The sequence below is a fragment of the Enhydra lutris genome, unplaced genomic scaffold (genome assembly GCF_002288905.1).
Source record: "Enhydra lutris kenyoni isolate GAN:26980312 unplaced genomic scaffold, ASM228890v2 scaffoldscaffold8, whole genome shotgun sequence".
In the NCBI taxonomy this organism is placed as follows: domain Eukaryota; kingdom Metazoa; phylum Chordata; class Mammalia; order Carnivora; family Mustelidae; genus Enhydra; species Enhydra lutris.
In genome coordinates, this window is record NW_019154092.1 from 18346002 (window position 1) to 18475410 (window position 129409).

Consider the following 129409-nt stretch of genomic DNA (forward strand, 5'->3'; position numbering starts at 1 on the left):
GACAGAGATCACAAGTAGGCAGAGAGGCAGGCAGAGAGAGAGAGAGAGAGAGAGAAAGCAGGCTCCCTGCTGAGCAGAGAGCCCGACGTGGGGCTCGATCCCAGGACCCTGGGATCATGATCTGAGCCAAAGGCAGAGGCTTTAACCCTCTGAGCCACCCAGGCACCCCTATACCAAAATATTCTTTAAAAACAATTTAGATTGGTCTGTACATAGTTGTGAAGGAAATACTCTTGACTACAAAGAGTCATATAAATCTTCCCTTTTTTTATTAGTTTATATTTCAAATACCTTAAAGCTTCTGACCATATGATTTATCACCCAAACCAGGACATTTTTTAGAGTAAACAGGAGCCCTATCAATAATTAAACCAGAACAACAGATATTAACCAGACCTATTGCTAGTAAGCCAGGGGTATGGTCAATTTATTTTTTAATTTTTTTAATTTTTTTTTAAGATTTCATTTATTTACTTGACAGAGTGTGAGAGAGATCACAAGTAGGCTGAGAGGCTGGCAGAGAGGGGGAAGCAGGCTCCCTGCTGAGCAGAGAGCCTGATGCAGGGCTCAATCCCAGGACCCTGGGATCACGACCTGAGCCGAAGTCAGAGGCTTAACCCACTGAGCCACCCAGGCCCCCCAAGTCACTTTAAAGAAGCATGTTAGAGGGGCGCCTGGGTGGTCAGTCGTTAAGCGTCTGCCTTTGGCTTGGGTCATGATCCCAGCATTGAAGCCTGCTTCTCCTTCTCCCACTCCCCTTGCTTGTGTTCCCTCTCTCACTGTATCTCTGTCAAATAAATAAAATCTTTAAAAATATATATTAGGTTTGTCTTAGTATCCCAAATAATCCACATAAATAGTCATTAAGGGTGTGAGGTAAATTAAACATAATTTAATTTCTAATACTTCTGACTATAACTTAAGTAAAATTGATAAAGTCTTGGCCAAAACTGAAGGTCTTCTCTAAGAACTAAATTTTGAATGTAAAACATTTTTGGAAAGGTAACTATCAAAGATTCCTTAAACCTAGATTGACATATGGATTAGGAAAAGCAAAAAGCTGATATTTTAAACAAAGTCTATTTTTCTCTAACATAGTTAGAATAGAGAAAAATTGAGAAACAAAGTCTGCCAGTGTGTTTGAAAACATACCTGTAATTTGTGAGGCATGAGTACATTAAAGATCACAACTATTTGTCAGGATTGAATAAATTGATGGAAAAAAACAGCATATAAGATGCAAATCATTTTTTTAAAAAGTGGACAAAGCAATGAATATTAAATGTGTTTGCTCTTGTGAACCTACTAAGGAATGCTTTAATTGAGTCCAACTGTCAGTGACTTATTCCTATAGTTAATCCTTCATAATACTTCCCATTTACATTACTGTATATAAATATTGTTCCCACAGCTTCCATCATGGTAGCATACGTAAACAGAATGCAAGTATAGTACTAGATTTACTGGATAAAAAGGGAAATATTAGTTTTTTACAAGATTCTCAAAATAAAATCCACTTTTCTATTCTATAGTCTTAGTGATCGCTCTTAAATTCTTTTATCATCTCCACAGCAGTTAAGCTCTGAAGTTCTTATAAGTCAGTGTTAGGAGATAAGACATAAGGGCTAACAAAATTCCTGGGCTTCATAGACCTATATGCATAGGTATGAAATATTACCAAGGAGCCATTATATTATAAAATCGTTGACCTGGAAGAAGTCCCTTTCCATTCACGAAAAGTCATTTGCCGTAACAGATCATTAGCATTCTTGATCAGCCTGACATCAGTTTAAACCTAGGCACCTAACCAAGCATAGAGCGTATCATGTAGTGTATAGAAATCTTTATTAAGTATAAAGAGATAGTTCCTAAATTGGACAAATTATATATGTAATAAAACTCTGCCCATGACTGATGTGAAATGAAGTAGCTACGAGAATGATATTTAAAAACACAAACAAAAAAATTCCTTTATTTATAAAGAGAAATGAAGAAGGTATATGGAGCCATAGTAAAAATCAAAACAAAGCTTCTGATATCTAAGTTGGAAGTTGGCCAGAATACATGAGGCTAATTTTTCTAATTGGGAAGCAATGTATAATCTTTAATGTTCATTGTAAGTACCTTAATGACCATTTAAGATTGCCAAAATAAAAACTGTAATACTGACATCCTTTGTAGAATGTTAAATACATTTCTTAAAACAATTATAAAACTGCTCAACCCAACTGGAATCTTGCCACCATCAATTCAAATCATAAACAAAACATTTGGCACTTGGGGCAAGATCAACAACTGATATATACTCTTACCCCCAGACAACACTTAGTATTTATTGTAAATAACTTAAAAAACTAAATCAAGTGTTCAAGTTGACACAAATGCTGACAGTTAACATAATTTTCTTTTGTCTCAAAACTTCTTTTCCTTCTTATCTCTCGAACAGTCTTTTGCTTCTTCTTGAAGTAGTTCTAACTGTAGACAGCCCACCCCAGTTTACTAGTATTGTGTGCTCATATTACAGGACGGTATTATGTAAATAATCATAATGGGTTTAATCATTTTTAAATTTTTTGCCTGGGGATACAGGCAATGCCGGGTGGGAGGAGAGGAATGGGAAGATGTAGGGAGTGGGAAAGAGATGAGAAATGCCCAGCACAAACAGCAGAAAGAGCCTCAGTCTAGGAATCAGTTTTCTGTGTCCTCATCCTAGTTCCTGGTTCTTCAGCTAAACCATGTAACTTCACTTGTTCATTCAACATTCGTTTGTTCATTATATAAACTATGTTAGGTCTGTGCTGCCCAATATAGTAATCACTAGACACGTGTGGCTTTGAGCACTTGAAATGCAGCTAATCCAAATTGAGTTGTGCTGTACTCATGAATAATTTTTTATATTGATCATATTCGGGCAATGGACAGCCACTAAGTGTTTTAAGCAAGGAAATGCTAGGATCAGAAATAATGGTTTAGATTTCTGGCAGCTGTGTGGAGACCCCCCCCCCCCGCCCCGTTAAGGCAAGGAAGCCTGGAAGCAAGGAGGCTATAGTCTATGTAAGAAATATCAGAGCTGGAATGCTTGGGTGGCTCAGCGGGTTAAACCTCTGCTTTCGGCTCAGGTCATGATCTCGGGGTCCGGGGATCGAGCCCTGCATTGGGCTTTCTGCTCGGCAGGGAGCCTGCTTCCCCCCCCCCCCCGACCTCTGCCTGCTGCTCTGCCCACTTGTGATCTCTCTCTCTCTGTTAAATAAATAAATAAAATCTTTAAAAAAAAAAGAAATATCAGAGCTGAAACAAAGGCATAAGGGAATGGAAAGGAAAGCACTAATTCAAAACTATTATTCAGGAGATAACAACAATATAATATAGGGATTTACTTGTCCTGACTCCATGGAAAAGGGTTTGATTTTATTCTAAGGTGATGGGAAGACCCTGGGATGTTTTTAGCAGGGCAACATCTTGTTCTGACTTCGTTTTTTTTTGTTTTTTTTTTAAGATTTTATTTGAGAGAGAGAGAGAGAGAGAGAGTGAGAGCATGCAAGCAAAGGGAGAGGCGGATGAAGAAGCATACTCCCGACTGAACAGGAAGCCCCACACAGCTCCATCCCAGGACCCTGAGATCATGACCTGAGCCACCTAGGTGCCCCTGACTTTAGGGGTTTTTGTTTTGTTTTGTTAAAGATTTTATTTATTTATTTGACAGAGAGAGACACAGCAAGTGAGGGAACACAAGCAGGAGGAGTCGGAGAGGGAGAAGCAAGCTTCCTGCTGAGCAAGGAGCCTGATTGCAAGGCTCCATCCCAGGACTCTGGTATCATGACCTGAGCCAAAGGCAGACACTTCACAACTGAGCCACCCAGGCTCCCCTATTTTAAGAATTAATTGATGCCCTACATGAGATTTGAAACCATGTAATTTTAGTGATATCAGTCTAACCTGCTATGTGATTTTCCCTCTGCAACCCTCAGCTACCCAACTGTAGAGTTAAGCAGATTGTACAATCAACAAAAAGTTTCAGTTTTAAAATGATGTGCGTTAGATGATTTTAAAATTCCAAAATTCTACAGTTCTAAGAATCCTAGAGTTATTACAGCAACCACACAATTTTTCTTACTGTGGTTAAATGTACAAATGTACATAATATAAAATTCACCATTTTAATTATTTCACCACACAATTTTTAAGCCACGCACCCTAACCAGGGGACTCTATTGAGTTATAGGTATGCTAGGACATTTAAAATTCCAGTCCTCAAGGGGGCATTGCTGATGGGGTACGGTGGGGGGTGAGGAGGTAGAGTTCCAACTTCTGCTGTCTCTGGATGGAAGAAGCCTTTTCTTTTGATTACAATATGTAATACAAATATTCATTTTCCAAGTATTGGAAAAGTTTGGGAACACTGTTCAAAGCCATGAAGTTTTCTCACATATCTTTAGGACCTTATAATTTAATCTACCATGTGGGTCTTAAAGCTCCCATTGGGAGAGAATATCTATGAGTATGCCCACCATTTCTACACCAAAATGACCATCATAAACTCTCACATGGAGAATCTAAGAATTTTGAATGGATTCAAAGATTTTTTATCCACTTACATAAAAAATAGTAATCCCGTTACAGATGTTCAATTTATTCATTTATCCACATAGTACTCACTTTATGGGAGGCACTGAGTTAGTTTGTGGCGGTAAAATGGTGAACAACAAGACAAACAAAAAAGGTAAACAAGACATGGTTTTGACCTCAAAAAAGTTAGTGTGTGAGGAGAGAGAATTAATTAAATAATTAAAACCAGTAAGTACAAGATTGGAAGGTACATAGTGCTATAAGAGGATTTAATAGAAAAGACTATCAAAACAAGATAAAAAGATAGTAAGTAGCTAGGCAAAGGGCAGGGGTAGGTTTGGTTCATAATTCCAAACAGAAGCAAAGGCATGCAAAGACCTTGTGGACACTAAAAAGTCAGTGAGGCCTGGAGACACAGTAAAGGCAGTTCAAAGGGACTATCTTAAGAGTAACAATAAGCCACTGAAGGATATAAGCAGCCGTTATCAGATTTATTTTTCAGGAAGATCACAGTAGCTATTGTCTAAAGGCTCAAAGTTGGTAAAATTTAAGGTGGGAGGAGGAAAAAATATTAATTTCCATTTTTCTCAACCTTTTAAAAAATGTCTTTGTAGGTCGTGCGTTAGCTCAGAAGTCCTAATAAGGGCTAGCTTTTTTCTGAGCCCCTACTGTGTATCTAAACACTGTACTAAGCAGTTTACATGCACTAACTCATTTACTCTTCATAACCCTATGTGGTTGGTACTATTACCCTCATTTTATAGGTAAGAAAAAGAGACAGAGAGGTTAAGAAATCAGTCTAAGGTCATTTGGTGAGGAAGTATTAGAGCAGGATTCAAAACCAGAAGTCGGTCTCCAGAGCCTGACTTAACCATTAGACTACACACCATTTTTCAACAATACATGTACACAATTTATTTTCTTCTTCTTCTTTTTTTAATTTTTTAAAATTTTTTTATTTTATTTTTATAGATTTTATTTATTTGTCAGAAAGAGAGAGAGAGAGAGAGAGAGATCACAAGTAGGCAGAGAGGCATGCAGAGACAGAGGGAGAAGCAGGTTCCCTGCCGAGCAAGGAGCCCGATATGGGACTCGATCCCAGGACGCTGGGATCATGACCTGAGCCAAAGGCAGCCGCTCAACCAACTGAGCCACCCAGGCATCTTCTTTTTTTTTTTTTTTTTTTTGAAGTAAGCTCTATGCCCAACGTGGAGCTTGAACTCACAACCTCAAGATCAAGAATTGCTTACTGTACCAATTAAGCCAACCAGGCGCCCTTATTATTTTTTTAATGTATACAATTTAAATTTTAAATATATGCATGATTTGAGAATACTCTATTTTCTGAACACCAGTGATGAGAAAGGTTTAGGTGGGTTTTTTGGTTGGGTAGATATAGGAAATAGACTACGAGAGTAGGTAAGAGAAAGTGGTATTTCAGAATATGGTGGTGGTGAAGGAAAGAAGGGGATTAATGTGGAATCTATCTGGTAAGTAAAACTGAAAGGACTTGGTGATAGATTGGATATGGTAAGAATTAAAGGGGAAAAAGGTGTCAAAGCTGATTCTTTGGATCCTGATTCGTATAAATGCATTGGACAGTGGAGCCTTAGCAGAGGCCAGAGGAACAGGTTAGGTTTTTTGTTCTCAGTGTTTCTTTGGACAAGTACACTGCTATTTCAATATACTGTTAAATGACAAACTAATTACAAGTTCTTTCCATTTATAACAAAACTTTGTTTCCATTTTAAACATTCATACAAGCAATTATGCCTGTGTTATAATAGAAATAACAATTTGTCACCCATTTTCTTTAAAAGTATAATGAATGAAGTCATAAAATTTGGAAGCGAATGACAGTTACTGTAATAGTGTAATGAAGACTCAGCAACCCTCTCCCCTAAAGAAACCAATGTTCCTATAACATTGTTAGAATGGTACAGAAACATCCTGTTGGGTGCAGTTCCAAGGAGTAAGCTCTGATACTCATCCCTTAACACTGGGACTGAGCGGAAAAATTATCTTCACAGTTTGCACTTATGATTTCCTAAATACCACTTAACTTTCAGAAGTTCAGAGTGCTCTCCTGTCTTCCTCCCAGATTTTACAAGAATTACAGAAAAGTACTCAGCTGGCTTAAAAGATTCTGTGATTCTAGCTTATTCTGCTTATTTTTAACTTCATTTGTAGAATTGCTAATGCTAAAATGGTTCTTTTAGAAACCAAAACAAGAAAACATACTAACGTTGTGAACGTTACAAACAGCCACGGGAAGGATTTATTTTTTAAAACATTAAATTACCTAACAGGTTGTTGTTCCAACAAAAAACGCTGGTCATTCTGATTCCGTCTCATTTCAGGGTCTTCAGGAACCTTCCATTTAACCTCAGCAAAATACACATCGTTTTGCTACACGGCCTGACCACCCAGTGCTGTCGGGTCACATCACTAAACTGCAGGTAACAGCTACCAGGCAGAAACTACGTTAGCTTGATCCGTATCCATTCCCCCATCAGTTAGCTTTAACTTTGCATGCGGTACTAGCCGCTCACACACGCTTTCCTGAAATGTGCTAAAGTCAGACACACCAAAGGCTTGAGGTTCCCCAAACAGAAAAGCTTGCGCTTTCTCCACGGCATCTCAATAAAAATGCTGTGGCGGCCGCAAGCTCCTGGAGCCGCTCCCGATCACGCAGAGGCTGGCGCTCCACTCTCCAGTCACAGCCCTCGGATTGGGGACACACCAGCCACCACGCTCCTCTGCTACAGGAGCGCCGGGGGACCGCCTCTTTTCGCGGCAGGAGGAGGGGCATGACGTGGCGGGAACTCCCGCGTGACGTCGAACGCGCTCTAACGGGGGGCGGGTCTGGGCGCCTCCCAACCCGGCCGGTGGCCCTCGGGCCCTCCCCCAACCCCGGAAAGCGCGGGTAGCCCTGAAGGGCCGGCTTTCCCGGAGGGGATGTGGCAGACTAGTGAGGGGAAGGAAAGCAAGCCGCTGCCTCTTCACAGCCCCGAAGCCGTGTCTTCTTCCGTGCTGAGGTTTTCGAGAATCTCTGAGGCAATCTTGGAAGCCGTGAGTAAAGAGGAATCTCCTTTCCCCAATCCGGAGTGGGGGTCGTAGCGGCTACTTCCGGTCTCGAGCTGCCGGCCGAACACAGGCGTTTGGCCCCCAAGTTCTGGTAAGCCTTTTGGCTTCTAGGGCTGCCTCGGGGAGCACATTAGGGTCCGGCTAAACTCGGTTGGAAGTGAGTCGGAAGGAGGCGAGCTTGCGCTCCCTGGGCTTCTTTGGTCTCCCGCGCGGGCTGAGGACTCACCTACTGGGGCCGAGTCCGCCCCGCGCATGCGCTGGGGGGAGCGCGGTGCGCGCTTTCCGCTCTCGTAGCGCCTCAGGCTTTTGGAACCTTTAGTGAAGGCGGTGCGCGGGAGGAGGTGGTGACTACGGGTCCTGGGACGGGATCCCCTCGACCTCTGCTTGGCTTGTAAGAGGACCAGCCCAAGTCCCTATTCGGTTATCTCGGGCACCTGTGTGATTCCAGGCGCGGCTCTTGCCCTACCTGTGTGAGAATATGTGTGGTGGGTGCGACAGGAAAGAAGTATTTTACGGAGCACGTTCCCCGTAGTGGTCTGCACTGCTGCAGGATGCACAGAAATGTATTAAATTATGACAGACCTTTGAGCCCGGGATGCACCTGGAGACACAAGTGCACGTTTCTGCGAAATTAAGGCACCTCATCCTGCATCGATAACGGTTCAGGCCAAAAGAGAGATTCTGACAAAAGTGCTAGGTGTGCAGCATAGGTTGGAGAGGATTTCGAGAGCCAGAATTTGCAAATTTAGTGTTGTGTTGGTAAATTGTTTTCATGTGGGAAAATTTTTTTTTCTTAAGATTTTATTTACTTATTTGACAGAGACACAGCGAGAGAGGGAACACAAGCAGGGGGAGTGGGTGAGGGAGAAGCAGACTCCTCCAAGGGCAGGGAGCCCGACGCGGGGCTCGATTCCAGGACTCTGGGATCATGACCTGAGTTGAAGGCAGGCGCTTAACGACTGAGCCACTCATGTGCCCCTGAAGATATATTTTAAAATGCTTGTTTAACACGGTTGATTTTAAGCAGTTTAATACAATGCAATTTTAAATTATTCATTAAAGTAATTAAAACTTTGTTTTAAACTATTACCTCATAGAAGTAAATATTTTTCTTGGGCTAAAGTATTTTGTGGTTAATTAGCATCCCTGGCGCCCCTCCCCTCACCTCCTTACCTTTGCCCTCCATAGCGTGGGACCTAATTCTATGAACTTGGGCGAGTCATTTAATCTCTTAAACCTGTTTTTCTAAAAGGAAATTAATAACAGTAACTGTTCTATAGAGTTCTCCAGATGAAGTTTTTAAAAATGGCTATAAAACAGCACGGTATCTGTTATATAGTAGACAACAAATGGTGACTTTTGTTGACAATAGGCCTATTATCTTTTAGGGTTAAGAAATAGTAGAAGTCCGGCCTCTTTGGAATAAAGCTGTATTAATTCATGCACCCAACCCCTCTTTTAAAAACCTTATTATGGGAATAATAAATGTACACAAGAGAGAAACTAGAATTACGAACTCTGTCACAGACTCATCCATTACCCTCTTCCAGTAATTGTCAAAGCAACCCTTCTTGTTTCATCTCTTTTTTTTTTTTTTAAAGATTTTATTTATTTGTCAGAGAGAGAGAGGAAGAGAGAGCGAGCACAGGCAGACAGAATGGCAGGCAGAGGCAGAGGGAGAGGCAGGCTCCCTGATGAGCAAGGAGCCTGATGTGGAACTCGATCCCAGGACGCTGGGATCATGACCTGAGCCGAAGGCAGCTGCTCAACCAACTGAGCCACCCAGGCGTCCCTTGTTTCATCTCTTTACCCAACATTTTTTGTTTGTTTTACCCGGAATATTTGAAAGCAAATACAAAACAGGTGAATTTACCTGTAAACATATCAGTATGTACCTCTTTAAGAGCTAAGGACTTTTTTTTTAATATAAGCACATTTTAATACCCAAGACAATTAAAAATAATTCTCGAACATTATCTAAAATCTAGTACATGTTCAGTTTTCACTGATTGTCTCAAAAAAACCTAAATCACAATTTTTAAAAAGCTTAATAAAAGTGTATTTTTACAATATTTCTCTAGTGCTTTTCAAAGTGACTTCAGTCATAATCTTGCTCCTTTAGAAATGTCATTGCTGGGACACCTGGGTGGCATAGTCAGTTGAGTATAGGACTCTTGATTTCAGAGTTGTGAGTTCAAGGCCCACATTAAGCATGGAGCCTGCTTTAAAAAAAAAAAAAAAAAGTCATTGCTTATTTTAGCCTCATCATCAGAGACCTTGAGAAATGGTTTTAAGAGACACTTACATCAATTTGGGTACATTAAATGGTAAGGCATTGGCTAAAGAGCCATATGTGAGATGTAGTAGACTTGTTAATCATTTGACTTTTAACTAGTAGCTAGTTAATGGTTTCACCTTAAGGACACATATTAAAATATTTATGAATCCACTTGAACTTCTTAGTATCCTGTTGCTTCCTTTGGGGGCTACACAAGTAATAATCATTTCACCTCTACTCTCAGAGGGGCACAAAATGGCCTTACACTTTTTGCCTTGTTACTAGACATTTCTGTATTCATAGATCTTTGCTGTGCCTATGTCTTGCTCACTTATTTCCTTTGTTATGAGAAAGGTATTCAAATCTTCAAGTATATTAATCACAATCACCTTTCTTGCTCTTTTAGAAGATTTGTGTTTCTATGAATATTTAAGTTTAAGTCAAGAGTATTTCAGAATGTTTTCCAGTTTTTGTTGCACTCCATATCAAAAGTTCAACAAAGGAATAAATTATTTTAGAATGGTGAATCAATGAATACTGAGTGTGAATGACTACAAACTTCTCAATAGCAGAATCATCTCCAGTAAGTTCTTTCTAGGAAGAATAAGAGAAAATTTGCCTGAAAATTTAGCTTAACTAAGGACCAAATAACTGAAATCAGGGTTGTCACCATAATCATCTTCACTTCCCATCCCCCAAATTTTCAGAGTGGTTGGTTGTAGGTAAATAAGGAAAACTTGAGAAGAGCTGGCTGACTTCAAATTACATACATATAAATGCAAAATTCATTTATGTTGCAATTTGTCGTTTCAGGTGTTTCAACTGTCAAAGACAACTTCATGCCTATATAATGTAACAGAAAAAGGTCAGAAAACATTAGGCAAATAGAAGTGTGGTGCATATTAAGCAAGATGAACATCTCTGGAAGCAGTTGTGGAAGCCCTAATTCTGTAGATATATCTAATGACTTTAAGGAACTTTGGACAAAACTAAAAGAGTATCATGATAAAGAAGTACAAGGTAAAATCTTTTTTAAAAATACTTATAGCAGTATTCTATTGAGATTAATAGTGATAACTGACAGTTCAGAGATCTCATTTTTAAAGGACCTCTATTATTGTAATTTTTTGTGATCAGTTATGGCTAAATTGTTGCTTTATAACTATAGACAACTACTATAGGATGTAGTACCTGCACAATATATAGTTATTTACTTATGGTAATATGTGTGGTGTCGTGGAAAGGGCATAGAGATTGTTGATTGAAGACCTGGATTTGAATTCTAAATTCATTTATCTGTTTGCTCTATGATCTCAGCCAAGTTATGTAACCTCTAAACTTAATTTTTTTCTGTAAGATTATTTCCAAGATTCTTTATAGACTTTGAAATACTACTTAAGTTATTCTTCAAGGCTTTGGGAATCTTTGCTACCAGGCACTGAGATATAAAAGTTAATGGTAGTTTGCCTTCAAAGAGCCTGTAGTCTAATAGAGGTAGAGTCATGTAAACAGGTAATTACAGTATAATGACATAAAAGCAAAAGCGTTTATATGAAGTGCAATGAGTATACGGCGGATTCAGCTATTATGGTTGGAATAAGTATATAAATATTATTTGTGATTGTGTTAAAATGTACTCCATGTAAAAGAATTTTCTATTAAAGGTAAACTCAAGGTTTGATATTAGTATCTTTCTAGTTCTGTGACTTTAACATAAAACATTTTCCCCATGTAGGGGAAATGCTTAGTTTTACATTTGTTTCTTGCTGTGACTATAGGTTTAATATTACCGTGCTTTACAGCTTTCACCTTACACTGGGGTGCCATTAAAACACAATCCACCTAAATCTATAGTATGTGGGTCTGTATTGGAACTTTCCTGTGGTAAGTGTTGTTTCTGGCAGAACCTCATCATAATGGACTCATCATGAATTAATGGGTTCTGAAACATGAACCCCAGAAGTATTCTTGCATGCCCCAGTGTACTTGGGAGACACTTATTCAAGGGATGCACTTACCATAGGCCACAACTTGTGAGTAAGAATGAGTCATATATAGTTATAGTTCTTTTTGTTTTTTTTTTAAGATTTTATTTATTTATTTGACAGGCAGAGATCACAAGTAGGCAGAGAGGCAGGCAGAGAGGAGGAAGCAGGCTCTCCGTGGAGCAGAGAGCCCAATGTGGGGCTCAATCCCAGGACCCTGGGATCATGACCTGAGCTGAAGGCAGAGGCTTTAACCCACTGAGCCACCCAGGTGCCCTTATAGTTCTAAGAAATTTTGTAGTGTACCATGTTATCTGGGAACATACAGGAAGAATGGGGGTGCATGTGAGATTTATTGTCAGACCGGACTTTACAACTTAATTAAGTCTGATTAGCCAGACAAAGAAGATGGTAGGAGGAGAGGAGGGAATGTTTTAAGGAAAGAGAACAGCATGTGTTAAAGTTTGGCAGTTAACAGCCTGATTTTATCTTTTTTATTTTTTTTAAGATTTTGTTTATTTGAGAGAGAGAGCATGAGAAGGGGGAGGGTCAGGGGAAGGAGCAGACTCCCCGCAGAGCAGGGAGACCCATGCGGGACTCATCCTAGGATTCCACGATCATGACCTGAGCCAAAGGCAGTTGCTTAACCAGCTGAGCCATCCAGGCGCCTAACAGCCTGATTTTAATGAAGGAACTGTAGACAGGTTGGTATAGCTCACAGATGGAATGAGGCAGGAGGTGGGATTTTATTGGGCAGGTGGATAGGAGTTGATGCTAGAAAGGGAGATAGGCTCAGATTATGTAAAACATTATTATGCTGAAGAGATTGTTATCATGCGTTGCCTTTAGGATTTAGTCTAAATTTTCATCTTAAGTGTCTCCTTCTCTTGCTTGGGAGTAGTGCCATGTTCAGAAAGAGGTCATGTGATGTACTTATTAAGTCTATGAGTTCTGGATGAGGGCTGCCCTCTGAGATGCCATTTGAAAGCCATCTCACCACTCAAAGGTGGTGAGCTTGTCCAAGTTATTTAACTTTATAGTGCATCAGATTCCTTATCTATAAAATAAAGATACTATTAATAGCTACTTCATACTGCATTAAATAGTTTCATATATGTAAAGCATTTGGGAAAGTTTCCAGCACACAGTAAGCAATATATGTGTTAGCGATCATGTGTTAGATATTAGAATGCTATCCTTCTGAAGCAGCACCATTATATTTTCAATGCTTGCTGTGAACCATCCCAGCTAGTAACAATAAGATACTATAAAACATTTGTAATAGAGGTTTCACATACTGATTCCATTTATTTTCCTCTTTATGATTTTTTAAACTGTTAATTTCTGGAAACAAACAAAAAGAATAGCCAAAGTAAACATAAGGAAACGTAAATGCTTAAGAGAGCTTAGAAAATTCTTATCTTCTATCTCTTTTTGCAAGGGGGAGAATGGGGACACTTGAGAAAAAATTCTTAAGAAATATACATAATTTTTCATCTTAACCATTTTCAGGTGTACAGTTCATTGGTATTAAATACATTCATAATGTTATGCAACCATTGCCACATCCATTTCCAGAGCTCTTCATCTTGTAAAATTGAAATTTTATACCTATTAAACAATAACTCCCCATTTACCTGCCTCCAGCGCTGGCAACCATGATTCCACTTTCTATCTCTGATTTTGACTACTCTAAGTACCTCATAAAAGTGGAATCATACAATATTTGTCTTTTTGTGACTGGCTCATTTCAGTTAGCATAATGTCTTCAAGATTCATCCATATTGTAGCATCAGAATTTTTTTTTTTAAGACTAAATAATATTCCATTATATATACCACATTTTGCTTTATCAATCCATTATTGGACATTGGAATTGCTTCCATCTTTTGGCTATGAATAAATAATTCCATCTTCCTGGCTGTGACTAATGTTGCTCTGAACATGGGTGTACAAGTAGTCTCTTCAAAACCCTGCTTTCAACTCTTTGGGGTATCTACCTAGAAGTGGTAATTATATCTTTAATTTTACATTACCATACTTGGGCACCTGAGTGGCTCTGTCGGTTAAGCATCTGCCTTCGGCTCAGGTCATGATCCCAGGGTCCTGGGATGGATTCCCAAGTTGGGCTCCCTGCTCAGTGGGGAGTCTGCTTCTCTCTCTACCTTCACCCACTGCCTGAGATCTCGGTCTCTCTCACTGTCTCTCTCAAAAAAAATAAATAAAATCTTTTTAAAAAATAAAAGTAAATTAATTACCATACTCTTTTCCATACCAGCATTTTACATTACCACTAGTAATGCATGAGGATTACAATTTCTCCACATTCTCTCCACTACTTGTTATTTTCTGTTTATCTCTCTCTCTCTCTCTCTCTCTCTTTTTTTGAATAGAAGTGGCGATCCTAGTGGATGTAATGTGATACTGTGGTTTTGATTTGCATTTACCAAATGATTAGTGATGTTCAACATTTTTTTCATGTGCTTATTGGCCATTGGTGTAACATTGGAGAGATCTGTCTATTCAAGTCCTTTCCCTATGTTTTAATCAGTTTTGGTTTTTGTTATTGAGTTGTAGAAGTTCTTTATATAGTTTGGATATTAATCTTTTTTTTTTTTCAAGATGTATTTATTTGAGAGAAAGAGAATGTGCCAGGGGAGGGACAGAGGGAAAGGAAGAGAGAAAATCTCAAGCACCTTCCCCACTGAGTGCAGAACAAGATGCAGGGTTCAGTCTCCGGACCTTGAGATCATGACCTGAGCTAAAATAGGAGTTGGGACACTTAACCAACTGACCCACCCTGGTGCCCCTGGATATTAGCCGTTATCAGATACATAATTTGCAACTATTTTCTCCCATTCTGTGGGTTGCTTTTTCACTCTGTTTATATGTGTGTCCTTTGATGCACAGAACTTTTAAATTCTGATATAGTCCAATTTATCTATTTTTTTCTTTTGTTGCGTGTACTTTTGGTGTCTTGTCCAAGACATTGGATCCAAGACATCCAAAATCATTGCCAAATCCCATATTATTTAGCCTTTACCCTGTTTTCTTCTAAGCATTGTATAGTTTTACCGCTTATGTTTAAATCTTTCATCCATTTTCAGTTATATTTTGTATACGATGTAAGGGCGAAACTTCATTCTTCTATATGTGGATATCCAGTATTCCCAACACCATTTGTTGGAAAGACAGTTTCCCCTTAAATGGTCTTGGCACCATTGTCAAAAACCATTTGATCATATTAGACTCTCTGTTTTATTCCATTGGCCTCTACATCTGTCTTTATGTCAGTACTACACTGTTTTGAATACTGGAACTTTTAGTAAGTTTTGAAATCAGGAAGTATGTGATCTCCAGTTTTGTTCTTTTTCAAGATTGTTTTGGCTGTTTGGAGTCCCTTGAGATTCCATATGGATTTGGGATGGATTTTTCTATTTCCGCAAAAATCCTCATTGGGATTTTGATAGGGATTAAACTGAATCTGTAGATCTTTTTAAGAAGTCTTTTTAACATCTTAACAGTATTATGTTTTCCAGTCTATGAACATGCCGTGTTTTTCAATTTATTTATGTCTTCTAATTACTTTAATATTTTGTAGTATTCTGTGTATAAATCTTTCATCCCCTTAGTTATATCTATTTCTGAGTATTTTATTCTTTTTGATGCTACTATAAATGGAATTGTTTTCTTCATTTTCTTTTTTTAAAGTTTGTTTGTTTGTTTGGGTTATTTATTTATTTATTTATTTTTAAGTAGTCTCTGCACCCAACCTGGGGCTCAACCTAACGAGCCTAATAACATCAAGTTTCGCATGCTCTTCCAACTGACCCAGCCAGGTGTCCCTCATTTCCTTTTCTAGTTGTTTGTTGTTAGCTTACAAAAACAGTACTGATTTCTGCATACTGATTTTGTTTCTTGCAACTTTGCTTAAAGTATTGTAGTTTTTAAATTTTTATTTACTTATTATTTTATTTCTTTGGCAGAGAGAGTGGGAGAGAGCACAAGCAGGGGGAGTGGAAGGCAGAGGGAGAAACAGACTCTGCTGAGCAGGGAGCCCGATGTGGGGCTTGATCCTACAACTCTGGGATCATGACCTGAACCAAAGCCAGCCGCTTAACTGACTGAGACACCCAGGCACCTTAATTATAGTTTTGTTTTTTAATTTCCTAGCTGAAGTAAACAGTAGAAGTTCTTTAATTTTTTTTTTTTTTTTTATTTTTTTATTATGAGAGGTTGGAGTTCAAGTACCTCTACTATCCATGTATCCCTTACTGCTCCATTGGGCTCATTCTTTGATAGATTATTCTGTTTCATTAAAGCCTGTTTTCAGCATATGGGATTGCTGGTGCAGTTAAGGAGTAATTTCATTGAGAAATCCAGGCATCAATTCACTTATTTTTTTTTTAAACTTAAGCTTTTTCCTAAAAACACCAAAACAGAAAGTAAAAAATTTAGCCCCCTAAGACAAACTGGTAACTACTTTTATAATCTTTTTTTTGTAAAGATTTTGTTTATTTGAACGAGCACAAGGGGGAGGGAGGAGGCAGGGAGAGGGAGAAGCAGACTTCCCGCTGAGCAGGGAGTCTACCGAAGAGCTTGATCCCAGGACCCTGGGATCATGACCCGAGCCAAAGTCAGACACTTAACTGGCTGAGCCACACAGGCACCCCTTTATAATGTTTTGTGTTTGTGTTCTCTTAAGTTCTTTTCTAATTTAAAATTTAAGTCTTTTGTTCTTTTGTTCTGTTTTGTATAGGAAATATTACATATATACAAAAGTAAAGAAAATTATGTAATGAACTCCCGTATACTCATCACTCAGCTTGAATTATCAGTAAATGACCAGTCTTATTTTACCTGTATTCCAGATCCTTCTTATTCCTCTTTCAGTTATTTTGGAGTCTCTGACATACTTCATTTATAATTACTTTAGTGTGTATTTCCAGTAGGCTTTAACCAAATAAATCCATTACCACACTAACACAAGCAGGGGGAGCGGAAGGCAGAGGGAGAAGTGGACTCTGGTGAGGAGGGAGCCCAATGCGGGACTTTGTTCACGCTAACAAGACAAATTATTAACATCTAATACCTATGAGATGATAGAATTCAAATTTCCACAATTCTCTGAAATGTCTTTATAGTTAGTTAGTTGTTCAAGTCTTTATGTTAGACATCTCTGTTATATATGATTACTATATAAGTTAATTTTTTAATACAGTTTTAGTTTGTTTCTCTTATAAGATTAAGCATCTTTATGTTTAAGAGTATTTATATTTCTTTTTTATGAACTGTTACATACTTTATTTCATGTATTTTCTAGGATTGTTGGCCTTTCTCCTCTCAATTTCTGTGAGCTGTTTAGTTGACTAAGGCAGATTAATTCACTTCAAGGATTTGAAAAATTGGAAATTCAAATTTGTTGTTAGTGATAAAGATCTAATTTTAAAGTGAACTATGCTCATGGTCATATGTCCAAGGATAAATATGAATATTTTACATTAATTTTGCTCTTCATTTGACTATACTGTTTTCCCCCCAAAAATCTAGTGTAAGACATTGAGGAATAATTCTGAGTTTTAATACAGACTGCCATTCGTTGAGCGAGTAATAATTGGATTATATGCTAGGAATGATAGCAGTTGCTGAGGATACAACAGTCAAGAAGACACAGTGGGTGTGGGGAGCTTTGTAATCATTTTTTTTCCCTTAATTTTATTTATTTATTTGACAGAGATCAGAAGTAGGAAGAGAGAGAGGAGCGGGGGGAAGCAGGCTCGCTGCTGAGCAGAGCCCGATGTGGGGCTCCATCCCAGGACCCTGGGATCATAACCTGAGCCAAAGGCAGAGGCTTTAACCCACTGAGCCACCCAGGGTCTCCATTTATTTTTTTAGGAAAATATTTATACAATGTCATTATATAATGAAAGGATAGCAAAAATAAGCCGGATATTGGTAACACTAATAGCAACAATGTAATCTGCTATAGGCACTACTTTTAAAACTGGGACTTATTCTTTGTGACCTGGAAGTCAAGCTAATATAATATTTTGAAATATTTTAAATAGGACCAGACACATTTGAGTTGCTAGGTAGGGGACAGAGAGTTGGTATTTTTGATAGAGTTAGCATTCTGCCATCTTCAAGCATAAGGTTAAGTTCTTTATCCTTCAAATAATTACATTCTGTTGTTTTATAACTGGTTTGAAGAAGATCATTAAGTTTTTATTAGGCAGAGTCCCTATCTTACTCATCTTTACATTCCTGTAGGTAAAAGTGCTTGGCACATGGTAAAAAATTAATAAATGGTATCTGGGGGCACCTGGGTGGCTCAGTGGATTAAGCCGCTGCCTTCGGCTCAGGTCATGATCTCAGGGTCCTGGGACTGAGTCCCGCATCGGGCTCTCTGCTCAACAGGGTGCCTGCTTCCCTCTCTCTCTCTCTGCCTGCCTCTCCATCTACTTGTGATCTCTCTCTGTCAAATAAATAAATAAAATTTTTAAAAATAAATAAATAAATAAATGGTATCTGAATGAATTGCATAGTTTATAACTTGGTCAATGGAATCTTTTCTTGAACATTAGTATTTTAAATCCCATAATATATGAAAATATTTTATATCTGTTTTATAACCCTGAAATACTTTACTACCTTTATACTTTAAAATTTCTCTTTTTAGGTAATACCGTAGAAAGTTGGGAAAGGAAAAATAAATCACCATTCTACAAGAACAGCATCTGTGGTTTTTTGTCCATTCGTTCCTAGCTTTAAAAGAAATGTGTGCAGCTTATTGTATTGTTGTGATCAGTGTACATAGTGTTTTATATCTGGCTTATTTTTGTTATTTCATTATTTAAACTCTACTTGCTTTTTGTTGTGTAGAACTTTAGAATTTTTATATGTGCCCATTTATATATCCACATTTAAAATTGGGCTAGTTTTATTTTTAGGCTTTTGATTTAACCAGGGATAAAATATTTGGCAGATTTCTTCTTCATGTTCCTCAGTATTTCAAGGTCTTCAGGAGACCCCTATTTAATGGTGAGGAAGAGTCAAGATAAATAAGACACTTTTTATTCAGAAACAGCATGCCATATTCATCAGATTGTAGAACATGTAAAACTCACAAATATTACATGGCAGGTAATTCTTTAAAATTGTGTACTCATAGCTATGCTCTAATACTCATCACACTCTCGGAAGAGGGAGTTAGTTTGTATACACTGAAAATGTTAAGAGAGAAATACAGCAGTTTTTAGTATACTTAGCTAACATCCATGTGCTTTATGAATGGTAGGTATTAGATATATATGTGAACTGATAAGAGAAGATAATTTATGTACGTTATAAAACTGGATTGATCAGGGTACTTTTTCCATTTCAAATTCATCTATGGATTCTTAAAGGTATAAATGAACGGGCACTGCTAAAAAAATTAATATGTTATTTTAAAATGTTTGGATTCAGACAAGGCAAATTTGCTGAAAGCAGACTTTTTAAAGCACAGTTCTTTGTCAATGTATTCCACATAGTTCCATATAAAATTAGATCTTCCAACTGTGTGATAACATCAAAGACATGCCTGAAGGCTACTAAATTTTTTTTTTAAGTGGGAGATCCACTTGGAGAAACCAGTATAAGAGGCTATTTGAAAGACATCAAACATGGACTTGTCTGGACTTTGCTGGTTTTGAAGTATATATAGGAATCAAAATTGACTCATTACTTTTAAACCTTTGTGTCAGTTTAAAAAAAGAGAGAGAAAAGAAATGTTTTGAATGGTGGTACTTGAAATACATAATTTTTACTTAGATATCCAAAGAAGTCTACCCACCCAAAGAAATTTACATGCATCTGAATACCCCCACTGTATCTTGAGATTTTTTTTTTGCTTCATTTGACCAAAACATGATAAAATGATAGCTAAAACATGCCATATACAAGACAATTTGTACACTGATCACAAGAATATATTAAGCTGCATGCATTTCTCTTAAAACGGCTTGAATAAATAGTTTTTCAACTTCTATTGAATAGCAATATTCAAATGAGACCTTTTTGTTAGAAAATTCTGGAGACATTTGTGACTGAGTTTTTATATCTTTTATCTTTAGGATAATTGTATCCTTTCATGACTGTTTACTCTAGTGTCTTATGTTCCTTTTGTGACAGATGCTGCTAGACTTCAGAATGTAAATGGTCTCTTATTCATGCCATGTTCTACCGTCAGCATCTCATCTAATAATGTTTTGATAAATGTGATGATCAATTTCTTAAAAAACTAGGCATTTTTCAGGACAAAATTAGAAACCCTTTGAAGAAATAGGAAAATATAGGGCACCTGACTGGCTCAGTCAGAAGAGCGTGCAACTCTTGATCTCATGAGTTTGAGCCCCATGTTGTGTGTAGAGATTACTAAAAAAAAAATAAGGTAATAAACTAAAAAAAAAAAAAAGAAATAGGAAACTATAGAGGTTCTAATACAACAGGATAAATACATCTTGATTAAGTTTTGGACTATTTCATTTATTTTTCAGATGTCTCATCAAAAATTCCTAAGATAATATTCATACTAAGACATATAAATTTACAGTGAAAGGAATTGCGTGCAATTTTAGTCCATAACATCACTGTCATACTCATTGTTAAGAGTACTATCAGCAGCTCTCACATCTATTATTTTTCCGTTTGTGTTAACATGTATATGTTCATTGGAGTGCACAAAAAGTAATTTATCCATTTTGAGATAATTAAATCTTTATTTTAAAAATTGATTATTTATTTATTTGGCAGAGAGAGAGAGAGAGAAAGAGTGTTTAAACAGGGGAGCAGCAGACAGAGGGAGAAGCAGGCTCCCTACTGAGCAAGGACCCCCCTCCTCCCTGCCCCCCCCAATGCAGGACTGGATCCCAGGACTCCGGGATCTTTTTTTTTTTTTTTTTTTTTTAAAGATTTTTAAATTTTTTTGTTTATTTCTTTAAGATTTTATTTATTTATTTGACAGAGAGAGAGATCACAAGTAGGCAGAGAGAAAGGGGGAAGCAGGTTCCCTGATGAGCAGAGAGCCCGATGCGGCGGGACTCATTCCCAGGACCCTGAGATCATGATCTGAACTGAAGGCAGAGGCTTAACCCACTGAGCTACCCAGGTGCACCTTCAGATTTTTAAAAAATTTATTTATGACAGAGAGAGATAGGAACACAAGCACAAGGGAGCTGGAGAGGGAGAAGCAGGCTCCCCACTGTGCAGGGAGCCGATATGGGGCTCCATCTCAGGACGCTGGGATCATGACCTGAGCGGAAGGCAGACATTTAATGACTGAGCCACCCAGGCGCCCCAAGGACCCCGGGATCTTAACCTGAGCTGAAGGCAGATGCTTAACCGCCTGAGCCACCCAGTCATCCTTGAGATAATTAAATCTTAAGAGCAAACTAAGCATCTTATAAAGTCAAGAGTTTTCACTTTGGTATTGAAATAACTTATTAGGTCCTTGTGGAAATACTAGTGATTATGTATTTTGGTAGAAATTAAATTACTTGAGCTATGCACATAAAGCCACTATTTGTCAAGAAAGGTGTTATTAGGCTTATTCAAAACCATAGTAACCTGTTTTAAAGTGATAGTATGTATACTATATATGGGTTGTTCTGCATACAGAACCAAAATAAGTAAAAAAATTAACTGATTTTTTTTGTTTAAAATGAATTCTTGCCTCATTTCTAAATTCTTACTTAAATTTGTTTCATGTGTTAAAACTACACATATAGGCTCTTAATTGTTTCATTTCCTCCAATATTCATGTGTTCACCAGTGTAGGGTTAATTTGTAGTTCAGTGCTTAGTCTTGTGAATGCTGTTTCCTCAGTAGGTATCTCAGGTTGCCAGTGTTACAATCCCAAATACTTTACTGAACAGACTACCTGTTCATACAGGAGCTGCATTGTTGTATAGCCTCATTCCTTCCGATGGGTGTGGAGCAGGATTAAAGCACACTTTATAGGGGTTCTAATTGTAGATGCCTAATTGACTTGATGAATAGTAAATGCTAAAATTTAAACACACACACATACACATACACACATAAACCTGTTTCAGGGCTGATCTGCGTGACAGAACAAATGCCTCACAGGTGTTGAATGCTAACAAGATAAAAGAGTACTCTTTCCATATTTCCCAAGAATTTTCTTTTGATGTTTATATGGATTTTCTATCTCGTTGTTCCTTTTCCTTAAAATGGTCATGGCAAGAATCCATTTCATGTTTGGCTGCACTGAATTTTAGAAGTCGGCTAAAATTAAAAATAAAATCTATCAATAAGTAAATTTTCACACACTTTGGGAAGGAAAGAGAGTGAAAAACTGCTGATTTTAGTCTTTAGCCTAGTCAGGTCATAAGTTCTTTTCTTAATTCTTCAGGAATGATTTGATGCTTTACTAAGTACCTTTAAGTTCTCATGAGTTTGTCATGACCTGAATTTGACAGATGAAAAAGATTTTTAAAAAAAAAAGATCATACCAGTTTTAATTCTTGACATTAAAAGCAATATTTTCCTTTATTATGTTTTGTATTTTAACAGTTTTACAATTCTTAGGGAAGATCTTTTTCCATAAATTTTTTTTAGCTTTTTATTTTGAGCTTATTGTAGGTTCATATGAAGTCATAGGAAATAATACAAAGAACTGTCCTATACTCTTTACCCAGTCTCCCACAATGGTAGCATATTTTATAGCTGAAGTACCATAGCACAACCAAGAAATGGACATTGGCACAATTTATCAACCTTATTCAGGTTCCTCTAATTTTATATGCACTTACTTGTATATGTCTACACGGTATTTTCTATGCAGTTCACGTAGATTCCTGTGACTACCACCAAAGATCCCTCACAACAGTTTCTTAAGTTCCTGACCCCATTTCTTCCACCCCAAACCCTCCAATTTATGGCTACCCATAATCTGTTCTTTATAACTTTTTCCTTTCAGGAATGTTATGTAAGTAGAATCACATTGGGCGTACTCTTTGAGATTGGCTTTTTTCCAGCCAGCGTAATTTCCTTGGAAACCATCCAGGTTGTTGCATGTATCAATAGTTCATTCCTTTTTATTGATGAATAATCAATAGCATGATTATAGCATAATCATAGCATGTGCTATGAGTATGCACCAGTTTTTTTTCTTTTTAACAGTTCACTTGTTGAAGGGTATTTGGGTTGTTTCTAGTTTTTGGCTATTATAAATAAAGCTGCTGTGAACATTTGATTATAACTTTTTTATACTGTTCATAATACTTGTTTATTCAAATTTTAGGCTGTGAAAATAGGGGTAAAATTGTGTCATATCAGTTGGACATTTCCTAGAGGTGAAACTTGAGAAATAGGGCCAAAGTCTAACACAAAAAAATTGTCCAGGGCCTTCATTTTTCTATAATATCTAGATTTCCTAGAAGCATATCATTACTATTTGGTGTAATAAGAAGAGGTGACTTTCCCTTTAGTATTTATATGACTTTTAGCCTCATCCCTAGTCAGCATCATGGAGGGAGATTGGTGGGAGAAATGTATAAGTTTTTGAAAACTCTTATTTGTCTAAATTATGTTGTTCAAAAACTTGTACTAAATTAAACCAATAATGAAAAGTCCTGTTCTTAAAAATGACAAATTTATTAATGTTACTATATATATTACACGGAAAGCTTTTTGAAATGTATGGCTTATTAGAATCCATAAACTACCAAAGGCAAACACTAAACCTTTGATTTTTCAAAAATTAGTCAATTAATACCTATTTATTGGGGACTAACTCTACCCCAAATAAAAGAAATTCTTGAGTAGATATAGAACTTAAAAACTTGCTAAGCAGTATTTTTAAAAATAAATAAAAGACCCACAATTGCGAAAATTGTAGAACAGTAAAAAGATTGATATAGGAATCAGAAAAAGTAATACAGAAACTTTTTCCTCCCCTTGTGATAATCATATTGCAGGAAATAGAGGTCATAGAGAAAATAGAAAACCATATAGTTCAGTGTTGCTAAATCGACATTCTTTTTACTTAATGATCTTAGTAACTTTTTAAAAAACAAGTGTTATATTTACTTAAACATATGCCTATTTTAAGCAGTTTGTATTGCTATAAATTGCTCAGTATTCTTTGTGACTATGAGTCTCCCTATGGTTTGAATCCAAGAAAGAAGATCTCGATGAAAGAGTCCTATTACATATTTCTAAATTGCTTTCCATAAGAATTGTATCAATTTGTAGTATTTCCAGCAAAGTATAGGAATATAGTTTTACAACACTTTTTTTAATCAACATACTGGGTATTACGATCTTCATAATTTTGCTAAGTAATTGTTTTATTTTGAATTTATAGTTAGTTACTAGTGATGCTGAATAGATTTTCATATTTGTTTAATGACTGTTTTTCTCCTTTTGTTAATTATTGTTTCTAAAAATTAAAAATGTTTACCCTATTTTGTCCATATCCTTCCTTGCAGTTTAAGTGCCCTTCAGCCTTTCTTCATTAGAACTACATGAGTCCCAAAGGCAGTGGTCTTCTCTTATGTTCTGTGTCAGACTCAATTAGAATTAAAAATACATATAACAGCTATCTTGCGTGTCCTTTGTTAAGTACTTTAGCATTAGCAGTTTTGCTCTTCGTCCAAGACTTCCTGCCATAATCTATTTTAATCCCAGAAGACTTGAGCCTACATAAGCACGGTTACTGTTAGCAAATGCATAGGCTATGTCAGAACATAGACCTCCGTTTATAGTGAACCTCTAATTATATGCTTGCCCCTGCTATTATAAAGGAAGTAACTCACTTTAGGTGGAGAAAATTTTATTCTACTTAGCTGTCACAGACTAAAAGCAATAATGTTGCTGATATACTTTTGTGACCTCAGGGTACAAGCAAGGGAAATACACTCTCCAAACTAATGGGACCTGGCTCATTATACAGATCCCAGAGTCGAGTGACTTAATAGTGTAGCATTAGACTCATAAACTCAGATCAACTGCTTTAGAGATGGTAAATGGATAAGTAAAGTACTGTGGCTTTTTTTTCCTCTTTTTTAGGTTTGCAAGTAAAAGTAACCAAACTCAAAAAGGAACGAATTTTGTAAGTATTAGTGTATAACAATGATTTCCTATGTTTAAAGTAATTGATACTGATGTCTTATTTGGCCTTAATGTCTTATTTATAAGAAATTAGCTTTTTTTTTTCTTGAAGATTTTATTTATTTATTTGACAGAGATCACAAGTAGGCAGAGAGGCAGGCAGAGAGGGAGAGGGGAAAGCAGGCTCCCCGCTGAGCAGAGAGCCCTATGCGGGGCTTGATCCTAGGATCCTGGGATCATGACCTGAGCTGAAGGCAGAGGCTTAACCCACTGAGCCACCCAGGTGCCCCATTATAAGAAATTAGCTTTACAGCATCGACCTTGGATAGTTGACAACGAATTTTTCAGAATTCTAAGGTAAAAAGACTAACTTAATTTGGAGTATATCCTTAGTTAATATTTGCTTCATTTATATTTTAATATAATTTTTTATATGTGCACACATATAAATGGGTGTGTGTGTGTGTGTGTGTATATATATATATATATATATATATATATTTTTTTTTTTTTTTCCCATAAGGTATTTATTAAGATGAGACCTGGTCTATACATTCATTTTGATCTGTCAGTAGCATTCTTTTCTCAACTGTGATTAACACCTAGAATTTAAGATACTACAAGAGGGGAGCAGAATAATTCTGGGATTTCTGAACTGATATAAGAAATGGGAACAAATGAGACCCTTTTATTTAATCAGTTTGGAATTACCAGAGGTTCCCCTGAATTGTTTTGGTTATTAAGCCTAGAATCAGATCTGAATTTCTAAGTCAGAAGCAGATTTTATTCATGGCTCCCTAGGGTTTCCACATTCAGTAATCTGAAACAGATGGCATCATAGAATATTATTGCTCATAACAAAAATTGGTATCATTGTGACTAATATTGCATTTGCTCTGTGGTATATACATACCAGTGGGCCTCAGTTACTTCATATTCCTAGAGCTTCCAAGGCTCTAACCAAAAGCTGGAGTTAACAGCCACCATCAAAACACACCCAGTTGTTTTTCTCCATTATAATCAGAAAATGAAAATTGGGAACTTTTCTTTCACACCTAGAAAATCATGTATGGGAAATGACTTATATTCAGAAATATAAAATCATAAATTTTTGAAACAGGGTTTTTTGAAGAGTGATTTTATGATGCTATTTAATTAGCAATATTTTAAATGCTTTGTATTATTGACAGTATACATATTCCTGCCTTACGGTTGTCATTTTAAATGTCTTAACCACAGAATAATTCCTTTCTCTGTTTCTTATGTTTAGTTCCCACAACTGAGAGATGTTTCTTAACTTATAGAGGAAATTAAGCCTTTCCTGAATAGTAAACTTAGAGTGTGTATCTTATTAGTTAGGACTTTGCAAAGTTCTCCAAAGTATCTCCCCGTGAGATACTTATTAATTACAAAGGGCAAAATTATAATATTACAGCAGAGAAACCAGGCAGAATTCATCTCAGTTAAACTATCAAAGTTAACTAGAAATCAGATATGTCAGTCTTATTTACCTCCTGATTTGATGCACTAAGAAGAGCACAACATTACTCCTGTTGTACTCTTACCAAAAATGCATAGCCCATGTTTTATCATGGGGAAATATGGAAAAACCCAAGTTGAAGGACAAAATAACTAGCCTTTACTTTTCAAGATTGTGTCAGGATTGTGAAAGACAAAGAAAGATGGACAGACTATCACAGATGGAAGGAGAGTGACATTAAATGCAATGTGGGGTCCTGGATTAGATCCTGGAACAGAAAAATGACATTAGAGGGACAATTGGAAAAATTTGAGTGAAGTCTGTAGATTAGTTAATAGTATTGTATCAATGTTAGTTTCTTGATCTTCATAGTTATATTATGGCTATGCAAGATGTGAAATTTTGAGAAGTCGAGTGATATACAGATACTCTATTCTATGTTTATAACTTGTTTATAGTAAGTCTGAAATTATTTTAAGATGAAACATTTAAAAAATGAAAAAAATTAACATTCATCCCCTGAGTCTAGAGAAATCAACTTCTCTTCAAGCAACTGTTGGATATTCAAGAAATTCAGTATTCTTTAGCAAGGAATGAGAAGGAAATGGCTGTTGGATAGGCGATCAAAAACGTCACTAGTTAGACTAATCCTATTCCTACAGAGCTGCCTGCGCAGCTCTTGAGGCATGATTTCCTTTTATTTTTTCTGTGGGCAATATGGATTTCAAAAACTCTGCAGCTTTTTAGTGTATCTTAATTAGTATTGATAGTTTATGTATGTCAGAATTATTTGCATAGTTGCAGAAGAAAACTCTATATGTTGTAAGTTCTTCCCATGATAAGAGTTATGTCAAAAATAAATACATTGAAACTGTGTCAGTTGATTGAGGAAAATAGGATCATTCTCTTGGTTAATAAGTAAAATTTCTCTTTCTTAATTCACTTGAAATCAAAAAGGTGAAACATTATTGTTTTACTTAGGAATAAATACACTTCTTTTCTTTTTTTTTTAAGATTTTATTTATTTATTTGACAGAAATTACAAGTAGGCAGAGAGGCAGGCAGAGAGAGGAAGGGAAGCAGGCTCCCTGCCGAGCAGAGAGCCCAATGCGGGGCTTAATCCCAGGATCCTGGGATCATGTCCTGAGCCAAAGGAGGCTTTAACCCACTGAGCCACCCAGGCGCCCCAATATACTTCTTTTCAATGATGAAAAAAAATTTTTTTAAGATCTTATCTATTTATTTGACAGACAGATCACAAGTAGGCAGAGAGGCAGGCAGAGAGAGAGGAGGAAGCAGGCTCCCCGCAGAGCAGCAGAGAGCCCGATGTGGGGCTCCATCCAGGACCCTGGGATCATGACCTGAGCCGAAGGCAGAGGCTTTAACCCACTGAGCCACCCAGGCGCCCCTGATGAAAATATTTTTAATCATTTGAGATTTAAAATTATGAACTGTACTTATTCTGTTGTTTTCATCTCCATTTTTATTTACAGCCCAACTAGTGTTGGTTGCTACAAACATTGCTAATCACAAGATAAGTACCATACCAAACTTATTCCCTCTGGCTCTTTTTTTTTTTTTTTTTGAGAGAGAGAGAGAGTGCGGGCAGTACAGGAGCAGAGAGTGGCACAGAGGGAGAGAGAGCATCTTAAGCAGGTTCCACCTCAGAGTGGAGCCCATCTCTGAGCTCCATCTCACCACCTTGAGATCAAGACCTGAGCCGAAAATGAGTGAGATACTTAGCTGACTGAGCCACCCAGGCGCCCCACTTCTGCTTTTCTACTACCAAACACGTAATGTTTCAGAGTTGATTAGTAGTTAGACAATGAGTTTTTTATATTGTGCCTTGGTTCCTTGTTGATTAATGATTTTCTTTATGTTGGATTAACAACCATTGATTAGAATGACATCCTTTAATCACAATGTTGGTCACTTTTAAGAAGCAGTACTGAGGGGCGCCTGGGTGGCTCAGTCAGTTAAGCATCTGCCTTCAGCTCAGGTCATGATCTCAGGGTCCTGGGATTGAGTCAGGCTCCCTGCTCAGTGGGGAGCCTGCTACTCCCTTTCCCTTTGGTGCTCCCCCTGCTTGTGTTCTCTCGCTCTGTCAAATAAATAAACAAAATCTTAAAAAAAAAAATAAGAAGCAGTACTGAAACCCAGAAATTACTGTGTTTACTATTTGACTGCACGTTTCAAACTTCATTCACTACATGTTTTTAAAGGAATTTAGTTTTATTAAAATGGATTCTTCATGTAGGTCTAGTGATTCTACTTTCTACAATATTACTATTTTAAATGATAGATTTATAACTACAAGGTAATATTTCCTCTTAGCTTGAATCAGAATATTTCCCTGAAGTTGAGTCATGACGCATAATTAGAAACAATCTAGATTTGCTTATCACAAATATACTTTTTTATTACAGACATTTTACACAGAATGTATTTTGCTATACCTATAACCAACCTATAATATAGGTTACCAATTGGTAACCTATATTACCAATCAGCTACATGAGAAACATTAAATTTGTAAATGACTGCCAAATTTTACTTTCTCAAAGATCATCTATAACACTTGTGATTTTTTTTTTTTTGAAGATTTTGTTTGTTTATTTATTTGAGAGAGAGAGAATGAGCAGGGGGGAGAGGCAGAGGGAGAGGGAGAAGCAGACTCCCCTCTGAGCAGGGAACCCAATGTAGGACTAGATCCAAGGATCCCGCTATCATGACCTGCACCAAAGACGGATGCTTAACTGAGCTACCCAGGTGCCCTACACTTTTGAATTTTAGAGTGGAAACCCAGTTGGTTTTTCAGTAGCTGATAATAATATCTTACTTCACTTGTAGTTTACAGAGTCATTTGATCCTCTTAGCAACCTTCTAATATATATTGTAATTGCTTTGTACCTATGTACATCAGGTAGCTTGGGGTTGTACATTTTGGAAGCATAGGTAAGTAATTGAATGCCCTTTACTTTTATTGCGTATATTACCATAATCCCTCTCTGTCAGTATGTTTTATAGTATACAGTTTGGTGTAAGAATGATCAGGATGCCTTGTTTCCATGTTGTTAGAATAGCTGTATTTATAAGATAAGGATTCCCTATGCTTAGAAGAGGAATCAATAACTACACCATATTTTGTCCATCACTTGGTTGTTTCAGACCCGTGTTTAGATGATAGTTGTCTCTACACGTTAATGCTTTTCTCTTACACAAATTCATTTATAAAATTAAACATGTAAAAGCATTGATATCTGAATATTATGAGATTGTTTTGAAAAGTTATACTTCAGCTGTGTCTGATTGTTTTCACCTGCTTGTGAACATGGACTACATCTGTTTTTGCCAATGTGTATCCGTTATTACCAACCGATTGACTGTCTTAATGGCCAGTGAATCTGATCATCCTATTTGTTTGCCGTTCTTTAAAGAAAAATAACTACTTAAATTTCCTCTGAGGAAATATAAAGATAACATTTACCATATTCAGCCATCCAGCTTTATAATAGTCAAGATAATTCCCTTTTTAGCTGCCAAGAAATTTTAAAATTCTAAAGTATAAACTACCCACCTACAAATAAACCCTTCTAAATTAGTTTTTTTTTTTAAAGATTTTATTTAATTATTTGAGAGAGAGAGAGAGCATGAGAGAGAGCATGAGAGGAGAGAGGTCAGTGGGAGAAGCAGACTCCCTGCCAAGCAGGGAGCCCGATGTGGGACTCGATCCCGGGACTCCAGAATCATGACCTGAGCTGAAGGCAGTTGCCTAACCAACTGAGCCACCCAGGCGCCCCTAAATTAGTTTTTTTAAGATTTTATTTATTTGAGAGAGAGGGAGCATGAGTAGGGGAAAGGGACAGAGGCAGAGGGAGAAACAGGCCCAATCTGACCAAGGTCGACCTGACCCATGGGATCATGACTTGAGCTGAAGGTAGACGCTTGATCAACTGAACCACTTATGTGCCCCTGAAATTATTTTGAAATGAAGAAATTTTAAAAATTACAAAGAAAAAAATCCTGTAGTTGTGCAGGACTATTTGCATACTTTTAATTCCTTATAACAAAGTTTATGGAGCATATAACCTGAACACATAATTTTCTCCATTTTCTTCATTCATAGTACTACCTATGTCTCTTACTACAGTGCTTCTGTACCCCTCCAGTATATGACATTGATTTTAAAGTAATGAGAAGACTGGCATATGTAGTATGTGGGCATGTTATCTGTCATTTTATAGTTACATTTTCATATACAAGGTTTATCCACTTTTACATGCCAGTTATTATTTACATGCCATTTATTTAAAATGTGCATTTGTCAGGGTACCTGGGTGGCTCAGTCAGTTGGGTGTCTGCCTTTGGCTCTGGTCAAGATCCCAGAGTCCTGGAATCGAGCCCTGTGTCTGGCTCCCCACTTGGTGGAGATCCTGCTTCTCCCTCTGCCCCCCAGCCCATTCGTTGCTCTGTCTCTCAAATAAATAAATAAAACTTAAAAAAAAAATAAATAAAATGTTAATTTACCTCCGAAAGACAGAAAGCTACCTACTAGGAAAATGTTACTGAGACTCCAGTAAAATGCTGCCTGTGGGGGCACCTGGGCAGCTCAGTCGTTAAGAGTCTGCCTTGGGCTCAGGTCATGATCCCAGGGTCCTGGGATCGACCCACATATTGGGCTTCCTGCTCAGCCCCAGTCCCCCTCCTTGTGTTCCCTCCCTTGCTGTCTCTCTGTCAAATAAATAAATCTTTAAAAAAAAAAGAAAAAACAACTGCTTATGGGATAGATACATCGAGATTATCTTAATTAGGTAAGGGAGATTGGTTATTTATTTTTGTTTTGTTTTTTAAAGATTTTATTTATTAGAGAGAATGAGCTAGGGGGTGGGAAGAGGGGGAAAAGCAGACTCCCCACTGAGCAAGGAGCCTGATTCAGGGCTCCATCCCAGGACCCTGGGATCATGACCTGAACCCAAGGCAGATGTTTAACTGACTAAGCCACCCAGGCACCTGAGGTTGGTTACTTGTATAGTAGTAACCAGCTTCCTTTGGTTGAGGTCCAAGGTAGACCTATCTTACAATATATTTCACTCTTAATTTTTTTGAAAGTGCATGACTGGTTTTTTGTACCATTTAGAATTCATCAATTTGCTTTCTTAAGGAATTTGTTAAGTTATTCATGTAATTAGTAGAATCCCATTATGTGTACCACTGAGTTGACATAAATTTTTTTTTAATTTTTTAATTTTTTATTAACATATAATGTATTATTAGCCCCAGGAGTACAGGTCTTTGAATTGCCAGATTTACACACTACACAGCACTGCACTCACCATAGCACATACCCTCCCCAATGTCCATAACCCAGCCACCCCTTCCCCACCCCCTCCCCCAGGACATGAATTTTTTTTTTTTTTAAGGTTTTTAAAATTTATTTGGCAGAGAGGGAGAGAGAGACAGTGAGAGGGGGAATACAAGTAGGGGGTGTGGGAGAGGGAGAAGCAGGCTTCCCGCTGAGCAGGGAGTCCAATGTGGGGCTCGATGCTGGGATCATGACCTGAGCTGAAGGCAGACGCTTAAGGAAGATGCTTAAGGACTGAGCCACCCAGGCGCCCCGAATATTTTTTTAATTGAGATTAGTTTTCATTTAAACTTAGGCCATAAGTCTATTTGGTTTTAAAACAAATGCTATTATGTTCTGAATCATTCTAAATAGACAGGAATAGAATATGTATATGTAGGAAAATCAAATATCACATTACTATTACGAAGTTTTCTCTTTTGTTCATAATTTAAGAAAAAACATTTTGCTATGACCTTTTCATTCCTTTAGAGAGAAAGAGAGGGTAATTTTTCAACGTATGATCTGGAATGTAATATTTGATTGTTATATTTTTATGATACAGGTTATTTAGATTAAATAATAAATTCAAATGGGTGCTGGCAGCTAACAGTCCATTAACTTAGAGAAAGTGTTCATTTTTCCCCCAAATTTAGATAAGTTCTTAGTTTGGTTATATTTGTTTGCAAAGTAGGATCAATGAAATCTTGGTACTACCTCTGAATTAAATACATTTTCTAGAAGTATTAATAGACAATTTTTTTAAAAGATTTTATTTATTTATTTGACAGAGAATGAGATCACAAGTAGGCAGAGAGGCAGGCAGAGAGAGAGGGGGAAGCAGGCTCCTCGCTGAGTAGAGAGTCCAATGCGGGGCTCAATCCCAGGACCCTGAGATCATGACCTGAGCCGAAGGCACTTAACCCACTGAGCCACCCAGGCGCCCCAAAAATCTTTTGTTAATTGAGTGGGAAATAGCCAAATTAATGAGTTTCAGCTATCACTATATTATATCCAAAATTTCAGATGTCTACATACACTACCAGAGCTATATGCAATAGACTGTTACTCTTTCTCTTTGATGTATTGATTTTTTCCTTTTTCATTTAATGTGAATTATTCAGCCAGAATGTACAAAGTATTCTCTATATTGGGTATCTGACATTTTTACTTAGTTGTTTGACTCTGTTTTGCTGCCAGTTATATTACATTCTAGCCATTTTGATACAGTCATTTTGACATCTACTTTTTGTAGTGGACTAGTTGTCATCTGATATTTTAGACTCTTGAGGGGACTGGGGAAGATGTTTCAATCACAGTATTATCTTTTTCATCTTTAAGACCATAGAGAAAATCCCAGTCAAATTTCTAATGGGCTTTCTTAGAATTAAATTATATGCATACTTTATATAATAATGTGATTTTTTTTTTTTAAATATGATGGAGAGGTAGAATATGACATTACCTTTGAAAATAATCAGGTAATCTACTAGAAGAACATTTTAGATGTCTTTGTTTTTTTTTGTTTTTTTTTTTTAAAGATTTTATTTATTTATTTGTCAGAGAGAGAGAGGGAGAGAGAGCGAGCACAGGCAGACAGAATGGCAGGCAGAGGCAGAGGGAGAAGCAGGTTCCCTGACGAGCAAGGAGCCCGATGTGGGACTCGATCCCAGAACACTGGGATCATGACCTGAGCCGAAGGCAGCTGCTTAACCAACTGAGCCACCCAGGCGTCCCAGATGTCTTTGTTTTTTCTTGACTATGAAATCACAATGATACGCACGTACATAGAATTTACTGAGTGCTTGTACTGTTCTGCATGCTATGCATACATTAGTGTTTAGTCCTTGCAAATACTTTCTTAGATAAATGGTAATGTATCCACATTTTTTGAGGCACAAAGAGTTTAGATAACTTGCACTGGGTCACACAGCTGACAACTGAGAGCTGAGATTCAAAACTAGATGTTAGGATATACGGTTCGTGTGTTTTCACTCCACTGTTAGGTCTGGCTAAAAATTAATACCAAATAAGTTTAGGTAATACAGACATTAACAAGAAAGTATATATCTCCCATAATTGGAATAGAGATGAGTGGAGATATCTGTTACTTACATTAACAAATGTAGAACAGTGTATACTTTAACAGCATTTTTTACAACATTGAGTCAATGATGGCATCAGAATCTACTCCTTCCTCTGTGTTCCAGCATTGTATAATGAATGCCCGGTACTTAGAATAATACCTTCACAGTACATAAAAACACTGTAGAACAAATTCTAGTATAATTTGAACTGTGATTAACAAGATATTTAAACTTTACCTTTGAAGTTATTCATTTTAGTATAAGAAATACATGTTATGGGTGAGACCATAATTTGGGGTTCTTATAGTAGAATTCTCCTTTTATGATAATTATCCTATTACAACTTTTCTATAAACTTATTTCTTGACTTTCAGAGATGCACAGAGACTAGAGGAATTCTTCACCAAAAATCAACAGCTGAGAGAGCAACAGAAAGTCCTCCATGAAACCATTAAAGTTTTAGAAGATCGGTGAGTCTGGTTCTTCGGTGTTCTCGAGTAGGAGGTGATTCCCCCTGCATAGAACATTGGTTTTGACTTATAAACAGTTCTGGGACTAAAAGTGCCCTTTTCCAACCTGATGTCAACTTTGAATAAATACTGTATGAATTTAAGGATATATACTTACAAGTTTGTTTTTTATTAATTACAGCAATCTCATCAGTTTACCCTTTAAGTAATATTTCTTTATCTGGTGTTTGATGTAGGACAAGCTTAAGAGTAGCTCTAAGTAATTAGAATTAATTTTCTGATTTATTTGATGGCTTAATTCCATTTTTACATCTAAGTAGGTGGAAAATGCTTCACAATTCTATTTGTCTTCGTATTTCCCTTTTCCCCCTGCATATTTCTCTGTTTGCAGGCAGTCTAGGGATTCTTCTGAGTATTTCTACAATAATGCCTATCACTTACTTTACTTCCAGATACATACTTTACTTTTCCCACCTATGAGATTAATACCCTAGATTTAGAAAGACTTCCAGGATTTGCTATATTCCTCCATCTGAACTGTAAGTGCTATTTAAGACCTTGAACTACCTATAACAAGTAACAGTTAATAATTTTCTTTTGTTATTATTTTGTATATGTTACAGAAGGGCTGGTGGTTTGAGTTTGCCTCTGTACCTTTAGTGGTGGGATAATCCACACCTGGGCAGACTACAGTTGTACACTTGTCTTCCACAACTGCTGTTCCCAGAGGGTGCGCAGTTTACTGCAGTAGGCAGCCTGTTGTGGAATAAAGCTGCATAGGCTTCGGAGTCATAGCTGTGAATTTGAATTTCAAGCTTATACTGTGCCCTTGATTCAGATTCATAAATATTTGAGTCTTTACTATGATCTAGGTGTTGCTCTTAGGTGCTAGGGATAATACTGTCCATGGTATGTCATGGAGCTGATATTTGGTTTTCAGAGGTTTGGAGTGAGTCATACAAATAAGGTGATTTCAGACTGTAAGTGCTATGAAGAATTAAAATGGAATGATACAAGTAAGTGATCATAGACATTGATTTGGAAGTGAAGGGATGGGAGTCAAGGATGGCCTTTCAGAGGAGGTGCCATTTGAACTGAGACCTGAATGATTCAGGTAAGAGCTAGTCACTTGAAGAACTAAACTTGAAGAGATAAACTTGAAGAGATAAAAAGAGAACAGACAAATGCAAAAGTTTTAGGGAGAAAAAAGTTTTGAAACATTTGAAGAATAGGAAGTCCAGGGGTGTCTGGGTGGCTCATTCGTTAAGCAGCTGCCTTCGGCTCAGGTCATGATCCCTGGGTCCTGGGATCAAGCCTCAGCAGGAAGCCTGCTTCTCTCTCCCACTCCCCCTGCTTGTGTTCCCTCTCTTACTGTGTTGTGTCTCTCTCTGTCAAATAAATAAAGTCTTTAAAAAAAAAAATAGGAAGTCCACTGTGGTTCTTAATTAATAGGAGGGTTAATGATAGGAGATAAGATTGGAAAGGTGGGAGTAACTAGATTATGTAGGATCATGGGCAAAAAGTTTGGATTTGAATTGCAATGGGAAGCAATTGGAGGGTTTAAGTAGGGAAATTACAAAGGGATATGAGCAGATATTGACAGCATCTGTTATATCCACATGTAGATTTCAAGTAGATGGTTGTATATGTGAGTCTGAAACTAACTAGAGAAATTCGGGCTAGAGAAAAGAATTTGAATGTAATCCTCTGCATATAAATGGGATTTAAAAACCTAGAGACTGGATAAGAGATCTAAGGACATCTTAAAGGGTATTGGAAGAAAATTGGAAGAGGTGTTAGTGTGGAATCCTTGGACGTACTAATTAAGCTTTAATGAAGAATAAGGTCCCGGCCAACGAAAAAATATTGTGAAACAAAAATTATCAGAGTGGAAGAAAAGCCAAGAATATATGACATGACACTAATCATACCTTCTCAGGGCTACTTGGATGATTAAGTAAGATTAATACAATTAAAAGTACATATAGTGATTTTTAGAAACTTATGGTATCCCTCCTAATTGGTGACTGTGGTTCCAGCCACTTAGCACTCCAGTCTGTACTGTGTGTCATAGCCAGGCCCAGTCTCTCTCCAGCTGAGGTATCAGGAAACTAGTCCAGGATCAAAAATGAAATCATCAGGAGCACCTGGGTGGCTCAGTCACTGAGTGTCTGCCTTTGGCTCAGGTCATGATCCCAGGGTCCTGGGATTGAGCCCCGCATCGGGCTCCCTGCTCAGCGGGAAACCTGCTTCTCTCCCACTCCCCCTGCTTGTGTTCCCTCTTCCGCTCGCTGTTTCTCTGTCAAATAAATAAGTAAAAATCTTTAAAAAAAAAAAAAAAAAAAAAGGAAATCATCAGCTATTCTTCTCTTAGTGTAGTGAGTCATATCCTTGTTTTCACTGGATATGTAGTGGAGCATTTGGGAGGAATGGTGGAGAGGACATCTTTCTCGGGCTTTAACTCTCCAGCGATTGATATGTATTGGGGGCTCACTTTGTATCCAGACATCTAACACCTGATCTTCACACTAATGCTGTAAGGTAGATAGTAAAACCATTTTATGTGTGAGGAAACTGAGCTGGCAAAGATTTAAGAAACCATCGCTAGATGACAGTTTGTGGATAATTAGGTTAAATTTGACTTTACAAACCCCCCCAGTTTCTGTTTTCCTGAAGCCTTGTCTGTATATTTTCTTAATTTTGTAAATGTTATGTAAAGACTGATCATATCAAAGTATTTGTACTTGACCTAATATGCATCTATTGAAACAGATACTCTGAAATATTAATTCCCCAACATTGTCCACTTTCTAGTCTGACTTTTTGGGGATTTTTTTTTTTTAATTTATCTTTTAAATTGCTACTAATTCTGTTCTGTCTTTAAATGTCTAAGTAGATAACATTTGGTAAAGTTCTGCCTTACTTAAAATTTCATTTTAGTTTTATTTTGTATGAGAATGATATCTATAGCAAGTTTTTAAAAAACTATAAAAGTAAATGTTTTGCTAAGACCTTTAAAAAGCAAAACGTGTTTTGTTAAAATTTCTAAACAGTAATTCTGAAACTTGCTGCTTACTCTTCATAGGATGAAACAAATTTTATTTTTATGCTAATGTAAAAACATTGTGAGATGTTTAGATGAGAGGAATTACTCAGTAAAGGTAAATTAGATACTAAAAAGTTATAATTTTATGTGGCTGCTTTATGTTCTACTACTGCTGTTATAATAGACTTTCCTTAGAGAAAACAAAGTATTTCACTAAATCTAAGAAATAGTTACTGTGTGGAGTAGATAGAATGCATTAAAAAAAAAAAAAAACTGAACAAAGCAGTTAAGTAATGATTGTCTAATAGATTTCAGTATTTTTAAAAGCATTTTTGGCAGTCATAGGAAACTTGTATTTCATCTGTCATTGAAAGGGAAAATTTGTACTCATAATCAGAGGACTTAGGGTTGTGCAACTATTTTTCAAATACTAGACTAAATGTCCTCTTTTTGTCTTACTCATAGGTTTAAATTTAAATATATTCTTCAGGAGACCTCTGACTTTCTAGACTGGGTTTAGTTCTGCTGGGTACTTTCATAGTACCCCCTATTTCCACTGTCATGATTCTTTGCCATAATTACTTTGCCGTAATTACTTTTTTATTGCCTCTCTTTTTTTAATACACTATAAACTCTTTAAAAGAAAAGACAGGGCACTGTTGTATTTTAGCACGTACAGTACTCTTTGTACATGTTTTGAAAATTTATTCATTTTGAAAATGAATAAATTTGAGGAAATCTTGTTGGGGTATAGCAAATAATTGAGCATACTTGTTAATCTGCTAAGTTTTCCAATTGCAAAATGAAAGGTTTTACTTCTTCATCCCTATGAACAAACTGAAGTATAACTCATGATATTTGTTGCTTTCTGATCTTACAAGTAGAATTACTCTTCTTTCCCTGTTACCTATATACAGCAACTGAAATTGCATTCATTCTCCTGTGAAATTGAGGCTGTTTCTTTCTCTGATAGCATCAGTGGAAAATAGGCAAGAGGAAAGCGGTGGAACCTTGCTGATGGAAATAGGAGCTAGCATATTTTCTCACATTCATTTAAATTTAAACTAGGATCTGGAAGCAATCAAGAGTTGACACTTTTCCACAGATATTGTTATCAAGAATGGCAGTTAATTGGAGAAAACTAGAAGTAATAAAGAAGCTAGGGAATATTGTTTCATTTTATAGCTGCCTATATCAGTGGCATTTTTGAACTTGAAAACTAGGGATTCCAAGGAATTCTTTTTGATGATACGTCATGACATTTTAATGTATTTTAGATTTGATTTCTTAGAAACAATAGTGTTAATTTTTACTGACAAACTGACTAGTAGAATGACATTTAAATAATTCATAGAATTGTTTAGTGCCATTTACCTCTTTCAGTGTTTTTCAGGGACTTTTCTTTTTCTGTTTTTTATTTTACTTTTTATTTATTTTTTAAGTAAGCTTTACACCCAACATGGGGCTTGAACTCACTACACTGAGATCAAGAGTCACATGCTCTACTGACTGAGCCAGCCAGCCATCCCTTCAATGACTTTTCAATGTCATGTTCTCTTCGGCCCTTATGGCTTAGTAATTCTGTGTATAAATTATTTACCACAGTCAGGTCAGCTATTTCAATGTTTATTACATGGACCCTAAGCTATTAATTACAGCAATGTTTAAAAGAGAAATGTAAATACGAAATGTCAGGTACTTTAAGCAAATAGTTAAAATTGAGTTCCCTCTTATAATAGTTTGATAGTGTTTGGGTTTTGGAATGGTTTACAGAGACTTATTTTCTTTGGAATTTTAAAGGCATAAATAGACTTTACCGTTAGCTTTAGAAATGCTTGAGAATCTGGGTGCCTGGGTGGCTCAGTGGGTTAAGTCACTGCCTTCGGCTCAGGTCATGATCTCAGGGTCCTGGGATCGAGTCCCACATTGGACTCTCTGCTCAGCAGGGAGCCTGCTTCCCTTCCTCTCTCTCTCTGCCTGCCTCTCTGACTACTTGTGATCTCTGTCAAATAAATAAATAAAATCTTTAAAAAAAAAAAAAAAGAAATGCTTGAGAATCTGAAGACACAAATATTAATAGCAGAAAGACAAGAAAGTGTATATCCTTTTCAGTACCTTAATACTCAAAAAGATGTCATACAAAGTATTCAAGAATATAATACTGTTAAATTTAAATGCTGTGATGAAAGGAATATGCTATCTAGCTTACTTTATGTTCTCCCTTTTGAATTTTTATTCAAGTAATGCATGTACATTATAAAGATACGTAGTTACCATAAAAAAAGGTTTTTTGTACCTGTCTTTCCCCACCCCTGTCAGTCACAGTTCTTAGTTTTCCAAAGTTCTAAATGATGTATTTGCTTTTTATTTTTTTTTAAGATTTTATTTATTTGAGAGAGAAAAGGAGCACACGAATGGAGGAGGGGGAGAGGGAGAAGGACAAGCACACTCCCCACTGACCAGGGAACCTGTTGCAGGGCTCCATCCCAGGACCCCAGGATCTTGACCTGAGCCAAACTGAGACACTTAAATGACTGAGTCACCCATGCACCCCATCAATGATGTATTTTTACTTTAACACTTGATTTATCAATTTGAGATATCTGTTTACTTCTTACTATGACAATGAGAATACTTTTTATCTCTCGCGTATTCTTGAATAGTTACTATTTTAGTTCTTCTATGTTACCTTTGAACCTTAATACATACATTTATGTAAAAGTACGTCTTTACGAGGAATATATTTTAGGAAAATGTCTGAACAGTCTCCCTGAACTCACCACTATATTTGGAGGAAGGTATTGATACTTCAGCCTTTCCCTGTGTCATTCTTCTTCTCTTCTACTTCCCACCCTGTGTTAACCTGAATCTTTCCATGTAAGTAATATTGACAGTCTTGACAATGGTTACATTGTTTTCTGTTACCAGATCTCAATCTTTTGTATTTGGGTTATAATTTAATTATAGAAGCTGAAAAATAGTAAATAGTGTTTATTTATTGACTCTGTAAATACTCTCTGCTGAGCCAGGATAACATTTTCTTCTCTATAGATCCGATGTCATGACCTCTGTGCCACTCAAGGAGACTGTTTCTAATGTCCAGGCCACATAGTTACTTTTCTACTCTGTTTCAAATCAGCTGCTCAAATTAACCTCAAATCAGCCCATAATGTGCTATGACAAGGACATATTTGTATGAGCTTGGCTGTGCTTGTCCTAGAAGTTGTAACTACTTTTTTTCATGTTGAGATAAGAAACATGTTTTCCTTACTAGGTCATTAATATTATGTAGTGTGTTAGTTATTCTATTTATTGATTATAATCCTTTTTGTTCCTTTTCTTGAAGGCATACTTCTTGGGCTAAAAAACTTTCTGTACTGAGCCACCCAGATGCCCCTGGTTTTGTTTGCATGCTATATATTTTTTCCATCCTTTTGCCTTGAGTGTATTTGTATCTTGGAATCTAAAGTATGTCTATTGTAGGGATACTTGGGTGGTTCAGTCATTAACCAACTCTTGATTTGGGATCAGGTCATGATCTCACAGTGGTGAGAACAAGCCCCACATGGGGCTCTGCTCTCATAGGGGAGTTTGCTAGAGTCTTTCTCTTTCACTCTCCCTCTGCCCAGCCCCCTCACCCTCAATTCAGGATGCACATGCCATTTCTCTCTAAAATAAATAAATCTTTTTTTAAAAAAGCATGTGTCTACTGTAGATAGCATAAAGTTGATTCATTTTTTTGTTCTGACAGTTTCTGCCTTTTGATTGGAGTGTTGTTTTTTTTTTAAGATTTTATTTATTTATTTGTTAGAGAGAGAGAGAGAGAGAGAGAGAGAGAGAGCATGAGCACAGGCAGACAGAGTGGTAGGCAGAGGCAGAGGGAGAAGCAGGCTCCCCTCCGAGCAAGGAGCCCGTTGTGGGACTCGGTCCCAGGACGCTGGGATCATGACCTGAGCTGAAGGCAGCCGCTTAACCAACTGAGCCACCCAGGCGTCCCCCAGTGTTTTATCAATTAATAATGTAATTATTGATACAGTTGGATTTATGCCATCTTGCTTTCTGTATGTCTCATATTTTTTTTGTTCCTCCTTTTCTGCCCACCCCTGCCCCCACCCCAAGACTCACTTTTTCTAGAACTCTTTATTATTGATATGGTAAACATTCTAAGGATGATGCTCTGGTTTTCTTTTCTTTTTTTTTTTTTTTTCTTTTTTAAATATTTTATTTATTTATTTGACAGAGAGAGAAATCACAAGTAGGCAGAGCAGCAGGCAGAAAGGTGGGGGTGGGGGAGGAAGCAGGCTTCCTGCTGAGCAGAGGGCCTGATGTGGAGCTCAATCCCAGGACCCTTAGATCATGACCTGAGCCAAAGGCAGAGGCTTAACCCACTGAGCCACCCCGGTGCTCCAATGCTCTGTTTTTCTTATCTTTTCTATTTTCTCTTTGTTTTTTGGGGAGATTTTCTCAACTTTATTTTCTCATCTTCTGTTGAGTTTGGAGTTTTTCCTGCTGCTATATTTTTAACTTCTAGGATTTTTTGGTTTTGTTCCCAGGATATTTCCTTTTACTGCAGTCCTGTTTTCATGTCATAGTTTAGTATCTTCTTCAATTCTCCTGAGAGTATTCTTTACAGTTTGACAATGGTGGTATTTTTTTTTTAATTCTATGTAGCTTTAATTTTTAAAGATTCATTTATTTAGGAGAGAGAGAGAGAAAGCACACACAAGTGCAAGTTGGGGGAAGGGGGAAGAGACGGAGAGGGAATCTCCAGCAGACTCCCTGCTGAACCAGAGCAAGATGCGGCACTTAGTGCAGGAGTTGATCTCACAACCCTGAGACAACAACCTGAGCCTACATCAAGAGTCAGACTCATAACTAACTGAGCCACCCAAGTAACCCTCTTTTTTTTTTTTTAGTGTCTTTAGTCTCTTTTTTTTGTTTTAAGATTTTATTTATTTGACAGAGAGAAATCACAAATAGGCAAAGAGGCAGGCAGAGAGAGAAAGAGGAGGAAGTAGGCTCCTTGCCAAACAGAGAGCCCAATGCGGGACTTGATCCCAGGACCCTGAACTCATGACCTGAGCCAAAGGCAGAGGCTTAACCCACTGAGCCACCCAGGCGCCTCATGTTTTAGTCTCTTACTTTATCTCAGCTATCTGTTGATCTTCATTATCTATTCATATTTAAGAGAGGTGGATGAAAGTTGGAAGCTCTGAGTGGAATTGTGGGCTATGACCTTCCCTGCAGGTTGATCTGCCTTGTGTGTTTCACTGATAATTCTCTAATGTCAGTATCTTTAGATCTGATTTCCTAGAGGAGGCTCCTTTATTCTGCTTCCTGGAATGTGTAATAGGGTTGGCTACCAAAGTTCTGGAAGCCAAATAGATGATGAGGGCCTAGGCTAGGGCCTGAGAATTTGGCATGCATAGACATTCATTTCATTATTTTACTCCTCCCCTTACCTATACCTCGTATCTCCCAAACCAGTGTCTGTTTTAGACCCTCTAGAGACTCAACTAGCAGTATTCTGCTGGGAATGGAAGGGGTGATCACTTGAGTGTTCAGAATATAAGAGAAAATATGTTGGTATGATGATTTCTTGAAATACTGTAAATCACTCACACTGAGTACCAATTTTTTAAACTTCTGCAAATTCTGCTTTATATATCAGGTTGGTTCTAAGTCAGTGCTGTCTGATAGTTTTCTGTGATAATGGAAATATTTTATATCTACACTGCCTAATACGGTAACATCTAGACATGTGGCTTTTGAGTACTTGAGCATAACTGAGTTCAATTTCAATTTTAATTTATTTAAATTGGAATAGCCATATGTAGCTGTGGCTACCATATTGGACAACAATTCTAGACTTTTCCCATCATTGGCTTAGGATTCAGCATTCCTAGGGAGTTTCAATTTTGTCCACCCACTACCTAGCTTTAAGGTTTTTGTTTGTTTTCTCTCCCATTAGGCCTGTCCTGGTGGGTTTGTGTTTTTAAAAATATACATGTATCTTTGCTATAGTTTTGTAGGATCTTGGGAAGGAGCAAAAGTTGATGGAAATGTTAACTCTGTCATCTTTACTTAGATGTTTGTCATATAAAATGATTTCAAAGATCTTGACTGTCCTAATTCCTGTCTTTGGAACATACTCTAATTAAACTGTGATGTCCAATTCTTTATTTCTTCATCCTAGGCATTCTGATTTTATTATTGCATCCTATCTATGATCTCTAATCTTTATTTTTTACATCCATATCAACATTGCTGATATGAGTTTTACTTTCTTGTAAAATTCCCTAGGTTCTTTTTGTTTGTTTTAGTTGTACAGTTTTAATTTTTTACCTCCTTAACTTATACCTCATGGCTTATACTACCATGCTATGACTTCCATAGACACTTAAATGCTTAGTATCTTACTGACAGGTTATCAAGTTAAAGTTATTACTTAAGATTATGTATTTCCCAAATTTCTGATGTGGGGTATATGTCTCCTTTTTAACTATATTTTTTCCTGATTAATAAATAATAAAATTAGAGAAATTTTGAAAAAGAGAAAAACGCTAAGAAAAAAAAATCTCCTATAATACTGGTACCTATAACATAACTGTTGGGGCGCCTGGGTGGCTCAGTGGGTTAAAGCCTCTGCCTTCGGCTCAGGTCCTGATCCCAGGGTCCTGGGATCGAGCCCCGCGTCGAGCTCTCTGCTCAGCAGGGAGCCTGCTTCCCGTCCTCTCTCTTTGCCTGCCTCTCTGTCTACTTGTGAGCTCTCTCTCTGTCAAATAAATAAATAAAATCTTTAAAAAAAAATAATAATAACTGTTATCAACATTTTGAGGTACACCTTTCTCTTTACCACTCTCCAGCCCCTATGTGCAATATATGTATTGCCCTCTTCCCTTCAGCACTCAAATAATCAGTGAAAACTATTTTTAAAACTTTTTTTGCATAATAGTACATTTGTGAATTTTTCTAACATTGGGGTTTTTTTTAAAAAGAGTTTATTTGCTTATTTGACAGAGAGAGAGAGATCACAAGTAGGCAGAGAGGCAGGCAGAGAGAGAGGGGAAGCAGGCTCCTCACCAAGCAGAGAGCCTGACTCGGGGCTTGATCCCAGGATCCTGAGATCATGACCTGGGCTGAAGGCAGAAGCTTAACCGACTGAGCCACCCAGGTGCCCCTAACTTTGGGGCTTTTTTAATGATGAAAGGAACAAAATATAAAAGTTGTTTTGTTTGTTTGTTTGTTTACTTAGTATTCTTGGACCTTTAGTATTCATTCAGCTAAAAAAGTTGAACATTCGTTATGTGTTTGCTAACGGATAATACATCATTAAACTAGTTAATTTTCTCTGTATTTACCAAGTCAGTTCTTTAGAGCTTCAAAAAGCATAAAAATCTTGGCTTTCAAATATAATGAAGTATCTTTTAGTAGTTCAAAAAAAATTGAATTTCAGCTTTACAGAGGTATAATGGACAAATAAAATTGTAAAATAAAGTGTACATCATAATTATTTGGTGAACATATCCATAGTGAAGGAATTTCCACTAATTAACAGAACCATGATCTCATAAACTTTTTTTTTTTTTTTTTAAAGATTTTATTTATTTATTTGTCAGAGAGAGAGAGGGAGAGAGAGCAAGCACAGGCAGACAGAATGGCAGGCAGAGGCAGAGGGAGAAGCAGGCTCCCTGATGAGCAAGGAGCCCGATGTGGGACTCGATCCCAGGACGCTGGGATCATGACCTGAGCCGAAGGCAGCCGCCCAACCAACTGAGCCACTCAGGCGTCCCTGATCTCATAAACTTAATTTCTGGTGAGAACATTTAAGTTCTATTCTAAAAATATTTTGTTTTTGTTTCCTAGGTTAAGAGCAGGATTATGTGATCGCTGTGCAGTAACTGAAGAGCACATGCGGAAAAAACAGCAAGAGTTTGAAAATATCCGGCAGCAGAATCTTAAACTTATCACAGAACTTAGTGAGTTTCCTTTTCTTCATTAATTATTTAAAGTATAATGTACTGTTGTTAAAACCTATTATTAAAATGGTTGTAATCAAATGGATTGTTCACATACATTTTTTCCTCATGTGGGCAAAAGTTCAAATGTCCTTTATTCCCTTTCTGTAGATTTAACTTCATATTTATTTTAGTAAGAAATAGGATACAAAAAGGTGGGCTCAATACTATCCACATTGGCCCTCAAGTCCCACTAGCTATAAAGCAAGAAGGAAATTTCCTTCCATTATGTCTGTACTTCCTTCTTTAGTGTTATCTTTATTTCATATAATTTAACTAGTATTTAGTAAAGTTAAATACAAAAAATACAATTTAGTATTCTACAAAAGTGTATACTTTCTTTGGTTTTCATGACATACTATTACAAATATATCATTTTTAATTGAGTCTCCTTACACATTTAATGTAGGGTTTCCTTACATTCATAGCCTTCTTTTAACCTTCTTTTCATCTAATACCTCTCTTAACCTTATTCTCTATTAACACTTCATATATTCTTTTAGTGACCTTTACCTTGATTCTCTATAAACAACTCACAACCAACACATCTAAGATTTAATTAATTTATCTTCTTTTCCAAACTAAGTCCATCTTCTATTTTTTTCCTATTATATTGCTATCCTCTGGTTACTCAAACAAGAATAAATGAGTATATATAACCTCATTGTTTCAAAAGAGAAAGAATATTGTTTTATTTTGTTCCTGGGGATAATTACTGTTAACAATCTGATAATGTATCTTTCCGGGTCCAGGTTTATCTTTCTGTCTGTCTCTCCTTTGTTTTATCCCTTCCTTCTCTCTTCTCTCTCTTAACCAACTCACAGCCCTGAGATCAAGAGTCACATGTTCCACTGACTGAGCCAATCAGGTGTCCCCCTCTTCTCTTCTCTTAAATTTTAATGAGATCATACCATACTTCTTGTTCTGACATGTTTTAATTCATTTTAGGCTATGACTTAGAAGTCTTTACATGTTAATTTAAGTCTGTAGCTTCTGTGGTGTGTATGTGTGAATGGGTACATATGTTTATTTAGGAATATAAGAATGCTTTCAGTAAGTAGAAAACTATTACATCTCTGTTTAACATAGTTGAGATCTACAATTATATTATTGTTAGTATAGCAATAATCTCTGGTAATGTCTGCATACCTAATAATCAAATTACCAACAAATTTGGTTATCTGAAAAATAGCCAAACTCTTCAAAGGACTAAAGACATTGTTCTTTTTCATGGCTGCATTATATTCTATAGCACAGATGTCATTTGGCGATTCTGCTGTTGATGGACAGCTTGATTTTTGGTGGGGGGAGGTGTTTGAAAACATGCATTTCCCTGCATCTTCTTTAGCTTCGAGCAAAAATGCAGGAATTAATAATACCCTATCTTATGGGTAAAGAATGATACCTTTTTTAAGTTAGCATTCTCCTTCTAACTATTCAGGTTATTTTTTTACATGATACTCAGTTTGCATTTCTTCTTGGAGAATAGCTTGAATATCCTTTGCCTAATTTTCAGATAGACAAAATACCTCATGAATTCACTTTTAAAATGCAAATTCAAGACTGTAGATCTGTTGTTAACCTTTTCTCTAATAGCATCTCTATCTCTTCCCACACTGAGAAGCCTGGTTCTCAAAGACACAGGGATGATAGAATGAAAATACCCCCAACTACTCATTTTTTAAATCTCATAAGCACAGTAGTCTCAGAATTGCACCATTAGTAATACTACCTGTATGATTATGGCAAAGTTTAAGAAAACTAATTTTACCTTAAAATGAGCAAAAGAAAAATTGCCGAGGTCAAGTCCCAAGTTATCATAAGAATAAAAAACACCAGGGCCTTCATATATATGATTTTTTTCATGTTTCTGTTCATTGCTATTTGGATTTCTTCCTCCCTTTTCTTTCTTTTATGTTTTTACTTTCCCAGTTTTGAATTTTGAGGATGTCTGTCTTCTTATTTTATTTGTATCCGATACTTTACTTTTTGTTTTTTAATTCTTTATATCTTTTTGATCAACCTTGAAAACAAATTTTTTTAAGTAGGCTCTAGGCCAACACAGAGCTCAGACTCACAACTACAAGATCAAGAGTCACATGCTCTTCCAACTGAGCCAGCCAGGCGCCCTACAACTGTGAAATTTTACCATGCGTTCCTAAATATAAAGTTAATATCTTGACCACCTTCGAATAATACACAGACCTTAAAACACCTGAACTCTGCTTACATGCTATTTATGCCTAGCATTTCATTTCCTTTTTCTTAGCGTTCTAAGTTAGAAGCTTCTCTAAAAATGACTTTACTAAGACAGTTTTTTAAAAGATTTGCCTACATATTTTATCGGTTTCTTTGCTTATTACTACTTTTGCACCTCAGTTTCCTTCTAGGATATTATCCTTTCTGAGATACATCCTTTAGAAGGCATTTGTTAGGGGGGGTGCCCAGGTGGCTCAGTTGATTAAGCCACTGCCTTCAGCTTATGTCATGATCCCGGAGTCCTAGGATCGAGTCCCTAATCCAGCTCCCGGCTCTGCAGGGAGTCTGCTTCTCCCTCTGACCTTCTCCCCTCTCTTGCTCTCTCTCTCTCTCTCTCTCTCTCTCAAATAAATAAATAAAATCTTTTAAAAAAAAAAAAAGTATTTGTTGGTTCTAAACTTAGTTTTTATCCACAGATGTTTTTATTTTACTTTTACTTTTGTAAGGCCTATTTCAGGGTAACAATCATTTTTCTCTGACTGCTGCTAAGATTTTTTTTCTTCTTTTGGTGCTCTATAATTTTAATTCAGTTAACCAATTAACCAAGTTTTTTTTTTTTAATTCTATTTAGTATATATTACAAAATCTATGAAACCACATCTTTAATCATATCTGGAAAACTGTCAGCTACTGGCTTTTCAAATACTGTGTTTTCTCCATTCTCTGTTTTTGGATTCTGGATGAGACCTCATCATTCTGTCCTTCATATCACTTGATATCCCTTTCCTGGTTTTCATCCTCTTGTTTCTCTTTGCAGTGTTCTGAGTGATTTCAACTGTCTTTTTTTTTTTTTTAAGATTTTATTTATTTGATAGAGAGAAAGATCACAAGTAGGCAGAGAGGCAGGCAGAGAGAGAGGGGGAAGCAGGCTCCCCGCTGAGCAGAGAGCCCGATGCGGGGCTCGATCCCAGGACCCTGAGATCATGACCTGAACCGAAGGCAGACCCTTAACCCACTGAGCCACCCAGGTGCCCTTCAACTGTCTTGTTCAATATACTCATCTTTTTTTTCTTCTTCTTCTTCTTTTTTTTTTTTAAATAAGCTGTATGCCCAACATGGGGCTTGAACTCATGATCCCAAGATCAAGAGTTGCATGCTCTATTGACTGAGCCAGCCAGGCACCCCCTTCTTTATTATTTTTTTTAATGAAATGATTTTAAAAATGCAGAAAGGTAGGGAGAATAGTAAAGAACCCTCATACACAATGCATTTATCATTTTAAAACATAGAATAGTTCCCTTTCCTATTTTTTTTTTCTTTCAGGACATTGGCTTTTTTTTTTCTTTTAAGATTTTTTATTTATTTGAGAGAGGACACAAGTGAAAGAGACAACATGAGCAGGGTGGGGGAACAGAAGAAAAGGGGAAAGCAGACACCCCACTGAGAAGGGAGTCCAACATAGGGCTCAATCCCAGGACCCAAGGATCGTGACTGAAGCAAAGGCAGACGCTTAACCAACTGAGCCACCCAGGCACCCTCATAACATTGGCTTCTTGAAGTAGGGTCATTTTCCTAAAATTTTGCCACCTTCTGCATTTTTTTTTAACATTTTATTTTGTTCCTTTATTTCCTATTGAATAAATACTGGATGTGAAGGCTTGATTAAGTCTAGATTAAACATTTTTTTGACAACAGTACTTGATAGCTAACGCTGGCTACTTCATATTGCATTATATCAGGAGACAGATATTTTCAGGTTATTCCACTCTTAGGGATTCTAAGATTGATCACTGGGTTAAGGTGATAGCCATGTTTCTTTATTAGAATAGAGTCACATTTTCTCCACCAAGTAATCTGAGTGGGGGGGACGGATGTGTGATACTATGAAATCTTGCAAAAATTATAATTCTCTCTCTGTCTTTCCATAATGGTTTTCACATCTACTGGTGAGCCTTTCCTAAATTGATTCTTTAGAGATTATAAAATGCTAAATTTTCATTTCTGTTCTTTCTACATTTATTAGCTGTGTTCTTCGGAAAATAGGATTTTACCCTTATAAATTGGGACTGTTGGCTACCTTGGAATATAGTTCCTACTAGAAAGGCATGGTGCATCTTAATTTTCTCCCTTTAATTGCTAGTTTTCAGAGTAGGGTCTTCTGTAATAGTTACCTGCAGTGGTGACAAATAGGTTATGTGTGTGTGTGATGTTTCATTTTGTTTTTGATGAAAGTGGGGCTTTCTCTTTTTTGAGTATAATAAACCCATAGGATTTTATATATTGAATGTGTGTCACTCAGTTATGATCATTATTATTGATGCTCAGATTATTTCAACCTTGTCTGTCTACCCACTTTTTTGTAATCACTTCTAGTGTGTTCATTTTGGACATTCCATCTTTTAAATCTTTAACCATTTCATTACTACATAAGATATTTCTATTATCTGAAATACTTGGGAATCCATATCGGAGTTATCTTCTGCTGACTCTAGTGGTAAGGATAAGGTTTACTTTGGATCCATTCCAGGAGTTTGGGCTTAAACTGGATATCTCAGGTTCAGTCCCTCCACCAGGGCTGTGATGCCAGCATCTGCTTACTTCCACTGCTCTGTTTTAGCTCACAGTTTTGTTTTTGTTGATGATTGTGGTGGTGGTGTGGGAGTCCCTTGCATTTCTCTTCCTGTGAGCTCAGCAGTTAGTAAAAATTATGTTTTTCTGTAGGTTCTAGTTGTTTTCTAGTAAGATCACTGTTAGAATATCTAATTAAGGGGCACCTGGGTGGCTCAGTGGATTAAAGCCTCGGCCTTCGGCTCCGGTCATGATCCCAGGGTCCTGGGATCCAGCCCCGAATCAGGCTCTCTGCTTGGCAGGGAGCCTGCTTCCCCACCCACCCCACCCCTCTGCCTGCCTCTCTGCTACTTGTGATCTCTGTCAAATAAATAAATAAAATCTTAAAAAAAAAAAAAAAAGAATATCTAATTCATCCATCAATCCTCAAGTGTTTACTTAGCCCAAGAAGGGTTTTTTTTCTGCTTTTTTTTTTTAAGTATCCCTTTCCATTCTCTCTGTTTCTTCTTCTGGAACACAGATTACTAAGATGCCAGGTCCTCCCATTCTGTCTAATTTTTCTTTACACTTTGTAACTTTATCCTCTTATGCTGAGTTTTGGGAGTCCCTTAGGTAGATATTCTGTCTTCATTCACATTTAGTCTGTTTTCATCCCATTTATTATGCTTTTAATGATTATGACCTTTGTTTCTTTCATGGCCACCTGTTGCTTGTTTTTAATGAACCTATCAGCCTTTGAAATCTGAAGATGTCATGAGATATCTTTTGTTTCCTATATTAAAACTACTTATCCAGAGGCTAATTTTTTTTCCACTGGCTTTTAATTCCTTTTCTTTTTTAAAGATTTATTTATTTTACAGAGAGGGAAAGAGAGAGCTGGGGGAGGGAAGAGGTAGAGGGAAAGGGAGAGAGAATATCTTAAGCAGACTCTGTGCTGAGTGTGGAGCCCCACACAGGGCTCAATCCCATGACCCTGAGATCATGAGCTGAACAAGAGTCAGACACTCAACTGACTGAGCCACCCAGGAGTCCCAGTTTTTAGTTCTTTTTTTAAAAAATACTGGTTTTTTTAAGTTTTTTTATGTGTTTTTTGACCCTTAATTGTTTATAATTATATGTCTCTAAATTAATGCTTTTGTTAAATGTAGACTTAACTTCTTTAGCTCAAGGAAGAATGCCTACTTTGCTAACAGTGAGTGCAGGTTCTGATTTACAGGAGCCCTACTTCAATGGCAGAGGGTAGGAGAAAAGGAAACTTGACCGGAGAGATTTTCTGTAGGGTATATGGATAGTTTGTCTTCTAGGCACTTCTGGGAGTGCCTTCTGTAGTGATTACTGTAAGTTACTGCCCTGATCTCCTTGTCTCAGTATTTATTAATGGACTCTCCAATGTTAATACTTCTGGAAATCTATTCTCATGACTTTAGCTTAAGGGCAACTGTTTGCTCATTCAGCAACTTCTGGAATTCTGCCTATACTGGAATTAATGTGACGTTCTGAGGAAAAGGCTCACTTTTTTAAAGGCCTTTTCTTTGGTTAGATTTTACCATCAGTCTGAGTCTATCTATTTTTAAAACGTTAGTGAATTTTTCTTAGTTCTGATCTGCTGGTGGCAACCATTCTGACTTGTCAGTATTGCAGTTGACTTATTAGAGTTGCTTTGACATTTCATTGGCATTTGGAGAGGGAGAGTCAGGTAAAACCATCTTTATTAGAAATTTAAGATCATCTTTGATTTCTCTCACCTTAGAGAGGATGAATTGCCAAATAATTACTGATTCTGGTTCTGTAATAGCTCTTCTGCCTGTGCTCAGTTCCTATTTCTGTACCTTCCACATTAGTCCAAATACTCATTTCATATTTTAAGGATCACCTGACTTGTCAGTGCTTTTTTTTCTCACCTTGGTATAGGTTGTACATACTAACAAACCAATCTTCCCATCATTCAGCTATGAAAAATAAAACCTGGTAATCTTTTAAAATGAAGTTCAGATTACTTAACCTGATTTTGAAGGCTTCCTACCATTTGTTGTTATACCCAATCTTTTTTTCTAACTTTGCTTCATTAATTTTCTGCATAGAACTCTGTCCATGGGTGCCTGGGTGGCTCAGTCACTTAAGCGTCCCATTCTTGGTTTCGGCTTAGGTCATGATCTCAGGGTCGTAAGATAGAGCCCCATGTCAGGCTCCATGCTCGGCAGGAAATCTACTTGAGATTCTCTCCCTCTGCCCCTCCCCCCACTCAAGGTCTCTCTCTTTCAAATAAATCAATCTTAAAAAAACGAAACAAGGGGCGCCTGGGTGGCTCAGTGGGTTAAAGCCTCTGCCTTCGGCTCAGGTCATGATCCCAGAGTCCTGGGATCGAGCCCCACATCGGGCTCTCTGCTCAGCAGGGAGCCTGCTTCCTCCTCTCTCTCTGCCTGCCTCTCTGCCTACTTGTGATCTCCATCTGTCAAATAAATAAATAAAATCTTAAAAAAAAAAAAAATGAAACAAACAAACAAAAAGAAAACCAGAAAACTCTGGTTCAGTTTTCCTGTCTTTGATGAATCCTTTCCTCATCTTCTCAAGAACCCAAAGTAACCTGTTTCTCCTTGAAATTTCCTTTAGTTCTGTACCTCTATAATGTCCTTCTGCTTTCAACAGTATAGAATACGTTTAAGTAATATCTGGTCCCTCATTAGGCTGTACTTTTCTCTAGACACTGTCCATATCTTAATTTTTTTAAGATCCTCCATAGAAGGTAGTTTAGTAGCCTCACATAATTATAGCCAAAAAAGTTTTATTTACTCAATGAAGGAAATTATGTTTATATTTATAAACCACTAAATTATTAACAAATGTTTAGAATATGATTAACTTTATTTCTAGAGATTAGTCATATTTACTGTGAGCTCTTGGATATTCCTCCTAGGGAAGTACATGTGTAGCTAGTGACATACAAAAGTATACTATATATATATATATATATATATATATATATATAAAGTATACTATATGTATATATAAAGTATCTATTATATACTATAATAATTTTGTGCTGACTGAAGTAGAAATTTGGCCCAAAATTGAGTTTCTGCTTTCTAAATTAAATAAACACAGACAGGAAAATTTAGTTGAGGTAGATTCAAACAAATACTATTTCAGTGGATATATTTAAATTACTGATGCTGTAATTATGGAACAGGGTATGATTAAGGAAGATAATTTGACTTAAATGTGCTAATGTTATAAAAATTATACTGCTCTTTGGTCTTATTTTACTTTTAATATCAGATTTATTTTAAGATAAAGGTCTTTTACTAAAATGGTATTTGGAATTAGTAGGACTGAGTAACAGATGGAATGCTCTCTTGACTTCAGTAGGAATAATTAAACTGTACTCCCCAGTACATGAAGTACTTTTTCTTTTTTGCCCACAGCATAAAATAAAATTATCAGTTAATCAGTTACATAGAACTGGCACAATATGTGATGTAGTGATCACTACCAAGTAACAGATTAGTCTTGCACAGTAGCATTAACTCTGACTAACATTATGGCTTAGAATTAGAAATCCTAATTTCTCCATAATTATTGATATTATTGAAAAAGCCTAACATACATTTGCTTGTTTTTCATATTATATTTAAGTGAATGAAAAGAATACTCTCCAGGAAGAAAATAAAAAGCTTTCTGAACAGCTGCAACAGAAAATTGAGTAAGTATCTTTCCTTAATTGCAACAGAAAATTGAATATTTTCCCTCAAATTTTCTTCCTTTATTACACTTAGCTATACAAAAACTGAAGATATTAAGAGTTGCAGGTTTCATTTTTAAAAATGGTGCAATTTTCTGCAATACCGTAAAGAAAATCACTCTTTTGGGAGTACACATGAAGAGTGTGTATGTATCTATTAGGTTAATGTGTACATAAAGAAAAAAAATTTAATGTAAAACATTTTAATTTTTATAATTATTTTTTTGAAATATTTGTTTTTTTTTTTTTTTAAGATTTGTTTATTTATTTGAGAGAAAAAGAGGGAGAGAGCATGAGCCGGGGTGAGGGGTAGTTTCCAGGGAGCTCAAAGTGGGGCCCAGTCTCACAACTCTGAGACCATGACCTGAGCCAAAACCAAGAGTCATACACTCAACTGAGTCACCCAGATGCCCCTGAAATACTTATATTTTATTTATTTATTTATTTTTAAGATTTTATTTATTTATTTGACAGAGAGAGACACAGAGAGGGAACACAAGCTGGGGGAGTGGGAGAGGGAGAAGCAGGCTTCCTGCCAAGCAGGGAGCCCAGTGCAGGGCTCAATACCAGGATCCTGGGATCATGACCTGAGCTGAAGGCAGGCGTTTAACGACTGAGCCACCCAGGTGCCCAATACTTCTATTTTAAGTAAATATATGAGTTTTCAGCCCTGACCCAAAAGCTTCATAAAAGCAATCTGAATAACTTTTTCCTCTTACACACTTTGCAGACCTGGAGAACTTCTTCCTTTTTCTGTTCCTCTCCCCCCATTTCTCACACAGAATAAAAATAATAACTTGTATTCTGTGTACTTTACTCTTCTTTGTGCGCTATGTTTATTATTTCTAATCCTCACTATGATTCTACAAGTTTTTATTATCTCTGCTTTTGTAGACAAGGAAACCAAAGTTCACAGAAGTCAAATAACTTTCCATTGTCTCACAGCTAGTAAGGTAAATAAGTCTATCACTCCCACCCCTATCTTTTGACTTAAACACCTCTGTTTTTTCCATTATTCAACAGTATCTCAGAAAAAGAATCTGTTTTTCTGGATATGGTCTGTCACAGAGCTGAGATATAGCCAGTTCTTAGTTCCCATTTATATAAAACTTATGAAATATTTTTAAGAATTAGGATTCAGGATAGTCTCTGTGGTTTTATAGGGCTCTTAAAGATTCTATTTCATTTGAGTAGAAATCTACAAAATCTTTGGTAAACTATGTGGGTGTGACACATTATTGTGTCTTTAGAATAGTTACTGTCTTATGTATAAACATATCTTATATGTGGAGTTAACATACTTATCAGTATATACTTTTAAGTAGTGGATATCCAATAGGATTTTCATAATCCTCCCATTTTATAAGTCCACTAAATATTAGTGAAGGGAATTTTGAAGGGGAATGACAGGTGAAGAAAGAAGGCTGTGGGATCAGACTGAGATTATCAAACATGCATTTTGAAAATGTCAACACTTTCCAGTTTTATTCCTACTGCACATTGATGTAAGCTAGAACATACATCCACAAGCTCTATATATGACTCTAAAATCCAAAAGTTGTTTTTGTTTTTTTTTTTTTTTTAATGGTATTCACAACCTAACCTCACTCCAACTCACAGGATGCTATTTATATAGTCCTTATCAATCCCACCTCACGTGAGCATTGCTGTGCTTTGCTGTAAAAATGGCAATGTGCCGAACTACAGGATGATACCTCAGGCTCCCCTGGAGGGGATCTGTAATAAGCTGTATGTGCTCCATATAACCCATCATGTTAAAAAAAAATCTGAATTCCACATCACATCTGGTTCCAAAGATTGCAGATAAGTGATTGTTGGCCTACATTAATTAATGGTTTGTGAAGTGATTTACATGTAGCTTATGGCATTCTGAACACCTCAGCTTTGGTATTTATGAATACCAAAGATAAGATAATGAACATGTAGAGGTTAATATGGGATTAGAAACATGAATGCTTCCAAAACCAAGGCACATAAAGTGAATTGAAATTGGACAATATCATTTTCTTGGTGAAATATGAATTCAAATTCACTCAGAATTAGTTTACTTTTAGTGTTCTGAAAGCCACAAGTTTTTCTGTTAAAGCTCACTGATATTTTAGAAAAGAAATAAAAGCTAAAGTTTGAAATGACAGTAAAGAGTAACCATATGGATGAGCTTCGAAGTATGCATCTTTTATTTCAGACATGTCTGAATCAGAACAGTGTAGGGGCTTATCTAGTGTGCCTTTAAGTTCTCTTCTGAAGTTTAAGGTAGTTGTTATTCTCATAAGACAACCTCTTTTGTAGCTTGCTCTCCTTAAACAAATATACTTTTGCTTGGCAGTTTAAAAAAATGGCCAGTAGTATCTTTTTTCTTTCACTCCCTAAACCACTGTAACATTATGCTGTTAGTGCCTGAAATTCCTCTGAACTGTTCACTTAGAAAAAACATTTGACTTACCCCTCTGCTTGTTAAATCCAGTAATTCTGACCTAAGCTGGTTTTAATGTTACAGATAACTTACATGGTAGGACAGTTATTTAGTGACATTGTAGTAAGAAGTTATTCAGAAAAAATCTGCTGTCTTAAAGTTTTAAAAATTGTGTGTGTGTATGCATATACGTATATTCAACTCTGCCAGTCACAGAAAGCAATAAATAAGCTAAGTGTTGAGGTCATGGCTCTCTGTGTTTTAGGAAATGGATATACTGGATCAGTGAAGGTCAAAGCAGTTTAGACATTCAAGGACTGCAATATTCGTTTCATTTTCACTTTTTTCCAAATTGAATTCCTTATATAATTTCCTTAACAAATAACCATTGTTTGAACACTTCCACTATAATTTTAATCTCTCAAACCTGTTTAATTCTAGTGAGATATTAATAGAAAGTTCTTTCCAAGTTTGTGTAAAATTCAGTCCACTTACAGGTTATTTGTTGATTCTGGTTTTGCTTTCTGCAATTATCTGAAACAAGTTTTACCCCCTCTTCTACTTTTTGCATTTTTTTTTAAGATTTTATTTTTTTATTTATTTGACAGACAGAGATCACAAGTAGGCAGAGAGGCAGGCAGAGAGAGAGGAAGGGAAGCAGGCTCCCCGCCGAGCAGAGAGCCCAACGTGGGGCTTGATCCCAGGACCCTGGGATCAAGAGCTGAAGGCAGAGGCTTTAAACCACTGAGCCACTTTTTGCATTCTTGAAGACAACTGTCAGGGCCCTCCTGAGTCTTACTCTTCCTTAAGGTAAATATCCTCTGTTCTTAAACTGTTCCTCAGGAGGCATTACTTCAGGACTTCAAAGACCATTTCTCTTTAATGTTTTAGTTTGTCATTATCCTAACTAAGAACTCAGTATTCTAGGGGCACCTGGGTAGCTCAGTCGGTCAGGTGTCCCACTCTTGATTGTGGCTCAGGTCATGATCTCAGGGTCCAGAGATCGAGGTCCGTGTTGGGCTCTGTGCTCAGTGGAGAGTCTGCTTGAGATTCTCCCTCCCTCTCCTCCTCCTCACCATGCACGCGCATGCATTCTCTCTCTTAAAAAAAGAAAAAATAAATAAAAGTACTCCATATTCTAGGTGTGGTCTGACTAATAGGGCAATCTTGCTCTCTCCATTTTTTGTATCTTTCTACTTATGTTAATGTAGTCACAGCACATAAATATTACTGGTTGATTCTTTTTTTTTTTTTAATTTTATTTTATTTATTTGACACAGAGCTCACAAGCAGGCAGAGAGGCAGGCAGAGGGGGGGAGGAAACAGGCTCCCTGCTGAGCAGAGAGCCCGATGCGGGGCTCGATCCCAGGACCCTGGGATCATGACCTGAGCTGAAGGCAGAGGCCTTACCCACTGAGCCACCTAGGCGCCCCTACTGGTTGATTCTTATTGGTCTTACTGTGACTAGAACCTTGAAGCCAGTCTTTCCTATCCTCTACTTGTAGATATATTGTTTTAGATAAAAATACAGGTCTTAAGAGTCATGGCTTTGGGGCGCCTGGGTGGCTCAGTGGGTTAAAATCTCTGCCTTCGGCTCAAGTCATGATCCCAGGGTCCTGGGATCGAGCCCTGGCATCAGGCTCTGTGCTCAGCAGGGAGCCTGCTTCCCCCCTCTCTCTCTTTGCCTGCCTCTCTGCCTACTTGTGATCTCTGTCTGTCTAATAAATAAAATATTAAAAAAAAAGAAAAAAGGAGTCATAGCTTCATAGTAGATTGTCAAAGAAACCTTATACCATTTAGCTGTTCCTTCATTTTAAAAGAAGAGCACTACTGGGGCACCTGGGTGGCTCAGTTGTTAAGCGTCTGCCTTCGGCTCAGGTCATGATCCCAGGGTCCTGGGTTCAACCCCCACATCGGGCTCCCTGCTCAGTGGGAAGCCTGTTTCTCCCTCTGCCACTCACCTTGCTTGTGTTCCCTCTCTTGCAGTGTCTCTCTCTGTCAAATAAATAAAATCTTTAAAAAAATAAATAAGAGCACTATTGATTAAATACTATTTTCTGGGCAGTGGATTTCATCTTTACATATATTACTTTTCACAGCTTTCCTGCAAAAAGGAAGTGGGAAATTACAGTACCGTACTTTATAGACACAGTAACCAAGGTTCAGAAGGGTTAACTGACTTATCCACCGTGACTGATAAGTGTCAGACCTAGCATTTGAATCCAGGTCTTCCTCACTTCAGAGTTTGTATACCCTTTCTGTAGTTTCGTGCTAAAGCATCCTCCAAAGGTTATCTGTCTGTGTAGGTGGCAGAACCTGGATTCTCTCTCTTCTGACTCAGTTCATTGAGGCTTTAATCTCACATTTAACCTGTTCTATTTTGTTTTGTTAGATTTGGCCCATTATTCCAACCTCTGGGGGGGTCTTTTGATTTTTTTTTCTTGCCATGTATTAAGTTAGCTTTTATTCTCAGCTTTATGTCTTCGACAAATTTGATGAATATTCCATTAGGGCCCTTCATCAAAATCATTAAAAAAATGTTGAGTAAAATCTGCCTGAGGATGGAACCCCGAGGCATACTACTACATATTTCCTTCATTATCATTCTTCAGGAGATGGTATCAAGAGAATCATTGTCACATGCCTTCCTGTGAGAGCTTCATATACAATAAAACATTCCTCAGAATTAAAATTAGTCTTACTTGAATTATGAATATTATAAGTGCATACTGGTTCTAAGAGATCAGGGTAGCAGACTCACTAGTTCGTGTTTTAGGGTTCTTTTCCTTTTTTTGAAAATCAGAATGTTTAAGTAAACTTGATGGCTAGAACTACTTCGTTAAGTTAAATCATGTTTTAACTAAGTTCTTTAGAGGAGAAAAGCTGAATGTTAGAAAACTTTTTTGTAGACTCTTTACAGAGTGAGACCCTGAATCTTTATAGGTCTTAAGAAAAAAAACAATTTAAGTTGTTTTGAAAGGAATTTAAGGTAAGGCCAACAAATAAAACACACAATCAAAAAAATTTTACTCTTGTGCTGTTAGAAAAGTGAAAGAAAGTAGACCAGTGTGCATAATAACTGAAGCTATAGCATGAGCTTCTGACATTTCTCAAAAATTAGTGAGACTAATGCTTTAAAGAAGAGACTTGGTTAATACATGGAAGTTGTTTTGGTTTTTCAAATTTCCCTTTTATGACAAAAGAAGACAAAACCAGTACTTATTGACTTGTACTGGCTTAGACGCCTCTAATTAGATCTAGGGTTTTTAGGCTTTGTTTTTATTTTCTTTTTGTGACCCCCACTACTTATAGGTTGACTCTGCCAGGAAATCAATTTCTTGTGACTCATTCATGTTCCAGGTTGAATTTTCATGACTAATAGGCAGATAGCCTGTGACGTGATTGGTTAAGACAAGGTCAGATAGATTTTACACTCCATTAATTTATAAGGCTTTCTCATATGACCTTAACTTACTGTTTTTCCACAATAAGACAGTTAAAAAGTAGATATTAGCTCTAAAGATTTTCCTCAGTATAGAATATAGGATTATAGGCTACTGATATTATCCAGGAAATTATAGGATACTGATATTATCCAAGAAATTAAGATATAAATCTGTATTAGGAAAAATTAATATTGTAATTTTTTTTTAAATCTGTTGGTCATAGTTTATAAAATTCTCATTGCTTCTTCTTTTGGAAATAGTATTACAAATTGATAATGAGTATAATAGATAGACTGGTTTTATCACATAAAGCCTTGAATGCCTGACAAACTGGGAAGAATTGACCAATAATTATTAAAAAAAAAAAAAAAGAATTGACCAATAAGATCAGTAATCATTTCACATGGGAAAGTCAGTTGAGTTCAAGTTAATTAACTGTTTACTTGATAACCACAAATCGGTCCAAACCTAGTCTTTAGGTGTCATTGGTCTTAGATTTGAGTTGGGCAAAAATACATGCCTGGATCAGCACAAATTTATTTTTCTAATAGATTCTGGGAATCTGTCATATTCATTCATTTAACAAATATTTATTGAGTATGTACCAAGTGCCCACTATTGTAGACACTTGATGCATCAGTGAGCCAAAGATTCTTTATCCTCTTTGAGCTTACATTCTGGCAGGTGAACAATAGACAAATTAATTACATACTAAGTTTGAAAGCCATAAATACTGTGGATAAAGTAAACAGAGCAGAGTAACAAGGAACAGGAGTACCAAAGGTGTGGGAACAAGGTTACAATTAGATTTTTTTATTTTTTTAAAGATTCTGTTTATTTTATTTATTTTTATTTTATTTAAAGATTCTGTTTATTTTAGAGAGCATGAGCAGGGAGTGGGGAGAGGGAATCTCAGTCTCTCCTGAGTGCAGAGCCAATGCAGGGCTCAATCTCATGACACTGAGATCATGACCTGAGCCAAAACCAAGAGTCCAGCGCTCAATCAACTGAGCCACCCAAGCACTCCAAGAGGTTACAATTTTAAAGAGCATGTTCGAGGTAGGCACTGATGGGAAAGTAAAACTTCAGCAAGGACTTGAAGGAAATGAGATAGCTAAGTGTTATCTGGGGATGAGCATTCCAAGCAGATGGGAGAGCTAGAACAAGGAACCTAAAGTGGGTAGATTGAGAAACTGAGGGTGATTGGAGTAGAATATAATTTTTTAAAAAAGATCAGAGAGGTAATAGGGGGAGGGGGAAAATTAGATCATCTAAAAGATTTTGACTTGTGTTTCAAGTGACATGGGGAGATATGGCAGGTTTTAATCGGAGGAGTGATACTCTATGACTGAAGTTTTAGTAGGGCTTTTATGACTGAAGTGTTGAGAGTAGATTGTAAGGGGGCCGGGTAGAAGCAGTGATGGAAACTCAAAGTGTGAATCCTACTTATAGTCAATGATTAGTCTCATGGTCTACACTAAGGATAACACATTGAGTGCTTCTCACTACTGTTCTGGGATCTTTCTGCCGGGACTTAGATATTGCTTCTGTTACTAATTTTTTAATAAGTGACTTAACTTCCATATCTTCATTTTCTCATTTATAAAGTGAGAGTGGTATTTATAGCACATACAGTTGTGATAATTAAACTGATGCATGTAGCACTTCTACTTCGTGCCTGGCAATATAAACCTCCAACAAATATTGGTAGTTACCACTGTTAGTATTATTCATCACCCTGTGTTTGTCAGTTACCAAATCATGTTGATTTTACTACCACAGTATTTAACATTGGCCCCTTCCTCTCCAAAGCTATTTTCAACACTTTTTAAAGAGATTTTTATTTATTAATGTTTTTTAAAAATTTTATTTATTTATTTGACAGAGATCACAAGTAGGCAGAGAAGCAGGCAGAAAGAGAGGAGGAAGCAGGCTCCCTCTGAGCAGAGAGCCTGATGCGGGGCTCGATCCCAGGACTCCGGGATCATTACCTGAGCCGAAGGCAGAGGCTTTAACCCACTGAGCCACCCAGGTGCCCCTTTATTAATTTTGTCAGAGAGAGCACAAGTAGGGGGAGCAGCAGGCAGAGGGAGAGGGAGAAGCAGGCTTCCCACTGATCAGGAAGCCAGATACAGGACTCGATCCCAGGATCCTGGGATCATGACCAGAGCCGAAGGCAGCCACCTAACCGACTGAGCCACCCAGGCGCCCCTATTTTCAGCGTTCTAATTCAAACCCATAGAAACTCTTGCCTGGACCATGATAGCCACTGCCAAACTGATTCCTTACCTCCATTCTTTCTGTCCCAGTCCATGTTGCAGTCTTGCTGCTCAATTGTCACATTATTTCCATGCTCCAAAACCTTAATTAACTCTTCTCCTCTTGCTTTATAAGTTATGCACAAACTTAATCAAGGCTCTTGCTCATGTAGTTCTAGCTTGCCCTTCTCTAATGCCAGGTGCAGAGTATCAAATGCCTTCACTCAAATATGTAGCTCCTCTGCCCATTTTCTCTCCCATTTGAAGTTCTTTTCATTTCACCTCGAGGTACCCCCAACTATACTTTGTACTTCACTTCTTACAGTAGTGTTCCCCACTTGGCACTCTAAACATTTGAATACTTCTCTAATCCTTGTATTTAGATTTGGAGTATTAAATGCAAGTAATTACATCTCTTACAGCTTCATACCTGTGTTCTTTTATAAGTCCATGCTAAATAGAGATGTTTTAATAAATATGTGTTGCATTAATTTTCTTGCATTTATCATTATTTTCCTCTAGAAATGATCAACAGCACCAAGCGGCTGATCTTGACTCTGAGGAAAATGTTATTCCAGATTCACCAATAACAGCTTTTTCGTTTTCGGGCGTTAATCGGCTCCGAAGAAAGGAGAACCTCCGTGTCCGATACATAGAACAAACACACACTACACTAGAGCAGTCCGTGTGTGCAAACGGTAAGGGTTTTTGAGTTTTATAGTGTATACAGGAGTGTTCTGCTATGGTGAGTTTTTCTGTTCTTCCACCTAGGGGAAGGAAGATAGCCGCTGTTACGGAACTTACTTTGCAACTGTACGTCACAACATTTTCTGCCTATGTTATGTATAGTCATGCATTGCTTCTCTGAATATGTAAACCCCCAGCATTTTATAAATGTAGTGTATAGGTTTTTCTCTTTTTATTTAAAAAAATATTCCTATGTATATAACTGAGTGGGATTAGAAGGAAAAAGGGAAAGGAACTTAATGTTAATTTTCACCTACTGTGTGCCAGGTATATGCTGAGTGATTCAAGTGAGTTATTACTGTATTTTAATCCTTCTGACAAGCTTGGAAGGTAGCTATATCTTCATTTTGTAACGAAGAAAGATTTGCTCTTCAGAGGGGTTAGATAACTGACTCCAGGTCACTTGTCAAGTAAGTAGATGAGTCAGAATTCAAATTCAGATCACCCTGGAGCTAAACTTTTGTACTTTCCATGTCTTACCCATAGCTCCTCCTACCAGTAGCTTTAACTGGCTGTTTTAGTTATAATATGCAGCAATTGATGGTAACCAAGAAATGGCTTTATAAAGTTTCTACTTTGTGGCTTAATCAGTGATGTATTTCTAACTCCAGGCCCATTTACCACCTCTGCTAAATACTTTGGAACTGCCTTTGCATATAGCCCTGAAATTTATCATGTGATATGATACAGTGATTATTTCTTTTAATATTGATATGAAGTAAAGACTTTCATTTTACCTAAATTGTAACAAAGAAAGCATTTGGCGGGAAGGATTGTACATATTTCTAGAGATAATTTCATAATACAAATAAACTAAGAGTAGCTATGCCTTTAAAATAATAAGTAGATCTTATTCTTTGATATTGGAAAAGTCGCACCATTTCTTTTTTCCATTTTATATGAGCTTGCATCACCATCTAGTGGAAAATAAAAGAACTGTTACAAATCTTACATTTAATTAAGAACTAAATAAAGTAAAATGTAAGGTCTTGACTCTAAAGTGAACGTTCTTTGGCCTTTTAGTCTGCTATCTGACAGAATCACTACAGATAAGCCTCTACATATTAGATCATGTTTAAATCCATCTGTAAGAATACCTAAAAAAACAAATTACAGCAGTTTTCTTTATTAGGAAAGTCTTTTTTTATATCTTGTATAATGCTTTGGGTTTATTTCTTCATCAAATGAAAATAACCTGTAACTATTTTAAAACTTAATTTGTCTGTTTTAATCTTGCTCTGATCCCTTTTTACTGGTAATCTAAAATTTTGGTTATGAAATATAAGATCGTTTTTGAGCCATGCAAATTGTTTTAAAACTTGTTTACTTGGTTTTCTTCCCTTATTATTACCCTTCCTTATTTTAAAGTTTATAGGGTGTTATATTATTTTCTAGTTATAGTTAATAAAAGTCTCTTTACCTTTACTTTGTCCTTCTTTTGGTTTTCATTAAATTAAATCCTTAAACATTGGAATGGTTTCTAATAAAGCATGTTTTGGGATTTCCTTCCAATAAATAAAAACTCTAAAAACAAAGATTGTTAAGATATATGATGCAGTATTCATTTTAAATGAGCCTACTGATTTGCAACAAATATATAAGGAAAAGATGTATTAAAATATTAGAACTCTAGGATGGTTAGGTCAGAAGAAGCTTATCTATTCTAGTCCTTTTCTCTCACAGTCCTAACTTCTTTGTTTCTTAGTGAAACTAAAAGAAAGAACTCTTTATAGGAATATGAAAAATTTTTTCAGTAAAATAATACTTCTAATACACTTAAAGACAAGTTTGTTTTGGCTTATAATATATTTTGGTATTTTGTATCATAATTGTTTATTTATATGTAATCTTTTTTCTCCCTTCAGAACTGAGAAAAGTTCCAAAGTCTTCAGCTCATCCACAACATAAACCTAATGAAAGTGAAATTCTAGTGGCTGACACTTGTGATCAGAGTCAGTCCCCGGTGGCTAGTAAGCACATACTGAGATTTACTTTATAAGTTTAAAGTTTGTGATTACTGGTGGGCAAGAGTGGCCAACAGTCTGAATTAGACAGTATTTTCCATATGATTTTGCTTGTCTTATTGGTTGAATAGCAGTCTTTTTCATATTGGAAAGTCATGTTATCCTATTATTAATTCATAGTAATATCCCATCCATATTAATACAAATAGCTAATAATTTTAAGTAAACAGGCTTTTCTGTGCTTTATTCATTCATCCAACAAATACTTGAGTGCCTACTGTATACCAGGCACTGAACAAAACAAAGCCCTAAACCTCATAGAGCGTACAATCTAGTTGAGGGAGAAAAAAAATAAATACATATTAGGTAGAAGCATGTGTTCTAAAGAATAAAGCTGGGTAAGAAGAGATATTAGGGGGCTCCTGGGTGGCTCATTCAGTTAAGCATCTCCTTTAGGCTCAGGTCATGACCCCAGGGTCCTAGAATCGAGTCCTGCATCAGGCTCCCTGCTCAGTAGGGAGTCTGCTTCTCCCTCTGCTTTTACCCCCCTGCTTGTGATCTCTCTCTCACTCTCTCTCTTGCAAATAAATAAATAAAATATTAAAAAATATATTAGGAAGCCTCACTTTAGAAAGTGATACTTGAGGAGAGACGTAAGGAAGCAAGGGAGTCATGTGGATTTGGGGGAAGGGACACCCCAGATAGAGAAGTCAGAGCACAAAGGCCTTGGGATCAGGGTGTTGTTTGGTTCTTTAGGAGGAACATTAAGGAAGCCTCTGTGTCTGGGGCCAAGTGAGTGAGGGGGAGATTGGTCTGGGCAACTCTATTCTTTAGAGCTGCTGTTTACTAAGAAGAAAGAGACCAGGAGCATCAGGTTTATAAAGTAGGGGTGGGGATGGGGTGGTTAGAAATCAGAAGTTTGTTTTTTGAGAATATTCTGAGATGCTAGATAGACATTCAAGTAAGATTTGGGATAAGTAATTAGATGTGAGTTTAGAAAGGTCTAAGAGATAGGAATGGAAATTGTTAGCGTGTAGGTGGTATTAAAGTCAGAAAACTAGATGAGATTACCAAGCAAGTGAATGTAGATAGAGAAGAGAGGAAGTTAAATTACTTAGCTCTGGGGTGATTCATTATATAAAATAGTGATTCTCAGCTATTTTTCTTTACCACCACCCTAGCCTTTTTAGACACTTTTTCCCCTAACCACTTTTCCATGGAAATTCAATACTACCAACCTACGGTAGTAGTGTATGTATATAAGTGCTTTATGCATAAAAAGACTCCTTTGCTTTCAGAACCATTTTTCACCTCCTTAAAGGCAATATTACAGCTGACTAGATGGTGGTTTAGAGGTTGTGAAAATGAGGAGGAACCAAGAAAGTAGGTAGCCAGAGAAGGAGCTGCCAGTAAGATAGAACTGAGGTAGGGGCTCCTAGGTAGCTCAGTTGGTTAAGCATCTAACTCTTGATTTCTGCTCAGGTCATGATCTTATGGTCTTGGGATCAAGCCCCGCATCAGATTCTGTGCTCAGCAAGGAGTCTCCTTCTCTCCCTCTCCCTCTGCTCTCTCTCTCTCTCTCTCAAATAAATAAATACATATTCTTTTTAAAAAAGAACTGAGATAAAGTAGTGTCCTTTAAGCCATGTGGAGAAAGAAAGAGGCAGCCAGCTGTGGCAGACAGTGCTACTATGTCAGGGAAGATGAAGACTGAAAATTGACCATTGGATGTGGTCTCATGCAGATCATGGAGTATTAAAACTTGTAACACAAATTGTTAAAATGTAATGGTATTCAGCTAGACCGTTGCTTGTCAAAAGAAGCTAGCAGAGTAAGCAGAGAGAACACTTGCAAACTGGTCCTTCAAGGTGTTTTATAGTAAAGGGGAAAGGAGAATGGGACAGTAGCTAGAAAATGGGTCAAGTGAGGATGTTAAAATATGGGATATTATAGCAAATGCAGCATATTTTTTAAATTTATTTATTTATTTGAGAGAGAGAAAGCAAGCTGCGGGGTGGGGGAAGGAGCAGAGGGAAAGGGAAAAGCAGATTCCACTCAGCGAGGGGCCAGACACCCGGCTCGATCGGAGGACTTTGAGAATACAACCTGAGCCAAAAACGAAGAGGTGGATGGTCAACCAACTGAGCCACCTAGGCGCCCCTGTGCAGCGTATTTTTATGTTGATGGAATGGTCAAATACAGAGAGAGAGATGAATAATTCTAAGGAAAGAGGGAACAGTTGCTACATCCGTGAAAAGGTGAGAGGAGATGAGATCCAGAGCTCAGTTGAAAGGGTTGGGCAAGGTTAATCACATTCACTTAATGTGAGTACAAAACTTATTCTCTAAAAGCTAACAAGTCATTTCATATTACTGTGTATGTGTGTGTGTGTATACATGTGTATAGACAGACTGTCTGGCAAAGGGTGCTGGGGACATGACACTGAGTGTGGCAGATCCTTACTTGTCTACACTCTGGAGCCCATTCTTGTCTGCTGCTGCCAGGACTTTGCTCCCTCAGTTGTCCTCTTTTCTTATATCTCCAGCTTCTCTTCAGGTTTGTTCTTTTCAATATACGCATATGTTACCTTCCATCTTTTTAAAAATAACCCCTCTTTTAATTTTCTCTGTCCTTAGCTACAGCTTCTCTTTGAAGCTGAAAAAGTGATCTGTGTTCAGTAGCTCTCCTGTATTATCTCCCATTCATTCCAGTTGAATCCAGTAGGGGAGGGATTCCATTCTTCACCTCTCCACATCCCTGAGAGAGAGAGAGAGAGAAAGTGAGAGAGGTCCCTCACTGGCCTCTCTGGGCTTATGTCCTGCTATAGTTATATCTTCTGCATTTTGATTTCCAGCAATTAAAACACCTGTAGTTCTCTAAACATGCAGTTTTATTTCACGTGTCTGAACCCTTTCACATTAACTTAAGAGTCCTTCCCTCTGTGTCTGGGCCCAGGTGACCTCTCCAGATCCTCTTGCTAAGGTGACCAAGGGGTCACCTTAGGCATCACTTGTTATAACTCTCCCTGATAACCCAAGACAGATTTAGGAGTCCTTCCTCTATGTTTAAGTCTCTTGTTTTGTACCTTTAATTTTTATCACATTTTATTGCAATTCTTTTCACCTTTCTGTTTCACCTGTATCAGTGATACTCCTTGAGGACAAGAACCTTCTTTCTTCTCATCTAGTGCCTAGCACAATGCCTATAACATAGTATGTGTCCCATCAATACCTGTTGATTTGTTGAAACTCTGTACACATAGAACTTTGTTAAATACTTGAACACAGATGATTTCTGTAAATATGTGTTAGCTTAAATCTTAAATTATGCAGTGCTGAAAATCTCTCCCACAAAGTATGTTTTCATGAAAAATACTACAAATACAGTTTTATATTCATGCTATATCTCAGACCGCAAGAAATCCAGCACAATTATATATGAATTTTGGGGTTTTTTCAGTGGCAATAAGAAAAATAATCTGCCCATTGCATTCTATTCATTTAGGAAAAATAGAAAATCTTAGCTAAAAAAAACTTGGCAAATGTAAATGCTAGGTACCTGCAATTTAATTTATTATTATTATAATAGATATTTTGGACTTCTTTGCACAGAATTTTAAAATTGTCCAGTGCCATCTATAGAGTGGTTCTTTGAGCTTCTTTTTTTCCTTTTTTGTATTTTTCAGTATATCTCATTTCTACAATTGTGTAATTGCAGGGTTTTTTTTTTTCTTACTTAGAAACACGTGGAACAAGCAATTGTCCTACTGATAAGTCATCTTTTAACTTAGCTACAGTTGTTGCTGAAACACTTGGATTTAGTGTTCCAGAAGAATCTGTAAGTAATTGTTTAGTTTGGTGATAATATGAATTAATTGGTGTCCTTTTAGGTCGAGTTTTAGAGAATTGAGCAAGAGAAAAGTTATTTTATCCAAGGATCATGGGATAAAGGCCTAGAACAAAATTGATATGGTTAGAAAGGCCCATTTATATTATCTACTCCAGCATCCGAAAGACCTGGAGTCTATAGAATTCTTTATATCCTAGGTTGTGGGTTGAGTAAAAATTTAGGGAAAATGGTGATGGCTTGGAGGGTTTGGCCAACCCTTCCCTGCTTCCTCTATCCTCCCTACTCCTACCTTGTTTTGTCTCAATGAAGACTTAAACCTTAAGGTTGGTGTCAGAATTTATTGGAACTTTTCAATATCCTTTAAACTGGGGTTTGTTTTGGAAAACAGGCTGAGTTCTCGGGACTGCTATAGATGCTTTAGCTTTTTGTCTTTATATGTGCAATCTAATTCTTAGGGATTGAGTTAGAAATTGATCCCATGAATTTCTTTTCATTGTTTTAGTACTTCCTTACTTACATCAGGCACATTCACTTTTTTTCCTTAAGTGATCCCTAAAAACAGAAAACTTAACTCTTCAATTTTAAGTTTTATTTTGATACAACTTTAAAATATTATTCCTTTGCTTTAGTCAGTAAATGTATATTTGCTCTTATAAAATTGTCTTAGTGTTAAATTTTTAAAAATTGAATTGATTTTTCATTACATTTGGATATTGTTTTTGCTCTTTCTAGTTTTAAACCACTCTTCCAGTGGTAGTGGGTAGTTTTTAACCTTTGAACTTTAAATGTATCTTAATGGTTTCTAATTCCCTCCTACCCATAAATCTGACAAGTAAGTAATTTAAACACCAAATATATTAAGGAGATGATCTCTAAAGATATGCTGCTCCAGGTGTGATCCATAGGCCAACAGCATCTTCATTACCTTAAAGTTCTGTTAGCGACAGAGCATCTCAGACCCCATGCCAGACCTACAGCAAGAGAACTTGTGTTTTCACAAGGTCCCCAGTTGACTTGAATGCATGTAAAAGTTTGAGAAGCGCCACTCTCTAAAGGATTCTTTTAAATTTGTTTACTATCAACATAAATAATTATCTTTATTCCTTCTGCCTCGTCTTAATGTGTTTTGGAATTGGAGTTGATGGAATGTTACATACCAGAAATAAAAGGTACTTACTTCAAATAGTAAAATATTGATGGCTTTCTCTCTTTAAACATAAAAGTACGTCCTATTTTTTTTTTATTGTGGTGAAAAGCACGTAACATAAAATTAACCATTTTAAAGTCTACAGTTCAGTGACATTTAATATATTCACAGTATTCTGCAGCTACCCCGTCTCTGGTTCCAAAGCATTCTCATCACCCCAGAATAATACTTGTATCTGTTAAGCATTTGATCCTCATTCCTCACTACACAGCCCCTGGCAATCACCAGTCTGCTTTTCATCCTTAAGGGTCTGCCTATTCTGAAAAATTCTACATTATGTGGCTTTTGAGTCTGGCTTCTTCCACTTAGTCTATTTTGGGGGTTCATCCACATCACAGCATGTATCAACATTTCATTCCTCTTTAAGAATGAATAATCTTCCATTGTATTTATGTATTTATATTTAACTATTGAAGGAATCTCAAGGTCCCATGAGCCCTCTTGGTGATGAACTCTATCAATGTCTAGAAGATCACAAGAAACAACCTTTTGAGGAATCTATAAGAAATAATGAAGATAGTTTAAGGTAATTTGGGGCACTTTGGTTAAAAAAATTTACAGACTGTTGGTGAGATCTCATTACAGTGAGTTCTGTGTAATCAAACTATTTCTGTCAGCATATAGTTTGTCATTCCGGTTGTATTTATTTATTATTTATTTTTAAGCAGGTTCCATGCCCAACAGGGGCTTAAACTCAGGACGCTGAGATCAGGAGTTGTGTGCTTTACTAAGTGAGCCAACAAGGAACCTCTATTAATTTTTATTTTAAAAAATATTTCCCCATGAGGTACCAGGGTGACAAAATCGGTTAAGCGTCCTACTCTTGATTTCAGCTCATGTCGTGATCTCAGTCAGGGTCATGGGATTGAGCCCCAAATCAGGCTCCATGCTCAGAGGGGAGTCTGCTGGAGATTCTCTCTCTCTCAAATAAATAACTAATTAAAAAATACATCTTTTGGGGCGCCTGGGTGGCTCAGTGGGTTAAAACCTCTGCCTTCGGCTCAGGTCATGATCCCAGGGTCCTGGGATCGAGCCCCACATCGGGCTCTCTGCTTAGCTGGGAGCCTGCTTCCTCCTCTCTCTCTGCCTGCCTCTCTGCCTACTTGTGATCGCTCTGTCAAATAAATAAATAAAATCTTAAAAAAAACAAAATCTTTTCCCCCACTTTATGATGAATTGAGGGCCTTTTGCATTACTAGAGAGAGACGGATATTATTTTTTAGGTTCTTTTTGTACTTCTGTGAAGCATTATTTAAGAGTTTCCAGCCTTGTTCCTCTGCCTCTATCAAGACCCAGTCATCCCTTCTGTGTTTGTATTTCCAAAAGAAAGATGTTGTATAAAATGCTCCTATAAAAAGAAAGATGTTGTATAAAATGCTCCTATAAAAAGCTTCGATGAATTTTCAAGATTGCGTTGTATCTCATTTAAGAATCTCAGAACATCCACTAATAATAACTATATTTGTGTATTGTTTTGCTTTTTTAAAAGTGCTTTTGGTTTTAGATGCATCTATCATATTTAATTTGTCACCAAAGTAATTCATTAAAGTAGGTTTTATTGCTCCTATTTTTTAGTCTGCAGAAACGCAGCTCCACAGAAATTAAATGCCTGATTTAACACCACATGGCTGTTAATGACTAGAGCCAGAGCTCTTACCCATTCCACATCTTCAGACTTAACCTTAATATTCCTCCTGCTATCACAGCTATCTGCTCTGCTACAGGCAGACTGGCTCCTAAGTTATGTTCAATTCTGTAAAGTTTCTTAAAGTCACTTACAACAAGATTACATACTAAAAAAAGAATTTGGGTCTCCAGTGGAATTTAATAAAATATAATTTTCTTATATAGTGAAATTTTCTGAATTACTTAGGAAAAATATTTATGGATAAGAATATCAAGGTATTAAGATAGATTTACTGTATCATTTTCCTCTGTTTTTTTGTCAGCCAAATGAAAAAAGCTGACAGCTCTACCCTATTTCAAAAAAATGTTGGTTAATCATCTGAGTCTAATACAATACTGAGTCTAAGACCCTTACTATTAATAATTCTGTATTAGTGTAAGTTTTCTCAGATGCTTGTCTTAAAATTCTTACCCTATTTCTTTAGTAGGAAAAAAGTTTTACCGCTCCTTATTTTTTTTTTTAGATTTTCAGATTCTAAGTCAAAGACTCCTCCTCAAGAAGAATTGACTACTCGGGTATCTTCTCCTGTATTTGGAGCTACTTCTAATATGAAACGTAGTTTAGGTTTGAATACAAGTTTATCCCCTTCTCTCTTAGAGACTGGGAAAAAAAACCTGAAAACAGCACCCATCAACAACACTTCTACTTCTAAATCAGAGAAAACTAGATCAAAATCTGAAGATAGTGTCCTTTTCACACATCATAATCTTGGGTCTGAAGGGAGCAAGATCATTAGCCAGTCATCTTCCAGTACGCAGATGCTTATCAATAAAAATGTAAGTGAATCCAAAAATGAACAGGATGGTTTTGATCATATTAAAGACGCTGTCACTGATAAAGACAAACTTGTGATACCCCTGAAGTCACTGGGAGGCAGAACATCCAAAAGGAAGAAAATTGAGGAAGAAAGTGAAGATGAAGTAAGCAGCCCCCAAGCCTCTTTTGATAAAGAAAACGCCTTTCCCTTGTTACTGGATAGTCATTCTTCCATGAATGGAGACTATGTGATGGATAAACCTCTAGATCTGTCTGATCGATTTTCGGCTATTCAGCGTCAAGAGAAAAGCCAAGGAAGTGAGACCTCTAAAATCAGATTTAGGCAAGTGACTCTCTATGAGGCCTTGAAGCCCATTCCAAAGGGCTCTTCCTCGAGCCGCAAAACCTTGAGCGGGAGCTGTGTATTAACCAGAGATGCCCCAGAGGAACCCTGTTTACAGGAGTGCATCCTCCAGTCCTTAGGTAAATCATCTCCAGATAATAAAGCACCATTACAAATCAAGGAAGAAAATCCCATCTTTAAAATCCCTCTATGTCCACGTGAAAGTTTGGAGACCGAGAATCTTTTCAATGATGTGAAGGTTTGTGTTAAATGTTCAAGTATTTTTATTAAAATGGTTGTTCATGATTTCATCTAGATGCTAATAATTCTTTCTGTTTAAGGGAGCTGATTCTCATGAGCCAGTAAAAATAGCCAGGTCAGTCCGTGGAGCATGTGAACTTACATCCGTCCTTCAGTTAAATCCATGTAGAGTTGCTAAAACAAAGTCTGTACAAAACAGTCAAGGTATGTTTTCTATAAATAGTATTTCCAAAAAAGAAAATAGCATTTCTACTCTTTTTTAATGATCTTGAGTGTTATATGATATACGTTCTTTGGATATATTGAATTGTTCTAGGAAAAACATTTCTTCCTGCATATTTCTGTGTTTACAGGATGATTCTCCCTGGTTTCCTTTTACATGTGATTTTCCTGCTCTCATGCTTTTTGAAAAAATGAACTGAGGTCTTTAAAACCTACTTTTATAGATGATTTTGTGGACTTACCTATTTTATGTAATTTCTTATTTTCTTTACAGAAGCTTTACAAATTTTAAACTATGTGGAATTTTAAAATACATAAAGTAAAATTTTCATCATCTAAACCTTGTTCCTCACCCCACAGGTAGCCTGTCCTTTTTCTTTGCATTTACATGTATATGTGTAAACATATGCGTGTACACACACACACACACACACACACATATACACACACATTTATGTAGGTTTTTAAACTTTTTACTTGAAAACCTTTTTTATTCTTCATAGGTATGTTAATCTTTTCATAATTTTGCTGTGTTTAAAATGAGTCTTTTTGGTTTTCAGCCATGAAATATTTCTGTACTTCCTATGTGGTATTTTTGCTTTTCTTCTTCATTCAAAATTTTTCCTTTATTCAAGGTTTATTTTCCCTTTTTCCTGAAGCACATTCTTCAGTTGTTCTTCTAGCAGTAGTTTCAGTCTCTGTATGAAAACACTTCTTTCACTCTCGTTTCTGATTTTTTATTTATTTATTTATTTTACATTTTTTATTTTAGGCTTTTTTTCTCATGGTTGCTCCAGGGCTTATAAATCCCACTTAACCTTCCACAATCTACTTAAAGTTAATATTATGCCACTTTGTGTTTTGTGACTGTGCTTTATGTAATTGTGATTCATATCCACATACATTGAAAACTCCTCCAAACAGTGTTACAATTTTTTTTTAAGATTTTATTTATTTATTTGACAGAGAGATCACAAGCAGGCAGAGAGGCAGGCAGAGAGAGGGGAAAGTAGGCTCCCAACTGAGCAGAGAGCCCGATGTGGGGCTCGATACCAGGACCCTGAGATCATGACCTAAGCCGAAGGCAGAGGCTTTAACCCACTGTACTACCCAGGCGCCCCCAAACAGTGTTACAGTTTTAACTTTTTAAAACTATTTTTGATATAAAAATCACTCATCACAGTGTACAGGTCCGTTGTTTTGTGTACTCGCAGAGTTGTGCAAGCATCACTATAGTCAAAGTTTAGAACATTGTTATCACCTCAAAAAGAACAGTACCCATTAAGTTAATGTCTAACATATGTGAAGAACTTACACAACTCAATACCAAAAACAAAAATAATTCAATTTAATAATGGTCAGAGGACCTGAACAGACATTTTTTCAAAGAAGGCATCCTATTGCCAAGACACATGAAAAGATGTTCCACATCACTAATCATCAGGGAAATAGAAATTAAAACCACAATGAGATATCACTTTATACCTGTCAGAATGGCTGAAAGCAAAAACACAAGAAATAACAAATGTTAACAAAGATGTAGAGAGAAAGGAAGGCTCATGCACCGTTGGTGGGAATGCAAATTGGCATAGCTACTATTAAAACAGTATAGAGGTTCCTCAAAAAATTAAAAATAAAATTACCATATGATCCAATAATTCCACTACTGGATATTTACCCAAAGGAAATGAAAATACTAATTCTAAAAGATATATGGACCCCTATGTTTATAGCAGCATTATTTACAATAGCCAAGATATGAAAGCAACCCAAGTGTCCATAGATAAATGAATGGATTTAAAAGAGATGTGGTTATGTATATACAGTGGAATATTACTTAGCCATAAAAAAGAAAAATCTTGTCATTTCGCAACAACATGGGTGGACCTAGAGGGTATAAGTAAGTTAGAGAAAGACAGATACCATATGATTTCACTTATGTGTGGAATTTAAGAAACAAATAAACAGAAGAGGCAAAACCAAAACAGAATCTTAAATATTGAGAATAAACTGATAATTGCCAAAGGGGAGGTTGGAGGGGTGGGAATGAGTGAAATAGGTAAAAGGTTAGGCTAAGCGAAATAAGTCTATCAGAGAAAGACAATTATCATATAATCTAACTGATATGAGGAATTTGAGAAACAAGACAGAGGATCATAGGAGAAGGGAGGGAAAAATGAAACAAGATGAAACCAGAGATGGAGACAAACCATAAGAGACTCTTAACCTTAGGAAACAAACTAAGGGCTGCTGGAGGGGACAGGGGTGGGAGAGATGGGGTGGCTGGGTGATGAACAGTGGGGAAGGTATATGCTATGGTGAGCTCTGTGAATTGTGTAAGACTGATGATTCACAGACTTGTACCCCTGAAAAAAATAGTACATTATATGTTAATTAAATAAATAAAAATAAGAAATAGATAAAGGGGGTTAAGAGTACACTTTCTTGATTAGCACTGAGAAATGTATAGAAATGTTGAATCATATTGTATATCTGAAACTAATGTAACACTGTATGTTAATTATACATGAGTAAAAATATTTTTTCTAAGAACAATACCATTAGCAGTCATTCTGCATTCCTCTCCCCACTTCTCCAATCCTAGGCAACCACTGATCTGTCCTCTGTCTCTATTGATTTTCCTATTCTGGTGTTTCCATATAAACGGAATCATACAATATATGATCTTTTGTGACTTCTTTTACTTTCAATTTTTTCACTATTATAAATCATGCTTGCTATAAACATTGATGAACAATTTTATGTAAATGTATATTTTCATTTCTCTTGAGTTACAAAAGGAATAGGATTATTGGACCGTATGCTAACTCTCTAACCTTTTGAGGAACTTTGTGTTTTCCAAAGTGTCAATGTCATTTCACATTCTCCCCTGCAGCACAGGAGGTTCCCATTTCTCCACATTCTCACCAATACTTGTTATTATCTGTCTTTTTTATTCTAGCCATCCTACTGGGTGTGAAGTGTTATCTCATTGTGGTTTGATTTGCCTTTCCCTGGTGGTTGATGCTATTGAACATCTTACCGTGTGCTTTATTGGCCAGTACCCTTCTTTGAAGGACTGTCTATTCAGATTCTTTGCTCATTTTCAATTGGAGTATTTGTCTAATTATTGAGTTGTGAGAGTTCTTTATATGTTCTAGATATAACCCTGTTAGCAGCTATATGATCTGCAAATCTTTTTTCCTATTCTGTGGATCCCATTATGTTTTAAAGTAATAAGAATGTTTAAAAATCCATTTTTAATTGTATTTTTTCCTCCTTATTGAAGATGTATCCTTTGAAAATATCCAGTGGAGCATTGATCCAGGAGCAGACCTTTCTCAATATAAAATGGATATTACTGTAATAGATACAAAGGTAAGTTAGAAAGTAAAACCAAGCTCCATGTGGTTATTCTAGTAAGTTGTTAGTCACCCTCCTCCCCTAACTCACTCTGTGACCTTAAGATAATCAAATACCTCTTAAAACCTGATTTATTTATTCAGAAAAAAAAGAAATAAAAATGCTTATTCTTCCAACTTCATGATATTTTTGAAAGGGTAATAATACCTTCTGACTTTAAAGGCCTTTGCCGGGACACCTGGGGGTGCTCAGTCAGTTAAGCATCTGACTCTTGATTTCAGTTCAGGTCATGATGTCAGGGTCATGAGATCAAGCCCCATGTTGGGCTCTGCACTGGGTATGGAGCCTACTTAAGATTCTCTCTCTCTCCCTTTCCCCCACCCCTCCTCTCTCTTTCCCTCTCTAAAAAAAAAATTAAAAATTTTTTAAAAAAGAACTTTTCTGGAAAATATTATTATAGTTTTAAAATAATGAAAAATTCTAGTTATATATTTTAATAATTTATGTATATAGATAGATATTTCTTAAAGATTTTATTTATTTATTTGAGAGAGAAAGAGCAAGCACAACCAAGGGGTTGGGCAGAGGGACAAGCAGGCTTTTCGCTGAGCAAGGACCCCGACACAGGGCTCGATCCCAGGACTCTGGTATCATTACCTGAGCTGAAGGCACACTTAATTGAATAAGCCCCACGGTCGGTGCCCCTTGATAATTTTATATTTTAGCAAAGTGATTCATTATATGATTTGATTAACTTAATGTTACCATCAAGAAAAAAATTTATTTTCCTAGTTGGCTATTTTTTAAATACTGTATGTTTTTTAAAAAATTAAAATTCTGGGGCATCTGGGCACCCACCCCACTGGGTGGCTCAGTTAAATATCCAACTCTAGATTCTGGCTCTGGTCATGATCTCAGGGTTGTGAGATCGAGGCCCACGTTCAGCGTGGAACCTGCTTAAGATTCTCTGTCTCCCTCTCCCCCTCTCTCCTCCCTACCTCTTAAAAAATAATAATTAAAATTCCTAGTGGAAATAACTCTTTTGGATTATATTTGGGTTCTATATAGTTTGAGAAGTTCTTTTTCAGTTGGGAGGATATTAATGAAGTATTTAACTTGCTACAGTATGAAATTTGTTCTTTGTGTGTACACGGACATTCATTACCATGAGGCCAACTGGAGAAGAAAGGGAGGAGAAGCCCAGGGAATTCAGTGGTGCACAACTCTCCCTTCCTTGGCAGTGGTCCTTCTTTTCATGGGCTTGAGAGAGGATGCTTGTATGTTGAAGCTAAAATGTTTTACAGACATAAAACCTTAATTTATATATATTCCTAAGGTAAAAATAAATATAACTTAATGCTACTGAAGGGTACGCTTAAAATATGGTAAAAATGATAAATGTCATGCTATGTATATTTTACCAGAATTTTTAAAAAGTAATATATAAGGCCATGCGGGATAATTGTTAAAATTTTTGAATTTTTAAATATTTAGGATGGCAGTCAGTCAAGATTAGCAGGAGGAGAGACAGTGGACATGGACTGCACATTGGTTAGTGAAACTATGCTTTTAAAAATGAAGAATCAGGAGCAGAAGGGAGAGAAAAGTCCAAGTAAGATTTGATTTTTTTTTTTAATTTAATAAAAATGTGGAGGGACATTTATAGTCATACCATTGCACTGATGACCAAAAGTGACCACTTCACCATAAACCAGGGGTTTTTTTCGTCTTCTGAGAAATAGGTTTCTCTTAGTAAAGCTCAGTTTCAGTATTTCAAGGGAAAAAAATCTTTAGCCAAAGTCTCTTTTTTCTAGGAAAACTTAAAATTGTTTGCAGGATTCACCAAACCACAGCCTGCTGCCAGTTTTATAAATTAAGGTTTATTGGAACACGGCCTCACATTTGTCTCTCTATGGCCTATGGCTGCTTGCATGGTACCACAGCAGAGCTGAGTAGTAGCAACTGATCTTACTGGGCCCACAGGCCAAAAATATTTCCTGACTCACCCTTTAAGAAAAAGTTTGCTGATCCCTGGTATTATTGCTAGATAATTTTCTGTAAAAGGGTATCTTAAGAGTCCTGTTTTAGAAATAGGAATTTGCAAAGCAATTTGTTAAGGTGAAAAGGAGAAATTCTACCTTATAGACTTGTAAGTTAGCAGTAAACCAAGAATAATAGTGTATATACTGAGTTACTCTGTCATATTCTGCTTCTACAGAAAATGGGTCTGGCCTTTTCTGGTAACAAACTATTAATTCTACATCTAAATCCTTGATTTTCCAAAAGAGGCAGGAACAGTGGAAGGATTTTGGTTGGTATCATGTCAGCAATATCCCTAAATAGAGAGGCATATGGCATGAGATCAAGTAGCCCAGGAATAATGTCACTTAACACTCATGTTGAAGAGTTAGGACCTGCCACAGGGGATGCAGTTCCAAAAGCAAGGACATTTTCCAGTGATCAATCTGTTAGAAACTAAGGACACTCTGTATGTACATTTCCTATCATGTTCTGAATATTCTGTAATCTATTTGCCCAGGGCTGAAGCCAGTCATGTCCCCATTTCTTTTGAAACACTTTATCTCGGGGCACCTGGGTAGCTTAGTCGATTAAACATCTGACTTTTGATTTAAGCTCAGGTCATGACCTTAGGGTCATGAGATTGAGACCCATATCGGGCTTCCCTCCTCAGCCAGGAGCCTGCTTCCCCTCTCTCTCTCTCCCTCCCTCTGCCCCTCCACCCACTCATGCGCTCACTCTCACTCTCACACTCTCTCTATTTTTCTCTCTGACTCCCCTTCTCTCAAATAAATAAATCTTTTAAAGAAACGCTTTCTCTCTTGCTGCCCTAATTGCAGTAAGTGAGGAAAAATTGTAGTAGTCTTTGCCTTAATTCTTTGTTCTTTAGGAATGAGTAACCATACAATCAAGTAGTTGGCTACCCACGTTGAAAGGACTGCCTATTAAAAAAAAAAACAGTGATTTGTTGTCCTTTTATAGTGAATGATACTTAAGTAACTTTCTTCTTAAGAAGGTAATTTGCTTTTAAGATTGTTTTGTCTGGTACCAGTTCCTGATAATATTTTCCTTATTTCTGTCAAAAAAGAAAGGAAGGAAGGAAGGAAGGAAGGAAGAAAGAAAGAGCGGGCAAAACAAAGCATGACTACTTTGGCTTCAAGTTTATCTATTTAATTTGAAAAATATGATGGTTTCCCAAATATGTTTGAAGCCATTATCATGTGGAAATGAGGTTAAATTGAACTAATGAGTGGAGACAGTTTTGGCTACATAAGATACTGTGAATACTGTTGCTATATAATAAATCACTCTGATAACTTAAAGGATTAAAACAACAACAGTCATTTTCTTAACCTTCATAGTTTCTGTGGTTCAGGAATTCCAGAAGAGTTTGGCTGGACAGTTCTGTCCCAGGGTCTCTTACGCATTTGTAGGCCAATGGTAGCTAGAGCTGGATCAGCAGAGGGTAGACAAGCATAGTGTAGTATGAGGGTGGCTTGGCATCTCCCTTCACTCAGTTTCAGGGCTTCTCCATACAGACTTTCCACGTGGGCTAGTTTGAGCTTCCTCATGTGGAGACTAGGTTCCCAGAGTCAGCATCCCAAAAAGAGTAAGGCAGAAGTGCATGGTATTTTTATGATCTGGCCTTAGAAGTTGTATAGTGTCACAAAGACCTACCCAAGTTCAAAGCAAGCAAGCAGCCCTTCCCACGCAGTGGAGGAGTGTAAGACCAGCACCTGGGGTAGAAGATATTCTTAAAGCCATGTGTGGATAAAGACAGTCCGTGCATTTTACCCATGAGGTAGATCTTTTTTATACTTAGAATTGGTTAAAAATGAATCATACCAATAAAATTCCCCAAATACTGCTAGTATTTCAGTTTAAAAATGTGTTTTATATTTCTGCTGTGTATTAGACTTCCCAGATGATATGGTAGATTAATAAGGATATAGTCTCCGTTTCAAGTATTTCAGTCAGACGTCACACCAACAAAAACATAAACTAGTGGGGCACCTGGGTGGCTCAGTTGGTTAAGCGTCAAATCATGATCTCAGGATGGTGGGATTGAGCCCTGCATTGGGCTCCATGATGGGCATGGAGTCTCCATAAGAGTGTCTCTCTCTGGGCACCTGGGTGGTTCAGTGGGTTAAAGCCTCTGCCTTCGGCTCAGGTCATGATCCCAGAGTTCTGGGATCGAGCCCCGCATTGGGCTCTCTGCTCCGCATTGGGCTCTCTGCTCCCCGGGGAGCCTGCTTCCTCCTTTCTCTCTCTCTGACTGCCTCTCTGCCTACTTGTGATCTTTGTCTGTCAAATAAATAAATAAAATCTTTAAAAAAAAAAAAAAAAGTCTCTCTCTCCCTCTCCCTCCTACTCCTCCTTCCCTACTCACACTCTCTCTCTAAACAATTAAAATTTAAAAAAAATTTTTTTAATTTTTATTTAAGAATAAAAAACTAAGGATTTAACCTTGTGATTTACTAACATCATATACAGAATATTTTGGGAATACCTAGCACACTGCCTAGCACGTAGAAGTTGTATATTATTTACAGATTTGATCCTCAATGTAAAAAAAAAATTAGTACTTGCAATCATTGAGTAAATATTGAGCTTCAGTTCTATAAAAGGAAGTATTTCAGTAACTGGAAATAATGAGTAAACAGAATAAAAGTACCTACTTCATGGAACTTACCTTCTGATTTAAGGGGAGAAACAATCAGATATGTGGTATGATAGATGATGGCAAGTTCTGGAGAAAGATGAAACAGGGTAAGGGTGCTAGAGCACCATAGACTGGGGGAGGTGGTAGTTACTTTATAGAGAAGAATCCCAGCAGACTTCTGCTCTATTGTGTGCATTAGCCAACTGGATCTATTTCTGTTTTTTAGTAAACTGCCGTTTTTCAAAGTGTGATTATATATTGGGAAATGTAGTTAGTACTCTGAGGATAAATTTAGCACTTAACATAGCAAATGAGGAATTGAATTCATAATTTCTATCAATACTCAACTACCAAGTGTTACTGATGATAATAGTAGTGTATATGTATATATGTCTATATATATATGTATATATGTAAGAAAATACTTCTTTTGCTACCACATTAGAAAAATAAGCAGATGAGCAAGATTCTGTAGATTTTAATGTCAGTTATTCCCATTTTATTTAAGCTTAGTATTTTTCATCATTCATTATGCATTATGCATTATGCATTATGCATTTTCTGTTCCTTACAGTTTTTTGGTAGAACTCATTTTAGTGTAGTATGAATTATACATGAGCTAATAGGGAGGAAAAGATTTTTATGTATGTAATGATAACAAAAAGTAGCTTTCTCTGCACATGAATAAAGTACAGTTAAAGCCCTACCGTAAAATCTTTGTAAATACAGTAACTATGCTTGGGGGTTTACTGTTGCCTCGTGTACATTCTAGGCAAACGTATTGTGTGGCAGTTACTACAAGTTTCACATTGGTCTGCATAGAAAGCAAAAAGCTTGCTTGTTGCCTTAAGCCAGTGCTCTTTTACATAGATGGAGAAAGAAAAATGAATGATAGCTTGGAAGATATGTTCGATCGGACAACACATGAAGAATATGAATCCTGTTTGGCAGACAGCTTCCCCCAGGTGGCAGATGAAAAAGAGGGATTGTCAACTACCACAAAGAAACCAAACAGTAAGGCTATTTTCTTTTTAATCATGGCTTCTCAGTTACACTTATATCAGTACAGTAAGTCAATGAACTAGTTAACGAAGACTTGATGAGGTGTATATTAATAACTAAAATTTTGTATTTCTTATATAAATTTCTTATAGATAGTGAGATAATTTCAGGCCAATTAAAGAATTACAAGAAAATAGCTCAGAGAGGAAAAAAAAATTAGTCCCTTTCATTAAGCTTCCCCTTATACTACTATATGACCATAAAATATTCATCAAAACTAAGAAATTAATCTTGATTGAATACACAGATTTCTTTGTAACTTGTGCATAAAGTTCATATAAAAAGTTTTGGCAAGGTTCTTTGTTTAGTAATTATTGCAATAGAGTTGGAAAGTGTTTTGCAAAAAATTCAGACTAATTTTCTGTTTGAATGCTTTACCTTCCCAGACAAAATAATGTAACTCTATGTATCAGTCTTTTTAAAATTCTTTTCAGGATGCCTTGGTGGCTCAGTCACTTAAGTGTGCATTTGGCTTGGGTCAGGATTCCAGGATCCTGGGACTGAGCCCCACCTGAGCTCTCTGCTCCGCGGGGAGCCGGTTTCTCCCTCTCCCTCTGCCCCCCACTCAGCTCTCTCTCACTCTCTCAAATAAAGAAATAAAATATTTTTTTAATTAAAAAATAAATAATAAAATTACTTTCAATTAGAAGCAGTAGTTTATAGTGCAGGGTGGAAATGAAAAGAAGAATACTCTAAGTGAATCTCTTAACTAAATAATCTGAATTGAAAGTTAAAATTCTTGCTAAATGTCTCATTTCCTTTTTGTGAGTAAAAAAGTAGTCTAGTGCAAAGGTTATATATGAGCATACCTTCTGCTATGGAATAGTCCATCTTGATTATGTTTTCCTTATACTTGCCATTAGGTTTAATAAAAAAATACAGCCCTTATTAGCTCAAAGTAATTGAGACCCTAACCAAAGGTACAGAACAGCATGGTTGCTTAATCCGTAGCAAAAACGTGATCCAAGCCAACTTTTGTGATAAAAGTTTGCAATTGTTCAGTTCACTTTTTTTCCCCCAAGAAGAGCCTTTTGCTAATTGTTTTCACTTAAGGGGGGGGTATTTTTTTACAAGATATAATTATTAATTTCTGTCCCCTTTTTTTTAAAGTTACTTCTCACATTGACCATCCCAAAATTTCTTCTCACTTATCTTTTGTGGCAGTTCCGCACTGTTCTTTCACTCTCTGGAAAGTTCTGCTTCCTAGAGTATCCCAAGACTGTTTTCTTCCTCACATATACTTTTCTCTCGTGCTTCTGTTAACTACCTCTGCATCTCTAATTTGTCTTCTCTGATGAATCCCAGTCCTGCATTTCTTATAGGAAATATAATGTAAATGCAAATGCTACTTTTATGTCTTTTCAACAACTTAAACTTAGAATATCCAAACCAGGTTCCCTTTATTTCTTACCAAATGACCTTTTAGGCTTTTTCATTTTTCCCAGTCACCTAGGCATATAGTTTAGGATTTTATTGTTCATGTATTTTATGTTCTTGACCCTCATTTCACAAAGTTCTACCTAGTCTTTTCCTAACAGGAAAGAACAAATTTCAGGGAGGATATCAAAAGCTTGGTTCTAGACATGTTAATACTTACTAGACATTCAAGTGGAAATATTAGTAGATAATTGATATGTGTTGAGTTTAGACAAGACATCCAGAATAAAGAAATAATTTAGGGGGCAGGAAGTCAACAGCAAGTACATGATGGTTCTTAAGGCTGTGAAACTGAGTGAGATCACCCAAATATAGAGAAGAGAAGCATTTCAAGTTCTGACCTCTGGGGTATGGCAACTTTGAAATGTTGGAGAAAGAGGAACGAGCAAAGGAAATTAAAAAGGAGCTGGAGCCAGTAAAGTAGGAGGGAAACCAGAGTATGTGCTATTATGGACACCAAGTGAAGATGTTTCTATATATTCATTACTCCTAGCTTTGTCCTCTCTCTTCTGAACCCCGAACTCAAATCCGGCTACCTATTGGACATCTTATGAGCACCTTGAACTTAATACATTCAAATCAGAAATCTTTATTTTCTTACCCAAATTTGGTCTTTCCCTGCCTTTCCTGATCTCATTAAACCTCAGTAACTATTCTCCCAGTTACCAAAGATAGAAATTTGAGAGTCATATTTGACTTCTTCTTTACCTTTTCATGCCCAGTCTGATACCCTGGCAGTACCATCTCCAAACTATATTTCATATCACTTCTCTCCATCTCTATAGCCACTGCCCTAGTCTAAACCACTCTTCTCTCTACCGTTCTACTGCAGGCCTCCTGACTGGTCTTTTATGACAGTTGTTCCTCCACTCCAGTACATTCTCTGCAGAGACTCAAAACTCACTTATTTTAAATGTAAACTAGATTGTATTATCTTCTTATTTAAAAACCCTCAATGAGAAGGTATTTGGCCAATAAGCACAATGTAAATATGCTCAACATTATTGGACAAGAGGGACTGAGATAACCACCTCACACCCACTGAAATGGTTAAAAAGATTGGTGCTATCTAACATTAGCAAGAGTGAAGAGCAGCTGGAACTCTCACACTTTGCTGTTAGGGATATAAAATTGTACTGTGGAAAGGAGTTCAGCAAGGTTTTTAACAGTTTTATTGAGATTTGTCAGGTTTTTTTAAAGTTATGTATACACCTAGCGTAGTACCCAGCAGTTCCACTCCTAGGTATATAAAGAAAAGAAACGATAACATGTTCACAGAGCATTGTGTTCAAGAATGTTCATAGCATAGCTATTTGTAGTAGCTTAACACTAAAAACAACCCAAATGTCCATCGACAGGTGATTAAATATGAATTGTGGTAAACTCATATAGTGGAATACCACTTGTCAACAAAAAGGAGGGTACTAGACTCAGCAATGAATCTCTAAAAGTCTGTTAGCTAGAAAGATCCAAAAGATGAAAATACATATTATGTAATTCCATTAATACAAAGTTCTAAAACGGGCATAACTAAGCTGTGGTGGCAGAAATCATCCCTCCATAGAGAGAGGAGAGAGACATCAGAGAACAGTCATCTGTTTGAGAAGCAGAGGAATAGGAGTAAACTTCTAGGGGCAATGGAAGTTCTCTCTCTTGATTCGGATGGTAGTTGCACAGCAGTAAACATTTGTCAAAATTAATCAGAGTATCTTAAAATCAGTGTGTTTCTTATATAAATTATCCCTCAGTAAAGTAGTCTTTTCAGAAGAGTTCAGTGGTTTGCTTTTGTATTCAGACTCCTTTCAGCTTCCAGGGCCCATCATGATCTGGTGCTTGCCCACATCTCCGATCTCATCTTTCCTAACACCTTTCTTCACTCAATCTCAACCACACTGGCTTTCTCTTAGTTCTTATAACATACCAAACTTTTTCCCATTTCAGGACCTTCACCTAGAACATTCTCTACTCCTGCTTCTTGTGGCTGACTTCTTTTTATTCATCAGTTACCATCTTTCATATCCCTCCTTAGAAAAGCCTTAGCTGTCGACTTACTTAATGTCTGTTTCCCTCACGGTGGTGTAGACGCCATGAGGATAGGAGACCTGGTTTCTCTTCTTGAACATTGCATGTCCAGAACTTAGTACCGTGCATGATTAATTTTTTTTAAAGATTTTATTTACTTATTTGACCGAGAGAGAGAGATCACAGGTAGGCAGGGAGACAGGCAGAGGGAGAGGGGGAAGCAGGCTTCCCTCTGAGCAGAGAGCCCAGTGCGGGGCTCGATCCCAGGACCCTGGAATCATGACCTAAGCCGAAGGCACAGGCTTAACCCACTGAGCCACCCAGACGCCCCATGCATGATTAATTTTGATTATTTGAATACACAATAGCAGTTGCCTGTTTGGGTCTAGACAACTCAGGATTTGGGTGCATAAGCTTTTGTTCTTACTCTGTCACCAATTTTCTGGTGAAATTCTTTAACCTCTATTTCCTAGTTAATCTACTTCAGAGACACATTATAAACATCAGCAGGACTGGGATGCCTGACTGGCTGAGTCTGTGGAGCATGTGACTCTTGATCTCAGGGTCGTGAGTTTGAGCCCTACGCTGGGCATAGAGCTTACTTTAAAAAAAATCAGCAGGACTAGTAAGTGAAACATATTAAAAGCTGCTTATTGTTGTTTGGTGCCAAATGATAATGGGCATCAGAATAATTCTATTGAATTCTAAAATAATTTTATATACAATCTACACATACGTACATATGCTTTGTATATATAGTTTTTAAATCTAAAATAGTTTTATAGGTAAGATTTTTATCTCTAGTATTTCTGAGGTGAACAAGATAATCAGCACCCATCTCATTGTGCAGATGAAAAAGAAAGAGAAAATTAGTTACAGAAAACTTAAACAAGTTGCCCAGGAGCCTAGAGTATGAAATCTGAAAAGAATGGAAGTTCTGATATAGGTCATTCTTGTTCCAAAAAAGCTGTTTCTCAGTTCTGCATTCAGTTCATGGTATGTGTGTTTTATTTACAGTTCCTGGTGATAAACAAGATAAAGTCAAACAGAAAGCATTTGTGGAGCCATATTTTAAAGATGATGGAAGGTAAGTTGGTCTTGATTAATACCAGCGATGTGATTGGAAGTACAACAGAACTATCTTTGTCAGAGTACCTCTGAACTGCTAAATTGCTACTTTGGTTAAAATCAAGTTTGTGTCATTACCTTATGATTTAACAACAGAGGGACTCAAGCATAAAAATGACAAATATTACAAATAAGGAAATTTATATCACCACTATTCTTTTTTTGACAGTGGTAATAGTTATTTTCTCTCTTTCTTATAACAAATGTTTTTATTCTTGTTCTGTTTTAGTAGGGACTTTATATGAACTTTAGGAATTTGTTATTATATACTGTAACCATTATATAGTATCAGACTTTAGGTGGCAAGTCTTTGGTTATGCTTGAGAATTGTTGCATGAGGATTTTTTAAACCTTAAAAGAAAAACTGCGCATCTTATATTTTGAACGATAATGCTGCTTTGTGCCTTTTATTCAAAGATGGCAATTCCTTTTTTTTTTTTTTTTTTTTTTTTTTTTTTAAGATTTTACTTATTTGAGGCAAAGAGCATAAGCAGGAGGAGGGGCAGAGGTAGAGGGAGAAGCAGCCTCCCTATTGAGTGGGAGAATTCAACATGGGGCTCTATCCCAGGACCCTGAGATCATGACCTATGCTGAAGTCATATGCTTAACTGACTGAGCCTCCAGCTTCCCCATAGATGGCAAATTCTATAACTTTTAATCATGTACTAATCATTCTAGAAGTGAATTTAGGCATAGTAATTCAATTCAAAAAAATTTTTATGTCTTTTTTTCAAGTTATGATGCTAGCAAATTGAGTCACTTAAGAAGCAAAGTTTATTTTCTACTTATTTCTGTTGAGAATTTTAGAGATCTGACAGGCCAAGACAAATTTTTATTGATGCCTGTAAGACTCTAATAGATAAGAGCTGTTGTTCTGTTGCTAAATGCTCAATTCCTTTATTTACCAGTTCTCCAAAGAAATAGTACCCTAGCATCCCAAATGTGACTAGGGAGTTTTTATTTGTGGGGTCATTATGAACTAATGGATTTAAATGTTTCATGTGTTTTAGTCTAACTACTAGGGTTGCTCATTGCCACAGTTAGTCATTGTTTCTAGAACTTTTAGGTGGACAGTTAGGATTAAGGTTTTTGTTTCGTTTTTTACGATAACTACACTTTTTCACATTGATAGCACCAGTTCAAGTTCAGAACTTTTTATGTAGTAACCTCTTCTGTCTCACATCTTACCTACTTCCCCCTAATGAGAATCCCACTTCTCAGTGCTACAACATAATTTCTCATTTAACTTATTTTTTAATATATAGAGCAGTCTCAGAATAATATAAACTATCACCAATAATACGACTTATGAAAATGGTTTAAGATGTCTTTTTGGGTTTTTTGTTCTTAAGATATATTCTATTGGAACAACCATGTTATCTGCATCTTTTCATAAAATAAAAATTCTAAAAGTGAAAAGAAAAGGTATATTCTGAATGTACAGTCCAGGCACTATGTTTTAAAGCTGTTTGGAATAATTACTTTTTGTGTAGATGTGTCACTGTGACTCAGTCCCTGAGTTTGTTTTATTTTGCCTTTGAATGTTGTGGTTTCTTTTCTCTTTCATTCTTTTCTTAAATTATGTAAAATATATACATGGTATCAGAAACTACAAAACAGGGTATATTCCGATATAGCTGGTTTCTATCATTGCCCCCTCTACCATATTAGCTCCCTACCCCTACAAATGGTAACCATTTGTTTAAAAATAGGGTTGTCAATCCATTTTAAAAAATAAAAGCCAATATCTATACAGAAATATTTAGTCATTCTCTCTTCCCTTAAACAAATGGTAGAATACTATGTATACTTTTTGTGTTTTGCTTTTGCTTTTTTCATTTAAGTATATATCCTAGCAAATCACTCATAATAGCATATAGTGGTATTCTGCATTTCTCTTTTTAGTTGCACAGTACTTTATTGTTTGTACCATAGTCTATTCCTTAGTAATGGGTATTTGGAGTATTTACAGTTATGCTAACACTGAACGCTGCAGTGAATAATGTTGTACGTTTTCTTTTTATATTGTTGTGTATCTTTGCGATAGAGTCCTTAAAGTAAGACTGCAGAGTAAGAACTGTCATTTCAAGCGTTTGATATTGAAAGTCCACTAACTTCTTAAAAATATGAGTAATTTTATATTATTCTGAAACCACTAGATAGCTGGAGACATAGGAGGTGGGTATAAGGCATGAGGATGGCAAAAATCTTAAAATTAGCACTGTTCCTTTCCCCACAAACAATACTAGCAAACCCTGGTTTTTGTTTTGTATGAGGGACAAGAAGCTTAGTAATCTCTTAGGTGATGCTTTAAGGTCTAGTACAGATGCCAGTCGTAGGAGATTCCCTGCAGCGTTAGAAAAACAGTAGCAGAATAAACAATACTCAGAGGAGAGGGTACAGCCAAAATGTACCCTATATAAGCTTTTAAGAGTCCATTTGAAAGAAAGCAATTTTTATCTGTCCTTTTAACTTACATATTGCTCTAAAGTTCAGAGTTCTTGGGCTTAAGCCCCCACAGGACCTATAACCTCATATACTTTGACATAGAGCAATTAAAGCTTCCCTTTGAGAGAAAGTGCTTGCCAACTACAGGGGCATGGGATCAGAATGCTTCAGAGGAGTAGATACCATCCCAACAAGTCGTTTTACAAATCGGTTTTTGTGAGTCGGGCTCTTGAAGCTCTCTGGGGATGTTTCTAATATAAACAGATATGTATACCATCACAAGTCTTCATTTACCTATTTTGTAAGTTTGGTCTTTTCTATATTGAGCTTTAAAACTTAAAGCAGGTTACAGTATATTAAAAACATCTGTACTTCTGCTTGCTTTTTCTTCCCAAAGCCCTCTATACCTCATTAACCCATACCTCAGTGGCTTTGACCCTCCTAGCTTCCCAGTAGTTCTCAGTAGGATCTGATCTATTTAAGGACAAACACAAATAATTATTCCTAACATTTTGAAGAATCCAGGGGGCATGTAGGCAGAAAAAGAAATTTTTAGAGTGTACATGGGTGGCTCAGTGGGTTAAGCCTCTGCCTTCAGCTCAGGTCATGATCTCAGGGTCCTGGGATCAAGGCCCTCATCGGGCTCTCTGCTCATCAGGGAGCCTGCTTCCCCCTCTCTCTGCCTGCCTCTCTGCCTGCTTATGACCTCCCTCTCTCTGTCAAATAAATAAATAAAATCTTTAAAAAAAAAAAAAGAAAAGAAAAGAAATTTTTAGAGAAAATGACCCATAATGTACACAGAGAAAAATCTCTTTTTTGGGGGTGGGGGAGTGGCTTAGCCCAGAAATACAAGTTCTTAAAGAAAACTGAGTTAATAGATAGTTACTCTCTTTCTTGGTTATGTTATAGAACACCAATTCCCAGCTTTAATAGTACAGTATTTCTTTCTAAATTAGGTTATTTTAGGGGCACCTGGGTGACTCCTCAGTTAAGCATCTGACTCTTGGGGCACCTGGGTGGCTCAGATGTTAAGCAACTACCTTCTGCTCAGGTCATCGTCCCAGGACCGAGCGGGGATCGAGCCCCGCATTAGGCTCCCTGCTCAGTGGGTAGCCTGCATTTCCTTCTCCCTTTCCACCAGCTTGTGTTCCCTCTCTCACTGTGTCTCTCTGTCAAATAAATAAAATAAAATCTTTTTTTTAATTAATTAATTAATTTTTTTAAAAAAGCATCTGACTCTTGGCTTCACCTGAGGTCATGATCTCAGAGTTGTGAGATCGAGCCCCATCAGGCTCCATGCTCAGCTCAGAGCCTGCTTGGGATTTTCTTTCTGCCTCTCCCCCCAAGCGCCTCTCTCTCTCTCTCTCTAAGTAAATACATAAAATATTTAAATAATAATAAATTAGGTTATCTTACATATTATATTCAGCCAATCAGAGGCAAAAATAGAAAGTAATAGTTATCTTTTCCAGTTAGAGAACAATATACATAAAAATACCTGACATACAGTAAGCACCTAATAAGGATTTAATGAAGAATGCATGAAAAAATATGTTTTTCTAACATACTTAGTAAACATTTCAAATTAAATGAATGAATGGGGATTATTTCTCCTCTGGGCCCTCACCTTCGTTAATTAAAAATCTAAGCCAAAGGTCTTTGTAGTAACAAATGGATTAATTTTTAAATTTAATTCATTTTTCTTCCAGAGAGACTGGCTTACAAAATTTTCCTCATATTGAGGTAGTTCGGAAAAAAGAAGAGAGAAGAAAATTGCTTGGACACACATGTAAGGAATGTGAAATTGTAAGTACGAATGTGAATCCTGTCTGGTGGGTTTTTTAAAATACGGCTTTATAGATTAGAAATGCATGATTTAAAAATCATAGAGCTATATTTTTATGTAGAAACCTCATTTGACCCAGGAATAGCAGGATGGGTAAGTAAAGAGCACACTGGCTGTGACTTGGAAGATCTAAATACTTGGAAATGAAAGCCCTCAATCTGTCAGATTTTCATTAAGTGAATCTGGAAATAAGCCCTCGTTCTTTTTACCAACTTAAAAACATTTGTGCCATTTTTCTTTTCTGTGTTTATTTGTATTTGTTTAATTTCTTTCCCCTAGTATTGTATTACAGCAGAGGCCCTTCCTTATTCATATACTATTCGGGGAAAATTCCAGTATTTTAGTAGGAAACTTTAACATTTATTTCTTATCCCAGCACTTTCAGGAAATGAGATATATTCATATTTTTTTTTCCTAAATAACTGGTATAACTATAACCTCTTAACTTTCTCCCCACTCTTTCCTAAACACAATGCAATGAGCAAGCTCTATGTCATCCTTAGAACACAATTATATTTTCCTTTTATACATTGGCTATCTTGGACTATTGAAGTAGAAGTAGTACTAACCAACCAATCACTAAATATCTCAGGCAGGCTCTGTGTTTTCTTGAAACATGTTTCTTTATTTCTTCCCTTGCTGTCTGTTGTGCTTGCCTCTAGTGATTTAGTTTCCTTTAAATTTTCCTTTTAACAACTATGGGCTAGAAAATTTGATAACCAGCAGATTAAAGTTATTTATGGATAGCTTGTAGTGCAGGTAAGTAAGCATTTGGTGAGAAATAGGCTCTTAACTAACAGTGGGAGTATAGAGATCGCAATTTTGGAAAGCAGTTTGACAGTACAATCAAAATCTGTATCATGAGTTTTCGTAACACAAATTTGAACATGTCATGATTTCTTAACTAAAGATCATGGTCAAGCCTCCAGTTTTGAGTTAAAACTGTAATTCTTTACAATCTGGAACTAACACTACCAGTTAGAAAAAAGTTCTTGTACTAGAAACACAGATTCCTTCCTTCTCTCAGAAATCATTTCCTATATTATTATTCAGGCTCGAAAAACCGTTGTCTCAGGGCGCCTGGGTGGCTCAGTCAATTAAGTGTCTGCCTTTCAAGCTCAGGTCATGATCCCAGGGTCCTGGCATCAAGCCTGAATCGAGCTCCCTGCTCAGTGGGGAATCTGCTTCTCCCTCTCCCTCTGTGCTTCCCCTCCCCTCAAATAAATAAAATCTTCAAAACTAAATAAATAAAAACCATTGTCTCATACATTTTATTCCAGTATTTTTGTTGTTTAAGATAGGGGATAAATTTGTTCCCTGTTAACTCTGTCATGACCAGGAGTGAAAGTGCTAGTCCTGTGTATTTAAATACTATCTGTATGCTTACAGTTCTTAAATGTATCCCAATACATTCTACCTGTGGAATATGTCATACACATGTGGAAGTGTAATAATCATCTCACATTTCACCATATCCAAAAGGAAACAGTTTCTACCGCTGATTCTCAAACATCACCTGAGTCTTCTCTATCCCCATTCTTCTATTTAAACCAAAGTTCTTATAGTTATCTTCTCTTCTTTCATATCTCAGTAATGGATCTATCAGCAAATCCCACCAGTTCTATCTTCAAAGTTATCCCATTTCCATGCGCTTGATATGACCACCACTATCCCCCTGGACCAAGGCTCCATTTCATCTTGTCTGGACTATTGAAATAATTGGCTTCTAAGTGCTTTCCTTCTGTTGCTTTATTTTAATCAACTGTTTTTGGAAAGCCTTGTTAGATCACAGCAAAACTGAGCAGAAAGTACAGAGAATTCCCATATACCTCTGTCCTCGTTTTTCTTTTCTTTTTTATACTTGTCTCCTCACAGTGTATGTTCTTTCTTTTTTTTTTTTTTTTATGTTCTTTCTTTTTAAAGAAAGATATTTCTGAGACGTTAATGGTTTTTATTGCCCCCATTGGGGAAATTAGGATTAAAGGTCCTTCTGTCGGCACTAAGTGCTTGAGTTCCTGGTCTTCCTGCCAGAGGATTGGGAATCCGGGATCCTGGGTATCAAGGGGCAGGACAGGGCCTGAGAGCAGCAGCACCGAGTGGCTTGGCTAGGATGGACATCTACTTGATTTCTGTCTTCACTGTGTGCTTTTTAACACAATGATCTTTTGTTGTCTAATGATCTTTTTAGAATAAAAATTAAATCATGTCATTTCTATGCCTGAAACCCTTACGTGTCTTCCCATTGCACTCAGAAATAGAACCCAAAGCCCTTATCAAGGATGACACCCCACTTCTTTCTGATTTTATCTTCTGCCACTCTCCCGGTTGCTCACTGTGTTACAGCTACACCAGCCCACTGTTGCTCTTGTATGTGTTGTTATTTGGTGGCAGTGTTTCTCTAAATTGATAATCATGATTCTCTAATTAGGGTCATCCCATCCCATGTCCAGGCTAAGGTAACCAAGACTTGTACTCACAGCAATGAGAAAGATGAAAAAGATAACCCCCAAAAAAGTTGTTTCAGAGGTATTCAAAACACCTTTCCTTCAAAATTAAGTTTTAGCCCTTAGTCTGCCACTTTCAATAGAAGTTATTGTCAATAAATCATCAATTTGATTTTCAGTTTCTCAAGTATGAGGTGGAATTAGCTGGATTGTGTGATCCTGTCATGTGTTCTATTAAGCTTTATACTACTGCTTTGTTTTCTTAGGGCTAGAGCTTGAAGGACTTGTGCATTTTTTACATACAAATTTTAACCTTGTTTTTATGAAGTTCAAGTTCTTTGGGTTGCGATTGCAAAAAATCATATGTCTTTGATCCTAATTGGAAAAAAATATAGTTTAAAGGGGGAAATCATGAAGGCTTCAACATTCAAAGCTAAACTTTTCATTTGTAAAAACTTGGATAAGAAAATTACTTCAAAACACACATGTTTAAAAAAAAAAACACGCATGTTATATCCAAATAATAACTGAAAAAAGTGCTGTTCAAAGTACAGTTTTGTTACTGGCCTGATAGTTGAGTTTGCACAAGTATATAAATAAGCTCATTACTCAGCATGCTGTAAAGCTAAGCTGGCATTTTTGGGGTTTTTTTTTTTTTGTTTTGGGGTTTTTTTTTTTTATTGTAAGACCTTATTGATGAGAAAAGCAGCATATTGGTTTACATTGTGATACAAGCTCCAAGCTCCTTTTCTCATTTGTGGAGCAAACATTTCACAGACCAGCACTAGTTACTGTTAGTATTAATTACTAATATTAACTTCAGTGAGTGTTGTTTTCCTTAATGTCCTGAATACTTTAACTGCTTTCTTTAGTAGCTTCTAGTTTATAATCAATAAGCCTAACAGTCCCTTTATTATTTCTAAGTGAAAAACTTAGCAGTTTTTATTATTAGTATTATGCAGATATTCCAGCAGAAGAAAGAGAAAAGAAATTGGCTTCCTGTTCAAGACATCGGTTCCGCTACATTCCACCCAACACACCAGAGAATTTCTGGGAAGTTGGTTTTCCTTCCACTCAGACGTGTATGGAAAGAGGTGAAAGTACAGATTATAACATTTTGTAATTACTTTTTTTAAAATACTGTATATACCCAAGTCTAACCATTAGACTTTTCCCCCACGGTTCCTCTTACCTTCTGCTCAAGGGCTAGTTCTTTGACATAAAAACAAATTCCTAAATATAAAAGGCTCATCTTTAACTCTGAGTCATGCCATTGAAATCAGAGATTGTGTATAATCACTTTAATATGATTGTGCATTCAATATCCTTGTTTATCATTCAAATTTCAGAAAGTTAATTTCTCTTATCATATAATCAAAATGACTTTTAGTAAAATAATAACATTACAAAAGTTGCTAGCAAAGTTATATTGTTAAAAAGAGAGCATCTTCTTAAAGCAACTAGTCTGAATTTTAGCTTTTAAAACCTCACTTACGAATGCTAGGTATTTATAAACCACATCTGAGTAAAAAGAACCTTTGTTCAGAGGACTGTTGCAATCGCTTCTCGGCCTTTTGGCTAAGATCAAGTGTAGAGGACTGTTGCAAGTAGCTCATTCAAATATGGCACTGACATTTAATATGATTTGAGAATGTATACAGCTTTGAAGCTGAGGATATCAAATAGTAAGATAGTTTTTCCAAAAGGTGCAAAGTCTCTTGTGACTATTCCCATATTTTCACTTTCCCCATTAACAAGCCGAATTACATTCCCTTTGACATAATGATGCTGCCTGGTCATCAAATAGAATTAAACAATCTAAATAGAGCCTGTGCTTTTACACCTACCATGACCTTAAGGGGATATGACAGAATGCAGACCACGTGATTCAAGATGCCTTAGGAGAATCAGGTGGTTGAAGAGTATAGGGGCACATACGTAAAGAAGTAGCTGCCACAGAAAGCCTTTGATAAGCACCTGGAATTCTAATAGTGAAGAGTTCTTGTTTAGCGGTTTGTCTCCATTTGGAACATGTAGGAGACAGACTAGGAAAGTACTCATGAGCTCTGGTTCCGGAGGTTAGACCTATCTTGGGCAAAGTCCCAGCTCTTCCACATCCATAGCTTTGTGAACTTGAGCAAGTTCTTTGACCTCTTGGGCCTCCGTCACCTCATCTGTGAAGGAGATATAGTGGAAGCTTCTTCAAAGGAATGTAAGCATTAGCTGAGATAATGTATACAACACATTTGATAAATGTTTGCTGCTATTATTGTTAGTATAAACGAGGAAACTGATGCTAAGTAGTGAAATCATTCATTAACATTGCACAGCTAATAATCAGAGAATCGTGTAAACTAGAGTGCATTAAATAAGACAGATGTTACCTGGTATATACTGAAAGAAATACATGTTGCAAATACAATCTTCTAAATTTGTCATTTGTTTTTAAGGTTACATTAAGGAAGATCATGATCCTTGTCCTCGTCCCAAAAGACGGCAGCCTTACAATGCAATGTTTTCTCCAAAAAGCAAAGAGCAGAAGACATAGATGTTGAAGCAAAAGCACAATAGGGGGCAGTTTGTTTCTTTTTAGTTATTTATAGTTAAAGTTGGTATTAAACATTGATTTTTTTTTTGATCTTCTGTAAACTGACTTATAAATCATTTTTCTATTGAAAGTGTTTTTAAATGGCATTTACCCACCACACAACTATTTAAAATGTGGATACGCTTATGTTGTATTGTCTTGTTTTTGTGCCTTTAAAACAATAAGGTGCTTTCATTTTGCACTCTAACTTAAGAGTTGTTTATTTACTTTATTTGGTAATACCTAATTACAATTTTGAAAATATGATAATTGTAGTCTGTGATTTGTTGCCTTTCCTATCTTTTCTTTTTACTCAGCCTCCCCTTGGTATTTACATTCAGCAGTGGCTTTGTGTTTTTCATTCTCTTGAACAGTTGTGCTTCTATGGGTCATTCTAGTGTCAGATATTTATATCTTTTTAAAAAAAGGCTAAATTTTAATAGTCCTTTAAACTTTCCAGTTTCTTTCTTTTGTTTACTTGCAATGTGTTACTATTCTGCAGTGCATTGCTTTGGAGGCTCAATCACAACCACATATAACTATGTTACAAATTGACATAGTTCTCTGATCTGATCATAATATTCCAGGTCTTCACATGGCTCTTTTCATTATACTTTGCTGGTGCAGTTTTCAAGCTGAATTTGTGAAGTTCTTCTCTGCTCATGTGTTCAAGTTCAGTAGTATTGTTTCTCTGGAATGACTGACATTATTAACTTCCAATTTGGCAACAAAATAGATTTCTCTATTCAGCAAATTTCTGTTCCTCTAGGACCTAGTGTCTTGAGTCATCAAGATGGCAGACCACATCTGTGTCACCATTTCCGGTGGCATTTTGTTTATTGGTGCCTTTTTTGAGTATTTCTTTAATCCATATCTTGACAGTACTGCTTAAGCAGGAGAACATGAAACACTGAATGGAATGCCTCACTGAAATCTGTTTACATAAAGCCCTTCTCAGAGTCCTAAAATTCTCTGCTTAGTCTCACCTTCATTGATCAAGGTTCTCATATGAATAAATGACATCAGTTTGTGTTCTCAGAGAGGATCGCAAAAGAAATCACATATAATGAGTATCTACTATAAGTCAGACCCCTTATGAGCATGCATGGCTGGGCTCTGAATGTGTTCTGAATTTTTTTACAACCCTATCATAGCATCTATTCAGCACTTTTCTTCACTTCCCAAATTGTTTATCCTATGTTTGATTTTTGTTCCCTGTTGGCAGTCAACCAACCTCTCCAAAATAATAGCAACCATTCAGTGGTAACTTGCTATATGCCAGGAACTGTGTTATACTCTTCACATAGATTTTTCTCTTTTAATCCTTGAATAATCTTGTGAATTCATTTGTCAGCTTAACATTTAAGCTGCAAAAAAAAATGGACCCAAAAAACAGATTAAACAACAAATGACTGGTTTTATTTTTCTCACATTAAAAAGTCTGGAGGTCAGCAGTTCAAGGCTCGTCAGTGCAACCCCATGACACCCTCATAGATCCAGATTCCTCCAACTTTCTGCTCTTTCATACTGTGCATGTGGCCTTCATCCTTGTTGCTATCAAGCAGTTATGCCACCTCCGTCATCATGTCCATGTTCTAGACAGAAGGAAGGGAAAAGAAAAATATATGTCATTTGCTTCTGTCCCTTTTAAAGTTTTCCACTTTAAATAAACTTGGGGATGGGGATGGGGGGCTTGGCGCCAGGCTGGCTCAATCAGAAGAGCATGCAACTCTTGATCTCAGGGTAGTGAGTTCAAGCCCCACATTGGGTGTAGAGAATTATCACTTAAATAAATAAACTTGAAAAGTTTTCCAGAAAGGGACAGCTGGGTGGCTCAGTTGGTTAAGCATCTGCCTTCACCTCAGGGCATAATCCCAGGGTTCTGGGATCAAGTCCTGCTTTGGGCTCCTTGCTCAGTGAGGAGTCTGCTTCTCTCTCTGCCTGCTGTTCTCCCTGTTTGTGCTACCTCTGTCAAATAAATAAAATCCTTAAAAAAAAGAGAAGATTTTCCAGAAGGCCAACTCAATAACTTTCCCTATTTCTCAAGGGCCAGAATTAATCTCTTGGCTACCTCGTTAACTAAGAGTTGAAATTAGAGCCCAGGATTGCCTACAGAACCAGAGCTTATATCCACTATAGTATGGTGGCCAGAAATCTGAGAGACACCTGGATTTGAACAGGGCACTACAGGATGTGCAGTTAGAGCTCTATACCTCCAATGGGTTTTCCTTTTTAAAAGGAAGCCTAAGAAGTGCCTTGTTGGCCGAGTGAATTGAGTGGCCGACTTGGTTTCTGCTCATGTTGTGATCTCGGGGTCCTGGGATCGAGCTCTGTGTGAGTGTGGAGCCTGCTTGAAAGACTCTCTCTCTTTCTCTGACCCTCCCTACTACATTTGCTCCCACACTTTCTCAAAGAAAAATATATCTCTCTCTTTAAAAAAACATATATAGAAAAGAGTAACAGGCACCCTAAACAGACAGGAAGCAAGAGATTATCCTCCTGGTAGCTTGACAGTAATCCAGCCTTTCGTAACTAGCATTTTTCATTTTCTCTAAAGGTCAACCTGTGAGGTTAGGTAAACTGAGGTCCCTCTTCCTTTTTTTTTTCCCCCTCCCCTTTTATCTGTTATTGACCAGCTCTTTTTTTTTTTTTTTTTAAGATTATTTATTTGTTAACGTGCAGAACAAATAGAAACGAGTGGGGTGGGGAGAGGGAGAAGCAGGCTCCCCTCTGAGCTTGATTTCAAGAACCTGTGATCATGACCTGAGCCAAAAGCAGACACATAACTGACTGAACCACCCAGGTTCCCCTTGTTACTTCATTTAAAGGTAGAACTGGTCAAGGGCACCTGAATGGCTCAGTTGGCTAAATATCCAGATCCTAATATCAGGGTTCTGGGATCTAGCCCTGCATTGGGCTCCCTTCAGCGAGGAGCCTGCTTTTCCCTCTGCCTGCCACTCCCCCTGGTTGTGCTTTCTAGTGCTCACTCTCTTTCTCAAACAAGTAAAATATTTAAATAAATAAATAAAATAAATGAAGTTAAAAAAACACTTTCTTAAGAACACGAGTTAGAAGGATGCATTTAAATGCAAAACTATTTCATGACACATACTACATTCTCAAACTTAAAAAGATGATGTAGGGGCGCCTGGCTGGCTTGGTCAGTGGACCATACAACTCTTGATCTTGGGGTGGTGAGTTTGAGCCCTATGTAGGGTATAGAGGTTAAAAATAATTTTTAAAATCTTTTTTTTTAAATGTACATAAAAGCTTTATAAAGCATTAGACAGATATTTAATATAAATATGTCAATCCTATTTATATGTAGTTTATATAATTTCAGATTGCCTATAAGCTTTTCTTTTTTAAGATTTATGTATTTAGTTGAGAGGAGGGGGAGGGTCAAGGCTGGTATGAGAATCTCAAGCAGACTCTCTGAGATCATGACCTGAGCCAAAAATCAAGAGTCGGAGGATTGACGGACTAAACCACCCAATCCTGCCTATAATCTTCTTAAATTTTTTTTTAAGTAATCTCTACAGCCAACATGGGGCTTGAACTCACAAACGAGATCAAGAGTTGTACTTTCCACTGACTAAGCCAGCCAGGTGCCCCAAAGACCTCTGATTTTAAGCTTTGGAAACGTGTAAAACTTAGAGGCTAGCACTTAACACATAAGTAACAGCTTTCCTGCCCTTGATAAGCAAGTATCCTAATGAAAGCACGTGAAACCAAAGATTATCAGAGGCTGTAGTCTCAGTGAGTTAATCATGGCTACCTAAATGTATACAGAAGACGTAAGATGTCTTGAGAAAAGCACAAAATGAAGGAGATTATTCTCCAACACCTTTCATGTAGTGAAAAATTTCCCGAAGTCCAACTAGAAAGGCTGGTTTTGTAGGCTCAGTGTATTAGTAACACATGATAAACTGCGTCTAGCATGTGTTTAAAAATGCATAGAGGAGGGGCACCTGGGTGGCTCAGTGGGTTAAGCCTCTGCCTTCAGCTCGGGTCATGATCTCAGGGTCCTGGGATCGAGCCCCGAGTCGGGCTCTCTGCTCAGCAGGGAGCCGGCTTCCCCATCTCTCTCTGCCTGCTGTTCTGCCTACTTGTGATCTCTCTCACTCTGTCAAATAAATTTAAAAAAAAAAAAAATGCATAGAGGGCGCCTGGCTGGCTTAGTCTGTAGAGCATGCAAGTTTTGATCTTGGGGTCATGAGTTCAAGCCCCAAGTTGGAGGTAGTTTAAATTTTTTTTAAATAAAAATGTGTAGAGCACATTCTTGGGCCCTCTAAAAGAAATAACTGAAAAACCTTCCTCAGATTACCTTCACTTCTTAATTCAGTTAGGAATAGTTTTACCCAAACCAAAAAAGGAATAGTTTTACATAAACCAAATAGCGCTTATAAATTTATTTAACAAACATTTATCTTTACCAGGCACAATACTAAATGATGTATCAGAATTAGGAAAATTTTACAAATTTCCTCCAAAGTAGCAAGCTTTTAAAGAAACCTACCCCTAAAAATCTCATTTTGTTAATCTTGACATATTAACATAACTGTGGAATTTAATTTTTAAAAAATACCACTTCAGAAATGAGCATTTGAAATACATCCCAAGTTTTACCATCCTGCCGTCTGTTCTCAGCAAACCTGGCAGTTTAAGAGACATCTCAAAATCTTTCTCTTTGCTGAGTTGATGCTGTCAGAATGGTTGCTTACAAAACTCCAGTGTGCTCACATCTGAGCGCGCTTAAAGAATTTACAAAACAGTTGTCTCCTGTCAGACCAGCAGAGGCCAGAAGAGAGCTGTTTTTAGAGACTACTGCCTGGAAAAGAGGTGATGACTAGCAAGGCCTATGATAAAAGGAAGTTTCTAGGATGAATAGGATATGAATTGGGAACCTTTGGTATAGTAAGGAAGGCTCAGTGGGCAAAAATGAGCTTTCAACATAGCTATTGTTGGAATAAAACAAATGGCAGAAGCAGTAATTCATGGTCTTAAAAATACCAATCCTCGTGTATTTACCACATACAAAGAGATGTGTGAAATCTTGTTATTACCCCGTGGGAAACCAGATATAAACATAGAAAGATGCCTGAGAGGTTGAGGAACCTTAGAATGAGTGCCTCGAAACAAACACAAACGGTAAGGATAATTAGAATTCAAACTGTGCCTTAGGATAAATTAACCTAGAGAAGCAGAAAGGAAAAGATAATGTACTCTAAGTCGGGAAATTCACCTGAATGTGTAAATGTTAACATACCAAATCAGAAGGGGCCCTAGAGAGAATTTAGTTGAATCCCCTCCCTTTATAATAAGGAAACAGAAGCCCAAAGAGAATTAGTGACTTGGCAAGATTCCAATGGGGTAGAACTAGAATGTAGCCCGGGTTCTGTGTGGTGTTCTTTCCCCTTCCTCAGTGCTGGAGGCATACTTCCTAGACTTGTGTCACCGCTAGAGAGCAGAGCTAGGGGATATTCATAAGAGAGGCAGTTTACTCTGTCCTAAAGGCAAGACTGAAGAGTTTGGACTTGAGTCTATAGTCCTATGGTTTTCAAACCATTACCAACATCCCTTTATTAAGATTGAGTCGGGATGCCTGGGTGGCACAGCCGGTTAAGTGTCTGCCTCCAGCTCAGGTCACGATCCCAGGGTCCTGGGATCAAGCCCTGCATCAGCTCAGTGGAGAGCCTGCTTCTCCCCCCTGCTTGTGCGCTCTCTCTCCTGTCTCTCTGACAAATAAAAAAAATCTTTTCTAAAAACGTAAAATTAAATCTTACAAAGAACCCCAATAAACAATGATATTTTAAAGTCATTTATTTAAAGCATTCAAACTTAATAAGCCTTTGCTCATAAATCCAATCAGCACTAAATACAAAATTATGACGTGATTATGGATGGCAGGGAACATCAGCCTCACTATCCATGACATTCCAGTCAAATGTTTACTGTACTCCAAACTAGTTCGATCAGACTATCTGGGGGTAAAGTCCAGGCATCAGTATTTTTTCTAAAAGCTCCTTAGGTGATTCTAGTGCGCAGCCAAATTTAAGAACCACTAACTTAGTTCACTGTTAGAGGTTAGTTTGATATTATTCAAACTTTAGTATACATCAGAATCACCTGAAAGGCTCTTACGCTCAACTATCAGCCCCACCTCAGAGAAGGGAGGGGCCCAAAATTTAGTTTGTTTACCTGCTCCCAGGTGAGGCTAATGCCGCTGGTACAAGGACCACAAGAACCTAATCATAAAAGTTACCCAGATGCTTGGTAAATGGAGATTCTTAGGTTCTTCCTGTGGGGATTTTGATTCAGGTATAGCCTGAGGATTTATAAGCTTAAAAAGTTCCAGAGGCACCGAGGTGGTTCAGTCGGTTTCCAGTTGGGTCATGGCTCAGTCATGATCTTGGGATTGTAAGATCCAGCAGAGTGAGTGTGCTGAGAGGAGTGTGCTGGAGAGTCTCTCCCTCTGCCCATCCCCCCACTCGCACAGGTGCTCTTGTGTTCGTGCTCTCTAAAATAAATAAAATCTTACTTTAAAAAAGTTCCAAAAAAAAAAAAGTTCCATTAGGATGAGACAAATCTTAAGAAATTTTGCTTAGAACAACAGGGAAAATTAAGCTATAAAATTTTAAGCTTCCAGTGTCCCCTTGACTAAAAATACTTTGAACTGGGTAGTAATGCATTAGTTCTGGTAGAATTATCAGGTTAACAATATAGATAAGATAATTTTGGTGGTGGGGGGGCAGGGGTAGTCAGATATCGAGTCAAGTGTACAGGAAAAAAATTCAGTAATCCGTTCTAGTATTCTAAGCACAAAGAGCAGCTAGGCTAGGATGAAGGCAGCAGAAATGAGGGTGGGGGCGCAGCGGTTAAGAAACCACTTCATGGTTGTTACAGACCAGAGCTGTGGCAGCTGCGAACACCTGATAAAGATGAATGTGATACCTATCATCAACTCCGTGGTTATAAGGGACATTACGAAGTAAGAATCCATTAGATGAAGTCTCCCACTACAAATGAGAAGAGACCCTTGTTGCACATGATATTTATAATTGTAAAATTAAAAAAAAAAAACGGATGAATTAATCTGTAATTCTGAAATGAACTTCTTTTTTACGCATGAAAGAATTTGGGACACCTGGGTGGCCCAGACCGTCCTTTGGCTCAGGTCATGACCCCAGGGTCCTGGGATGTAGCCCAGAGCCGGGCTCCTTGCTTGGCAGGGAAGCGTGCTTCTCCTTCTCCCACTCTCCCTGCTTGTGTTCTCTCTCTCTCTGTGTCAAATAAATAAATAAAATCTTTAAAAAAAAAAAGAATTCATCAACAATGACATAGTATTTAACGCCCCCAAAATAATTCATTAAATCATAGCTAAAAAAACAACCCACAAAATATAGGAATACTTTATAAGACTGTAGCAGTTGGGTTGGAACATTCTTCCTGATAAATTTCCCTAATATGTGTTACTCTCCACTCAAGGTCAGGAGTACACATTATCATCTAGTTGGAAATTTGTCAGAGATCTGCCTTTTTTTTTCTTTCCTTTTATCCTTTATTCATTTATTTACTTATAGAATCATTCATTCACTTATAGAATCATTCATTCATGTTTACAGACTCTGGGCCCTTTTCAGCGTCCATTAACATTTCCACCAAAGGCTGGCAGGACTAATAAAAGGTGACACTCAGACCAACCTTAGACCATCGATCTATTTTGACAAGATATTTGGCAGAAAAGTTGCCCTCAAAATACGAAGGATGGTTTGGATTTCCAGTGATCGAGGAGGTGGCCGAAAAACTTAAGTCGATAATTCTTGGATAACAGAGATATGGACAAGCTAGAGGAGGTCTCTAAATTTAACTTAGAGAAAATTATTCAGGTTTCCAGGTTGGATCCATTCAATAAAAATCATTCTTTAAATGCAGTAGAGATCTGCTGAAGCAACACCAAATAGAGATTCTAAGTTTCGAGGGTGGAGAACCTTGAAGAGGGGAGCTGGACTGTGCTGACAGCGTTTCCGTGGGACGGGAGGCTGAGCGGCTCAGGCTTCGCCTATCGGAGGGTTTCCATGGCGAAGCCAAGAACCGGGTGGAACTGCTGGTAGATTCATGACTGGACACGGAAGCTTGGGCCTCATTACAACTTCCCCCTCAAGATGTTTGTCAAATGTTGAAGTCATACAGGATGGGAGGCTAAAAAGCTGTAAAGCTCTTCTAGGGAAAATGATTAAAATGGTATATTTTATTTATATTTTACCACAATGAAAAATTTTAAAAACAGTTTTGAACAGACTTACTGTGCTAAGGAAGCCAGCAATAAAGTCTTAGTTGAAAGACCTGGAACTATGACTTCAGAATGGGCTAGCAACGGCGGGCTTTGTCTCACCAGCACTGCAACCCCACCTGCCCTCTCTTAGTCCCTGTTTGCCTGAGGGGCTCCGTCCCCACCCTGCCTGGCAGAGGAAAAGTGTGAGTCCTCCTCTGGAGGAAGATTACCTTGTATCTGGAGCTGCATGGTATTCAGCAACCAAAAGAAAAAATTCTAGGTGGGTACCTGCCTAGCTCAGTCAGGAGAGCATGCAGTTCTCTATCTCAGAGTCCCAAGTTCAAGCCCCAAATTGGGCCTGGAACCTACCAAAAAAAAAAAAAAAAAATCTAGTCAAACCAAAAGACAGGACCCTATAACCAAAACTCAGGGGGAGAAGACAGACTCACAGGTGATCCGAGACTAGAGTTAGCAGACGAAGACTTGAAGATCACTGATTAATATGCTTAAGAAAAGAGGAAATTTTGAGAAAATCACTTTTTAAAAATAGAGAATCTCACCAGAAAATTAAAATCTGTTTTAAAAATCTAAAGGAAATTCTAGAGCTGAAACATACTACCCGAAATTAAGAACTCAATTCATGGTTTTAGATACAACAGAAGACAAAAATCAGTAAATTGGAATATAGGTTAGTAGAAAATATCCAAACGGAAGCAAGACAGGGGCACCTGGCTGGCTCGGTTGGTGAAACGTACAACTCTTGATCTCAGGGCTATAAGTCCCATGGTGGGTGTAGAGATTTTAAAAGTAAAATCTTTAGGGGACACCTGCATGGCTCAGTTGGTTAAGTATCTGCCTGTGCTCCAGTCTTGTGTTCAGCTCCCTGCTCAGTGGGGAGCCTGCTTCTTCCTTTGCCTACTGCTCCCCCTGCTCATACATTCTCTCTCTCTCTCTCTCTGACAAATAAATAAATAAAATCTTTAAAATAAAGTCTTAAAAAAGGATCACAGGGTAAAATAAGTGAATGCTAGAAATAATCTAATGCAACTTCTTATCATAAATAAATTGGGGGTACATGATTAGTTGTCTTTCTTTTCTACAGATGAAGAGATAAATTTAAAATTTGGAGTTTTAGATGACAGCTGCAATGTCATGCCAACTTTACCTAGTATAAAAGTGATTGTATTTTGATGGCTCAGGGTCAAGATTATCTTGATCCACGCAGTTGGGTCAAGTAAGCTGTTGGAAAACAGCCTTGCTTGCTATGTTTCAACATGTGTCGTACAGGTGTGATGTGTAGTATCTTAGTTGGGCAGTATTCTGTAAGCAGACATAACCGGCGAGATTTTTTTAAAGTCTTGTATAAACTTTCTAATTGTTTCCATATTTTTTAAAGAACCTATAATATATTCACGGAGATAGTGGGGAAAGCTTTATTCTGAGTTGTCACAAAATTTGAGTTAATCTAGTAGCGCAAGTTAACTCCATGCTATCTAATTTATTAAAATTTTACATATATAACAGGTTTTCATGGCATTTTTTTAATTACAGGCTTTTAACAATTTTTTTAAAGACGTTATTTATTTATTTGACAGGAGAGATAGTGAGAGAGACAGCAAAGCAGGGAGAACAGCAGGCAGAGGGAGAGGGAGAAGCAGGCACCTAGCTGAGCAGGGAGTCCAATGTGGGGCTCGATTCCATAAATGTGTTTCCTTAAATGTGATTCCTTAAATGTGTTTTTTAAAAATAAAAACACAATTAAACACTCAGGATCCTAAAATACCTGTATTCTTTTTGAAAAACATTTTAAGGGGCTGCTGGGTGGCTCAGTGGGTTAAGCCTCTGCCTTCGGCTCAGGTCATGATCTCAGGGCCCTGGGATCGAGCCCCGCATCGGGCTCTCTGCTCAGCAGGGAGCCTGCTTCCTCCTCTCTCTCTCTCTCTCTCTCTCTCTCTGCCTGTCTCTCTGCCTACTGGTGGTCTCTGTCTGTCAAATAAATAAATAAAATCTTAAAAAAAAAAAAAAGAAAAACATTTTAATAACAGTTTAAAAAATACTAATTAATTAAAGGCACCTGGCTGGCTCAGTCTGGAGACTGTGTGACTCTTGCTCTCAGGGTCGTGAGTTCAAGCCCCGAGTTGGGCACGGAGTCTACCTAAATAAATAAATAAAATATTAGGGGCACCTGGTTGGCTCAGTCGGTGGAACATACGACTCTTGATCTCAGAGTTGTAAGTTCAAGCCCTGTGTTAGATGTAGAGATTACTTAAAAATAAAATCTTTCCAAAAATAGATAAAATATTAATTTAATTAATTAGAAAAGAATATCTGAAAGCAGAAATTCACACTGAAGAACTTATTACCAAAATGGTGAAGAAAATCACAGCGTATCACCTCTTCTACTCCGAAATCTCCATTTAACAAATATTTAGTAAGGGTCAATGTCCTTGTCATTATTGCATGATGATTCAGCAGAGAACAAGAGAGAACAAATCCCCACTCTCTCCGAATTACATTCTAACAGGCGGCAGAGACTATCTTGATAGGAGGCGTCAGGAAAGGCTTCAGGAAGGAGATCAGAATGAAGTGAGGAGCTGAGCCATATCTGAGGGGGGCAGTTTTCCGACCAGAACAGCGGCTTAAAGGCTAGAGGGTAGGACTGTGTAGCAGGCACAGTCCTCGTTATCTGGAGCAGAGCAGATATCTGGGGGTATCTGGTGGGAAACAGGGTCACAAAGGAAGATAAGGACAAGATAACGTAGTGCTTTGTGCTCAGAAAGGACTAGACTTTGAGTCTAAGTGAGATGAGGAACCATTAGGGGAAGGGATGTGATTGGACCTGACCTGTTTAAAAGGATTATTCAAGCTGATGCGAGGAGAGGATGAAATAATGGGGGAGAGGGGCAAAAATGGGAGTGGGAGGTCTTAGATTGCTATAGGTCGTGGTGAGACATGGTGGTTTATGAGGCTTAGCAGGGGAGCTGAGCATCCAGAGGAGTCACTAGGTGACTTAAAAGGTGGAAGGGAAATGCAGAGTCAAGGGTGGCTCTAAAGTTCCTAATTTACACAGCTAGGTGGAACTGGAGACGAGGCGGGTTTGGGATGGCATGACAGGAACATGTCTTGGACAGGTTAACATGGAGATGCACATCAGGCTTCCAAACAGAGGCACGGGGTAGCCAACTGGATATCTGGCTTTGAAGTTCAAGGAAGAGGCGAAGGTGGGAGACGCCAGTTTGGGAGTCATCTACCTCCTGTCGCTACTGAGAGCAATCGGCCTGCAGGAGGTCACCAGGGTTTGGTTGAAGGTAGAAAAGAGAAGGCGCTGGGAAGCTTGAGTTCGATTAGGGTCGTGTCAAACAGTGCCCACAGAAGAGTCTGGGTGGGGAGCGTTACCTGCAGATGCTTCTTCTGGTAACAGAGACACTAGATTATAGGACCTGATGGCAGGAATCCTGATGGTCCCTTAGGGCAGGTGGATAATTGGTTGTAAGTATAGCCTACTTCTTGTCCCTACCTGTCAGGAAATTTATATTAGCTGGGGCAGGGGATGGTGGGCACTGTGGGATGTTGGAAGTAGAGTGTGCCTACCTGGGGTGGACTGAACTTCCCAGCAGGAGGGCTGAAAGCCTCACCAGTCCAAGGGTCAGGGTCACTCTCCTATAGGTTGAAGTCTGGCCTTTCTAGATCACCATAGACTGCACCAGAACGTGATGGTCAGCAGGGAAGCGGTACGTCAGCTACCACTTCTATGCCTGTGAGTTCCCTGCTGGACACACCTGCGAAAGGCCTGTCTGTGTGCAGTGGGGTCAGACGCCCTCGTCTGGGTGGCTTGTGGTAAGCCGCAGTCAAATACTGCTGAGCTGGTAGCCCTTCTTTCTCCATGACATCAGTGTGCGAGTCTGTCTTTATTCTGATCCAGTATGTGCTGACATTACTGTTGGAATCTCAAGGACCAACGACATTTCCTTTCTTTCTGAGTTATACACTGTCATTTTTTTTTTAAGATTTTATTTATTTATTTGAGAGAGAGAGAAAGTGAGAGAGGGAACACAAGGAGGGGAAGCAGGAGAGGGAAAGCAGGCTTCCCTCCGAGCAGGGAGCCCAATGTGAGGCTCAATCCCAGGCCCCTGGGATCATGACCTGAGCTGAAGGCAGATGCTTAACAACTGAGCCACCCAGCCACCCCTGCACTGTCATATTTTTTTTAAAAAGATTTTATTTATTTATTTATTTAACCGAGACAGAGAGATCACAAGTAGGCAGAGAGGCAGGCAGAGAGAGAGAGGAGGAAGCAGGCTCCCCGCTGAGCAGAGAGCCGGATGTGGGACTCGATCCCAGGACCCTGAGATCACGACCCAAGCTGAAGGCAGATGCTTAAAGGACTGAGCCACCCAGGCGCCCCTGACATTTTTTTAAGGTGAATTTAACTCCATACATTTTATTTCACAGATATTAATTGACCACTACTTATCAGCTCACAGTGAGTTCAGCCGACACTAGAGGTAGACATAGAATAGTCTTCCCAGACCCAGATGAAAACTGAAAGACCACATCAGTACTTCTAGAACATTCTAGAATACCCACAGAGGTATTTTCCAAAATGTGAGCAACCTGGACTAGTATTCCAGGACTTGAAAGAGAAGTCAGTCTACTGACCGCATCTACAGATGCAGCACACAGACGGCCCATAACTCAGCTGATGGGAATGCATGTTGGGTACAAGGCATCTGCTTGACAGTACCACCCATCCTCCCACCTTACTCCCTGGACACCCAATTTGTTCCAGACAAGTTAACCTGACACAGCTGCTAAATTATCCAAAAATGTTGCCTGGCACACCCCTTCTTTACTCGGCATAGAAAACGCGTGAGTGCCTCCTTAATCATGCAGGAGAACCGTGCAGTGGGGAGGCATGGTGAGACTCTTGGTTTCAGCGCAGGTCATGATCTCATGGGTCATGGGATCTCATGGGCCTCTGCTCAGTGGGAAGTCTACCTGAGAGTCTCTCCCTCTGCCCCTCCCCCACCCCGGCTCACACACATGTAGTGTATGCGTACAGTTTCTCTCTCTCTCTAAATACATAAATCTTTTTGAAAAAGACTGTCTTTGCTGAACCAGTAAAAAAAAAAAAAATGTTAATTTTATTAAATTCAACTTTTTTTTTTTTTTTAGATTTAGTTATTTGAGAGTGGGGGTGGGGGTCCGGGGACAGGGGTTGGGTAGAGAGAAAGGGAGATAGTCACAAGCAGACTCCATGCTGAGTGTGGAACCCAACACAGGCACTTACAACCCTGAGATCATGACCTGGGCTGAAACCAAGAGTCCATTGCTTAACCAGCTGAGCCACCCAGGCACCCCTAGACCTATGGATTTTAGTGCAAATTTCCATTGATATGGTTTCAGATTCTACATGGCAACTGACCTTTAAGAAACTACCACTTGCTGAATAGGTTTGATAGGGAATCAAAGTCTAATACCCAGAATTACCGGAAAAAGCTATAAAAAGACCGTGTGATACCTGATTTTCTTCCTGTAACTCAACCAAAACAATTACAAACAAACTGAATGCAGAACCAAACACGAGAATCCAACTATCTTCTGTTGAGCCAGATATTAAAGAGATTTGAAACATCTCTTTAAAGTCTATTGTTTGGGGGCACCTGGGTGGCTTAGTGGGTTAAAGCCTCTGCCTTCGGCTCAGGTCATGATCCCAGGGTCCTGGGATCGATCCCCGCATAGGGCTCTCTGCCCAGCAGGGAGCCTGCTTCCCCCTCTCTCTGCCTGCCTCTCTGCCTACTTGTGATCTCTGTCAAATAAATAAATAAAATCTTTAAAAATAAATAAATAAAGTTTATTGTTTGGAGGGACACCTGGGTGGCTCAGTGGGTTAAGTGTCTGCCTTCTGCTCAGGTTCATGATCTCAGGGTCCTGGGATCGAACCCCACATCGGGCTCTCTGCTCAGCGGGGAGCCTGCTTCCCCCTCTCTCTCTGCCTTCAGCCTGCCTCTCTGCTTACTTGTGCTCTCTCTTTGTCAAATAAATAAATAAAATATTTAAATAAATAAAGTTTATTGTTTGGAGATAATATATAGTTATTTTTCATAAATATTTTCTATTTGGGGGCACCTGGGTGGCTCAGTCCATTAAGCAGCTGAATCTTGATTTCGGCTCAAGTCATAATCTCAGGGTCCTGGGATGGAACCCTGTGTCCTGCTCCCTGCTCAGCAGGGAGTCTTTTGGAGGCTTCTCCCTCTGCCCCTCCCCCAAACTGTGCACATGTGCGCACACACTCCCTCTCTAAAATAAATGAATAAGTCTTCAAAAAATATATTTTATTAAAATGTAATGAGATTATTTTTGTTATTGTTGGAGGGATTAATAAGTAAATTTTTTAAATGTCTCCCCTTGGGGCACCTGGCTGGCTCAGTCTGTAGAGCATACGACTCTTGATCTCAGGGTTGTGAGTCTGAGCCCCACGTTGAAAGTAGAAATTACTTAAAAATAAAATCTTTTAAAAATAAAATAAATTAATTAATTAGTTAATTAATTAACATCGCCCCTTAGGGCACCTGGCTGGCTCAGTCAGTAGAACAGGAGATTCTTGATCTCAGGGTTGTGAATCCAAGCCCCACGTTGGATGTAGAGATGACTTCAAGATAAAATCTTACAAAACAAAACAAAAACCCTAGGAATCTGACCTGGAGTTTTCCCAGACTTAATGCTCTGTAAGGAAAAGTGTTGTGCTTTGATTCATGTTTTTTAATGAGATAATTGTAGATTCACATGCAGTTGTGAGAAATAATACAGAGAGATGTCCTGCACCCCTCACCCAGTTGCCCCCAATGGTAACATCTTACAAAACTGTAGCACAATATCACAACCAGGATATTACCTTTGATACCATCCACCCATCTTAGATTTCTCTAGTCTTATCTGAACCCACTTGTGTGGTGCATAGAACTCTATACAATTTTATCACATCTTCGGGCGTCCACAGCAATCACCATGCCAACTGTTCATCTGTCTTCCATTTCTAAAATTTTGTCATTTCAAAAGTGTTAGATGAATGGAAGCGTATCGTATCTAACTTTGGGATTGCCTTTTTTCACTCAGTGTAATTTATCCACATTGTTGCATATCTTAGTACTCCCTCTCTTTTTATTGCTGACTGGTGTTCTATGGTGTGGATCCACCACAGTTTGTTTAAGCTGTTGGAGGACGTCTGGGCTCTTCCCAGTTTGGGGCTATTACAAATAAAAGCGGCCTGAACATTCATGTAGTGGTTTTTGTGTGAACACACATTCTCATTTCTCTGGGAAATTGCCCGAGTGTCATTACTGGATCATATGGTAATAGCAGATCTAGTATTTGAAGAAACTGCCAGACTGTCTTCCAGATCGGCTGTGCCACCTTACGTTCCAGCAGTGTATGAGGAATCCATCTCTCCACATCCTTGTCGGCATTTAGTGTTACTGCCTATTGTAATAATAGTCACTATGTTTTATTTTCATCACTCTGATAGGTGTGTAGTGATATCTCATCGAGACTTTAATTTGCATTCCTCTGAAGGCTAATGATGCTGAACATCTTTCCACGTGTTTATTTTCATCTGTATAAACTCCTCAGTGAACTGTCTCTCCAAACATTTTGCCCATTTTCTAACAGGATTTTTTAACTGTTGAAAATGGTTTAGATTGAAGTGGAAATCTGCTTACTTGTGTCAATAGGAAGTCCCTCTTGCAAAATGTATTTAAATAGAAGTCAGCTGTAGGGGCATCGGGTGGTGGCTCAGCCCTTAAGCATCAGGCTCAGGTCATGATCCCAGGATCCTGGGATCAGGCACTGGGCTCCCCCTACTCTGTAGGGAGTCTGCTTCTCCCTCTCCCTCTGCCTGCTGATCCCCCTGCTGTGCCATCTCTCTGTCAAATAAATAAATAAATAAAATCTTTTTTTAAAAAAAAGGAAAAAGAAGAAAGAAAGTCAGTTTTACCTTACAGCAATTTCAGAGGTGCTAAGGGTTGTTAATGGCTACCTGCTGAGTACCAGTTTTTAAGGTAGGATCAGAAAAAAATAAAGCAGGTAGACTAGATCCTTAGGATTTTACTCCCTTCTGGGGCTCATACTTCACACACACACACACACACACACACACACACACACACACACACACCTTTTCCACAGGTCTGCTGGTTCATATCCATTTCTTTCACCAAGAGGGTATCCAGCCAGTATGAACCACTGGTGAGGACACAGACTGAAGTGGCTTGTTTCAATCCAGAGCATCTCTCCACCCCTGTTCCGTGGTGAGGACCTTAAGGATCCCCTGGGCACAGTGAGAGGGTGACTCAGACAGGATTACTGGTTCCCTCTGTAGACTTTCCACCTTTAGAGTGTCGAATGGCCAGCAGGTGCGCTTAAGAGTGGAAAAGGTGGGGAAGACAAAGGCCTCTAGACGGGGCGGGAGGTGGGTGGGTGTGGAGGGGAGGGCGGAGGTGGAGGGAAGGAACTAGAGAGCAGGCCATGGAGGCAGGCGGCTGTCCAGAAGTACTGTCCAGCCTTAGTCAGCAATCTCAGGTTTTCAGTGCTCAGCGCCAACCTACCTTATCAAAGCTCTTAACGTATCAGCACAGGCCAGCACTCCACAATTTGGTAAGCTGCTCTAAGCCTGAAGAAAGATTTTAAAAATATATCTGAAAGTGCTCATTTCAAGCTTTGATTCCACTGTCTGCACATCCTTTGATGTCACAACAAAACTTAACGTCCCATTGACCTTGCCCTTTTGAACATGGTTCTACCGTTTGCTGAGAGAAACCTAAGATGTCTGCTTTCTCCTTCAAAAAAAAAAAAGAAAGAAAGAAAACTTTCCCCATTTCATTTTATATTTTCAGTTCCTTTTAGATGATAAGCTGACATTGAAGCACACTAATTGGTTATGTTATTTTTAAGTGAATTTTTAATGGCAAATAATTTGTTCCATCTGGGAAAAGGCTGATGGCATTTTCAGCAACCAGGCACAAATCAAGATGGATTATTTCCAGCATTTTTTTTTTTAAGTGTATTTAGATCCACATCATACTGGTCGTTCACTGTCTTGGCATGTCCTGATCCTGAAGCGGGGCTAAGCCCTTGGCTGCTTCTCTCATCCCTAAAGCACTGGCCTCTCACAATATTAGAGATTTTGCTCACCACACTCCCACCCCTCCAGGGTTTCTGTCAGCTGGTTTCAGGTGGTTGCCAGGGGCATTTGTGGTTCACACTGCGGTGGGAGTTCACACCAAACTTAACCCACCCATTGGCGAAGGCGTTAGGTGGTGTCATACACCAGCCGCTGAACTTGGCGTCTCTGGGTGTTGATCCCATAGCAAACCATCCTCTTACTTAAGAGGAGGAAACAGAAAGAGCCATTAAGCATTTAGGGAAAGCAAGGGAAAAGATCGTCTTGGGGTCCCATTTGGATCCATCCAACTCTCTCTCATCAGCCCTGTGGGAGCTCTAAAACTAAAAGCATTCATAAAAAGAAAGGAAAGAGCAGTTACTGGTACACTCATATGCATAGCAGCGTTTTTCACGATAGCCAAATGTGAAACAACCCAAATGTCTGTGGATTGATGAGACAATAAACCAAATGGGGTCTATATGTACAATGTATTATCATTCAGCCAGAAAAAGGAAGGCAATTCAGACATATGTTACAACACGGATGAACCTGGAAGAGATCATGCTAAGTGAAATATGCCAGACACAAAAGAATAAATATTATATGATTCTACTCACCTAAGGTCCCTAGAATAGTCAAACTGACCACAACAGAAAGTAGAAGAGAGGTTACCAGGGGCTGAGGAAGCGGGAAATAGGGAATTGTTTACTGGGTATACACTTTCACTTTGGGATGATGGAAAGTACTGGAGACAATAACGTGATGGATTTTCTGCCACTGAACTGTACACTTAGAAATGGTTAAAATGGTAAGTTTTATGTTTTGTATGTTTTATCACAATTTTTAAAAGAAAGGAAGGAAATATGTTTGTGCTCTTCACTGCCCCGTGTCCTTTTTAAAAGAAAGGCTTCTGGGTATCATTTCTCAGGGAGGCAATGGTTAGTGACCAAACTAGCCAGTGGCGAGCTGGTAAATATTTATCAACCGGCTTTCTAACAACAACAAAATATCTGTATGCAAATATGTGAACAGAAGTTTGTTAGAAATTTTACTGATATAACAGTTGTGAATCACATGATTTACAAATAATAAAATATACAAACTCTTGCATGTCCATGATTCCTCAATAAAGCTGACTTTCACGAAATGATTTCATTGACTTTTGCTGAACTCTTGTATCCACAGCCAACTGTGGTTGCAGCTGATGAACAAATATCATTCTGACATGAATATTGGTTGATGTTTTAATTTACTTTAATGAGTAAGACAAAAATGAAACAATAAAGACATAGATAAGAACATCACTCATGAATGATGTAAGCAATTTTTTTGTGATGCATTGGATGATAGTTTTTGTACTGTGTTTTTTGTTTGCTTTTTAAGTAGGTTCCATGCCCAATATGGGGTTTGAACCCTGGGATGGAGGGTCGCACTGTACCAGTTGAGCCAGCCAGGCACCCCCTCCCTCCCCTCTTGATCTAGCATGGCAGGAACTTGTGCTTAAAAAGGGGTCATAGAAATCCATGTCTATCAAAGAAGTATGGGGAAATTTACCGCAGGCTTGGCCTTATGGGCTTTTTCTTTCTAGTCTTCCGAAGCTCAGTACAGCAATTTAGTGAACGCAGCAATCAGAAAAGAAGGAAGAACTCTGGGGCGCCTGGGTGGCTCAGTGGGTTGAAGCCTCTGCCTTCAGCTCAGGTCATGATCTCAGGGTCCTGGGATCGAGCCCCGCATCGGACTCTCTGCTCAGCAGGGAGCCTGCTTCCCCTTCTCTCTCTCTGCCTGACTCTCTGCCTACTTGTGATCTCCATCTGTCAAATAAATAAATAAAATCTTTAAAAAAAAAAAAAGAAGAAAAAAAAAGAAAAGAAGGAAGAACTCTACAGAATGTATCTTAAGTGGGAATCTTGGGGTGGCTGCCCATTAAATGGGATTTCATTGGTGAGGCAAGCATACCACCGAAAGAACAGGTGGGAAAACTTCACAAGCCCTATGATAAAATGAGGCAATAACAATAGTGCAAATTTGTAGAGGCCTAAGAAAATATTTTTATTTTTATGTGTTTATTTTTTTAAGTAAACTCTACACCCAATGTGGGGCTGGTACTCAAAAACCGAGATTAAGAGTCATATGTTCTACTGACTGAGCCAGCCAGGTGCCCCAGAAAAATATTTAAAAACAAAAACAAAAAGCTCAGTGACAGCTGGTCATCAAATATTATGTAACTCATGGACCCTTTTAAAGAGGAAAAAAAATGTTACAGACTTATTTTAAAAGAAAAATAATTCTCATGTACCTTCAATATCGCCTTAAATGATTTTTATTTTTTTAAAGTATAAACATAAACTAGGCATAAAGTTTGTATGCTTATAACCCTCCTATAATTGTAAAAATAAATGTATTAAAATACAAACAAAACCACAAAAATCAACCATATTTTAATGAACACCCCGGATTTAGCGAACAACATTAATTTAATGTGATGAACAATATTCTTTTTTTTTAAGATTTTATTTATTTATTTGAGAGAGAGAGACAGTGAGAGAGAGCATGAGCGAGGAGAAGGTAAGAGAGAGAAGCAGGCTCCCCGTGGAGCTGGGAGCCCGATGCGGGACTCGATCCCAGGACTCCAGGATCATGACCTGAGCCGAAGGCAGTCGTCCAACCAACTGAGCCACCCGGGCGTCCCGATGAACAATATTCTTGAAAGCAAGTTGCCACTGTTCGAGTTTAATTGGTTTGTTGAAAAAAAAATTAATTAATCAATCAGTGAGTAAATCTTGACGTCATCGGGGCCAGCAGCAGGCAAAAACTATGGCATCACTGATCTTCCGAGCCCCACCGGGCTCTTCACTGCTACATGAACATCAGGGAGTGGAAAGTACTATCTATCTCTCATATAAGGAATGTTTCCTTCTCTCTTATATTTTCCCACACTTGTCACCATTGATAAACAAACAAAGCAAGGAGATCATATTCACCACATAGTTCATAAACATATTTGGTATTTAATTTTACAGTATTGAAGGTTGCCTGGGGTAAATATTTTACTTGCTTTATTTTCTTATAACTGATTTTATAATTGTTTGAGACCCCATTCCTGTCCAGCAACGAGAACTACCTCACCAACCCAGTCCCTCCAAGGGGAAAATCGTTGTTTTTTTTTTTAAAGATTTTGTTTATTTATTTACTTGACACAGAGAGAGAGAGAGAAGAGAGAGAGTGCACAAGCAGGGGAAGCAGCAGAGGCAGAAGGAGAAGCAGGCTCCTCACTGAGCAGGGAGCCTGATGCGGGGCTGAATCCCTGGACCCTCGGGTCATGACCTGAGCCGAAGGCAGAGGCTTTAACCCACTGAGCTACCCAGGCACCCCTCTCGGGTCAATTTAATTATTAGACCAGCCAAAGAGCCTAGAAGGGAAGAAGGAAAGCTTCCCCGCCCCTACAAACCCCCAGGACAAGCCAGCACTGAGACTACTTACTCCCTGAGCACAAACGGTACACCTGTCCCTGTCGTTGGTGGTAGACACTCAGGGGAGATGATCCCCTGTAGGTACTATTAATCCCAATGGGAGCTCACAAGAATCAGCATAGAAGGGACAAGACCAGCCATCTGCAGAAGCAAAGCACTCCAAACAGGGCTGTAAACAGGAGCCAGCCCCTCTGCCAAATAGAATCAGGAGGCAAGAGTGCCCGTCAAGCCCATCAAGAGACCAGAGGGCCTCTAGCGTGTGGACCATTGCGTCCTTAGGACTGAAACCTTTTTTAAAGGTGCCTGGGTGGCTCAGTCAGTTAAGCGTCCAACTCCCGATCTCGGCTCAGGTCTTGATTTCAGGTTCATGCGTTTAAGCCCTGCTTCGGGCTCCACATTGGACATGAAGTGTACTTAAAAAAAAAAGACTTAAAGAAAAACAACAACCTATTTGATCACATTGTGACTGACAGCCTGACAGAAGGGTGGGGTGCTCTGTATGGGTCCTAGAATCTAGGAGAAGAAGCCTAAGAGTAAATATTTGCCAGTGTTTCTCCTGTGCTGCAAATACTGTATGTTGGACAGGCCACTGCATGAAACAGAAGCCAACATTCACAGGACACTTGCTGTCTGTGCCAGGCCAGAGGTTAGCTTAAAATCCCCTCTCAGTTAATCCTGACAAATACATAATGAGGTAGGTTTATCCATCAGTCTTTTGTGAGTTTGATTACTGGGAATCAGTCTCCTTTGGGACGGATTTGCTCCAAGGGGTCTGAGGATAACTGAATATCTGGACTTGCAAAGTGAAGAGTCTGGAGCATAGTGAACCCCTCCAACATACAATTACCCTGAGGGTGCCAGGCTGAAACAAATGGCTGGACTCTCTTCAGTCGTCTTGATTACAAAAGAGATCATCTGTTCCAGCCGTCGGTTGACCCAAGCAGCTTATCAAAGTCATGTTTTTCTTGCAAGATGCTGGACTCCAAATATGCAAAACCTAGATTGGAACAGACATGTGACATGGAGTTCAAACGGGCCAGTCTCTGCAGGAACTGGAACTGTTTTCATCATACACGCTTTACTTCGAGGACTCATAAACAGAAACAAGAATGCATTCCCCTAAAGATAGGTGACATGTCTGGAATGGCTTTTAGGGGACAAAAGTGGGCATAGAGTGGGGAATGCATTGGCGAGGATTCTAACTGCCGGAAAGGAGAGGAACCCCCGTTCCCTAAAAGGCATCTTGATAGAAGATTTAAAACTGGAATCATTGACATTATGGTCTTACTACAACATGTAAATATCTAAAAGGTGGAAATTGTCATTATTCTGACCTTATGCAGCTTCCAGCCTAATGTCAGTCTGAGCTGATGACTCTAAGACAAGCGATTATCCTGTGGCATGGGGAAAACCCACCCGCTGCCCCCCACATAATCGAAACCAGCAGGGCTGGGGAGGACTGGCATGCTGTTATTATACCAAGATGAAAGTGGCTGGCAAAGTGTGTCTGGTTTGATAATTAGGCCCCTCGTTACAGCTCTCAAAAGTAAAGCCAGACCCAGCAACTTTCTTTGACAGTAAAATATTCCTACCCTCTTCCAGGCGTGGATACTGATCTAAGAGGTGTATTGTTGATAGTAATAAAAGTATAAAATATACACATGTATATGTATAGCATATGTAGAAAGTAATGTATTGAAGATCACAGAAAACTTAGGAAAGAGAATATCCTATGATCTGAAAGACAGCCAGACAGCCTCAATTATGTACCTATGGATGAATGAATGGGGACCCAGTGCATCAATATGGACTCCATGGAGATGTGAGCAGAAAGGAAAAGGAGGGGCACCTGGGTGGCTCAGTTGGTTGAGCGTCCAACTCTTGGTTTCAGCTTGGGTCACGATCTTGGGGTGGTGGGATTGAGCCCCGTGTCATACTCTCTGCTCAGAAAGAGTCTAATTAAGATTCTCTCCGTCTGTATTATGCTGAGTGAAATAAGCCAATCAGAGAAAGACAATTATCATATGATCTCCCTGATATGAGGAAGTTGAGAAGCAAAGTTGGGGGGTTTGGGGGAAGGAAAAGATGAAACAAGATGGGATCGGGAGGGAGACAAACCATAAGAGACTCTTAATCTCACAAAACATACTGAGGGTTGCCGGGGGAGAGAAAGGGGTAGGAAGAGGGTGGTGGGGTTATGGACATTGGGGAGGGTATGTGCTGTGGTGAGTGCTGTGAAGTGTTTAAGCCTGATGATTCACAGACCTGTACCCGGGGGGCTAATAGTATATTATATGTTAATAAAATATTAAAAATTAAAAAAAAAAATAAAGGCGGGTAACACTCAAGGACGCCTGGAACTTTAAAAACAAAACAAAACAAAAAAAAACAGTTCTCTCCCTCTTCCTTTGCTCCTCCCCCTGCTCTCTCTCTCTCTCTCAAATAAATAAGTTTTATTTTTTTTTAAAGATTTATTTATTTCTTTGACAGACATCACAAGTAGGCAGAGAGGCAGGCAGAGAGAGAGGAGGAAGCAGGCTCCCTGCTGAGCAGAGAACCCGATGCGGGACTCGATCCCAGGACCTTGGGATCATGACCTGAGCCAAAGGCAGAGGCTTTAACCCACCGAGCCACCCAGGCACCCCATCAAATAAATAAATTATAAAAAGAAAGGAAGGGCGCCTGGGTGGCTCAGTGGATTAAATTCTCTGCCTTCGGCTCAGGTCATGGTCCCAGAGTCCTGGATCGAGGCCCGCGTCGGGCTCTCTGCTCAGCGGGGAGCCTGCTTCCTCCTCTCTCTCTGACTGCCTCTCTGCCTACTTGTGATCTATCTCTCTGTCAAATAAATAAATAAAATCTTTTAAAAAAATAAAATAAAATAAAATAAATTAAAAAATTTTAAAAAAAAGGAAAAGGAATATTTTGTAAATATTAAATATATGTTTGTATTTTATTTATACATATTTCATTTACTTTTAAAAATGCTGCTTTTACATTTTATAATATATATAACATATATATGTATATTATATGCAATTTGTATGTTTATATGTATGCTATATATAATATGTTCACATTTTATTTATAAATATATATTTTAGTACTCCTTTTTCTTCCTATCCATGTCTCCTTAAAGTCATCATGATGCAATATCCTGGGTCCCCATTCACTCATTCCCCCACTTTCTCCTATTCTTACACAATCCGATAAGGGAGATAAGATTGCAAACAATGAGCATAGTATTTGTGGGTTTGTTTGTTTGTTTGGTTGGTTGGTTGGTTGGTTGGTTGGTTTTTAAGATTTTATTTATTTAGCAGCGCCTGGGTGGCTCAGTGGGTTAAAGCCTCTGCCTTCGGCTCGGGTCCTGGTCTCAGGATCCTGGGATTGAGCCCCGCATCGGGCTCTTGCTCAGCAGGGAGCCTGCTTCCTCCTTTCTCTCTCTGGCTGCCTTTCTGCCTACTTGTGATCTCTGTCAAATAAATAAATAAAATCTTAAAAAAAAAGATTTTATTTATTTATTTGACATAGAGAGAGAGAAAGAGCACAAGCAGGCAGAGCAGCGGGCAGAGGGAGAGAGAGAAGCAGGCTTACAGGACCCCTGGGATTGTGACCTGAGCCCAAGGCAGACGCTTAACTGACCGAGCCACCCAGGCACCCCTTATTTGTGGTATTTCAATTCGAGGATGTGGGGAGTGGTACAAAAGGGTAGCTATTGCCAAGACTGTGTCTCCACACACAGGAACAGAACAGTTCCGATGATTCCAACTGTCTCTTCCTTCCTTTTTTTCTTTTTTTAATTAAAACAATAAAAAAAATATTTTAAATAAACTCTACCCCCAGTGTGGGCCTTGAACTCATAATTTGGACATCAAGAATTTCATGCTTTACTGACTGAGCCAGTCAGGTGACCCTCCAATTGTCTTCTTCTTCTTTTTCTTATAGATTTTATTTATTTATTTATTTATTTATTTATTTATTTATTTGAGAGAGAGAGAGAGAGAGAGAGAGTGAGCAAAAGATACCTGTAGGGTGGGAAGGGGAGAGGCAGAGGGAGAAGCAGACTCCCCAGTGAGCAGGGAGCCTGATGCAGGGCCAGATCCCAGGACCCTGGGATCCTGACCTGAGCCAAAGGCAGAGGCTTAACCCACTGAACCACCCAGGTGCTCCACCCCATTGTCTTTTTCAGGCCTGAAAATAATTTATAGGCTGAAAATGTTTTTTGTAATTTTACAATTTTATTTTATTTTATTTTTACTGATTATTGAAGGAATATAGTAGTTTGTAGAAAATACAGCAAAGCAGAAAGAGGGCGGCGGGGGAAGCATCTTCTATAACCCTTCCCCCACCGTGGCTGTGAACAGCGGTTTCAGCCTAAGAGGTGGAGCTGAGTGAAATCTTCCAGGAGCAACAAATGTCCTCCAGTGTTCTGGTGTCCATCCCTCATTCCAAGAGCTCCTCATCTGCGCTCCCAAAGCCAGTGACACTTCCTGGGGCAGCCTTAGTCTTGGACAGAATTGGGAGCCCCTATAAAGTGAATGTTCAGGGTCCCCAAGGGGGCTTCTGCCCAGAAATACTCTGTTCCATCCAGTCTGCTCCCCCAAATCAGAACTCAGGAAACAGCAGGTGTGATTTCACGGTTAAAGGAGACTAAATGTAAATGCCCATCAGCGTAAGCTCATTCCCGCTAAAATGAGAATAAGGACTGTTAGATGTGTCTGCGGGGAGGAAGACGGATGCCCAGCCCCACCAAGGAGAAAGACCAGACGCCAGACCGCCATCCAGGAAGGAGTCCTTCTGAAGCCAGGCAGCCCCACTTGTTGTGACTCTTTTAAAGTCTAAATGGGCCCTGTTTAACTTTAAACACGGCTATTCTCTGAGCAAAAGCCACCTAAGTGGTGTTTGTCTCCCCCTCAACCCCCGCCCCTGCCGCCCCCCAGCAATGGCGCTCTAGAAACCTCTGTCAAGTGGGAAAGCAGTCCCGCCCAGCAGAGTCCCATGCAGACACCCTTCTGCATCTCCCTTCTTCCCTTTTGAAAACAACCTCTTTCTCTCACATCTCCTAACTGTTAAAATTCACTTAGAATAGCAGGAAGCCTAGTGGGCCAAAGTGTCCTGTTTCACATGAGAATTTCTCATTGTTCCCCAGCACACAATCTTTCATCGCTTGTCTCTGGGTCTGAATTAGACATGGCTCTGAGGTCGCTGAACCTCCGATTGATTAAATCCCTCACGTTGGCTCAGAGAAAGAGCTGTCCTGTGTATTTATTACAGAAAATTATCTGGTGTCTTTCAGATTCTTTTACAATGAACCCCTTCCCTTGTTTCCTGGGAATTCTTTGATATTCCAAAAAGCTTCTGGCACATTTTACATGAGACTTTTCTAGCTTCTTCTTCCATAGAAACAGGAAGTTGACAGAAAGTCCCAAACATTTATTTTAGTTCCCAAAATTGGGATGGATGTCCCGCGGGTTCTAAAAATAGGAAAAGCCCTTCAACATTGAATTTTGTCTTTACCAAAAGGTTCAACAGATTTAAATTTAGTCTGAAATTTATCCACGACCCACCTGGTTGGGTTTGGAGGCATCTTTATGCTCATAAATATTCTTGGCTCTGAAAATACTACAGCTGGAAAATGGCTCTATTTCCATTCCTGGACGGGATAAAATGAGTGTAACATTAACAACAAACATCGTTGACGATGGTAACATGCCTTTCATTGAACCATTCTATTCTCTCTTTTATAACAGGAATTGCTGGATTAGCTCATCTATGGGTCATATCCACCGTGTGGCCTGTTTGCTTTTAATAATTTATTGAGGAGAAATCCTTTTTTTTTTAAGATTTTATTTATTTATTTGACAGAGATCACAAGTAGGCAGAGGGGCAGGCAGAGAGAGAGGAAGGGAAGCAGGCTCCCGGCTGAGCAGAGAGCCTGATGCGGGGCTCAATCTCAGGACCCTGGGATCATGACCTGAGCTGAAGGCAAAGGCTTTAACCCATTGAGCCATCCAGGCGCCCCGAGGTGAAATTCTTATAAAATTAAAGTGTTTTCAAGGAAACTATTTCAAAGTGAACAATTCAGAGGCATTTACTCCATTCAGTGTTACGCAACCACCGTTTCTATCCCGTTCCAAAACATTTCCAGCATGGCAAAGCAAAACCCTGGGCACATGAAGCAATTTCTCCCGCTTGCCTCCTTCCCCCAGCTCCTGGCACCCCCCTCATTCCTCCCACCCTTCCATCCCTCCCACCCTCCCACCCCCGCCAGCCATCGGAGTTCTGTCGCTATGCGCTTATCTGTTCTGGATCTTTAATGTAAATGAAACCATACAATATGTAGTCTTTAGTCTGGCGTGTTTTGCTTAGCGCCCTGGTTTGGAGGCTCACCCACCGTGAAGCTTATGTCAGGGCTTCCTTCCATTTTATGGCTGAGTAGTTTTGTATATTATGTGCGTGTAACCGTTTGTTTATCCATCGATGGATACTCCGGCTCATCCTACCTTTTAGCTATTATGAAGAGTCTTGCTATGAGCATGTTGGTACAGGTGCTTGTTCAAGTGCCTGTTTCAATCATTTTGCACATATCCCTAAAAGTAAAATCACTGGGTCATATGGTAATTCTATGTTTAACTTTTTGAAGAACTGCCAAACTGTCTTCCACAGTGGCTGTACCATTTTACATCCCCAGTAGCAACGTTTGAGGGTTCCAATTTTCCAACATGCTTGCCAACATTTTTTCTTTTCTTTCCTTTTTTCTAATTATTGTTATGTGGGGGCCTGGCCGGCTCAATCAGTGGAGCACATGACATTTCATCTTGGGCTGGTGAGTTTGAGCCCCACACTGAGTGTAGAGATTACTTAAAAATGAAATCTTCTTAAACATAATATAAAAAATAATTGTTATAGCTATCCTAGAGTTGTTGCCTATTTTTCTAAATAAAGTTTTATTGGAACATAGCCATGTCCCTTCCTTTACGTGTCTATGATGCTTTTGCTACCACGGCAGAGACTGTATGGCCCATAAACCTAAAATATTTACTATGGGGCCCTTTAAGAAAAAGTTTTCTGTACTCTACTTTGGACAATTAGCCCTTCTTTTTAATTTGTCATTTTATCTGACAGCTCCCCAAAATGAGACCAAATAGTATTGTGACCTTGGACGAGTTAACTTATTTTTAGTCTTAAATTCCCTTATCTGCAAAAAGATACAGTAGGACTTGTTGATTTCCAAGTTCCCTTTTGGAACTTTATAATACTCTGGAAAACTATGATATTTCCAAGATGGGCGATTAATTTGCAGTTTATACTTTCTGTAGTCTGTAACTTGCTGGGCTTTCTTCTGGCTTAAGTTAATGGTTTCCTCATAATTCTCTTTGATCTATTCATCACACAAGCATAGGACATTAGCCAATTCCCAGCTCATGCTGTTCTTTCTCTGTAAGAAGTTCCAATAATTTGGTGGGATTGTCTAGGAGGGTAAGGACACAGGAGCAAGTGAAAATTCCTGGCTCCTCTAGCAAGGAGAAAAGAAACCCTGTCAAAACCAAATGGCATCATTCATGTTTCTTAAACACACAGCTGTGCCCAGTTTAAGACCAAGGCTTCTTTCTCTGGCTTCTCCACCGGGCACGGGGAGCCAGGAAGAAAATGAAAAGAGATGGAGCGAAGGAGAGAACAGACTAGTTCATGGTATGTGAAATGAATGGTCAAGGAATGCTTCTGTTGGACGCCTCGTATTAATAACCTAGTTACCCCCTTAGAAGGCTGGAAGCGTGATCGAGATACTTGGCAGGCACCTCGACGATCTACCAGGAGTTGGGTGTGGACGAGACCCCAGGAATACTGTAGCCCAGCCCCTCGGTTTCAAAAGGAAACGCCTGGCCCCTATTCCCTGGGGGAACTGGCTGCAGAACATGGATAAGCCCCAAGTGCCCCGACTCCAGTCCAGGGAAAGGAGGTACCCACGCTGACAGAAAAGCAGATGTTTTGTAACTCATGGGATGAAATGTGTAGAGCAGCCAGGGAGTAAGGGGGATGTTCTGCTGGTCAGACCCTGCTGACCCCGGAATCAATGTTGCCTGCTGTGGTCAGGAAGGACGAGCCCGGTCCCCAGAGAACTGTAAAATATACCTAAGTAATTCTTACCTTTGCGTCTCTAAGATGGTTTGCAGGAAGCCTTACCGTGAATGGAGCACTGTGTTAAGGTTTACTCCTCAGCAAGCTGACATGAAGTTGGGGAGCAAACTAGAAACCCTCTGGAGAGGGAGGGCTCAGAAGATGTGTGTCCAACCCTCCACCCAAGCAACCAGGTGTTCTTGGCCCAGCACCGCTGGTGTCCCAACTCAGCCTGGTAGGACTCAGTTGAACCAACTTCCTGTCATCAGGAAGTCCCGCCCATGTATCCCCTGGGGTCCCGCCAGTGCCAGAATTGGGGTGACTGCTACTTGATGTGAAACTCTTGCTATTATTGTGGAACAACCTCTAGCTCTGAAATTGCTCAAAGTTCATTTTTTTCCCCAGCTCTACTGAGGTATGACTGACAAAAATTGTATATATTTAGGTCATATAACGTGATTTTTTTTTAAAGATTTTATTTATTTATTTGACAGAGATCACAAGTAAGCAGAGAGGCAGGCAGAGAGAGAGGGGGAAGCAGGCTCCCCACTGAGCAGAGAACCCGATGCGGGGCCTGATCCCAGGCCTCTGGGATCATGACCTAAGCCGAAGGCAGAGGATCAACTCACTGTGCCACCCATGCATCCCTAACATGATTTTTTTAATGTGTACAATGTGGTTTAATGTATGTCTCCATTGTGAAGGGATTACCACAATGAAGTTAAAGAATATATCCACACCTCAAATAGTTACTCTTCTTTTTTTCAGACTTCATTTTTAAAATCCAAGGCCACAGGCTCCCTATTCTATGTGCCCTGAATCTCTTGCTGCTCCCACCCTGCTTCCTCTCCACACTTTTGCACAGTCTGTTTCCTCTGCTGGAAGGCACAGGTTCTAGATTTCCACCAACTTCTACAAATCCATCGAGATTCAAGTCCCATACCACCTCCTCCAGGAAGTCTTCCCTGACCTCATGGTTTCTCCATCTCACTTTTACCACAGCATGGCTCATACCCTAACATGCTTTCCTGTTTACTTATCCTCCTTCACAGCGAGTCAGCAAATCTCTGGAGGGTAGGCACTGGCTCTTCTACCCCTACCTCCCTTGCATTTAGTTCCCTAGCGACTTGCAGCAGGCTCTCGATGACGGAGGAGATGAGGAAAGAGTGATCGTGAGGTGTCCACCTCTGCCTCTGAGCTTCCTCCCTGTGGAGGCTCTGAGAGGCGACTTCCCTCATGGGTGCTCTTTGGCAGAGGGCAGGCTTTTGTCCCAGGACCCTGGGATCATGACTTGAGCTGAAGGCAGCCGCTTAATGACTGCGCCACCGAGGCGCCCCTTGGGCTGAGTTTTCATAGTCACCTCAATAACTTCTCTTCCTGTAGCAGAGGGGACGGGGCCACTGTCGCTCTTCCATAGTGTCTGAATGTAACTCCAGACAGCCGCATGGCTCTCTCCTTAAACTCTCCCTGGGTCCCAGGCCCCAAGAGTCTGCAGCCCCCCCCACCCCCCACTCCATAGCCAAGGTCCTCCCCGGACGCCTGATGCCACCTGCCACCGGAAGTCCTCTTTCCTGACTCTGGACCTCCTATCTGTGGTTGTCGCTGTTTTGCCCTTCCTTGAGCCCCTTCAGACTCCCCCTGCAACTCCAATTATGCCTTCTCTGTGAAGCTTTCCCCAGTCCTCCCAGGCTGAGTAACCGCCCCCCCCCCCCCCCCCCTCCCCCCGGGCCCCCCCCCCCCCCCCCCCTCCCCCCCCCCCCTCCCCTTCCCCCCTCTCTGTAAAGCCCCCCCCCCGCCCCCCGCGCGGAGACCCCCCCCCCCCCCCCACCACTCTGCCATCTGGCAGCACCTCTGCCAGCCTCTAGCCCCGCCCCCTTGCCTTCTCCCCAGTTGCAAGAGATCGCCCGGAGGGCCCGGCTTTACTCACCTCTGGAGCCCTGACAGCTAACACACCGATGAGCGAGAGAATTGACTTTTCCATGGATGTCTAAGCCAACTGGGTCTTTGGGTCTTCCTGAAGCAGGCATTACTACTGTGGGGGTTAAGGGAGCGAAGGGGCAGGACAGGAGCTGAGCTGCGTGTTCTTCTCGGTTGGAAGCCAAACACAAACATAGTCAGCTATGTATCTGCTAATTGTGCGTGCAAAACATCCGCATATTAAGCCCATTCAGCCTGGGCATTGGTCCTGTTAGCCGGGAGGGGTGAGCGGGGAAGTCTGGGTGACAGTAGCAGCTGGGCGGGAGGGGAGGGCAACGGCTGGTGAGGAAGGGGCGGGCAGGACTCGGTGGAATTACCACACTCCTGGCCCTGCTCAGCTGCTGGGCGGCTGTCACCAAGCAGGAGCCCAGGCTTATTCTGGCAGGACACGTTAGTCTCCCCTTCCTGGCCAACACCTTCTGGGAAGCATTATGGTATAACAGAAGAGATGGGCTTCAGAGCTGCAGAGACCTGGGACCAAATCCCAGCTCAGCCACGGCTGGCTGTGTGATCTCAAGCAAGTTACTTAACCTCTCTGATCTTCAGACTCCTCTTCCAAAAAAAAAGAAATTAAAAAAAAAAAACCATATTTCACAGGATTCTTTATTCCTAGAGAAAATTTTTTCTGAGTCCTCATTTGCATCATCTCTTAACTAGTCAATAGGAATAGACAAGTCTTTAAATATTAGTTTCTTTTCTTTCTTCTATTTATCCCCTAAGCCAAGCCCAGAATCCTTAAAGAAATCCCCTTCATTCTTTCTTTCCTCTGGTGCCCATTATATTTCCTCCAAGGAAGGTCATCTAATAATAATAATAGTAACACCTAACGCTTGTCAGGTACTTACTACGTGCTAGGCACTCTCTGAAGGACTTACATGTATTTACTAATTTAATGCTCCTAGCACAGAGAGATTGGGATTTTACAAGCAAGGGAAGGGTGGCACGGAGAGAGGAGGAATCTGTCAAGGTCAGGCGGCTAGCAGATAATGAAGCTGGGATTTGAACCTGAGCATCCCAGTTCTAGTCCCTAGTGGGAGCCAGAGGGCCTAGAGTTCAGTCCCTCTGGAGGATACCATGTCTGCATAGCTCTCTCCGCAGTCCCTTCTTTTCTCTTCTCTCTTCTTCTCAAGTGAAGAAACTGAAGGTCACTTTGGGCAGGGTTAGGTGCCAGGCTCAGAGTTTCACAACTACTTATGGCATTTGTCCTGAGCCCCATTCCTGTGCCCTTACTCTGAATTGGGCAACACCGGACACTCAAAAGAAAGGCAAATGGCTGAAACTAGTCACTTCATTGAGTAAGCCATTTCTATGACTTTATCCTTCTAGTTGTAACAATCATTAGAAGGTACCTGATCTGATGGTTAAAAAAAAAAAAATCCATTAGATACCATGATGTTTGTTTTCATGTAATTAATACCGATCTGAAAAGCATTCTTTGTTTTTGCTAGTATTTCAATTTCTGCCCCCATAAATATTTGTGCTGTTGTCTTAGTTTCAATGAGCTTTTGCTGTTTTCCTTGGACTGGGTTTTTCCGATGGGACGGGGGGTGGAGTGTTTACAGTCATCTTCAGAGCTTTGCATCCAAACCACAGTAGCCACAGCTCCAAGATGACATCCATGTACAGTCAAAACAAGCCTGGGGTGCCCCGTGAGCTCAGCAGTGCTGTGTCTCAGCGGCAGGGTGACCCTGAAGCTGAAGACACCGGGGGGCAGCCATTCCAAGGAGGAACAGCAGGAACAAACCCGTCACTGAATCTTCGTGAACTTCACTCTTGAATTGACTGAGGTCCCCACAACCCAGAACAGAGGTCTAGGGAAGAATGCTTTCTTATGTCAAGGGGGTCCATGTGCCATGAGATAAGAGTCAGTAGGTGGCCTGGAGAAATTGGAGCATGAGTTTACAGAGTGTGGTGTGGGTGATGGGACCTCACAGGAAGAAAACTTAGCGGATAGAAAATTTCCCAGCTCCCTTGTATAAGTCGGTGAATTCTTTGTTTTGATTTCCTCTTCTGTAAAATGAAAATAAGAATACATGTCTTGCTTTTCCCCCAGCGACCAAATCGATCAATTTGCAAATTGAAAGTGCTCTGGAAATGTGATCAATTATATTATCGTCATTCTGTAATGTTTATAATAAAGGAAGTGGCATTTCCCCAGAACAGCATATATAGTATACAACAGAGATTTCCAATAAAATACACCAGAAAAAGAAATGATACAATTCTTTTTTTTTTTTTTT

At 38.3% G+C, this 129409-nt stretch overlaps 1 protein-coding gene across 2 annotated transcripts; it reads left to right on the top strand.

Moving 5' to 3' along the window:
* The first annotated feature begins 7420 nt into the window (after nucleotides 1-7420).
* On the top strand, nucleotides 7421-96430 carry LOC111142446 (RB binding protein 8, endonuclease). 2 transcript variants are annotated; one of them, XM_022495595.1, is made up of 19 exons: nucleotides 7421-7810; nucleotides 10745-10951; nucleotides 24991-25033; nucleotides 34315-34410; nucleotides 45323-45435; nucleotides 53875-53941; nucleotides 62641-62816; nucleotides 64731-64835; nucleotides 68569-68666; nucleotides 70302-70411; nucleotides 72036-72930; nucleotides 73013-73136; nucleotides 76444-76532; nucleotides 78012-78129; nucleotides 82069-82212; nucleotides 86737-86806; nucleotides 91005-91101; nucleotides 94538-94679; nucleotides 96036-96430. In XM_022495595.1, the coding sequence occupies exons 2-19, from the start codon at nucleotides 10843-10845 to the stop codon at nucleotides 96131-96133; spliced, it is 2694 nt and encodes an 897-aa protein (XP_022351303.1). In that variant the 5' UTR covers nucleotides 7421-7810; nucleotides 10745-10842; the 3' UTR covers nucleotides 96134-96430. The 2 variants fall into 2 exon arrangements, with proteins under 2 accessions (XP_022351303.1, XP_022351302.1); XM_022495594.1 differs by having other exon boundaries at nucleotides 7592-7744.
* Nucleotides 96431-129409: the final 32979 nt, after the last annotated feature.

Coding starts and splice junctions, on each gene's coding strand:
- LOC111142446 (XM_022495595.1), top strand. CDS start 10,843: ATGAACATCTCTGGAAGCAGTTGTGGAAGCCCTAATTCTGTAGATATA. Junction 72,931..73,012: donor ATCTTTTCAATGATGTGAAG/GTTTGTGTTAAA, acceptor TTTCTGTTTAAG/GGAGCTGATTCTCATGAGCC. Junction 78,130..82,068: donor GAAGGGAGAGAAAAGTCCAA/GTAAGATTTGAT, acceptor TCTTTTACATAG/ATGGAGAAAGAAAAATGAAT.